At 39.2% G+C, this 144,179-nt stretch overlaps 1 protein-coding gene across 3 annotated transcripts; it reads right to left on the bottom strand.

The window, feature by feature from the left end:
* Positions 1 to 30,505: 30,505 nt before the first annotated feature.
* LOC119797156 (CD2-associated protein) lies at positions 30,506 to 116,818 on the bottom strand. 3 transcript variants are annotated; one of them, XM_038306112.1, is made up of 19 exons: positions 116,514 to 116,818; positions 96,998 to 97,155; positions 86,723 to 86,894; positions 79,764 to 79,864; positions 79,382 to 79,508; positions 74,561 to 74,769; positions 71,203 to 71,290; positions 68,880 to 68,983; positions 67,530 to 67,628; positions 66,655 to 66,708; positions 62,064 to 62,100; positions 59,134 to 59,196; positions 55,479 to 55,599; positions 52,684 to 52,793; positions 48,521 to 48,639; positions 44,808 to 44,891; positions 39,018 to 39,202; positions 38,683 to 38,746; positions 30,506 to 32,104 (listed from the first exon to the last, which is right to left on the bottom strand). In XM_038306112.1, exons 1-19 carry the CDS (start codon positions 116,515 to 116,517, stop codon positions 32,063 to 32,065), a joined length of 1,941 nt encoding a protein of 646 aa, XP_038162040.1. In that variant the 5' UTR covers positions 116,518 to 116,818; the 3' UTR covers positions 30,506 to 32,062. The 3 variants fall into 3 exon arrangements, with proteins under 3 accessions (XP_038162040.1, XP_038162041.1, XP_038162042.1); XM_038306113.1 differs by lacking the exon at positions 67,530 to 67,628 and having other exon boundaries at positions 116,514 to 116,816; XM_038306114.1 differs by lacking the exons at positions 96,998 to 97,155; positions 116,514 to 116,818 and adding an exon at positions 91,102 to 91,205.
* Between the last annotated feature and the right edge of the window lie 27,361 nt (positions 116,819 to 144,179).

Genomic DNA, 144,179 nt, shown 5'->3' with positions numbered 1-144,179 from the left:
CCTGACTGGCCAAAATGCTGTAGGTTCAGCGGAAAGGCTGTCTGTATGCAGTGAAGTGATATTGCCTGAGGATAAAGGTGAATTATTGATGTTAATATTAATGATGGCATCAATGAGTAATGATAGATATGTAGAGTATTGACCATCTCTAACTTTGTTTAGTACTGAGGTTGGACCACTGAGATCCATTTTATTGACAGGTGTTCCTAATATTATGCATAGTACTGTCATAAAATAATAGGAGCACCTCACAGTATGCTGCCCCTGTTAATTTCAATTTACACTCAGTTTATTTATATAGCACCAATTCATGACATGTCATCTAAAGGCACTTTACAGTTGACCAGATTATACAGTCAGATTGGTTCAAGGTTTTCTATCTAAGGAAAACCAGCTGATTACATCGACTCATTGACTCGAAGGCAATCCCTCACACTATGCTTGTAGCGACAGTGGAGAGGAAAAACTCCTTTTTAACAGGAAGAAACCTCCAGCGGAACCAGGCTCAGTGTGAGCGGCCATCTGCTGAGGCCGACTGGGGTTCAAGGAGACAGAAGCAGAGATACAACAGACAACTGTAAAGGGCGGCCCCAGGAAACACACAGCCAGGCAGACATTTAACAGTAAGACTACAATCCAGTATGATCTCAGGGCAGGATGGGTTACCCATGTAGGGGTGCAAGAGTGCACCAGAAAGCCAATAAATAAATTTAGTTTTTTCTTGTTCCTACGCCCGATTTCAGCAACATGTAGCAGCAAAATGTTGGGGAGGGTTTACAGTAAGCACTTTCATTCACACTGCAGCTGCATACTGAGCTCCTTCAGCAACAGGTTGCTGCTGAGGGATGCTTAAATAAAATTAACTTGTTCCCTCAGAGGGACAGATATCCCTGTTCTACCAGTCTTGATGCAAATCTTTGAGGAGAAGACCACAGTAAACAGGATATCCCGCGTGCAGGATCTTGCTAGTGGATCGCTGTTTGGGAACTTTAATTGGGGAAATGATAAATAACATGCTGTGCCCTGCTGCCTCTGGTATTAAAATCAGCTGCTTTGCTCCACCTGCAGCTTGTTTCTCTCACCAATTACCACGTGGCTTGCTTGGTAATAGATCACCGTGAAAAAAGAAGAAAAGATATGTCTCACTAGATATTTGAAATGTAAAAAGAAAATCTTGCTGTAAAATAAAGGATCTTTGTGTTTTCCCTGGTCTTTCAGCAATAAAAAGCGAAACAAAGCATGAATATATTGACCAACCCACCACCCCTCCAGGAAATTGCAAGAAATGGTTTGGTCCTCAGGTCCTGCACTGTGCATCAGATGCACTCTGTCAGCAGCAGTTTGCTAGTACTGGGGCTTTAGTGTGACACGCACATCATTTGCAATAGAGACAACGAATAAAACAAATGATCAAGAAAATGTGTAAATAAATAGCAGTGTTTTAAAAAGGTCCACATCTCAAGAATACAACTCCCCTAAATATCTAAGTCCAGTTTTCCAAAAGAAAACTGAAAGAAAGGAGTGTCGTGGGAAAAAAGTATTCAACTATTCATCCTAGTTAAATAAACGGAGATCGATGGTTTTCACTCAGTCGGCACATTTATTTATCATCTTTGCAAAGAGAGAACAGTCATCATGGCACAGCATTCTGCTCTGTTCTGACCTGGGCAGGGTTCGTTCCCCCCTAGTTACAACAACGGAAAAGCAGTCAGAGTCATAACAAATTACACACACTTTGCTTAACAGTAACATGTTATGAATGAACCTTGAGAAAGAATCTGGATTGTTATGGGAAGAAGCTATGTCTGGTCTACAAACAACATTCTGCAGGGAATGGTGTGGCCTTGAGAGAGAAACAGACTGAGTGAAAACTTTTATAGTGAGTAAATATGAATATTAATATATAATTAGAGAAAGATATAAATTTTCCCACAACAGGAGAAAGGAGAGATGGAGAATGGCATCCAATACCGTGACCCAGTTTTAAAGAAATTTTTGTTACCTGAAAAGTTCAAATTACCTGTATATTATTAACCTGTTGAGTAAAATAAGCTATCTATCTGCAGGCCAAAACTACTTAGTTTATCATCCTAAAGGTTGGAGCCAAATCACATAGATAAAGTCAGACGGCAAGGTACTGCTGTACTTCTAAACCCACCAGCTCCCCAATGACCCGTTTTAGAGTGTTTACAACTAATAACTCAGAATGCATAAAAAGTGCACTGGTAAAATGTTTACCAATATAGGAATGTTAGACATCATTGGAAAGCTTAGATTCTCCACAATTAAACCACCAAGTTCATTTCATGGACATAGTGAGCACCAAAGCACAATTAACACAGATATAGCAGCATGTCAAAATGTAAACATGACAAAGCAACCACAGCAAGCAAGCAAGTCTTTATTACTGCTGTTCAAAAAAGAGCTATTATTTTGGAGGATAGAAAAAAAAAAACTTTAAGTCATGTTTGAACTGATGCCGCTGTGCTTCACTCACTCAATTCCCATGTATTTATTCAGAAACTAGAAGGCGTTAGCTTCTAAAAGGTGTTAGCTTTTCAAATAATGTATCACACATGTACATTACAGTTCTTAAGTTAATTGCTTTTCCATTTGGGTATGCAAAATAGTCAAGATTTTCCAAAAAACTCTCACTCTCCACATTTAACCCATCAGTGTGGCCATCCAGGGAGCAGTGTGGGGTTCCACCGCTCTTTATATATATAGTGTTGAAGTGTAAATTTGTCCAGAGATCAGTAATTACTGAGATAATTTCTCTCTGTGCCTTTTTCCTTCCCTGGGCGTAAATTCAACTATAACAGTTGTGGTACCCACCTATCAATAGCCTCCTCTTGTGCCCCTGCTCCATCCATCAGCGAAGTTTCCCCCCTTACCTGAGATAATCATTGTTCACAAATCTGTATTTAATGCTGCAAATTTATCGATACTCTCACTGAACTGCAACCCTCCTCCCTTTCACCAGCTTAATTCCACTGGTCTCCGTCTACCTGCTCAAACTGATATACTGTACATGGGGGAATTCAGGGCCCCATGAAAGACATCGATATTGGAACCTCAACTCCTCCCCCCTAAAACAAAAATTTTTACCCAAGCTTTAAAACTGCTATTAAGATGCACTGAAAAGTATATTTTACATTGCAAATATAATTTTTTTTTTTTCTATACAGGAAAATTATCAGAACTTAAAAAATAAACTTAAATTCTAAGCTTTATATTTACATCGTATCAAAATAATAACAGCTTATTTAAAACAAAAAATACAGCTCTATCTATGTACACATGAATAGAAAATAGATTTAGGACTGTGAAAATATATTCCTATAGTTTCAACAAAGCTTAATAAATGACAGATTATTTTTATGCCCGCCCTGAGACCTTATTTTTCATTCATCCGTACGTGTAATGGCAAAACATGTATTTTTTATGTGGCTGCTTCAGGCTGCTGATGTGAATGATCCAATTTTATAGATGTCTTTTAATGGTGGTAATTTAATCTGAATATAAAAATCTAACTAGACTGTTTTAATATTGACACAGATTTTAATCCAGGCTGCTGGAGGCTACCCAATGCACTGCGGCTGTCCAATTCAGAGCTCAATTCATTTTATAGCTGTCATTATATATATATATATATATATATATATATATATATATATATATATATATATATATAATGGTAAAAAGAGGGAAATTCAAACAGACTGTACTGATGCAAACTGGCCTGTCCCTGAACACAATGTTATGTTTGTTATGTAGCTCATCTGTCACTGGAAAAGGGAGGGAGGGGGAGGGTTTGAAGAAAAGAGGATGCTGATGGATCATCTGTTTACATGATGATGGAGGGACCAAAGACATTTATTTAATGTAAATATCCTGCTAAACATCTACTAGCTTTTAGCTGATGTTAACCCTCTGAGGACAATGGTGCTTAACTGTTGCCTGCTCTGGTTGATAAAGGTAAATTCTCAGCTCTGTGAGCTTTCTGGCTTAGTTGTTTGGCCTCTGTGTTATTTACAGACACACAATAGGATCAATAAATGCTGGATTAATCCTGGTTTATTTTTTCTTGAAAATTAAAAATGAAACACAACAAAATAATAAAAAACTTGCAATCATGTTCCGTTTCAGACGCACCCAGCTGGGCGGCATCATTTATGATGTGATTCCCCTCCGACATTGAAGGAGAATAACTAAGTAGTTGTATCCAGCAGATAGCATTCTTATTTTATTCAACGGGTTAATAATCTATCTTTCATTTGAACCTTTTTGTGGAACCTTTCCATTCCTTTTTTAAACCCAGACTTTGGGGAGCTGCATTTTTCAGCCACAGAGGTTTTTACCACACTACTGCTTATTTAAAACATTTTTTAGTTGATTTGTTTATTCACTACGTCAAATATTGTGTGTGTGGCATTTAAGACTCTGTACAGGTGAACTTCTGACAGACGAGGAGAACTGATGCGATGCAGGAGCTGAGGACCAAACATTTTATTGCAATTTCTAGGTAGGGGGAGTGTCATTATATTCATGCTTTGTTTCACTGATTACTGCTGAAAAATGAGGGAGAACATGAGGTTGTTTATTTTACTGCTCGATAATACGGCGCCCCTGGTCAGAGGCTTCTCCAGATTTGATGCAACATAGACCCCTGCAGAAGATCCTTCGTGCCTATGATGAGCAACATTGACAGCTTATTGAAAAAAAGAAAAAGAAAAAAAAACTTTACGTTGCTATGGCATTAGTGTTACCTTTTGCTTAAAAAATGTATTTCTGAGTGGAATTGAATTGAAATAGAGAAGTTATATTTGTGAAGGTGTGTATTGAGTTTAGGTCAAGTTTAGGGTTAGGTATGTGCTGGTAATGGTTAGGGTAAGGGTCTTGGTTAGGCCATAGAAGTGAGTGTGAAATGACTGGAAGTCAATGAAAAGTCACAGGCCACGGTGTGTCAGTGTTTTACCTGCAACCAAAATAAAATCAGTATGCTTGAAAGCAATTGTAAATGAAAGATTAGGTGATTTCACTGTTGTCTAATACAACGTTAAATAGTCTGATAAACTTAGATCTAGCTATATAAATCCATGAAACCATTCAGTTGTGTATCTTTTTCTGCATGAGGTAACAAATTCATGTTCTCAACCATATAAGGCTCTAATTTTGCTAGTTGTTTTTAATTGGGCTATTTGTGCTTCTTCACATCAAGGCCTCTTCCATGAAATAGAAATCAATACTTTTGCATTAAATGTCAAAGAAACAAAAGCTGCTAGCAAAACATACTAGTATAAACATAGTTGAAACATTGGAACTTATGTTTTATACCACTATTTGAGTAGAGTGTGCTTGTGACTTACTGTGTTTGTTTGTGTCGGATTAGTTTCTAGTCACTCAAGCAAATCATACTCCATTAACTATATCTAATATGAAACATAAAGAATGGGCATGTACATGACTTCTTTATTTGGAGATACTAGAGTTATATTTTGCTTATAAAAGTCCTCCTGTATTTTTGCTAATGAGCTTTTTAAAAAAAACAATTTTTTTTTTTTTTTGGAAATGGTTGTGGTCGAAAATTTAGATTTTTCTAGTCTCATATATTTAGTTATGCTAATTATCCAGTGAAAAATGTTTTTACTCAATTTGTTTCACCTGCAAGGCCACAAAATGTCTGAGTGAGAAGTGTTTTGCTAACAATCAGTACTTATCCTATAACAAACCAAATTCTTTCTCACGAATTGTTGTTGTTTAACCAAAGTGCGTGTAATTTGTTTTGACTCTGACACAACCTTCATAGCTTTGGTAAGGGAGGCAAACTCTGTCTAGATCAGAACAGGGCGGATTACTGTGCCATAAGTGCCGTATGATGAACTGTTCTCTCTTTGCAAAGATATGAAAAGACAGTGCCGACTGAGTGAAATCCATCGATTTAAGTTGGGTAAATAGTTGAATACTTTTTTTCCACGACAATGGTGTAATATTTCCTAATTTATATCTTTTGCTAATCTCTCTAAAATCATTCTTTGGATATTTGACATATGACAAATGATAAAGAATGTTTTTTTTTATCCATCTTTCAATCCATCCATCCATCCATCCATTTTCTGACACGTTTAATCCCAAGTGGGGTCGAAATGGGATATCCATCATTCCAACTGATGAAAATTAAAATATATAAAAAAAATTTCCTGACAGAATAGTTCATAACAAACACAAAGGCTAATTCTATGGTAACAGTAACCAGGTAAGCATTATTTTGGTCAAACTTCTGGTTTGCAGGATGGGTCTTGACTGTTATTGGTGTAAAGGGGAAATCAAGATTTCACGTTGTTCAAAAATATGAAGTTAAGATTTTTCTTACTGATGGTGGTGTGGAGAAGATAGGGGTACCCATTGTGACGGAGTACTACAACAGTTAGAACAAAAAACAAAAAAAAAAACATTTGAAGAGTAAGATTAACAATTAGTTTCGCTTTAGGGGGTCAATTAAGTTTTTTTTTTTTCACTTGAATTTAATTGAGCTGATAGCACAGTTGGAACCGAAGTGAACCAAGGTTTCCTTAGGGGATTTTTTTTAGCTTTGATGGGGGACATCCTTCAGACCTCAGCTGAGTCACACACTCCTCATTTTTTGCAATATAACCTTTCTTGTGGTTTCCATGGTAACCGAGACAGCACCTGGGGAGTGTTTTTAACTGCTTGGCTTATCAACAACAGGTTGTTTCGGTTCAGTTCAATTCAGTTTATTTATATAGCGACAATTCACAACACACGTCATTTCAATTCACTTTACAGAGACAATTCAAACAGATGTTACAGGCAAATTGATTCAGAGTTTTCCATTTAAGGAAAAGCAAATGATTGCATCGACTCATTGACTCAATGGCAATCCCTCACACTAAGCAAGCTTGTAGCGACAGTGGAAAGGAAAAACTCCATTTTAACAGGAAGAAACCTCCAGCAGAACCAGGCTCAGTGTGAGCGGCCATCTGCTGAGGCCGACTGGGGTTCAAGGAGACAGAAGCAGAGACACAAAAGTCAACTGTAAACCAGCTCCACAGACGGCCCCTTCCAGGAAACACATCCAGGCAGACGAGCACCGACCCAGCTCCGACGTTAGAGGATTAAAGAAAACACACAGGGCCGGATCTATCAAAGGTTTCCGTGTATTAAAACGTGAGCTATTTCACTGCGCACGCTAAAAAATGTACAAACTGATCTATCAACAGCGTGCTAAAAGGATTTGGTCTTTAAAACGTGCTAAATAGTGCCTCTTATCCATTTAGTACTTTTTCTGCAATGAATATGCAATATGGGGCGTTTACACGCAAAAGTGCGTCTTGTGGGAGGAGAACATGTAAATATATTAATTTAGCACTCGCAAAGTGATTTATCAAACCTGAAAACAATTTTGGTAACGGTATCTGACTCTATATTTAACACGTTTCAAAAGAAGGTGCAAATGGTCTGTATGCGTAATTGCGCACACATGGCAGCGGTTATTGTCACAAGAAGGAGACATCGAAATGAAGCAAGGAGACGCAGAGAACGCATTTTTTCACTCCGTGTGAATATTTTTGAAATGAACGAGGAAACGATCATCAATACATGTTGTTTATCCAGCATTGCCATTTTGGAGCTGTTGGAGGAACTCCGAATGGATTTGGAGCCAGCCACAAGGAGGACCCACGCAATACCAGATATCACAAAACTCCTTGCAACGTTGCACTTTTTTGCATCTGGGTCATTCCAGCGTACGGTTGCAGCGAGAGCTGGGATCTCCCAATCTCGTTTTTCAGAGGTGCTGTCCGACAGGGTCGGGGTTCTCCCCCTGCGCCTGTGGAGCAACATGCCAATGCTGCGGGGATGCGTAATCTCATCCACAGTCACTTCTTGTGAGCCATTTGGTATGTGCGTTTTTCTACAGGCCAATACAAAACACCTGTTTTTTTGTTGTTGTTTTTTTTTTACTGCAGTGAAGTAGAAATTCAGCCACATACCACCTTAGGGAATAAAGGTTGCCAAAGTTTTTTCTTTATATATCGCTGTAAGATTTAAATTTCTTAATGCACTAGTTTGCACAAACTACAAACTACTTTGCCGCAAACCACAAAACGCGCAAAACCATCATTTAAATAGGGCGTCTCCAACAGTTTTGCACCTGCCACCAGTTACGCAATCGCTCTTGTTAAATCACCCGCAAACCATGGTCCAGCCCCTCGCTCAAAATTCCAGTTTGCGAGCGCAAATTACTGCACGCAAAATTGGATCTTGATAAATCCGGCCCATAGAATTAGTCACAGTAAGAGAAACAGGACTACACTGAAAACAGGCTAAGCTCCATCATCTATAAACAAAGGTGTTGATGGCAGCAGCACAGCTGATATTTCTCTCCAGGATGGAGTCACGGCAAAACAGGAGATGACGAGGCAAAGCTACTATGAGAAAAAGCAGAGAGAGCATAAGGTTAGATATTCAACTAACAAACTGATGATCAATGGTTCAATTTGCAAGTTAAAACAAGGCTTCGTACGGCTAATAAAATAAAGCTTGGAACTCAACGCTATTCCTGACATTTTGAATTTAAAAAGCTTCCTGGATGGGAAAAGAAACGTCTTCAAACTTGGAAACAAAGTCCAGTGGATTGCTTTTTAACTTTTTTTTTAGAACAACTATGACCTGAATAACTGAGAATCTTCACCAGCATCTGCTGAGACCATTTAAAAGCTAAAACTGTTAGGTTGAAACCGAATTAAAGATCAGGGTAAGGCTGGAGGCACCACAACATAAAACCTTTGAAACAAGCCCTGCTTATGGGTAACAGAACAGAGCAACCAACTTCCAGGAACAAACTTCAGTGTTTACTACATATTGACTTGAACTCTAAATGGGACAACCTGCGTAACTATGAAGCTTCTTTACAAATCAGATTTCAGTCCATTTGTCAGGAGTACTTTTAATTTTATTGTGTTTTATCATAATCCCTTAAGCAAATAGAGCATTGTGCTCAATTAAGAAAAGAGTTGATCTAAAAAAAAAAAAAAATACTCAAATGTAACTTGTCAGTAGATCAAAGCAAAAAGAGAATATGAAGAGGAGCTTAGAGCATTATATCTAAGTAGAACAACTGGTAATTCTTCTGGTATAAAAGCCCTTCTTGCTAAGCCAGGATTTACTGTAACATTTTAAACCTTTAAACCCAAAGGACCAGTACCTTTTTTATTTTATTCATTTATTTTTTATTTTTTGCAGCTTGGCTTGGATTCAGGAAAGATCAAACTTCCTAGAGTATGGTGGGATCATAAGAACATTTTGTGGCATTAACTGTTTCAGTGTTTAAGTAATCATCTAGGAAATAAAAAATAAAAAAAATAATAAAATAAATATCTGATATGAACAAATCTGTATCTTTGTATTGTAAGATTTTTAAGCTGGGAAGGTGGGAATATGTGATAAAAGCTTGTTGTGTGACTCTAATGGCTCAGAAAATAGAACCCCTGATTTAGGAAGACAGAACAGATATGAGAACATATGAGACACTAACCTGGTTCTTAGTTCTGGCCCTGCCCAGAGGAAGGAGCGATCCATTTTCAAAAACAGGCTCTTACCACAACGATCACTTTATGTCAACCCGCTCTGTATTGTTAAGTATAGTTAGTGTATCTTTTTATGATATTTTATCCCACTTTTTAATCACACAATATGCAATCTTCGTCTCGGCGATTCCGTGGTAAAGTTGAATCATAGACTATAACAGATTATAGGCACAGACAACAGCATAGGCATTGGCCTAAGTTTTAAGGCAAGCATGAATTTAAATAAAGTTGGAGCGAAAATCCTCGCTCCGGCCTTTGAATTGAAAACCACTCTGTGCTCAAACATATTTCTTCCACTCTGCTGCATCGCTCGCTCCTTGCTCCTCTCACATGCTCTGGTGTGTGGTTATAGTTGTGCGTCTCTGTGTTGCACTAAGAGAGACTGGAGACCTGTCTAGGGTGTACCCAGCCCTACGCCCAAGGATTGATTGAGTCAGGCACCAGCTCCAATGCAAACCCGACAGAAAAATGGGAGAAGATGGAGAAGATCTAGTGTGACCATTAGATGTCACTGAAAATTACACACCATCTATCCATCCATCCACCCATCATATCCATCTTCTCCCACCTGTCAGGGTCACAGTGGGGCCGGATCTCTGGCAGTCTATGGGCAGTCTATGTACACCCTGGACAGGTCGCCAGTCTGTAGCAGGGCCACACAAAGACACACTACCAGGAACACACACACTCACACCAAAGGACCATTTAGAGAAACCAATTAACAGTCATCTTTTTTGGACTGCGAGAGGAAGCCAGAGAACCCACACATGCACAAGGAGAATATGCAAACTCCACGCAGAAAGACCCTCGGTCAGGAATCGAACCCAAAACCTTCAGTGCTACCACCTGCTCCAACGTGCAGCCCCAATACACTGCTTTAAATTATCTGCTGGATGTAACAGGAAGCCAATGAGAGGAAACTGAAATAGGAGAAATATGACCGCTCCAGTAGTAATAGGAATGCTATCCCTAGTCTCTAATCCAGATGACTGCTTAAGGTCAGGCTTAATTCAAGGCTCATCAACAATACAATTACTTGGGAAATAACATTTTAACAAGGGAAGACCAAGAGCGACAAAAGCAACAGTTAGAATATTTTCTCGAGATGAGAAATATACCTTTTCTCTAGAATTCAATCCAGTGAAAAGGTTTTAGCCTTTTTTTTAATTATTTTAAATATTTCCACCTTATTGCTATGTCCCTGACTGCATTTGTTAAGAACAGGATTTTCTTTTTCCTTCATAAAAGAAAGATCCAGCGAGGATTCACTAGAAATCAAAGTTGCTGTTTATTTAATTTTAATTATTTACAATTATTTAATTAACATCAGTTGGTCTTTGATCAAGTGGTTGCTTGATCATTATAGGTCATTCAGACTCTATTAAGTAGCAGCATTGATTATCATTATTTGGCTTTTAGATAGAGCTACTGGCAGTAGATGGCGCCACCCTTTTTCTGTCAGTTTATCGTGCCTGGCGCCGGAATTCTATTTAGGCTAAAAAATTTATTAAAATATTATTAGGACAGATACCTTGTGTAGATAACCTTGTTTTATTGAGATCAAATGGTTCTTGGTCTTTTTAAAATGCATATAAAACCTAAGTGCACACCTTTAAGAATAGAGGACTGAAGTGGTGTTGGTCCATTGCAACTTGCATTAACTAAAAGTTTGACCCTTCAATGAACTTTAGCTGATAATTTGCCTGGGACCACTCAATAAATCCGACCAAAAGATGTTTGCTACTCCACTTTCAGCATAATTTTTAGGAAAGGGAAACATGTAATGATCGAAAGAGGTGACCTATTTATAACATCTCATTGCATCAGAAAAGTTATGTAAGAAAAACATAAATCAATATTGTTATCAGAAATCAATTCATTACCCTTAAGACTTTGAAAGCAAATATGTTTTGGTCATTAAACCAAATTTAAATCTTTACATTTTCTGTTTAGTCACACCCTTTCATGTGTTATAAGATCTTCATAATGTGCTCCATTCATTTTCTTACACTGATATCCGTCCATGGCAAATCAAAAGTACAGCTTGGTCTAGTATTGTTAGCTAGGTTAATATAGAACAGTTGTGTAATATGATAGATGGTTCTGAAAAACTTTTTTAATTTTATGCAGTAAACATTTGTTCATGTACACTATCAGAAGGTAGAATATTAATAAACTTTTAATGGGATCATAGCAAATTTTGAAAAGCAGTTATTCTATTCCCTGTGCTGTTTGTTCCCATTTAAATCAGACTCAATAAGCAGGCTGAATTTGTGTGCGTAGAGGTTTTATGTGTGTGTCTGTGTGTGTGCAGCGAAGCAGCCTGACAGAGACTAAGGGCTAGGTGGCTGAAAAAGAACAAAAACATTGAGCTTGTTAAAGACCAGGAAGGAAATTCCCTGCAGTGCTGGACACAGAGAGTAAAAGTTATTTTACTCTTTTGAGGCTTCTTGCATATCTGGAGAAACAAGGAAAATATGTCGCTGTATTTATCTCTGCAGTTGTTTTTCCCAACAAGACAGGAGCTACTTTATAAGGATCACTGGTTTGTGGACAAAAGTAAGATTTATATCTATGAATAAGCACACAGAGAATAAGAACAAATGAACAAATAAGAACAAATGAAACAGGAAAAAATCAGTCGGCATAAGTTTAAGCCAACATTTAAGAGATGTCATGATCTGCCCTGATAGCTGGCCTAAATTGTTAATATCATTCACCTGCTTTATTCTGCCCGGTCTCTTATCATCTCTGATCCCATCCACCTGTAGGTTCTGCTTTATATTCGGTTCAGCCCAGCTATCGGGGCCAGATCGTTGTTTGATTTCTGTTGGTCTTGTTGGTTAGATGTATTTCCAAGGTTTATATCCAAGTTACAGTGGGAGATTATTCTTGAGCCAGTGCCTTCAGGTGAGTTTATTCCCTAGCAAGTGGTGAGAGAGTTTCAGCATTTCCTAGTGTTTCTGATTTCCTGATTCCATTCCTTCTCAACTAGTGGTCCTGTCTGTCCCCGTCTGATCTGTTCGCCTGAACCTCCTTTGGGCTCCTGCTGGATTCTGCATGTCTTCTCCGGTATGTTTCTGTTTGAGCTGGTTGCTCCATGCACTTGACTCTGAACCTGCCTTTACGTCCTGTGGTTTCCTGGAACCCCAGATCCTTCTGTTCTGTTTGGGTAGGAACCTCTGATCGAGTGGAGGTCCCCTGGATTACCATGAAACTGCCTTCATGCTCTGAGGATTCCTTGAAGCCTGGATCCCTCTGTTCCTGTCTGGATCTGAACCCCTGATTGAGCTGGGAACTCCTGGATCCCCAAACTGTTCCTGCCTGATCTTTTTTCCCCTGACCTGGATCGGCTTCTTCCATGTCGTCCGGGGCTTCAGCATCGGGGAAACTCTGGGTCGCATCTGGACTGAACTGTTAAACCAGGTAAGTGACTCATTCTGATAATTATCTCCTGTCCGATGATCGTGGGCACTTACTTGTGTTTCTCCCTCCAGAAAGTCAGTGATTGGGCGATGCCGCCCCCCCCACGCACCTGCTGCTGTGAAATTTCCACAGCTCCGCACTTCAGTTCTGTTTTTCTTTTTTATTTAAATAAACGTTTTCAACATTCCTACTGACTGTCTCACCTTGAAAACTGGTGAAAAAATTGAAAAACTCCATCTGTCCCATTTTATGACAACAGATTACAATTGTCATGATCTTGGCACCATAGGCTGGGTTTTACACCTCCCCCTCTCATCTGCTTTTCTCCACCCCGGCCTAATTATCTCTTATAAGATCCACCTGTTTATTGTGCTATTTATGCCACCAGTTCCCAGCCCATGGTGCCAGATTATTCAAGCTTCCAGCGAGTCTAGTTCTAGCGTTACTCTGTGTGTGTTTGTTCTGCCTGATATTGACCTGTTTCTGCCCCCAGACTTCTGAGTTTAGCCACCCCTGCTCTGCTCTGTTTCGCCTGTTCTGTTTCTCTGGATTTCACCTGTTGCCAACCTTGGACCCATCTCCTGACCACGGATTTGATTATCCCTCCTGGATCCCTTGTTTTCTCTGTGCTCTGGCTGCTGCTGGTCGCTGCTCCTCTACCCTGCTGGATCTCTGCTTCAGAATCAGTTTCATGCTGCTGAGCTTAGCTCTATTAGCATCCATAGTAGTGCTGTCAACAGTCGAGAGGCGGGGTAAACCCTGGAGGGGTCGCCAGTCCATCGCAGGGCAACATAGAAACAGGACAAACAACCACTCACACACACAGAGAATCTAGAGAAGCCAATTAACCTAACAGTCATGTTTTTGGACTGTGGGTGGAAGCCGGAGTACCCAGAGAGAACCCATACATGCTCAGGAAGAACATGTAAACTCCATGCAGAAAGACCCTGGGCCGGGAAACCAGAGCCTTCTTGCTGCAAGACAGCAGTGCTACCCACTGCGTCAATGAGCAGCTCACAGTATTAGCAATCATACTTATTTTTTAAAGTGCAAAGTGAGTCACAATGCAGGAACTAATTATATAAGTAGTATGTTGACTTTTAAAGGACATTCAGCAGTTTAGCATTTCTTAGGATAAATCAGTTTCCAAGGTGACCATACATTTTTAATAACCTTTTTCAACTCAATTAAATTCAGTTTATTTATGTCGCACCAATTCACAACACATGCCATCTCATGGGGCTTTACAGAGACAATTCAACCTGATCATAGTCAAACTGATTTATTTTAAGGAAAACCAGTTGATTGCATCGACCCATTGACTCGAAGCCAAGCCCTCACACCAAATATGCATGTAGCGACAGTGGAGAGGAAAAAACCCCTTTTAACAGGAAGAAACCAAAGTAAAATCAGACTCAGTGTGAGCAGCCATCTGTTGAGGCCGACTGGGGTTCAAGGAGACATAAGGAGAGATAATTTAATTTGAATGGTAAATGATTTTTGTAGGACAATATGACTAAATACAATACCTATGAAGAGACATGATTTTTACAGAAAGATATCTTTATCCTTTTTATTTGACTCTTTATTTCTAAAACATTGATGAGTAGACTGATACCTCAGTAGTTCAGCACCAATGCATCTATCAGCCTGTAGCCTGTTTTCCTGAAGTTAGTTTGGGTCGAACGCTGTTCAGAGGATGATGTCAATGTTAAATGGGTCTAACCTAGCAAACAATCACATTTTTACATTCAAGATTAATTTTGTGGATACTCAGAAGCGACCAGCATCCAGCCCAAATCAGACAGCAATAGCAACTCCAGGAAAAGTGAAAAACGAAAAAGAGCCTTGCAAAGTACGAGCATGAGCAACGAGAGAGAGAGAGAGCAAAAAGTGCTGCAGTTCTGTGTCTTGGTATAATTAGAAAACTCTGTAATTCCTCTTAGAGATATTTAGACCTTTTTAACTTTTGAAACTTTTACCTTATTTTGACCAAGCTTGATGAGTTGCTAAGTTGGTTAAAGAAATACAAATAGTATAGAAATGACAAAGTAACATTAGTGTCAAATGAAAATTGGAAAAGCATGTTTTTTTTTTTTTTTGCAGCCTTCCTGATTAATTACCTCAGACCCCTCATGCTGCATGTTGTTCTGTTTATCAGGTTTGCAGATCCAGCATATAATTTTGCCCATTGTTCTTCACACACCTGATAGAGTAAACTCTATCAGGTTATTTAAAGGCATCTTTGTACATTTAGGTTTGCAGTAAATTGCTTTTTGGATGTAGATTTGTGACTAACTGGATGATTCTAGCCCTGTCCTAAGGACCTTGAGGTGAGTTAATTATTTTTTGATGCGTCCAACAGGTTTCCTTCAGAGATAGTTCCATTTACCTTGGGTTATTTTTATCATTAACACAAGGGACATCTGTAACTAATGGCCGGTGTCCTTTTTTTAATTATTTGAGTTTAGTGACATGCACAACATTGTGTTGGTCTTTAACATAGAATCCCCCCAGAAATACCTATAAGTAAAAGGAATAAAATTTGTATTTAATAAGGGAATGTAATTTTATTCACGTCTTGTATCACTGTACCAGTGTTGGCTTGTTTGGGACTATGGGAATGCTGAATTCAATCCCTAAGGGTAATGTACAGCTGCAAAAAAAACCTAACATGCATATCAACGGTAGAAGAAAGGAAACCAGTAAATCCAGAGAAAACCAATGCACATGCAAACCTCTTACAGCAAAACATTCTCTACTCTGAGTTAATAATGAAAGCTTGGTAATCTATACTATGACCAGGACATATTTTGATTTCTTGAGGTGATTAGGTAATTACAATATTATTTTTATAAAGCAATATTTGTGTTAAAAAATAATAAGAGACTCATTTTTAGTGGATAGTATGTCTTTGTTTGGAATTTTCTTAAAAACAGAAAGCAGATATTCACATTATAATAGCTTCAAAGCATAGAGAGAAACACAAAAGTAATCAAAAATCAAGGAAATATGAATCTATCAGACTAGTTTTTAAAGCTCATGCATGGCAGAAACATCAGTTCGAGATTGTCAGTCTCTAAAGTCATCTTTCCAGTTATCCTTTCCATCAATTCTAGCTGGAAACCAAGTGATGCCAAACAAGCCATATCAAATAGTCTTTCCAACAATTCAAATTAACTAAGATCAACTTGCATTTAGTTGAAGCGATATTAATCTAATGTTTTCTCATGAGCTTCACTCCTCTAACTCCTTCAGCCTGGTTTAATCGTAACGTGTCTGAGGTCTGGTTGGCCAAATTACATTATAATAGCATCTACGCCTCTCTGTGTCGAGTTCACAGGGCCAGATTTTCTCCATTGCACACCTATGAAAATGTGTAACTATAAGGACAGCTACATGCTAAAGATATGGCGGATAAGCAACAGGTACTACTGGTGAAGCTTGTAGTAGGAAAAAAGTATTCAAATATTCACCATTGTTAAATAAACAGAGATTGATGGATTTCACTCAGTCTTCACGTTATTTTCATATCTAAATAAAGTGCTGACTCTTTTCATATATAAAGAGAGACCAGTTCATCATACAGCCCTTACTGCTCTGTATTCATCCCTGTTCTGCCAGGGCAGAGTGTGTTCCCCTTACCTAAAACAAAAGAAAGTAGTCAAAGACAAAACAAATTACAGACACTTTGGTTGACAGTACACTGGAAAAACGATATAGAAATAAGTAAACATGTCTTAGATTAAGTGTATTTACCCTTAATTTTAGTAGGTAAATGAGATGATTTGCCAATGGAATAAGTATTTTTACTCTTAAAAGAATATATTTAGATAAAATGCACTTGAAATAAGACAATGCAATTGTGTTTTGTTATTTTAAGTGTAAATTGTCTTGTTTCATTGGCAAAATGTCTCTTTTACATTCTCAATTCAAGAACAAATGCATTTATTTTAAGAAAAAATGATTCCAGTGTAACATGTTATGAATAAACCTTGAGAAAGAATCTGGCTTGTTTTGGGATGAAGCTATGTCTGGTCTACAAACACCCTCACACAGGGGAATTATGTGGCCTTGTAAGTGAAACTGACTGAGTGAAAACTTTTATAGTGGTTAAATAGGATAAATTAATATATGAAATAAGAGAAATCTAAATTTCCCGACCACAATCTAGCAAAGTTTTGTGATCTAGCCCATAATTATCATTACATTCAAGGGTAAAAAACTCTTGGAGAGGAATCAGTGTTGTATCACAAAAAGAGACTGCGTTATCTACTTCTACATGTTGTATTGTAAGCTGCACACTCCCACCTAGAGTTGCATACATTGTCTCCACATGTCTCATTTCTGAGAAAGACAAACGTGCATCAAACATAACTACTTCTTTGCTATAAAGCATTTAAAAAGGTTCATGAACCCTCATTTTTCTGAGCATAAACCTGAACACACTTTCTACTCCTCTAGCTTCTGAGAGTCTACTTGCAGGTGTAACACCTTTCCTTACATTGCAAAATAGATACTGAGACACCAGAGCAGCAACTAGTCTTCAGATCCCACAACTTAACAGCTACAACTTTCCCATTTCACAAGTTGCATTTTGTATCTAAGACAGAAAGATTTTATTGACTAGTATTAAGTCCCAAGGGTGTTGTTTTAACATGTACAGTTAAAACATGTACACTCTTAAAAACTTATGAACCATAAACCAAGACAATTGTACCAGCACTGAAGAAATCAACGATAAAAGAAGTCAAATCGAATGTCCACAATTACTATAAAATGTTTATGCTTCTTTAATTAGTAAAGCTTTAGTAGGATTAGGTAACGCCTGGTAATCAGCTGTAGACAATAAGGAAATTATAAAATAGACTTAATCTAATCAACTTTTATGAGACTCTTAATGGAGGCTTTAGGCAGGAAATTGTCTTTTATGCCTCTTATGGAACGGCTCTTATAACAGATACAGTAACCATATAGATTTCTTGGATGCGAGCCAAACTGTGGCAAAGGCATTCTCTCTTAAATTAGAACTGTTCTGAGGTCCTTTGTGTTGATGATCTGGAGTGTGCTGAGTCCCTGGTGTTGTGAGGAAACTTCAAAGCTGGCAAGCAGCTCACCCAGGCAGTTCATTGATTTCTTAAGTGGAAGACGAAGGCCCACCAGGTCAAGAGAAGACGAGGGGCCACCAGGTCAAGACCCCGAAGCTTGTAGCCACTCCCAAACCTCCAAGCAGTCAAGGCCAGTTGGAACAGCAAACTGTGGAACAGTCAGGTTTTTTGATACAGTGTTAAATCCTTTGGGTTATCTCTTCAAAGCTGCAGAAGAAAGAGGTCAAATCTGGAAGCACAACTTTTTAAAATGGCAATCGAGTTTATCCTTTGGGTGAAATGGCATCACCTGTCCTTTCCTTGGCTCTGTGTCTTCTCCTGGACTCTTCTTGACCTTCAATATTGACTGAATGTATGCCTGTTTCTATATTATTTTGCTCCTTACATGTCTTTTTTCAACAGCTAGGAATGATTTGACTCTCATTATTCAATATTGCTTTCTGATTGGTCATTCTCTAAGGACTGGTCAATTCTTGGGTTCGAAAGCTTTGTTTGGCTTAGATAAGGCATTCATTTGTAGTTAACAAAACAAAGTCCTTTGTACCCACGCATCTCATTCTATTTGGCAGGGCCAATTGTCTTATTCAGGAGTTGGCAATTCCAGTAACTAATGACAAGTGTTCTCCTACTTTCGGAGTCCAAGTTGGTCCAACACACCTTATTGACATGGTTGAATTACCTCCTCAGTATGAACGCAAATACTACCTCTAATTACTTGATTCCTGTGTTTTAGACAAAGGGCACTGTCATGAGTTGTAGAAGTTTGTAGTTGGACCCAAATAGAGAGGCAGAGGCAGAGATTAGTTCTTGCAGATTTAGCATAACGTTGCAGCTAAAGTATAAATGCAAAAGTAAACAGGCAAGGAACATGGGAACCAGAACAGATTACACCGGAGGTGACTGAAGGGAACTAGGGAAGACAAGAAATAAATCTAGCACTGAGTGGCTTCAGCAAAGGGGTATAAATGCTGACGAAGAGACTAGTAGAGCAATAACCGGAACAATTAGCTAACTGGGAGCAGGTGTTTAGAGAAAGGGAATGAAACTAAGGGGAAAGAATGTGGCACCAGGGGGAAACCACTGATCTCTATTTATTCACTGAAATGCTGTACAGGGTGCTGTGAAGTCACCAGCTGCCATATTGGTACTCCCTGGTAAGACCGGGCGTAATGTAAACAATGGAAGAGCATGAGATTTTTTATCTCAGGGTCCTGATTTTGACTCCATTGTAATGCAAACAACATACTAACTGACTTTTCAAATTTGATGCAAGGAAGATCCAGCAGTGTTTTACATTAACCCAATACCAATGCCTTCTTCACTTGTACGCATGCTAGAGCCTTTTAGCCAACTTTCTGGAATAGAAGGTGGCTTTGTCCAAAGCTTATGGTTAAAAGTTCACATAGTCGTTGCCCTTTACACCAAAGACAAACTACACACTGCTTTCTCATTGTTGTGCACCTCAATATCTTCAATGCACCAGATCCGGTACAGTGATGAGTCATCCTCTCCAATTATATGCTGCACTTCATTGAATCAACGTCAGGATGACTGAGTGGTCCAAGGTGCCAGACTTAAGGCAATGCTCCTTATCTGTTTAGAGATGTCTGGTCTCCAATTAAAAGTGTAGGTTCAAATCCCACTCCTGACAGAGGTTTACCATTAAGGCTCTAAGTCACATTTACATTGCATTATGCCATCTGTCTCTCTGTTTCTTACCCTGAAAAACTAATTTGTGCAAAACTTGTTTAATTGTTTTTTTCATTAGTGACACTGCTCCAATACTAACTAGCTAGCTAACTAGCTAACTTACTAGCTAACTGACTTTCTGTATGTCTGTCTGTCTGTCTATCCATCCATATAACCAATCTTCTCTGCTTTGTATGTAAATAACCATGTTTCAGTGCTTGGGTATTTGTTGGTACTTGTAAAAATCTAGAACAATATGCCCTGGCTATCTTGGATGGGAGAGCATAAGACTTTTAATCTCTGGGTCTTGGGTTTGACTCCAGTGTAATGTAAAAAAAATACCTGTTGATTTAAGACATTGCATAATGTCATATGTTGCTGTTTTTCTCACCCTGAAACATTAATTTGGGCAAAACTTTTTTTTTTTTTTTATTTGGTCTGTCTGTATTGCCTCTCGCTCACCATCTCGTCTTTCTTCTTTTGTCCACCAATAGGACCTTCATCTGCGTCAGAATTTTGTCCAGGGCCCTGTTCGGCATTTGCCTTTTCGTGGATCCCCCTCTGCTGCCACCCACTGAAATAAATGAGTATGACATTATCTGCCAAAATTAATTACAGCACAGACACCAAACAATTGTAAATCATGTGATATTAGAAAATTTCCCACGGCACACCTGGCGATCTCTCAAGGCACACTAGTGTGTCCACTGGTTGAAAATCACTGGATTAACAGTTCACATAGTTGTTGCTGTTTATGCCAAAGAGACACTACACACAGCTTTCTCAATTTGTGCGCCTCAATATTTTAAATGCACCCAATCTGATACAGTGAAGAGTCACCTGCTCCAATTATATGTAGCACTTAACTGACTGTTAAGATGGCCGAGCGTTCCAAGGTTACCGGATTTAAAGCAATGCTCCTTACCCATTTAGAGATTTCTGGTCTCCAAAATGCTCTAAGTCACATTGACGTTTCATTAGTTACACTGCTCCTATCTATCACTGCTTTAATGTGAATAAGCATATTGGAGTGCCTGGGTGTGTGTTACTCTTTTTTTACAAGTTATTGTCAGCTACTTACATAGCACTTCATCCATTCTAGATCCAACTTCTGTACATAATACTGTAATTTCCTTATTAATATATTGTGTGAAATGCTCGGTTTAGATCAACAAACTGACCAACGGCAAACTTTGTTTCTATGGAGTTTTTATTTTTTTTAATCTTTTCCTTTTTTTTACAGACTGTCAAAGCTGTGGATCTCTGTGATCTAGGTCTATACTGTCTTTCAGAAAGTGGTTTGCGTTTTTCAATAATTTTTTCTGGTCAGCTGAAAAAAACGTGTAAAAATTATGGAAGTTGAGAAACAGGCCTATAATTTGTAAATTGGTGGGCAAGTAAATTTTTGCAGTTTTTATTTTATTTGGAAATATACCCATTTGGAAGGAGAGGTTACATGCATGAGTCAATGGTTTACAATATCATCAATAACTCTTTTTACTATTGTCATATTAATCTCATTAATAGCTATGATTTCTGCTTCTTTAACTATTTTGGGAAATGTTAAGTTTATATATTGTTATGAGTGCCTCATTGCAGCCTTCTGTTATACTAGGGTCAGGGATCTGCTCCATCAGTTTTTGGGAGACATTTACAACATTTTCAACCACTACATATAATTAATAATTAGCTATATCGCTGCTTATGAAAATATTTAAATCAATACTTATGGGTCTTTTCTAATGACATTGTTTATTAGATCCCTTATGTTTTGATCTTATCGAAAGGCCAGAACATACCAGATCCTGATTTTGTTTTGGATTTGGTTGTGACATTTAGTGCTCATTGAATGTCAATGGGGATGATTACACCGAACATGATTTTATGCAAGGGGGATTGTGTAGGTGTGACTGAGATGGACCACTGGTCTATTTTAGTCGGACTACGGAGCAATTCAGCGGCAATTTCATGGGTCTGACAGGAAGAGAGACGCGGTTACAAAGTAAAACGCATTTGCTTTGGTGGAAAATATCAAATAAAATCTGTTAAACACACTGGATAATGGTCAGCTTTGGAATCTGGTTTTAGAGCTCATCATAGCACTCAAACAGCTCTAGTGACAGTCACTAATGATATTCTCATGGCCTTAGATAATGGCCTTGTATCTGTATACCTGTTACGTCTCCCTCCTCCATTTGATACAGCTGATCATAATATTCTTTGAGTAAGACTTGAATATTTTTTAGAAATTAAGTGAACTGCTCTAGCCTGTGTACATATTTCTATGTGACAGATTTCAGGTTCAATTTCAATTCAGTTTGAAGGTTGTTTACATTAACCTCTTAAATCCTATTGGGTCGCTGGCGACCCGGTGGACCTTAATTGTAAAACAAATATAATACAATAAAACCTGGTTTTTCTCAAGAATATCTTTATTACTGCTGTTCAAAAAAGACCTATCATTTCCGAGAATAAAAAAAAAAAAAAACAACTTTGAGTCATGTTTGAACTGATGCAGGTTGGTCTGTGTACTTCTCACCCAATATTAATTTATATATTAGGAAACAAGAGGGTGTTAGCTTTTAAATAATGTATTGCACATGTAATTTGGGCTTACACTTTCTAAGTTATTTGCTTTTCCATTTGGGTATGCAAAATAGGCGAGGATTACCCAAAATGAGGTGGATGTTAATGATTAATGACAAATCTTCCTCATGCTCCAGGTTTACCTGTGGAGTACCACAGTGATCAGTGCTAGGACCTATTCTCTTTACTATATATATGCTCCCAATCTGTAGAATTAATACACAGCATGGGATTAATTTCCACTGTTAAGCTGATGATACTCAGCTAAATCTGTCTATAAATACAGATGAGAATAACCCATTACATAGATTACACGGATGTCTTGGGGTCATAAAAATCTGGACGACTCTTTACTCCCTGCTCTTGAAGGCAGAAAAAAAAAGAAGTTATTGTATTTTTCATTATTCTGCTTTATTATATCTCTATCTCCTATTCTGGAATACTCGTTAGTTTAACCTCTAACTTTTTACTTTGTCTGCCTTTTCTCATCATAGTAGCTTCATCTGGTCTGTTCCTGTTTGGCTGTGACTCCATCCTGGAGAGAAATATCAGCTGTGTTGCTGCCATCAACACCTTTGGTTATAGATCTTGGAGCTTGGCCTGTTTTTTACAGTGTAGTCCTGTTTCTGTTATTATAACTAACTGTGTGTGCTCACTTTCATCACATGACATGGGAATGGCCTGGAGCTCGTCTGCCTGGCTGTGTGTTTTCTGGACAGGGCAACCTGTGGAGCTGGTTGACAGTCACCTTTTGTATCTATTCTCTTTCTGTATCTCTGCTTCTGTCTTCTTGAACCCCAGTCCACCTCCACTGATGGCCGCTCACACTGAGCGGTTTAATCCTATAGCAGCATAACTAAAGAGATTGCTCAGGATAACCTAAACCACTCTAACTAAAAGCTTTATCAAAAATGAACGTTGCCTTAAAAGTAGACATGGTGTCTGCCTCACGGACTAAAACTGGTAGTTGGTTCCACAGGAGAGTAGCCTGATAACTGAAAGATCTGCCTCCCATTCTACTTTTAGAAATTATAGGAACCACTATAAGCTGCAGACAAAACAATTGAGACTGAAGTGCTCTGTTTGTAACATAAGTAGCAATCTGATCTCTGATATAAGATAGAGCTTGGCCATCTGTTCAAATCAGAGCCAATAAAGTAAAACAAGCTGGTGCAAGTATAAACTTGTCAATTTGAAAGACATGATCTGTAAACTCGTTATTTTTCAGTTGGATTCATAGCATCTTAATTAACATGTGCATCTCAATGAGTTAGAATATAGATTTAGGTTATCTTAGCTTATTTTAGTAAAGTAAATCCAAAAGTGAAATGATAGTAGCTGCATCACGTGCATGATGTGTTGTTAAGAGTTTCTTCTTTTTTATTTTTGTAATACAGCCAATGAAAACACCAAAAATGTCTATAGTAAAAAATGGTCAATTCATAAAGGAACACTGGTTTTCTGATAATACAGTCCAGTCAAGGCATTCCGAAGGCCAGAACACACTGGGCACGATTTAATGTCCAATCTAAAGCAAAATCGAAATGAAGTTGTAGTAGAATCAGAAAGAGAGATGAAATTACATGCCTGGTCTTGGACTACATTGACATGTGAGAGGAGGAAGCTGAATTTAGATTTAAAAAAGTTTTGATTAAAAGATGAACATTTAATGTTCTTCTATAGCATGAATTACTGTATCAATGTCATGGATGCAATCAGCCTGCTTAGTTGTAATCTAATCCCAGTTTGATTAATTGGTTCTGATATCTCATCCTTATCTTAAAATAAGATCCATAGATTCTCTCCTGGGTTCCTGTCAGTTGCTATTTGGAAAAGCAGAGGAACCTTGACATGATTGTGAGCAATACCAGATGTGATACTAATGTATAATATGTCTTCCAACACATTTTTAGCATCCAAACAGTTTGCTTTCATTTACCTCAGGAAATCTTTGATCCCAAATAAAGAACCCTTAATTGTGTGGGCTGAATTTATAAGAAGCTTATCTTCGTTTTATCCAAACCCCCTTTATTTGACCCGACCTTCAGGAGATTTAACACCGTTTATAATTTTTTATTTTCAGCCACTTGTGTTTTCCTTATTTCATATGTTTCAATGTTTCTTAAAGGATTTCTATAAATACCACATCCTGGGAGAATGTGATGTGAGGCATTGGGGGTCTGGATTTTACATTTCTGTGGACACTGTACTCCCACTGGTTTATGCATGCAGATGCAGCTGTTAGAAGAAGTATGGTAAGGGAAAGAGAAAAAAAAAAGCAGAATTTGGACAAAAGCAAAGATTTTTTGTTTCCCCAGACCAGGGAAAAAAGATACATTGAATACATTGTGAATTTACCAGCAATATCTGTGGAAGTTGATGTAAGATTATCAATAAGTACATTAATTTTAAATGTCAAATTACTAATTAATTAGTTACATTACACCCCCCAAATTATTATTATTATTTGTTATTGTGCAGAAATTAAGCAAAAATATATGAAAAAGTAGGCGAAAAAAGTCATTTTCCCAAAAAGAAAAAAATGGAAGTTTTTCATCAAAATCATCATTAAAATAGGATAGCATAAATCTGACAAAAAATATAGAATCAATACTTATCATTGAAAGCTCTCTCAACGGTTGCATCAGTCAATTGTTTGCCCTACATGTTATTGTCGAGTTTAATAAAAGTTGAAAAGGGCCCTCAGTGAATATTGTAATATATAGAAAGAAATAATGCAAATGACATAGGAAATATGGCCAAAACAGCTGCACCACATGACAATTTTACAATTTAAATATTTGAAAGAATTACAAAAAAAGTAATGTATTCTAAATATATTCCTGAGCTATCTCTATAGTTATGCTGCTATAGGCTTAGACTGCTGGAGGACATAGGGACCCCTTTTTCATCATTCTGCTTCATTCTATCTCTATTCCCCCACTCTGCAGAATCTGTTAGTTCAATCTCTAACGTTCTGCTCTCTCTGCTTTTTCTCATAGTAGCTTCATCTGGTCTGTTCCTGTTTGGCTGTGACTCCATCTTGGAGAGAAACATCAGCTGTTCTGCTGCCATCAACACCTTTGTTTATAGATGCTGGAGATCAGCCTGTTTTCCAGTGTAGTCCTGTTTCTCTGACCGTGACTGGCTGGATGTGCTCTCTTCGTCCTCTGGCATGGGAGCTGGCTTGGAGCTGGTCTGCCTGGCTGTGTTTCCTGGACGGGGCCGCCTTTTGCAGTTGCTTTTTCTGTCTCTGCTTATGTCTCCTTGAACCCCAGTCGGCCTCAGCAGATGGCCGCTAACATTCTGCTGGAGGTTTCTTCCTGTTAAAAGGGAGTTTTTCCTCTCCACTGTTGCTACAAGCATGCTTAGTGTGAGAGATTGCCTTCGAGTCAATGAGTCGATGCAATCAACTGGTTTTCCTTAGATAGAAAACTTTGAATCAATCTGACTGGATGATCTGGTGAACTGTAAAGTGCCTTGAAATGATATGTGTAAGGTACTACTTATATGTTTTGTAAACTAAAAAAAATTATTAACAGATTAAACCCTGCTAAGGAGAAAAGCTGCAAACACAGGAAATAAAGTTAAGTTAACAAAATTAAATAACTAAATACAACCTTCGATGTAGATTATGTGTAAACAACCAACAATTAACAAAGTTAAGAGAGAGGATAAATATGGTTCAGAAAGTAAAAATCTTTTTCTTGTTTTCCTTCGTTTTGTTCATTTAACCAGGTGATTATTAGCCTGGGTGCCAGTCAGAACTTAGTCCCGCCCACAAGGTTTGAGTTCGGGGAAGTTCGGTCTGGCTCTGCTCCATAGTAGTGCGAGTACGATCGCCCACTGTCAGGCGATCCAATCAAATTGTCAGGGCGGGCTTTATACGATGATGGACAGATGACAAACAGTAACGTTATCAACCACATGACCAAAGCGCGCTTGGGTGACAACAATAATGGCTGCCGCTGGAGAGTTGAGGTGAGTAGATTCTGCTATTAGGTCTGTTCTAGAAGATATCGACAGCAAATTAATTTTAAAAGAGGAACAGAGAAACGCGATCAAGTCTCATCTTCTTATTCTAGGCGTGAAACTGCACGCTTTGATTTTTGTGGACAACAACTATGCCTCGCTTAACATACGTCACGCACTCCGTTGCTCTTATTGGTTGTAGGTCTATCCAATTGAGTGCAGAGGCATTTTTTTTCCTGGTTCGTTCGAAACACGCCCCATAATCACAGCTCTATGGAGCAGCATCAGACTCATATTCTGACTAGAATTGAGTTGGACTACGTCAGGCTAGGTGATTATTCCCTCAGGTGATCAGTCTGCTTTGTGAAGCTGGAAATCCAAGTGGTTGGAACTGATTTCTGTAAAGGGCTTTTACTTTCTGGACCTGGATGATCCACCTCTTCAAGTTAATAAAAGCTTCAAACTAGCTTTGCTTAGTCTGGGAGCTCCAGTTGATCATCAACTCAATGGCTATGGACCAGATATGTTGCAGAACAATAAACAGAATGCCATATGGAGCAGTTGAAGGGAAGAAAGATCCATTTTTCCTTTTAGTCTTCTTTAAGCACTTAATCCCTCTGAGCATCCCATTGCATTTACTAAGAGCCTATTTCCATATAATTTCATGAGATTTCTCTTTGGTATTTTCCCTACAGTTTCTCTTGCCTCTCTTTTATTATTTTTTCCACTTCAATAGGGTAATTTCTACTGATCACATTTGCCCCATAAGCTGTCCAAAGCTTGGCTTCCTGCTCTTTCAGATCTCTTTGTGTCTGACATTCTCTGCTTGCTACCTTTTCCCCTCTCCAGCTTTTCCACAAATTTCCATCAGCCTCCTTTTCTTGAGCTTTTCTCTGGCTGTTCAATAACGGCTCGCAGTCAAGGTAAGAATTCGATTCAAAATATTCTGTTTATATTCAAGGTCATCCACAGCCTCTCCCCTGCATTCTTGTTGGATCTACCCCTATCTGTTCGCTCAGATCTTCTTCAATCCGACTCTCGGTTCTCCTTTTCCACCCTGGTGCCTTTGGGAGCAGAGCAACAGAAAGCTCTGTTCCCAAATTCATCTGTAAAATCCATGCTTTACCTCTGTTTAAATCAAACACACCCATTTAAGCCTATTCTCTCTGACTGTCCCTTTTTTAAGGTTTATGTTGTTCTTATCTATATATGTACAGTGACCTTGAGTGTTCCCAAAGACCTTTCTTAATAAAGATCTATTAAGAAGACTTTTATTATGGTTTATATTTCACCCTGACTGATAAAGAATAATTTGAAAATAAATATTACGACAGTATTTCATTAACTAAATGTATTTCCTGTCTCAAGAATTTTGCAGCTGCTTATATGTTTTTTTCCCGATATTATCTGCAGTTATGCTGCCTTCATGTGATCTGCTAAAGTGGAAATTATCAGTGCATTGTGTCAAAGTGCTTCTGTTGTGGTAGAGAAGAGCAACATGTTGGATCCATGGATCAGATTAACCTGCTGCCTGGGTAAGATAGACTTCCTAATGCATCTCCTGCAGGAAGAAGAGGATGCATCAAACGCAGTGACTTCTAGCGCGCATCTGATAAAAACAAACTCATTTAAAAAATGACAGGTTTAAATGGTGATGTATGTTTTTTTTTATATGTATTTATGTTACAGCATTGTGTAGGCTACAAACACAACAGGAGAGAGCACTTAACTCTTTATATGGCACTCATTGAAATCTTTTGAAAATCCAAATTTCAGCAAATAGTGTTATTGGAATCCAGGACAAGACCTTATCTTTGTAACATAAAAAAAATTTTTGGATATTTTGATGGCAGAAATGAATCAATGTAATAACAAGAAACTTCAATTTGCCAGAATATATTAAGAAAAAAAACAAAAGTGCTTCTATAAGAAATTCATGAAAAAACCTCTGAGAGTGAAAGAAACAAATTTCCTTTGGTCCAACATAACCTTAGATGCATTGATGTTGATACTGGCATATTTTTTTAGTTTATAAACCTAAATATATTTGTTAACTAGGCTTAATAACTTTTCAGTCAGCTTTTTTTCCCAACTAAATTTTTTTTTATATAATTACGATACAACATGAAGGCACCATCGGGTTCAACCAGCTTTAAGAAAAGTTTCGACATATTATGATGCTGCACGCATGTTTCTCCATTAGGAAGGTGGATTTAGGGTTGAGAGGAGAGTCAGTTTTTTTTAGCCACGGAATGGAACTTACACGTTTAAATATTCTATTCAATTCAGTTTATTTATATAGCGCCACACCGAGCATGCTTGTAGCGATAGTGGAGAGGAACAACTCCCTTTGAACAGGGAGAAACCTCCAGCAGAACCAGGCTCAGTGTGAGCAGCCATCTGCTGAGGCCGACTGGGGTTCAAGGAGACAGAAGCAGACACAGAAAAGGCAACTGTAAGAGCACATCCCGCCAGTCAGTCAGAGAAACAGGACTACACTGAAAAACAGGCCGATCTCGAACATCTATAAATAAGGTGGTTAATGGCAGTAGTACAATAGAGAATGTTTAGCTATAGCATCATCTCTCCGGAGCACTAACAGTACATCGTCATGGTTACTGTCTCTCCTACATGGTTTGCGGCAAACTAGACAAATGTTTGAGCTTTCTTTTCCCATCAGTTCGACCCCTCTGCTAAATTATTGATAATCACTCCTTTTGCTGGGTCCATCAGTTTAGTTTGAGGCTACATCTTGGTAATTAAGCATTCTTATGCGAGATGCTCTAAGTCTTATTTCCAGTTTTTTCATGAATTTTGTGCCTTCTCAGGGCAGATGTGCACCAGATTTTATTTAGGTATACTGCAGTAGAGAGGAATGTATTCCTTTTATTAATCCTTTTAGATTCATTTGAAGTAAGACTTTTCTTTTACTTTAAAGGTTTGTTCTGAGTCTGTTTTCACACTTTAACTAAAATTGAAATCCATCAATGATGTTTTTTTAATAGTAATCTCAGAGCTGCACACACCCACCTCCTGGGAATTTTAAGGTGGTTAAGAGCGCTAAAATAAAACTCCAGCCCACATAGAAGGTCAGATGCCAGAAACACTCGACTGAATCTCTGCATTTTATCAGAAGCTCCCCGGGGTTGGAGTCGATAGTTTTCACTCAGTATTTTCCATGAAAACTATCTGCATTTCCCACATGAAAAGACCTAAAGGCGGTACGTCTATCTTTACAAAACCAACCAAAGAAAGAAGGAACAGTCTGGGAAGGGGAATAGAGATGATATTTATTCATTTCTGCAAAGAACATCAGCTCATGCAAAGATACCACTTTTGTAAACAGAATTCTCCATGTAGAACAAGTGGAAGCTATTTTCTGGTACAGTTCCTCTTTGCCAACAAAGTCATTATTTCATTAAATTTCCAGGCAGGTAATTGTCTTTGAGAGCACAAAGGAAACGTGCCTAATGGCGTCATCGGTGCACTGCATGAATGTTGAACTCAGTGTGGTCAGATTTCACGTGGCTAAAACACCCTGGAGCCCAAAAGTGTGAAATCAAAGTAAGAACACCAAGATATGCTTTACAAGAAACACCGTACTGTTGTGCTGTAGACGGGAAGCAGATGCATTTTAGCTGGAGCTAAAACATTACTACAGCTTAGGTTGGAAATACAGTTTGTGATTCTCTTTTTCAGGTTTTTGATTCCAACCATGAATAGCAGAAAATTCCAGAACTTTCTGTCTGACAAGCAGCGAGGAGTAAAATTAGCCTGAGGAGGAACCTGAAGGCAGAATTAGGTCCCCAATAGAGATGGTGTTAGAAACAGCTTTTACACCAATTTGGTCTTTAAAGTTTATTCACAAGATTTCAGAGGATGTTGGGCAGCGGAGGTCCCTTTAAAGAGCTCCTCATACCTCACTGCTGGTCAGCTGGCTGAAAGAAGGCTCCAACATGTCCCTCTGGTGGATTTCATATTTCCAGTTTAGATTCTAATGGATTGCTTTATTTTAGCAGTCTTGTGAATAACTACAACTCAATTTTTGTGTTTAAATATGATACAGTGAGAATCTTATATTAAACATTTCCTCAGTGCAGAAAATTAAGGCCTTGGTTTAAAAGTTCAGGTTAGATTTATTTTGTACAGAGATTCAATCACCAGTACACCAATAAAACAATACAGAAGTGAAACAGTATTTTAGTTTTATCCTGACTGATGGCTGACTGATATCTTTAAACCGAGGTTTTAATTTTTTTATTCAATAAATGCATCCATTCTCAGAGGTTAAGAGCCCAACGCTTTGATGGACTAATGGGATAATTGCGTGTTTCCTTTTTTCCTGTTGGACTGAAAACTACCTCCCGATAATAACCTGCAGCAGTTTAAATCCATCTCGTTACAATAGAGTTGGAATAAACTATGAAAAGTACAAACTTTGAAACTTGCAAAAAAAGTTTGTCTGCTTTAAAACAAAACAAAAAAACAGCAAAATTGTCCAAAAAAGGAAGAGAAATAAAGACGGAAGGATCAATCTTCACACCGAGACGAATTTTTGCTCGTTCCAAGTGGTTGGAGATCTTTGCATTCACCTGCAGTCAGTGCTGCCAAATCAAACCATCAAACCGTCGGTGTTTGAATGTGTTTTATTGCTGCCGTTCTGAGCTTCCAGTTTGTTTATCTCCTGTACTGGGGACGTAGGAGGGGACCAGCAGGAAGACAAAGATCCAATCAGATGATTCACCTTGGATCAAGAGATGCTCACACCCCTCTGATTCCTTCCAACTTTACAAATTTTATTTTTTTTTTGCACATCCGTGTTCTATATATATATATATATATTATAGCTATGAGAACATTCTCAGAGAAAGTGTCACAAAAATAGAAGAGACCAGCACAGAAAAAGGCCCACTATATAGATTTTGACAAATCCATAGATTTAAAAATATACATATACAATAATAATCATGATGCAAGTCTTCCTGATCCCAATTATAAACATTTAATATACTTTAGTTTCTGTATTTAAGCAGGCACAGTAGTGTAACCCTGGATAGAATTGTTAGAAAACATAAGACAAAAAAAAAAACAGCAAAAAGCCCCATAAAGCTCTGCAGCCACAAAGAGACAGCTGCCATGGAAGAAAGAAACCATTTGAATCCCAAGATCTCAACTCAAACCAGCTCATAGATCCAACTTTAAAAAAAAAAGGAGAATCAAAGATGTGTGCATCATAAAACGATGAGAGAAAGGAAGCTAGATGAGGAGAAGCAGCCTCTGCTTTGGGCAGTCAGTAGTTCTGAGAGCGAATCCCGTCCCCGAAGGAATGCTGGAGGGGCGAGCAGAGAGCAGGGGGCGGAGCCGTCCAGCACATTAGTTTGAAGTAAGGCCTCAGTTATTCTGTTTTGTGTTGGCAAAATTAACAAAACACAGAAACATACAGCATAACTGTCAATTACACCTAGCTTGAAAAAAAAAGATATGTGCAAAAAAAAAAGTTGTACAAATATAGTAAGAGTTTTTTTTTCTTTTTTTTTTTGAAGATTGTGGAGAAGGAGGTTGGTTGGATTGTCCACCGTCTCTTCATCCCATCAGCCGCCGGTCCATGGCCGACGCCACGGTCGGCAGGCTGGCAGCTGAGCTTCAGGCTTGCTGTTGATCCGACGGAACGCTTCACGTTGAATGGATGACCCGCTTTAGCTTCTCTACCTCTATCTGTGAGGAAAACACAAAGAACCGAAACAAACTCAGCTTCAGGACGGCGTTAGGATCCACATTGAACAGGTTTGTTATTGCCATGAACCAATCAGAAACGCGCAGGTCAGAGGTGGTCAGTTAGGAATCAATCGTCTACCAAGTCGTTTCCTTTAATAATCATGGTAGAGGCCACTGACTGCTGCCCCTGCCCTACCTGTTGCTGCACTGTTTGTGTGCTCACTAAAGCTGTCCCCTAGTTGGTGGTTTATCTGCGCTCGTCTTTACAGGCCGTGTAGAAACTCTAAAGGTGGCCTAAACAGGGACTGATGGCAACGCTCTTCAGAAAGGAAGCTGTTACTGAGTGGAGATTTGGCTGTTTTAGAAGAGAAATGCATAAGGCTTCAGATCTTTACAGCAGTGGCGGCCGGCCCATAGGGGGCGCTGGGGCACCGCCCTCCCTGATAAGAAGAGAGAAACGTAAAATATATTTTTAGAAATTAAATCATAAATGTCAGTTTTACTCTCTAGACTGTGTACCTATAAGCAAAACAAATTATATAAACTACATTTCCCTATCTACTGTCATTAATTTGTGGATTTCCACAGACAGACTCCTACCGTCTCTGTTCTGGGGGCGCTGATCAGACTGACCCACATTTGCAGAGAATCTGTCAATCATGTACTATTGCTAGGTGAATTTAATGGCCAATCAGCGTCTCGGAACTTTATGGTCTTGGGGCGCTGAAAATACTGCGCTTTTACAGGCTTCTGAACCCAAGCGCAGGTGCAGACAATTAGAGGGACGATGGCGAACGTAACAAGGAAGATGCAGCTTCCACCAAATTCGGTGAGATCCTTATTTATCTACCCGTTTGCCAGAAGAACATCCCTGTTGTAGGATATGAACATTTCATGTCATGGTTATTGTGACTGTGATGAATCCACCTCCTCGCTTAAAACAACCTCTCTAACTTTGCGCGCCACACACACGTTCCTGTTATACTGCGTTTGTGAGGACCAATACACTCGCGCTGAGCCCAGTAGCTCCATGAACTTAAAACACACAAGCTGTTCCTGGTTACCTGCTGGCGTATTGAGGGTGCACACTTAATATTTCAGTGGGGTTAGCCGTGTGTGTGTGTGGTATGTGGGGGGTGTGGGTGTGTGTGTGTGTGTGGGGGGGGGGGTGTGGGTGTGTACGTGTTTATGCTACGGGGACTTGTCATCTTCAGTCTGGCGGCGTCTTTGCTGGGTTCAAACCCAGTTTGGTGTAATTGAATAAGTCAATGAATCTGTGTAAAAGAATTAAGTTGTAAAAATTATTTGTTTTTGTAAATTAATTGTTTGTGGAGGTAATATATGGACAAAACTGATTAATGAGAAGAAATCAGAAATAAGAGAGCCTGAGGTGAGGGGCTTAAACTATTTAATGAGGGCTGTGGGAAGAAAAGCGGCAATTTTTGTTGTCTGTTTCTTTGTTACATTGCTGGTAACTGGAGGGAGGCTGAGGCCCAGAGTATCTGGTATATGTTTAGTTTCTTTTGCACCCTGTTTTGATTTTTTGAGCTCAATAAATCAGCAACACCGGTAACCCGACTGAGCCTGGATTCTTGGAGGCCAAAGAACCCCGTCACAGTGACCCAAATCATCACTGTTATTATATAGTAAATTAAATCATTACTGTTAAATTGTATGTATTGTCCAATTGTTTAATCAAATTCTTATTCCGGATTAGTTGGAGACATACACTAGGCTATATCAGCCCCACCAAAAATATTTTTCACCAGCCGCCACTGCTTTACAGGACACTGTAATCCTCAAAGTGTCTTAATGTAATTCTGGGATAGAAGATTTGCCACATATAACATGAAGGGCGAGTAAAGTAGAGCAAAAAGGCTTTCTCTGGGTTAAACTCTCAACCTTTGATATCATTTAAATGATGTCTGCCTTTAATTATTAAAAGAGTCAAAGTTTTTGAAGGTTAATCAAAGAAAAGTCACTTGAAGTAAAACCTGAAAAAAATTACAATCAGAAATCTCCCACTTAGAATGTGTTTTTACAACTATTAACTATTTTATTTTTTACATTTTAATTAAAGTAAAAATTTTCATCTATAATTTTCTTTTTAAATTGATTGTTGATTCAGTCCAATTTTAACACTACTCGCTGCAATTACACTGAGCCCCCCTCAGGGGGCGCATGCCCCACTTTGGAATAAAAAAGGTTTTTAAAAAAAAAAGCCTTTTTTGGTCAGAAAAGTTATGCTAACCATGCTAATCTTTAAGGTAAGATGCTAAATCCAGGTTCAAATATCACATCCAGAATGACTCCATGATTGTTTCTAGGTAGAAGAAAATCTTTTTTTTTTTTTTTATGTGTGCTCTAAGCAAGGCTAGAACCAAGCATTAAATGCTGGTTTTTAAATCTCCTTTTGATCCTGAAACGGAAAATAAAGACAAAAGTCCCCGCTATCACTCTTACTGTGATAACATGGACGGCTAGCTATGAGCAGCTTAGCATTGGCCGCTCAGCCCCTCAGATATGAAAGAAAGCTTTAATGCCTGAACCATGGCTTACTGCACCAGATTACATCAAAGGATTTAGTTTATGGATATTTTTTCATGCCATCTAAATGTTTAATTTGTACACTAACAGAAAATGATGGTCGTTTTTCAATATGTGTACTTGTGCGTCCGAGGCTAATGGCAGCCAGGGCTAACGTTAGCCCGTCTGCAGCAGCCCTCTCTGCATAACCGTGTGTGAAGGACCACTGACTCTGGTGGTGGATTTTTTTTGCTTTATTTGCCAAAATGTTCATTTGTTCTGTGTTTATCTGACTGTGTTCATTATTATTATTATCTTGAGACTATTAATAACAGGAGGTGAAATGCAGCTCCAGACGAGCAGAGCGTGTGGTGATGTCATCAGTACGCTTCTGTTCCAATTGACCCATATTTATGCTGCGTGCTCGGCGGCGGATGTCTTCTTTCTTATTAACTTCTACTTGCTCTCAGTAGTGTAGGCTAATGGCTAATAGAGCCACACCTGTCAACAGTTAACCCTTTATAGGGTTCTCAGTGAAATACTTTGAAAATTAAAATGTCAAGCCAATAGTGTTATTGGAATCCAGGACAAGACCTTATTATCTTTGTAACATTAAGAATAAATGGATATTTTGATGGAAAATATGTATGTAATGTAATAACAAGATACGCCAAATTGCCCGAATATATTTAGAAAAATAACAAAAGTGCTTCTATAAAAAAAAAATCATGAAGAACACTCAGAGAGAAAGAAACACAAAACCTTAGAGGCATTAATGCTGATATTGGCACTTACATTTTTTAGTTTATAAACCTAAATATAATTGTTTTAACTTTTTAACTTTCCTTTTTATTTTTTCAATTAGCTTTTTACCTTTTTTTCTTGGCTTTTTTACTTCTTTTTTTTCCAACTTAATTTACAGTGGGTAATATATTATTAAAGGGCTCATCTAATTGTTCAAATGCCAAAATAAGATGTACAGCCATGTAGCAGCATCTTTGTTGAATGGCTGGATATAGATCTTGTGCTTCTAGAGCTCACTCAGGGATGAGGGGAGTCAATTTGTAAGGAGTATGCAAAAAGGTAACTTGCCCTATAAAGGGTTAAATTAAACTGCAGTTGTAAATAATCACCTTCATTTTTCATGAAATTTGTAGAACAAATTTCTCTGCTGGATCAAACCTATTAGCTTAGAGCGCAGTGAGCGGCTTTATGCTGCATCCTGAGGATAAAGCTTTAGCTCAAAGTCCAAGAGTGGCAGCATATGCTTCTACCTGGCATTTATTTTTTATTTATTTTCCCGCAGTTGAAGAAACGTCAGATTTTGCGATGGAGGAAAAGGAGAAGATCTCTGATATGCCAGAGTGTGTGTGGTATCTGAAGCATAGATTATGCTCAGCAAGCATAAACCAGTTAACGCAGATATGCTCCTGCCCTGATTGTAAATATCACACGTTTAAAAAGCCCCACGCTGCAAATATCATGCAGGAGGGGATCAGACTGACTGTTTAACTGATCCTCATGTTTTGGGGAATGTGGAACAACAGACATCAGAAACCAGAGCCAATAACTTCTTTTCAATCTATATTCTGATAAATCTGGTATTAGAATAATTTTCATCTTCCACCTAGACGTGCTGTTGGACAAAACTCTGACCCCCAGCAGCTCCCTCTCTGCTGATCAGTGAATGAAGCGACAGCTAAGTAGTCAAAAAATCTTGACAATAAAGCACAAAATTATGAGCATTGAAAAATGGTTGGTCTTTATACACTGAAGGAAGAACATTTTCACAGCTTGAACCCTTTTTGGCGATTTCTGACATGGCGTCTCATAGACGACTGGGAGAAAATAGGAGGTTAGTGACGTAAATGCTCACAAAAGGCAGATGGCTGCTACAGAGTACACTTCTAAGAAGTGATAATCCCTGTTGGAAACAAACTGAGGGACCATGACATGTTTGTTTCAACAAACTGAAGGGAAATAAACCCAACAATGCATTTAGTGGAAGTGTGACCCAAAAAAAGCATTTTTTCTGGGTTTTGGCAGTGCCATCCGGGTCGCCATGTCAACAAACACGGCTGTATGTCTGACAGTTTACTCCTAAAAGGGGCTGAACAGAAGCTCTGTCTGCCTGCAAATCTCTCAGCTCAAAAAGCGGAAGCATCACTTTCAGAGACTAAATATTTCAAATACTAACCGGTTAATCAGAGCGTTTAAACTGATCTCATCTATAAAGCATTTCATCCAAACTGTAGGAATGTTTTAGGAGCTATAAAGTGCATGGGTTCTTCCTATTTGAGGTGGACTATTCCTTTATTAACACAGAATTTTCTCTGCAGAATTTATAAATTTAGTATGTTATTCTTATACAATTTCCTAAGGTTCACATTTGTAGGACAATGTTTTTCTATAATCTTTTTGCTACTATAAACACTAGATTTTCCCCATTGTGGGACAATAAAGGGATTTTCTATTCAAAACTATGACTAAATGTTTATAAATTTTTAGAAGATGTGACTAAGCCAGAGCCATAAGTAAATATTCAAACCTTGCTATGTTTTTTTATTGTTTGTTTTTATCAAGTTGCAAACAGAAACGTATGGGTTTCTATAGGGATTGTTAATATTAAATGTACTAATTCTTGACTGATTAATAATTATAAACATGTGGCCATTTTTCTTTTAACCCTAGCTTATTCTTGTATTTCCATTAACAATATGCAGAATGAAAAACATTTTAGTATATTATTACTACTTATTGTGTCTGCTATATTAAATACTGATTGAATAAACAAAAAAGATTCTTTCATACATATTATGAAACTAGACAAACTTAAAAGATAACAACAGGAAGTCATTAGTCTGCTGCATAAAACAATTAAAAAACAAAAGTGAAACACTTATGATTTCCATTGTAGAGAGAAGTGAAACTATAATTAAAACACAGGTTAATTTGCTCTGACATGCTGTCAGACTATTAGCCACCTTATTTTGATGAGATGGTTAAGCTCTGTTTTAGTTTAATCCAGGTGCTGGGAGAGACTTTGTGCTGCTAGCAATGTCTTTAAACAGGAGGTTTAATAAACGATATTTAGGTAAAAAACTCGAGTTTAGTTTTTTTACAAGCAGATCAAATCAAATCAGATTAAGGATTTGGCAAGACTTAAAAACATGGATGCTCATTTATGCTGTACATCCCATCTCTGTGAGGTTTAGGCATTTAGTAAACGATGAGCAGAACTTCCACAATCTAAACCTTTTTAGTTTACATTAGAAAAATGTCATCGTATTGTTGCTCTATTATATAAAATAACAGTTAAAAAACTTTATGGCTACATAAAAGTACTGATTGTTTCCTCTGTCCTTAAAGCTACAGTGTGTAATAATTACAGGGATATACAGTCAGAAATGTAATATATTATACATAACTATGTTATTTATCATCATCTACGAGCTCAGCCTCTTAACCTTAATATTTGTGTTGCCTTAGAATTATTTATTTATAATTACATAGGAGCGGGTCTCGCAGCCATGGAGGCAGACATCTTTGCGCTACGGCAGCCCAGAGCCAACAAACTAGCGATTGTGAGATCGCCCATTACGCTCGAAAGTAACTACGGCAGGTTGAGAGAGATGAACTGAGACGGTACTGAACAGTAGATGGCAGTATTAAAATTATCTATGTAAACAAACCTCATCACTTGAGAAGGTAGGTGATGCGGACGTCGTGGAAGGCATTTTGTCCCGTAACGCTCGCCGTACTGTTGGGGGGGAGAAGCGGTGGGGGGGAGATGTTCATGTTGCTACAGTCTGCAGTCTGACCGCTAGATGTCGCTAAAAATTACACACTGTAGCTTTAACTAATCTCCTGTTTCCACCCAAACGCTCTACAGGAAGGCTGCTCAAAACTCTCCACTGTCTCAGTAACATTCAGGATCATTTTTACTTTAGCTGCTCTGTGAGCGCGAATAAAAAGCATCAATATTTGTTGAAGCTGACGGCTTAATGAATGCAGACAGCCCAGCGTGTGGGCCTTGGGGCGATCAATGCTACCTGCAGGGCTAAGCGCTTCAGCCGCTCCTCATCCACCTCTCGTCGCAGCTCTGCTATCTCTTTCCTGGAAAAAAGACAGACGCACAAACAAACCGATCAGGATGTGTCGGCAAACTTCTGACTCACAATATAAACCCGCTCTGTTCGTTATTAATCCCTTTTTTTTGTGTGCAAATCAAAGTATTTTTTCTGACCAAAACCACTTTAGAGTTCTCAGTGTGACTAATATCAATTTAACGCAGATTTCATTTGAAACATGCATTATCAAGGTTATAATATTGGTTTTGTGGAGTTTCCTGGGCAACCCCAGACTCAAACACATCCTGCTGCCTTACATTTGCTGGGCTTTGAGCAGCTCCACAGACAACAGCAGCTCTTTTATCTGGTACTTCAGTTCGTTCTGCTCCTCCGGCTCTGCGTGGAATTTGCTGTTCTGTGAGATGATGGTGTCCATGTTGGGGGTGGGCTTGGCTTCAGAGGGCCTATGGAGGGGCGGAGACTGGTTGGAAGGCTGCGAGTGCTGAAGAAGAGGGACAGAAGACAATTATACTGTAGATACTTTTATCACATTCAGAGTATTAAGGTGTAACAATATTGGCATATTTAAAAAAGAGGGGTGAATACTCAACATGTTATTGATTGACTTCTTCATTATAAAAGAAGACAAGGTAATCGGTAAAGCTCAATTTTTATGAATCACTACATCACCCAAACTCTATTGAAATCTAAAAACTGAAACCTGAATTTTATGAAGATTTATTACTCACTACACATAAAATTTAAGGGGTTTAGTTTTGTGGAGTGTAGAAAATCTGAATATTTAAAGAGCAAAAGAGCCATAAAATGATAAGAGGGTCGATGAAGTTTTGCAGGAATAGCGGAGTTGGAGAGCTTGGTTTGGAGGATTCACTTCAATTCAATTCAGTTTATTTATATAGCGCCAAATTCACAACACATGTCATCTCAAGGCACTTTCCAGTTCAACCAGATCATACAGTCAAATTGATACAAAGTTTTCTATCTAAGGAGAACCAGTTGATTGCATCGACTCATTGACTCAAATACAATCACTCACACTAAGCATGCTTGTAGCGACAGTGGAGAGGAAAAACTCCCTTTTAACAGGAAGAAACCTCCGGTAGAACCAGGCTCAGTGTGAGCGGCCATCTGCCGAGGCCGACTGGGGTTCAAGGAGACAGAAGCAGAGACACAAAAAGCAGCTGTAAAGACATCAGCATACATGGCTGGTCCCCTACAATTCCGTTTTAAACATGAATCTTTCTACTAAAATATTCTGTCTTGATTTGTGGACATTAAAGAGAAGCTTTATCTCCTGGTCAGATCCTGTAGTTCAGTGAAAGGGTGGAGTCAGAGTAAAGAAATATGAGAGGGGGTCAATCCAGGGGCTGGAAGTTGGAGGGGATTTTGCTGGGAGTTGCAGGGAAGTGGGCTTCCTTTCGTCTGGCGTTTGACTGGGAAGGGCCATAATGAATGCTACCATTACTGCTACTGTACAGCTCTGCTCCATGATAGAGTCTTATCAGCAGTCATTACAGGAGGTGTTGATTAATCCTGGCTGTGTGTCCGTCACTCTTCCTCTAGACTCTGGGACCTGGACTTCCACGGGAACTTCAATTCCTACAGACCTCTCAGCAACAGTTCACTTCTTTCTCTTCTTAGTCCAGGCAATATATTCCTGATGCCTCTGCTTTATCAGTGGTTTAGAAGTATAGTGGAGGATGTTCTTTTTCCAGTTGCATCATCTAAATAAGTGGTCCTCCTAATTGTCCATCATTACCGGTGGTGAGTCTGACATAGTGGAAACATTGAAGGTAAGCTTGTATGAGCGATGCAAACAGCAACGCAACTTTTAAACAGACCATGCACGAGGAGAAATAGGCCTGTGCACGCTCTCGCATGCATTTAATAGGTGTTCCCTCTCGGGAGCAGGTACAGGGTTATGCATGCGTTTGTTTTGTTTTTCCTAAGAAGAGTTTTCAAAATTTCGCAAAAAGTCCTCCACTATATCTTTGACATCAGGAATGTTACGGGAGTGGCTCATGTCTATGAAATCAGCATTTTGTCGTCATGGAGTCCATCCTGTCCACCTTCATCACTACCTGGATAAGCGCTGCCACCATCAGGGACCAGAACAGGCTGCAGCATAGCCTCCCCTCTGAAGAGAGGATGATTTGCTGCAGTATTCATTCTCTTCAGGAACCGTACACTTCCAGGACCCTGAGGTAGGCAGGAAGGACTGTATCTATAAGCCTTCCTAAACTGATTATTTTAGTGTTGGGTGATAATGACTGTCCAGTCAGGTCAGCAGTCTGTCTCACAACTTTAATTCAACCATCTCATGCGATACTCAGATCCTCTGGTAAATACATCTTAAATTCATCTTTAGTGTGTAAACAGCTACCTGAGTTTGTCTTTAAATAAGCCTCGTAATTAAGTGAAAAATGGTTGAGTTTTCCATGTAGTCTGATGGGTTGCACAGCCAAGCATGCCGTTTGAGTCTCATATTACTTTGCATTCAGAGCACTTTTGTGCATTGTGTAGAGCTGTAGCTGGAAATCAGCTCAAAATGACTCATACATCGATTATTGTGTAATAATGAATTTCAAAAGACTGAATGTATCTGAGATGGTTTGGAAACAACAGCAGAGCCGTCAATGGGCTGTTTCTTTCTCAACTATTACCTTACTCTGTGCATCTTTGTTTATTTACACATAAACTGAGAGCGGATCCCTCAGAAAGGGCCTCAGTGAGAGGTGTGAATAGCTGAAAAGGTGCAAATGGCTTCTCTAATTATATCAGACTTTGAACCTGTTTTGACCTGATAATCTGCATCCTGATGTTATGGTTAAGACAAGCCTGTGTCGCCTTTTGTGAATTGGAAAACAATAGAATTAGAACAGTGCAGATATATTTATTTGACTAAAGATCAACTTGTTATAAAGATAAACTTGCTTTAATGTTTTGCTAAAACTGATCATTACTCAATTTAGAAGAAAAAACAGTTGATAGCAACTGTGAGATGCAAGTAGAATAAATGATTGAATAATTGTTTGATTTATTTTGAAATCCTTCACTTCAACTTAATGATCTAAATTCAAAAAGGATTCTTTTGGTTTTAGCCAATTCAACTCCTCCACATCATTTATACAATGTCAAGCAGGGTTAAAATGTTCCTGTAAAGCAAGGTCAGAAGATGGAGGAGGATTCCATCTGTTGCAGCCAACGCTTCTGACTGCAGCGCGTTTGGCCCGTCTGCAGCCGCTCAGCCTCCAGCTCGGCAGCCACATGTGATGCGACTGAGCTGACCATGACCAATCCGGACCGGATAACATCAGAGACCGTTAATTAAAATGCTGAGGTGGAGGATGGAGCTGCAGGGGGTGCTGCTTCGTCCTCCTCCTCTACAGGCTCCCGATGCCGCTGGGGATTACTTAACTGGTCAGTGTGATTCACGCTGGTGGAGAAAAACCTTTCGATACCTTTAGAGTTTTTCCAACAAACACCGCTGCCATGTTAAGTTAGAAACTTCTGTGACTCAAACAGCTCAGAAGAATAAAAAAAGCAATCTTTCATAAAATAAAAATATATCTAATCAAATAAAAAAATCTTTTTTAATTCTGTATAACACAGCATAGTTTATGTACACAAGAAGCAAAATATTTACCAAACTAAAAAGGCAGAATCATTTATCTGAACAGTTTGACTAAGACGTTATCAGTCGGGGTAAGTTTCATCTAAAAGGGGGTCTTGTCAAAAAAACATACATAAAATAAAGCAATGCATGCAAAGCGTATTTCCTGATAGCAGTTACTTTTACTTTCTCAACTTTTAAAGATTGTTTTGCACCAGGCCTCACCAGCAGACAGACATCGTTGCCCCCATCTGCTGGCTGTATCGACTCACACATCCTTTCCTAAATATTCAAGCTCTAGCTCATATCAGGGATCTGATCATTCCTTACGTTCCTAACAGAGCACTTCTCAAACAAAAAGTAAAATTAAATGTAGAATAAAAGGCATATATTTTAGTTATCAGGCTCCTCTCCTGTGGAAACAACTACCAGTTTTAGACTGTGAAGCAGACACCCTGTCTACTTTAAAGGATTAAAACATTCCTTTTTAATGGAACGGGTACCACTTTCCATCAATCTACTTTATTCGATCTCTATTCTCCCATTCTGCGGTATTTATTAGTTCAACCTCTAACTTAAATGGGTCATAGAATGCAAAACTATGTTTCCATTGTAATAGATGAATAACAATAATTCAGTGGGTGAAATGGACGTACAGAGAAATTCAAATCCCATCGACACCTCAGAGAAAGGGGAGCATTTTCATAGTCTTCCCAAGGGTTGTTCCAACCGTAAGGCTATCACAACCGCAAGCTGTGAGCATTTATTTATTTATTTGGGAATGACGTGTTGACTGCTGAGCCGCTGACTGGACCGGACCTCAGCAGAGAGCCAAAGCAGAGCCGTTCCCAGCAGACCGTTTGCAGCTGCTCTGCTGCCATCAACACCTTTTGATTAGAAATTATAGAGTTGGGCCTGTTTCTCAGTACATAGTCCTGTTTCTCTCCAAGCGATAGCTAAGGGGCTAGCTTTGACTGCAACTGTACGTAATTTCTTTAATCACCTTTTACATCAAAACCAGCTTAGAGTTTATCTGCTTAATAGTTTCTTAAAAGAGTCCCCTGTGGAGCTAGTTTACATTTACCTTTTCTAAAATAGAAATGTATATATAAAGCCTTAGAGCCTATAAGAAAATTGATCATTATAGTAATAAAAAAAGTGACCAAAGCATTGGCTTGTAGTTCTAGATATCTAAATATTAAGGGAATGTTTGAACATCTTTGAATAGAAAAAACTATGTTCTAAAATAAGAAATCTTACCACAGCCAAATGCTGATTGGTTAGCTGGTCGACCCGTGTTAACCCGCTGATTTCAGATAAACAGCAGTTTTAAGTTCTAGTAAATCTTTCCCAGAAACTCCTATCCAAACATTAATGAAAAGAAAATTCATGTTCCAACCAAATGCTAACAGAGATACATTATTAAGGTAAGAAACAACCAATCTATATAGAATTTCCTCTGTTCCTAAACCGGAGAGACTAAAAACAGCATTACTATCACTATATACTGTATTATTAAGGATGTTTAGTCACACATCCATTAACTTAGCAGCCACATCCAAACACCTTAGCAGCTTTAGCTCCTGCTTCAGTAAACACAAACATTCATACTGTATTCACAGCATCGTCCCTGTTTTATACCTCTGCTATTAAAATACATTTTTCCATATCTTAGACTTTTTGTTCATTATTTCCACACTTTTCTGGGAGGTGCTAGCCATAGAAGCCATAGTAGGGTACTTGTTTACTCCCTGCGCAGTGTTGTACCTCCTTTGTTATTGTAAATATACAAGATGAGCTTTGTTTACTAACAAACAGAGCAAAAACAAAGGGTTAAATACAAAAATAGCAAACATAAGGTGGAAATCTTTCAGAAAAACTTAGTATAAAACAGAAAGGGCTACTAGCATATACGTTTAAAAGACTTCATCATGTAACAATGTACCTTTAATGTAAAGATTTTTAAAGAATTGTCTCGGGTTTCCTCCAGCACAACATTTGGTTGCATCCACACAATTTCACAACTATAAAAGTAACAATTTATATTATTATTCTGTCCAAACAACACTGGACAGAATTTAATTGTGGTTTTTTCTCCTCCTCTCTTTTTAATAGGGATACACCGATCCACAATTTTTTTACTCTCAATTCAATTCAGATACTTAAATTTGTATTTCTGCAGGTTTGAAAGGATTCTCACATGACTGATCTGTCTAGTAAAAGCTGACCGATAGTGTTTTTTTTTTTTTTAAACCCAATAAAACATTTATGAATCATAAAAAACTTAGAAGGACAAAATCCACCCTGAAAAGACAGATGCAACTGTAAGATGCTGATGAAGGCTCAAACCTTCCTGCTATTGAAGACATTTTTAATTCCAAATTAAATTTATTATAGAAATAAACACATTAGCTCTGCCCCCATGAACCAGGATCATCATTTTCTGTAATATATGGACCGACACACTGCTTACCTTTTTGTGTTCTGTTGGCTTGGGTTTGGCACTATCCTCCTCATCAAACTTGAAGGATTTCTCTGCAGCCACGTCCTTCGGAGGCTGCAAGGAAACATTTTGTCTGACATCGGGCGATTTTCATATGGTTTTCATTTTACTAACTGAAAAGACAACATCCCAGTATATTTTGGGAGCTTTTTCTAAAGCCATAGAAAGACTTAATTCAGGTCTCTCTCAAAGACCATACTCTGCTCTAACCACAGTCTCAACGTCTTCCTCTTTGGTTACTAATAAAACAAAACAATTTACAGAGATCCTTTCTGAAGCTACATAAGGATTAAGCTAGAAGCATTTAAAATCAAAGGCTGAGTGTTTTTGAATTCCTCTGAACCTCAACGTGATTAAACCTGACGTCTGGCATCGGGACCCTCAGCAAACTCAAAAACAGATCCGACGCACCTTTTGTTTATCAGTCACACATATAATTAGTTCATTGTGTTTAAAGCTCTGCAGAGCAAATCCAATCTAACAGCTTAGCAGCGTAAAAGGTGCAACAAATATTTCTGTCAGACATTATTAATGACATTTTTCATTCTATTATCTCTGGACTTTAATTCCTTTGAAAAGAAGTTATGTAAACTTTAGGATGAATTACCTGAATACCTAATTTAAGCCTTTCTGAGGTCATTTTTAATGGGACAGCCTTTAAAGTTTAATTCAGAAGAGAAAGATTTGAATCAATGCAATCTAAAAACTGCAGATATAAAGTCTATTAAATTGATTTATACTAGGGCTGAGGCCTCTCTTATCTATTGAAGCCAAAAGAAATAAATCCATAATTTCCAAATATTAAATCTTCATATATAAATGATTTGATTCATAGATTAATTCCCCAGCCTTAATTTATACTCCAGGAACTATCTGATATTTTTCAACTTTTATCCATCATCGTCATTATACTTTACAAAGACTTTTAGAGATGGATCAATACAAACTGCTGAGGACTGTAAAGAGGTGGGGCAATAATACTTCAGTTTTTAAATCTAAATCTGGAGAGTACATGTCTAAACGTTTATACGTCTACTAGATCTGTTCAACTAAAGACTCAAATGTTGCCCGTTTCTCTTTGAAGAACCTCTATCTTAGCAGCTGAATCCAAACATTTTAAGTCTGGTCACAGATTCTAAGTTGGATTTGGACTTTTACTGGGCTGTTCCAACTCACTACTAGGCTTTGATCTAAACCCTTTCACTGCTGCTTGGCTGTTTTGAAGACGTTTGGCTTCCCATCCAGGAAGCTTTTTCAATTGAAAATGTAAGAAATAGCACTCAGTTTGAAGCTTTGGGCCACTGTCAAACTCAACGCTATTTCTGACCTTTTGAATTGAAAAAGCTTCCTGGATGGGAAGCCAAATATCTTCAAACTTGGAAACCAAGTACAGTGGATTGTTTTTTTTTTTTTTTACTTTTTTGGAATTCTTATGTTTGATGAACCTTTATCTTAGTTGTTTTCTTATCAGGATTTTCCTCTAATTAGCTTCATATACCTTCCTATCACCTTGGAGCATTTTTTTATTCCCCCACATGTGGTTACAAACTAAAAAGTTTTTATTTAGTCTCATGTGACTGAAACTGTATTCTAATGATCCAATTGATTCTACCTCAATCTAACCTCTCTTCCATAAAACCAAGAACTGTCGGGTTCCTCCACAGGTTTGTGCAGCTCCTCCAGAGTAACTAATGCATTCCTCGCCCTGTTTCAGTTTTACCCAAAAGTCTTGTCTCTGTACATTTGGAGTTTTTTCTGGGTTTGTTTTATGTCAAGAGTAAAAGCTGGTTTATGCTCAGAAACCAGGTCGTCTGCGTGTGCGTCACAGTTAACGCATATATGCCCCCCCCCCCCCCCCCCTTCCGCAGACACTCTGGTGCACCTCTTCCAAATTGTAGGTGACTGCAGACAGAAGGCCTCTGATTGGTCAAATTTACATTCGCACTACACTGCGTATTTCCTGTTTGGTACCTTACCGGCTCATTTTGTTTGTATGACCGCCATCGTGGAAAACGACTCTTGACGTTGGACCAGCTAGAAGAGCGAGGTGTGCGAGAAGGCTGGGACCCTTTTCCCACCTGGATCCCCACTATTTTTGGCCCTCAGGTCTCTCCGTTGTTGCACAAACTTTACCCCACTTCCTCTGCCGTAACTAGACCCACAGCTAGTTCGTGATGGTCCTTCTCGCATTGTGGCGTGGAATATCATAGCGCAGACCACGCTTCATGCTGGGCATAAATCCAAAATATCTGCATCATATCTGCGGCAAGCTCACTGCGACACACTGCCGCAGAAGTATAAGCCCTTAAATCAGAGCCATGACCCTTACAAAGTAGAGAGGAGACTACTAATGAAAACTGGGTTTGCTTTAGGGGTATCAAACTACAGACTGCTGAAAGCCATTTACCTTCTCCTTCCATCTAACCATGTTGGGCTCCTTTATAGTTACAAGACATTATGTCCATTTAAACATGGTTAAGTTAATAGTTATAGTATTTTTAAAAGTTTCCTAAGGTTCAGGTAAGCTGCAGGATCTTCTAAATAAAAAATAAGTGTTTCCATTTCATCAATCTTCCCTTTGCTCCTTTTAATTAAAGTATTTTGTAAGAAGGCCACAGGCTTTAACCCATTTAGGCCGGGAAAGCATTACCGCATTTCTACCATTCAAGTCGGGGGCGCTGTTGCGTAATTCTACCATTGACGCCGGGAGAGCATATAAGTCAAGCAAGAAGAAAGAAGTTTTTTTCAAGCAAACATGGAGGAGTTTGACAGAGAAGAGTTGTCGGAAGGCAGTGATTTTGAGGAGTGTGTCGGCTTTGATGACGGTATAGATGAAAATGATGACTTTGAACGCGCTGAACCAATCGAACTACCACCGCAATGCACGGAGTGTTTTCATCCGCACACCTGGAGTGAAAGTTGATTTGCCTGCAGACGCCACACCGCTGCAGGCATTTGAGCATATTTTTAATGAAGAACTTTGGATGCATCTTGTTACCGAGACGAATAGGTACAGTGACCAAACAAACCAAACTCCAACAAGAGCAAAGATGGCAAAGTGGTCACCCGTGACTGTGACGGAGATGAAGACATTTATTGGGCTGTGTATGGGCATGGGACTTCTTGTGTTGCCAGTACGAAGAGATTATTGGCGACAGAGTAAACCTCTCTTCAGGACGCAGTTCCCCCAAAATATGTCCCGGGACAGATTTGTGGCCATCTGGAGGTAAGTTGTATGCAATTTATAACAGACATATGCATTATTATGCATAATAATACTGTTAATAAGTAATGATCAGATAGTTATTTATGTAATGTTTGTTCTTTATTTTAAAAACGTTTTATATTGCACATTCTCAATGAAGACATGATCACATATGGAAAAAATAAAAGGTTGAATTTTATTTTTTTTTTTTATTACTGCTTTTCACTTTTTTTTTTTTGGAAGAATTTCAAAGATAAAATATATTTTGAGTTCTATCTGCTACAGAAGCTGAGATATCAATAATTTACTAGGCGTTGACACAGTTGCTGAATTTACAGAAAAACTTCAGGTTTTAGGGGGATTTTTTAAAATCGGCCATAGGTTTTTAAGGTGTTTTTTCCAGGCGTTTTAGGCCTAAATGGGTTAAACTGGAACTAACCCCCACACACCCGCCTTTTTTTTGTAAAATCATCCTTACCGATTGTCCCGTGACAAACTGGCCCGGTAGCCTCCTGCCAGGCATCTTTGGTCTGTTAGCCGTTGGGTGAGTGAGTTTCTCGGAGGCTCCGGACAAGTCATCAAAACTCATCAGATCTCCTGAAAGCAGATGAGATGAGGAGACGTGGAGATAAGGAAAAGGACACAGCAGAGGGAAGTCGTGACTAAAAAGTACATCCAAGGGTGAAGTGACACAACCAATTTCATTTCATTACATATGAGTGCCTTTCAGCTTGCAGACAGATTATTTCCTGGCTGCTACTTAAATTAGCAAATGTGACAGCAGAGGAACAAGTCTAGAATGTGGATCTGAAGATTTTTAAACTAAAGTACCCATTTAGCTAAGGTGTTCATCTGGAGTCACATTAAGTTTTGGGAGTTTTCTCTGGTTCAGTATAAAACAAAGCCCCATGGGGACCCAAAAGGATATACTGGCAGATAAGTAAGGTCTCTATGGGGCATTCTGAGAAAGTCTGCTGATTTTAACCATCGCTCATAGTTTACTACAGCTTGGACAAATTTTCATTGGTCAGCAGTATTTTATTGCATTAGTACTGCTTTCCTCCACTTCAGTCTCTGAATTGTAAACAAATAATATGTTTTAAAAAACAAAAATAACCTCCATGCAGGGTCTCATTTTTGCACCTAGGAAAACCCATTTAGGTCATTAACGCCATTCAGGCATGAGTTTCTTAGCTTAGAAGTAAAGGCTGTAATCTCAAAGCTATGTTACCGGTTGTTTTTTCATTTCATGATTTGGATCAGCAAGAGGTGAAATATTAATGCTGGAAAAAACATTTAGGAAGATTGTAGAAGAAAGTAATAAACTTATATCAACACTAAACAGCAGATGGTGGATGTTTTTTTGGTCTGCATTGGCTGATAAGGTGAACAGATTCCAGAACTTTCCTCTAATTTTAGCATCTTTGAATTTCTCTCATTCTTTACAGATGAATTCATTTCCACCACGATTTTTTTTTATACTATTAGGCTAAAGTCAACAATCCTTCAACACTTTAAGCATTTCCCCCATTATAAAGGATTGCTACAAATGAAAAAAAAAAAACAGCCTTGAAAAAAGGAAATTAAAACATAATTGGAAATATTTCAGTTTCTCGGAATGAAAATCGCTTTTTTTCCTGCAGTAAATGAAGAAGAAGCTATTAAAATAAAAATAAAAAACGCTAATACTTTATTATATTTTTCCAGCAGATTTCTATTAGAATGGCGAGGTATCAATTTAAGATCATCCAATGTGACAAACAGCAGGAGTCCCTCAGAGCTCTTCAATAAAACGTGTTTCTGTTGCAGCCTGCCACAGCACTTTGCACCCACTCTGCAGTAATCGCCTGCAAACAGAAAGCTCTGCCTGTAATTGCAGGAATGATTGAGTTTTCATGTTCACCCGCCAAGTGTGAGTGAGTGTTTTGTGTGGAGCGGTTTCAGCACCTTCACCGGCTGCTTGTCGGGAGGAGACATCTCTAAGGGATGACATGCCTTCAGGTCGGCCTCATTCAGCCATCTGTGATGTCGTCCCACTGTGACCTCTCAGCCTCCCATTTGTCCCCGTTTATCACTACACTTTCCTGCTCTTAAAACATTAGTCCCAAATCTATTTATTCCTCAGTGAAGTCTGCTGCTGCCTGGTTTCATTCACTCTGACTTTAGCTTCACACAAGTGCTGCAGACATCTCTGCTCCTTCAGGGATGAAGGAACAAAGGACGTCTTTTCTTTTTTTTTTACTTTAGTGTCTTTAAAGAAATGAATCAATTTGATTAGATGAGGGTTGAATGAAGTTCTTGTGCTAAGTAGTGGATAAAGTGACGTCATGGAAACCAGAGAACAGTTTCATGCGGGAGACCAGCCATTAAGACCACTAGTAATAATAACTGAAAGAAATGCAGTTCCTCAATATGTGTACTTGTGCGTTCTCATGTACTCGTGAAACGTCATCAGCCTCAGCAATTACACTCTTCCAATTCACAACAACAAGAAAACTGAGAACGGACAAAGTCCCTGGATTATGTTCTCGCCCCTCCCTCTTTACCCAGCATGCATCAGAGCAGAGTTGTCTGTGCTTGAGATTGACAGCTGTCCCAGAATGCACTGCGGCAGCAGCAGCTACCAGGGGAGCGCTCACAGAGCTCAGAGTATTAAGTAAAGAGTTCTCTTTTCTGTTGCTCTTGTGAAATAAACCATGATCATAAATTTGGACGATAAGAACCAATGTCCATGTTTCATCGTAACATGATAACCAGAGAAGAGGAAGCAGTTTTGCTCATGAACAGCTGTGAGATCTCTCTTCTCTGCTCTGCAACCCCATCTCAGCCAACTGGCTCCATGGGGCCAAGGCACACCTCCAGGAGGGGACCTGTGGACATTGGTTCTCAATGTTCAAAATTATGATCATGGTTTATGGCACAACACTGTTCAATCAAACTATGTTTAAAGATCATTTGAGATTTAAACATTACACTTTTAAGCTTCACTATATGGTCCATTTACTCATTTAGTGCATAATTTTAAAGAAAGTTCCGATGCTGAGAGGACTGCAGCAACCAGCGGACCTCCGAGGCTAACAGCAGCCAGGGCTAGCGTTAGCCCGTCTGCAGCGGCCGTCTTTCGGCATAGCTGTGTGTGTGAAGGACCGCTGGCTCTGATGGCGAGTTTTTTATTTTATTTTGCAAAATGTTCATTTGATTTATGTTTATCTGACTGTGTTCATTATTTTTATGCACTAAATGAAAAAGAAGAATTTATTATCTAGAGACTATTAATAACAAGAGGTAAAATGCAGCTCCATTTTATGGTGATGTCATCAGTACGCTTCTGTTCCAATTGACCCATATTTATGCTGCATGCTCCCTTTTCTCAGATTCCATACTTTTCTTTGTTCTTCTCAAGAATATACTTGGCGAAAACACGAGTCCATACTCGCGCTTTTGTGAATTGAAAAACTGACAGCAATTTACTGAATTATTTTCTGTTGGGTTTGATTTGGTGGTGTGTTCATGTCCGTGTTTCAGCAGAAGTATAGACTGAGAGATAGTGTTTGTGTGTTTGTATTGGGAAATGCGCTAGACTTTCAGAACCTAATTTCTATTAAAGAAGATGGTGTAAGAAGTTTGTAAATTTAGTAACTCCTTATTTAGAAGTAGGCTCGACTACATGAAGCCGAGAGACTGAGGGAAATTACATCAATAGGTCAACAACACAACTACTGGGTGTATATATGAGTAAAATGGTGGTTTTATTTACATCTTTTGTATTTAATCATTGATTAACACTGTTAGCATCACTAACTATTAGGGCGGTTTCTTTATTTTCTCTAGATACTATTTGACCAAAGCATGGGCTATACTAAGTCGATACTTTCAGGTTTGCCTCCTATTAGTTGGAAACCAGAGAACCACTTTTTTATGTCTAGAAATAAATCTGTTAATAATCTCAGCACTGCTCTATAAAAAGCAGAGCCCCTTTTTTTAAATATATTTTTAATTTATTCTCTTAAAATAAACATTTTAATATGTTAGCAGCAGATGGAATAATTGATTCTTTTTTTCCAGAAAACCAAGTAGGTCAGGACAAAAATATCTGTATCAGTTCTTTTTGTAGGTAAATGCTACTTAGTAATGAATACATTTTACTGAAGATAAAAATCCTCATCCTGTTGTAATCTCATATGATAGCCTTGTTTAACACACCCTAGATGTCTAAATCTGAAAAAATATCGTGCCAGACATGAGATGACTTCCAAGCTGGAGTACTTGTTGCTATGGAGAAAGGTGGTTTCTCTACACACAAGGCTACCACTACTGCAGGAGCTGAACAGCCACTTTCTCCCTCAGTCCTGCTTAACGAATTAGAGATGAAACGGTTACCTAACCCTTTAGCAAATGATCTTACCTGCTCAAATCCAGGGAAAATGCATTTAATCTAAGAAAAACTGACTTCAAATTTTGCAGTGTCTGACATACTTTAATCAGCTGCAGCTGCAGCAGACACACGTGAAAGAAAACAGCTTTTTGGAAACAGGTTTTGTTGGAAAAGACTAAACAGATTCGAGACACCAGTTGAGTACATACTCTCTAAATCCATAACTCACTGAAGCAGGGAGGATTTGGATGGCTGAGGTGACTTACCTGCATCAGAAGGTTTCTCCCCAAAGTCTCCAGACAGCGTTTTCTGTTTCGTTGGCAATACTGGCTCTAACTCTGACTTTGGTCGTGTAGGAGGCACCTCTCCATTGTGCCTGCAGTCAAAAGAAAGACGGAAGGAGAAGCATGTTAAATAAAACATGAAGGACAAATATTAGATATACCATAAAATAAAAATGTAAACATTTTCAGTTGGTGGACTGTGTTTAAGCTTTGATCATAATCAATCCATGTATAAATGGTGAATGAGCCCAAATGTGTTCTCTAGTCCTTCCTTGATATAACTACAGTCAGCAACATCTATAGAATGGTTTATTAAAGAGAAAAACAAACAAAACATACAGCTGCAAAAAGAAATGGAAGGTTTTTAGCCTTCTTGGTGGCAGAACACAAAGCAAACCTTATTCAGTAGATTATGACTAATTGTCAGTTTGTGTGCCCTTGTCAATAAAGAATAAATCCATCCAGCAGGACATAGCAGAACTTCTCTATTCAGGATCCCTCTTCAAATAATAAGAATATTATTCCATCACCAACTGCTGTTTATTTGCCGTCACATAAAAAGGAAAAGATAAAGTTGTTTTATGTTGATGTGTATGGTTCTTCTAGGACAGGGGTCTGCAGCCTTTCATATCCAAAGAGCCGTTTGCCCCAAGTCTGACCATTTAAAAGTTTATTTAGAGCCACAAAATATAACATGACACAAAAAAACTTTTTTTAATCTTGTATAGGACATTAGTTGCCATCTTAAACAATCAACAATTAATGCATTTTAGCTTTTAAATTAATATTAAAAACAAATAATTTCCAAGCTAATTCAAAGAAAAATGTCTCTTAAAACATATTTCTGGTTCTTTTAATCTCAAACTCTAAAGCTTTTAATACTGGTATTTATTATAGCACATCATTTAGTTGGAGAGGGTCCAAAGAGCCACATGTGGCTCTGGATCCACAGGTTGCAGACCACTGTTCTACTAGAAAGGAAAGGGACCAAGCCCTGCAGAGCACAGTGAGGGGAGCGCCCCTAGCTGGAACAGGGGCCGAGCCAGAGACTGGCTCAATAACCCAGTTGACTACGAGCTTATAAAACTAAACCAGAGTTTATAAGAGTAATTTTTTAAAGCTCCTTTAATGCTCTTAGAAATAATTTTAATGCCATCAATACATATCCATGACTCTCATATAAAACCATGTCCCAAATTCCTCGTTTTCTGGCCACTTTTGTTGAAATGAGCATTTTCCCATTCTCTGGCTTTTTCTCCGTCTTCAGCTTCTTTCTTGAACATACGGCTTTATGATCACCCAGAAGCAGTTCAGCGCAAATATATAAATTGTTTTTATAAACTTTTTTTTTTTTCCAAAGCATTTTAAATGCCACAACAATCACATTTAATGAATTTTAACATCAATTAAGGCCTTAATTTAAACAATTATATTTTAATGATATAATGACCCGTGGAAACCCTGTAAACTCACTTTATGTGTTTTCTGGTTTTAATCAACTTGCTTTCATCTTTCACATTAATCAGCAGAACATCGTACAGAAGCACGGTGTCATCCTGCTGGGTGATACATTTGCTACATATGTAGACAACACCTACTAGCCTGAAGATGCTTTGCTAACCTTGCTAGCAGGAAGAAAAAGGTGCCGCCTCAAGAAGAGGGATTTTCTGAAAGGTAGCCGATCACAGGCAGTTTACTATAACGGATTAGTTCCATCAAAGTGATTAAAGTTGGCATTAGTGTAAAGTAACAGGTCCGCAGGTAAGGAGGAGATACAGGCGCATAAAAGGCAGGAAAAGGATCATGAACTCACGTCTCGTGGTTTTCAATCTGCACATAAAACGTTGAAAACGTGCGATCGGAGTAGTTTAAGTTTGTGTTTTACATAGCTTTCAGCCACTTTGACAGAATTCTGACTTCAAATATTAGCTGAGAATGAGTTTGAAGTTGGTCTCCGTTTTGAGAAGTTAAGATTAATGTGATTTAAACTCATAAACCTAAGATATAAATTGAAACATTTTCTGATTGTTAACAGTTAATATTATCTGGTTAACAGGCTTGTTTGATAAAAATCCTACCAAGGTGGACATCAATTGTCCTAACAAAAGTGGAGAAGCCAAAAACCACACAAAGGAGAGCTAATTAGCAGCAAGTGCCAGATTGTAGTTCTCTGTGTGTCATATCAGCCTGACTTGACGACCAGCCTCCCTCTATAAAAATCTCTTGTTCTGAAATTCGGCAAATTGAAGCTCTAATAATGTAAATTCACAGCATTTGGGTCTAATGGAGGCAAAACCCTCTTTGCCACCTTGTGTGGCATCATCGAGAAAAAAAAAAAAGTTCTAGATATAAGAGATTATTTTGGACACTACAAGTCTGGTTCCACATTGGACTGAATTTCCAGAACACCTAAAGTGCCACAATCGTTAATCCCGGGCTGAGCAGAACATGTTGTCCTTTTCACATCTATTAAACTGTTGAGAAATAATCCCTTTATGTTATGGATGTGCGCCTTTGGCCCATTTAATATTCCTAAAACATGTTTTGTCATTATGTACCATAAGCTGACAGTGATGGAGAACCAGCAGCCATAAAGATGAAACGTCAGAGGTCTCTTAAAAAGCTGTGAGGGGCTTAGATTAGTTGAAGCTTTGCCCGTTATTTCCCAGAGTGGCATTAGGCTGAATGCATTACATGACAGGAGCCTGTTAACATATTGCAGCTCAGCCTCCCAGAGGTCAGTCAGATAAGCAGCATAACCAGAAAACTGCACATACTTGAGGTTTAATGAGGGAGTAATGGGCTTCTCTGGCTTCTTGGGTGGAAGAGGGACCGGCTTCTTGTGTGGGTTGGGTGCGGGGGGCTTGTAGGGTTTGGCTTCTGGAGTGGGCTTGTCGCCTGTGGAGATGACACAGAAATAAATACATGATTTCAGTGATTAAATAAACTGCTTCACCTTTTTGCCTCTAATTGCACAGCAACACTCCGACAGGAGATGCTTCTTTTTATGTGAGAAGAGCTAAAAGATGAGGAAAAGAATAAAGGATAATAAGGTTAGAAAAAAAGAAAACTAAAAACATCCATTGGACTTTGTTTTCAAGTTTGAAGACGTTTCTCTTCCCATCCAGGAAGCTTTTTCAATTAACTTGAAAAAGAATGTCCTTTGTCCATAAGAACATTCTCAAAGTTGGGTTTAGATGTTAATTCTAAGCCCAACTTTAAGTGAACTTTTGCTTGAAATAGTCCTATTCTAAAAAGATGTCTTAAAGGTATACTGAAGAATATTCTTTTTTCCAGGTAAATGTCAATTATTCTGGTGAAATGTTTACGTAAGGCATCCTACGTGCTTGTCCCACCTTTCACTTACCAGTGACATAGTGGAAAAAATTGCAATGCTTCTTTTGGAAAGTAAGCTTGTATTAGTGATGCAAACAGCAACTTTTAAACAGATCGTGCAGCAGGAGAAATGGACTCATGCACGCTCTCGCCCCAGTTTAATAGGCGTTCCTCTCGTGAGCGGGTACAGGGTTGTGCATGTGCATTTTTATTTTTTATGTTTTTAAAGTGGAGAGGGCGGGTCTTTTGAAACATTCGCAAAAAATCATCCACATGTAGAAAAATGCATTTCTAAGAGCCATGAGAACATTTCAAACATAAGCAGTTTGTTACCATCACAGAATGTAAAGCAGGTGATCTTAGAAACGGGGATTCTGCATTAAGGAGGAATGTAAGCAGTTTTTCCAATGACAAAGCTGTTAATCTGCTTCACACCTAAACGAGCCTTTAGAGATTCAGAGAAAAGACTCCAGATTCCCCAGACTGATGTAAGGACTGAGCAGGCAGAGCGAATAGGTCAGACCTAACAGAAACTACACAGAGGACGCAAAGATCACGAGCAATGAAAGAATGTTTCAGCAGTTTATCTCAGAGTGAGAACATGAACTACCAGAGAGGAGAAACATGTTACTTAATGCACTTTATGAATAATTAGGCTGAGATGTTAGGGATGATTAAGAGCAGTGCTTTTAAACAAAGCTTTAAAAAAAATTGAAAATAAACATTTGAAATTTGAGGGGGGGAAAAAATGCAATCCAAAAATTAAACAAAATGTTTTCTTAGACTTTGTCTTTTCAAATATATATATTTTTATTTTTTACATGTCCTTTTATTTCAATTCACAGATTAAATAAATTTTTTTATTTTTATTTTCAAATTTTGCATGTTCAATTTCTATTTTTTCAATGTATCCATAAAACTGTCTTTGCTCCTCACGACAGAAAAAGCTAAATTACAATACAAAGTGCAACGAAAAAAAGAGAATGTTTTTTAGAATAATGATAATATGAAAAAACAACAAATAAATGGAACAAAAAAATTCTGAGTAAACTGCAACATTATACACAAAAACTTTTTTTTCCATTTTGTTGAATGAAATTGTTTTAAAAGTTTTGTTTCTGGATTGCATTTATTTTTAACTTCATTTTACAGAATAACAATAATGGAACAAATGAATAAACCAATATATATTTTTTGAGCTATTTCTATGCAAACACTGTCAAACTCCCAAAACCCTAAATATTAAGTAGTTACAGCTAAGGAAACTCACAAGAATAAGCACTCTAATACTTTTTAGTAAATGTTTTTAACTGAGGTAATAATCCACAGGAGAAGAGATCCAGATTAGCAAATAGCTGCAGCTATTACAACAATAAACAACTGATCATAGCTGAAATCATGATGGATTCAGACCTGAACCTTCAGAGGCTCATAAAGGCAGTAAAGTCAGCCTTTTATCACCTGAAGAACATTTCCAGGATTTCTTTATACCTTATTTTTAGTGCTTTTAGAAATACACATAAAACATTGAACAGTTAGACCCCCTCTAATAAAAATTTGAGTTGAGTAATGTACAAAAAAAAAAAAATAAACTTTATATTATTTTCTAATAAATAATCAGCAAAAAGAAAGAAGTAATAGTTCTATGTAAACAGCTCTGGATTAGATCTCTGATATAAAATCACTGATATCCGATTCAGCTGATTATTCGGTATCGGAGCCGATATCCGATCCAGGTATCGGATCGGTGCATCTCTAACCAGGATAAGAGGAAAGTTCATATCACTCCTAAAGTTCAAACTGCACACTGCAGGTCAGTGTGCTTTAAAAAAAAAAGACCCAAACAGTTTTCCCTACTTTACAAAATATATCTCCTTCGCTTTAAGGAAACATTTCTGGCTGAGAGAAACACAGAAGGAGTGGCAGCATTTCTAACGAAGGCTAGATCTCGCTCATCAACCAGCTACTATCTGATCGATCGACTCTCAGTGTGACTGTAGAGAAAAAAGAAAAATACAAAACGTGCAGGATGTTCAAAATTTTTTACATTTGAACACATTTGGAGCAACATTCTTTTTGAACATCCTTCAACAAAACGTGTAGAGAAAAATGTTCATTTTCCACAACAGTGTTTCATTACAACTAGGACTGGAAACCTTAGATATTATATGTAGCTATGGCGAGAAAATTACTGTAGCTGGTTTAAAAAAAATATTACTGCAATTTAAAATTTTAAAACTAAAAAATCTATTAAATAAATATGTTGAAATACAGAAAACCTATAATAATAGAGGCTATAATCTTCCTCTGCCTGCTGTCACTCATTTTCTTGAACACGCCTCATCAGCTCTCTGCAGTTTTCTTCCTTAATTATGCATCAAGTAATTAAATATCCAAAACTGCAGCAGTTGCTTTTCCAATATATATGAGGTCAGTTCAGTCACACCGTAAATATGTTTCAAGTTTGTGTTTAGGTTTATAACACACCATTTTTATTATGGTTGAAATTTAACAAGTGAAAGATTTTGCTTTAATCACAACAAAAACTACCAACACCTTACTTCTGTACAAACCAGTCCCATTTATCTTTTTCAGCTCAGGCTGATCAACTTACGATTTTGACAACAGCTTAAAGGAAGAAAATGTGAGTTTTTTGAGCCAACCTCAAATCCATTCATTCCCATAATGAAGCTTATAACAGTCGAATTTAAATTTTAACTACCTGAACATAACTAAAACTCAATAAAACCAATAGAAAGATTTCTAACAAAGGTTGTGTGAATGTTTCTATATCCATTCTTACACTGAGAATAGAAGTCAGTAATATAATAAATCATTTGGAAATTATGGTTATCAGAAGGAAGCTTGGAAGAGGACAGAGGCCTGAAGCCGACAGCAAAGAGAAACATCACAAGAGTGTTTTCTCTTAAGGATGAAAGATCTGGAACAGGAAAATATAGAAACGCATGACAAACAAGACCCAGATGAAACGGAGGATTATTTATTGCCCAGAGAGCTGAAATTGGACAGAAATGTCAGTGGCGGTATAAAGAGATGGAAGGATGAGAAGAGACAGGATGGGGAATCCAGCTGTACCTCTGTCCTCTGGCCGGGGGAGATGAGGCTTCCTCTCAGCGCTGGGGAGTTCTGGCTTGGAAGCTGAAAAACGAAACATGGTCCAGATTGTCAGCGACCCAACTCATTCAACACGCGACAGTGAGAATGAACAGCGCCCCGTCGTCTGTTCTTTAACATGTTAGAAAACCTGCTGCCAGGTACCAGTTAGCATCATACGCATAAGCATCCAGTAAATGTCTTAAGAAGAGGAAGTGAGCAAAAACAGTTGTCTTGGAAGCCCCCAGTAAACTGCAGCAAAGTGCATGTGTAGCACGGTATGAGTGAAAACACAGCGCTGCTTATGAAGCAAACAGGAAAACCTCAATGCTTCTGAGCCTTTAGCACCTCAAAAAGTGGCAGCACTGGTTTACAGTAAGCAATTATAGCATATACTGTAATTGTTTTCTAAGATAATGTAAATATATCTCAGCTCTGGAAGTGAAAATCTTGTTCGACACGGACGATAAATGTTATCATGAGGTTATATTTTATGCCTCACGACGAAGATCCAATTTTATGCAGATGATACATGTATTTTCTCTCCTTTTATTTCATGGAGGAAGGAAGCTAAAACTGAACTTGCATTAAACTTGTGTAGTGATATTGTGGAGCCTCAAACATCATTTGGGTCCCCAGAAATAGATTTAATCACCAAGTGTGTACACAGCCAGGAAATTTGACTTTGGTTCCAATTTGATCACATTTTCAGTTAAAACTGTCAAAAAAAAAAGGAATTGAAATGTTTGGGTTTCGTTTTGTTTTTGTTATCTATATATAAATATGCTTTTACAAAAGAGGAACCAACGACCGTATTAGTGCAAAGTGTGTGGTACCAGTCAGACTGTTGGTGTTCAGAGTGTGAGATGGAGGTAGAAACTGTTTCTGTGGCGGCTGGTTTTTCATAAATAGTGCTCTGTAGAGTCAATCTGAAGGTAAACAAGTCTGAAAAGTGTGGGAATCTGGATGGAAATTGGAAAGTGGAGGAGCCTTGTAGCAGCAGGTGTCACTTATTTATAACAACTGGCCACAAAGTGAAGCGCTCGTCTCTTATTGGCTGAAAGAGATCAAATGCTGCAGAACAAGCTGAATGGAACAGAGGTCAGAGATGTGAAGAAGTGCACACCACTCCAAATTGCACAAAGACAGGTTCTGAGGTCCTCTGTTTTTTTTTTTTTTTAATAGAGCTGGAACGCTAATTCTACCAGTCAGACTGTCAAAGGGAAGCTGTGGGATTGCGTTTAGTTATGATGGAGAGCAGCAACAGCTCAAATAGTTTCATATTGATTAATGTTTCCAATCCAGCTCAGATAAATCCACAGCCTTACTGTGATCTGCTCAAACTGATCAGTAAAAACCCCAAGAATATAAAAATATATATTTAGCCCTGCACCAGATTAAAATCACTAGGAGGGGAAAAAAGGTCTTGTTTGCTGATATGAAACATATATTTATGATGTTTACTTTTAAACAGCAAGGCTTAAAGTTGTAGGTAAGTCATATTTAAATGTCAAATCATTCTGGCTTAAACATGTATATAAATGTACTCTTTATCAGATGATATTTTCCCAAAATTTAAAAAAAATTCTATTTTTTAATAAAATCCTGTCTAAAATCTGTGTTGTTTCTTTTTCAGTTATCTTATTCAGGCCAGTTAGTTATTCGTCAGCCTGAACACCTAAATTCGGCCAATCATATATCAATGGTCATCTGTCAATCAAATGTTTTCAGTTATAGCATCTTGATTCATATGTCGCAGCTAATATACGCAACGGTCGAAATAAGAATAGTTTCCTTTCCCATTAAGTTCCGTCCCAGTGTTCACGGGGATGGACGTCTGTGTCTTCAGCAGGCGTAGAGCTAACAGAACTGGCAGCGTTGCGAGGCAAGGGCTCAAACATGTACGGCTGGAAGCCTTCTACACCAAACCAAGCTTCTGCCGCCCTGGCGTCCTCTTCCACTACATCTTCATCCCCGCTTTCCTCATCTATATAAAAAATGTATGATGGAGGAGACTCATCCACGACCTCCGACACTAAACTCTCCTCCTCTTGCATGTTTCCTCTGTCCATAGCGTTCCTTGACAGTGTCGTTTCTAAGTCACCAATTTAGTGCTACTTGGTCCCAATGGAATTTCCCATTGGGAACCTACTAGCACTAAGTTGCTAACTGGTTAGCATGATGCTTCCGATAAACCAGCCACAATCAAACTTGCTTGCGAACCTTCCGCCATAACGATCCCGCCCCCTTTAAAATTGACCAATCACATTCACTTTATTCACTTGTGTAAAGTCAGGCACCACTCTGCAGAATTAGGAAATGCAACGGCTGATGGTGGCTGTAAGGGAATAATGTAGAAAGTAAAGTCAAATTAAAGTGAGGATGTCAAGAAAGAAAAAAAATATCCTTTTGATGCTACGATGCAACTACATGGAAGTGTTGGTAAGATCCTGGAGGCTGCAGACTGTCTTAATTCAGTTTGATGGGATCCTTATAGACTCAGTTAAGAGTTCAGGGCCCAAGGGAAAGCTTGGAGTGGAACACCTGCTCATTCATGCTGACAAAAATACAAGCCTTTTGACAAAACCAATGCAGCTTTAGAAAAATCAGTTCTAACACCTCCCTGTTGACTGTTTTTTGGAAGATGCCTGAATGGCCCTGGCTTAAAGTGGACCCAAAACATGCCAGTGGAGTTACATATGTCAAAACTGGGAACATCTGAAGAAACCCCGAGAGGAAGGAGAAAGGTCACTGATAAAAAAAACATGCCTCTAACACTCTGTGTAAACTTATTTTACCACTGTGTACTGACCTTCACATGTAACAGATAACAAGCAGATGCCAAGAAGAGCCCTTAGCCAACGCTCAGATTTGTTAACTGAACCAAACCGAGCATGTAAAATGTTCTTTACCTGCTGTTTTCGACGGTGGAGGTGGTTTCCTCGGTTTCTGACAGAAAGAAAATAGCAGAGAGAAAATAGGTCAGCAACAGAAACTGAAAGACGACTTTGAGGCTTATGCTTTGTTGAGACTGCAAGCTCTAGAAGCAGCTAAAAAGCTTCTGCTGCTTCATTTTTGTTGGTTGTTCACATTAAGGTCAGACGCGCCTCAAGAGCAGCTTTGACACACCTGAAGCGCGTCCAGTAACGTGTTTAAAGATGCGGCTGATGCTTCTGCTGCTCCTGTGTTCAATGGCAGAGAGCAGATTTGCTATATTTGCTGTGATCAGTGGGTAAAAAGTAGTTTTAACATGTTTTTAAGTGAGAAGGTCCACCTGAAAACCTCATCTGTTCAGTCAGTCCATCAAGATTATGATCCTGCCTTCAAATATTATTTCACTGAGCTGCTCAGAACCCCGTACACCTGCGGTACTCTGTCACTGGAAATCCCGTTCAACAGCAGCCTCTGGCTTGGCGGCGTGTTGTGGGTTTTCCGCTACTTTTTGTGGCGGCTGGAATGTGTTTTTCACGTACGTAATCCAAACTGCCGGAACCTGAATAATGAGGCAGGTTTTGACATTGAGGTGCTGCTCAAAAAGTGCTGCAGGACCTTTTGCTGCACCTTGATGCTTGCAACCATCAACTTTGCATGTGAACTAACTGCTTCTGCTGCTTCTAGCGCGTGCGGTCTGAACGTAGCATTACAGCAACTCATTCAATCAAACTTAAGATGACTAACTTTTTCTTTTTCTTGACATAAATATGCATTGATTTCATTAAACTTTCCCCAAAAACCCAATATTTACTGGGAATATATATATATATAGTTTTTTTGTCTAATAGGAATTTTAAAATGAGCTTTCCACTGATTAAAGATCCTTTAAATCTTATGCTTGACCCTAAATGTTTTTCCCTTTTCTGTAGAGAGTTGTGTTTGCTTGTCTTGTTCTTATACCAAGGTAAGGCTTCTTCTGCCTCCCCATATAAGGACTTTTGGTGAGGCTTACATTTGGAGAACCAAACATTAATTCCCATTTATAATGGCTGATATCAAACAAGCAATCAGGTGAACGTAATGAGAAGTGGGAGCAAACACCGTGCTGAGATCAAAGGCAGCCGACAGGGATTTACTAAAAAGGTAGTAGCAGCTCACAGGTCCGGTCAGAGATTTTAAGTCTCAAAAGGATCTGAAATCAGTCACTCCTCTAAAAAAGTCAACAATAACGACTTTTGAACACCGACTATAGGAAAGCACTGCAGTAGAGCCATCTAAGCAGGTTTAACCTAAAAACAGACAGCAAGACTCTAAAAGAAGGATAAAAAATACAAACAAAAAAAAACCTTTGAACTGAACCCACTTTTAGACAAACAGTCTACACAACCTAAGCTCTCAAAGGACATCATTGCTCTCTGGGGAAAACAGAAAATGCAAATAAAGCTTCCCAGACAGGAAGCAGACAAACATCAGCAGCAAATACAGCATTTTCAAGCAAAGGAACGTTATGCCAGCTTTGAGGCATAGAGCTGGACGCTTCATGTGGTTTGGTTATGCTTCATTGGAGAAGGACCTGAACAGAAGATATCTGATGTTAATCCTCCCAGGACTGAAAGTCCCGAGCTGAGTTCGCCTGGTCAGCCACAATCATTTATTTAACCTTTGATTGATGCTCCTTTTTTCTGTCTGCTTCCTTTTCTTCTCCTTTTAAGCTCCTAGGAGCATACCAACTTCCTGTACTATTAAATCCTACATTTATTCATGTATTATGACTAGTATTTACAAAATAAGACGCCTATGCATACTTTTTATGGATGTTATTTGAAGCCAATGCTGACTTTAAATTAGATGGACAAATGGCACATCCTTTAGTATATAAGGAAATAAAACATTGCTGAATTTAAAGTGTTTAACACAGCTGTACCGTTTAGTACGAAGCTCCGTTTGGTCATATTTGCATGATTGGATGAACCACTGCAAGGAATTGAGGTCACACCATTGCACTTAAAGGTATAGTGGAGGATTTTCGCAAATTTTTCCAAAGACCCACCCTCTCCACTTTAAAAAAAAATGAACACCTGAACACCTGAACAACCCTGTACCTGCTCCCAAGGGAAGGCCTATTAAATGTGTGCAAGAGCGTGCACAAGCCCATTTCTCCTCCGTTTAAAACTTGTTGCTCTCATAGCTCATACAAGCCTACTGTGCAGGAACGTACGCCCTAACCACTAAATCCCTCAATCACTATACAGAGCGGGGACTGTATAGTGAACTATATAGTGAACTCGTTTAACTTGCCATTCAGACAGATCAGCAAATCCCATAATACTTTGCTAGGAGAGCTCTCAGCGCAAAGCATTCTGGGATATATCTGCCTCTTCTGAGGCCTTTCTTTTCTTCTCATTAACTTCATGGACACTTTTTCTCTTACAACCCTCCATTTTCAAATAACCGTGGTGAGAAAGGTGAGCTTCAATGACTGTCTGAAACACAGATGTATTTATTCACTGGATTGCTGATTGCCCGAAAAAAGTGAAGCCACTGATCACCATATTGGTGCTCCCCACTCCAACGAAGACGCACGGTAAAAATGCCAATGTTTGTAGCATTTGGCTGCAAAAACAAGCAGTTTGCCGGCTGTGGGATGACGAGCCACAGATAATTTGACAGTCAGTGGATGAACTAACCAAGAAAATCCACATATAGGCAAATGTATTTGTAGTATAGTATAAAGCGTAACAGTCTGGCTATCTTGGACTGACTCAAAGATATTGACTAAATATGCAATTATTTTAAAAGTCTTAAGTTCCCCTGAAAATGAGAACATCATCATTGTTCGACGCTGTAGCGCACATATGATTTACATTGTAACCGGTCTAACTAGGGAGTACCAATATGGCTGCCGGTGACTTCACTTCAATCCCGTACTACCAACACTATCAGCAATCCAGTGAATAAATAGAGATCAATGGTCTGAAACCATAGCTCACCACAGATATACACCTTAAAGTGTGCATACGCAGAAAGTAGGGATGCACGATATTGGGATTTTGGCTGATATCCGATATGCCGATATTTTAAAATTCATGTAGCCGATAACCGATATCGATATCAATGTTAAAGCTGGACAAAAATAAGTAGTCATTGAAAATAGCAGTTTTATTATCCATTTCTGACACTTTGAAAAATAATATACTCAAATATATTTTCATATGCTGATATCAAATAGATTTTTAAAAACGCGGTATCGATCTATTTTACTTTCAAAATCTCGTGAAATTTCATCGTTCTGTTACAAACTCTCGTGATATTTTGCAAATTCTTGTGAGATTTTGTTAGTAAAATAGATTGATACCGTGTCAATATATCAACATATAAAAATATGGCAAAATTTCGTGGATTTTCGTGGGATTTCGTAGCATAACGATGACATATAGCAATATATAAATGGCAATATATCAGCTTATGAAGATATTGTGATATTTTAATGTATCAATATTTTTTCCCTCGTCTTTAGAACTTTTTAAGTCTGTAAAAAAGAAGTTTTCGAGGAAGAAGAAGAAGAAGTAGTCTTTTATTTATTTTAGACTTTAGAAATTCAGAAGCTGATCAAATATCGGGTTAAATATCGGTGGGGTGGCCGATGTCCGATATTCAGTTTTGAGGCCGATACCGATAGGGGGCCGATTATATCGTGCATCCCTAGCAAAAAGATAGCTAACAGGACGAGCACGTAGGACGGCCTTACGTAAACATTTTACCTGAATGATTGACAATTAGGAGGATCAATTATTTAGATTATCCAAGAACATCCTGCACTATACCTTTAAAAAAATAAAAAATAAAACCTATTCCAACAAAAACACTGTGGCTTTGATTCTATAAATGCATTTATAATGTGATGGAAGCACATCTGCACGAATTTAGCCATTTAGTAAAAATGCTATAAATATTTATTAATAACTAGAAGGCCTGTAATTCATTATCTTTTAATTGCTTTCTTATCTCTGTGTTCACAGACAAACGCTTTCAGACAATAACAACAGTAAAGCTGCCGGCCGCTACATCGCCACGTCATCCAGAGCTGAACTCCAGATGGTTTCGGAGCTCTGCAGAATGAGGCATTAGGTGCATGTAAGGGTTTGATTTAAACACTCCTCTGCCTGCTTTAGAGGGGATCAGATTAGAGGGACAGGGATCTATCCGGGGCTTGTGTCATGGCGGATCAGTTTTCAACAAACTGCTTGTCAGAAAGGTTTTGGCTCGTCAAGTTCTCTCCGAGTAAAAAACATGTAAACAGGAACTCTTCTCGTCATGTCAGAGCAGGTTAGCTTAGCTTCAGACCAAACGTTGATACAGGCTGTTATATGCAGAGATGTTCCATCTTGCGTTCCAGCAGTTCTCTTTGTGCAATTTGAAGTTAAACCTTTGGCTGCTGATGTAATCTTCAGATTACATGATGCTGTAAAGGCTGAACTACAGTCACGCTTTAAGGTGTAATGCAGGTGTCTGTGCAGGAGCCTGCAGGCGTTAATACTTCATTCTGTTTGATCAGCATCTTTTCCTTACCTCCTCCATCTCTGGCTTTGGCAACAGCTTCACAGATCCTTTGGATGGTGCTGCCTGGAACATAAGATTACAGAATAAAGTGAAAACAGAGGGACGTCACGGTGCACTGGAAAAACGATCTGGAAATAAGTAAAAATGTCTTAAATTAAGTTTATTCACCCTTAATTTGAGTAGGTAAATGAGATAGTTTCCCAATGTAATTAGTATTTTTACTCTTAAAATATAATAATTAGATAATATGCACTTGAAATAAGACAATACATTTGTGTTTTCCTATTTCAAGAGTAAATTGTCTTGTTCCATTGGCAAAAATGCACTTATTAGAAGAAAAAAATGACTTGTCTAGATTTTTTTTCCCAGTGTGAACAGTTCTTCCTTTTCGTGTTTAGCTGAGGTTCTCTGATCAGATTCATCATTTCTATCCAATCATTTATTAAATACATCCACATCGACTTCATGGTCATTAATGACGGATTTACTATCACATGGAAACACTTTTAGGGAATCTCTTTCTAATAATAACTTTGGTGATGAAGGTTTCTTTGTTCCAGCCACCATCAACTAGCAGATTCTAAACCTGGAGCTGCTCATTAAGCAGACCTTTAACCCCCCAGAGGAGTGGTAGACCTAGGTGGCTGATTAGGGCTCCCTGTGGAGGGCTCAGGTGACATATGATAGATCTACTTACATAGATATTCAACTACTACAGCATCCCAGAATTCACAGAGCTAAACCCATAAATTAACCTCTAGCTACAGTCTTCGACTGGCTGTTTTACACAAGGTGGGGTTTGTTTTCTGAGTATGACCAGACTGATGCAACAGAGGAATGAACAGCACTGATGGAAATGAAATGGATGGAACACAACAGCTCACCTCCTTCTCTGTTTCAGGAACAACTGTGACAAAGTTATTAGGAAACACCCCCTGTTTTCCTCCAACCTCCCCTCTCCACCACCCGGGCTCACCGGTATCCTGTTAACGAAGACATGAAGGTTCTTATTCAAGTCTTTTAAACTATAAAGCCTCCATGTTCCTTCAAAATAAATAGAATCAAACTCTCATTTCTCCTGATAACCACTAGATGGCAGCAGCACACAAACAACAAACTGACCTCTCAGGGTTTTTTATTTTCTTTTTCCAATCAGACACCGATTCTAAAACAGTACAACAGAAACTCTGTTCCATAACAACACCATGTTCTACGGCAAATATTGGGAGGACAATATTAAACACATACATAGTCAATGGGCTAAAGTTCCACTGGTAATAGATAATCTATTGTTAGTAAATGTCAAGTTAAACCAACAAATCTGACAGGTTTGAATGGTTTTAGCATCTCCACACATATGGAGTGCACTCGACAAAGAATCAAGCGCACCCATCCCTTTAGCTGGTCAATCTGAGGAGGCTAATCTGTCAGAAAATCCAGTTCACCTGTGCTCACATACTGAACTCTAAGCTTCTCCAAAGAAACCTCTGGAAGGAGATGAAAAATATCAATTTAAAAAGAATCATTTTAATTCAGAAAACTAAAACTTAACTAAAATGTGCTTATTGTTTGATGTAATGTTTGGGGAGTGGTGGTCTAGTGGTTACAGCAGTACGGTTGTGCTTCTGAGAAAGTTGCAAGTACCAGGTTCAAATCCCCACAGCCTGCACTCTGGGTCCCTGAGCAAGACCCTTAACCTCACACTGCTCTCCGGGCGCCACACAATGGCAGCCCACTGCTCCCCAAGGGGATGGGTTAAATGCAGAGAAGGAATGTCTCCATCATGAGATCAATGAAGTTCAATTTCTATCTTTCTATGTTTTTGTTTTCTGTTTGAATACATTTATATGCAGTTTGCAACAGCTTATTTGACCGATTTTCATTAAATGTTAAGTTAGAGCTAAATTATGAAAGGCATGGATTAAAATATAGCTAAATATCTAAAGTCAAATTGCTTATTTATGATGTTTTCTGATGTTTAATGTTTATCTCATCTGGCTTTAGGTTATCTACTGGTGTCCTATGCTTGTTCCAAATAAAGGATGAATAAAGTAATATAACTAAGCTGGTGTCATAACGAGCTCATATAATTTATTGCAGTTGGTTTAGACAGTATTTGCCTGATTTTACATCAACAGGACAAGATATGCTGATGCTATTAGTTTTTCCTCTTCAATGGCTCCTTTCCACACATTGAGCCAAAATGGGTAATACGTGGATAGAAGGATGCTCACCTTGCTCAGTATGTTCACTATCTCCCCTTCTTTGAGGCTCAGTTCGTCATCATTCTTGCCTTCGTAAGGGAACTTCACCTTACAGCTCTCTTTAGCTGTAGAAACTGGACAGGAAAAAAAATGACAAAATGTTCAATATTTAACAAGCACTACTGAGAAATGTTATAACATCAGCAATGATCTGAAAAAAAAAATTTCAAGTCAGAAAGCTACCAGCTGGTATAAACAGGAACGCAGCCCTTTAGCAGACATTCTTCTCTAAACCTAACTTTATCAAAGTCTTGCTACAGCTATATGTAGTCCCCAGGGGTCACATTAACTCAATATTTTCTGTATTTGACCGTTTCTTTTGTTGTTGTTTTTAAACACGGCAGAAAATCTGAAAGGCGCTTGGTGATGTTTAGTGTAATAATGATCCATTTTGAGTACATTTCCTCCAGCTGTAGTGAGTCCTTGCTGGAAGGCCTCACCCAGTTATCCGCTCATCTCCTTTGGAGAAATCTCAGATTTTAAATCGATGGCTGAAGCAGAGCTTGTCATTCCAGTCTGTAGTGCAGAGTATGGATTCAGCCTCCAGAACATAAAAACAGTGAGAAGTTGCCCAATGGATGCAGAAATCCAAATATACAGGAGTCCAACTTGACATCAGTTATTTAAAAGCAGTTGTGAAATTAAGGTGTATGAAGCAGTGTGTACTTGTGCATTCTCATGTGCTTGAAAAACATAATCAGCCTCAGCCATTGCACTGTTCCAATTCACAACAAGAAGACTGAGAATGGACAAAGTCCCCAGATGTTGTTCTTACCCCTCCCGCTTTACCCAGCATGCATCAGAGCAGACATGTCCGTTCTTGAGATTGACAGCTGTCCCAGCATGCACTGCGGCAGCTTCCACGTTAGCGCTCACATAGGTAAGAGTATGACGTTAAAAGATGTCTTTTCTGTCTCTGCTGTTCTATAAAAGTAGGCTTTAAGATCATTTGAGGTGAGAACATGTTGATGATGTTGAGAGGATCGCGGTCAACCCTCTCATCATAGCCATGTGAAGGACTGCTGACTCTGATGGAGAGTTTTTTGTTTCATTTGGCAAAATGTTCATTGGATTTGTGTTTATCTGACTGTGTTCATTATTATTCCCCCACTAAATGAAAAAAAGAATATATATATATTATCATCTAGAGACTATTAATAACAGGAGGTGAAATGCAGCTCCAGACGAGCCGATCGTGCGGTGACATCATCAGTACGCTTCTGTTCCAATTGACCCATATTTATGCTGCGTGCTCCCGTTCTCACCAAGTTCATACTTTCCTGTGTTCTTCCCAAGAACATACTTGGTGAGAACACGGGTCCGTACTCGCGTTCTAGTGAATTGAGAAACGGTCTGCTGCCTTGTAACAAGAAGGTTCTGGGTTTGATTCCAGGGCCCGGGGTCTTTCTACATTGAGTTTGTATGTTCTCCCTGTGCATGCGTGGGTTCTCTCCGGGTACTCTGGGTTCCCTCCCACAGTCCAAAACATGACCGTTAGGTTAATTGGCTTCTCTAAATTCTCCTTAGGTGTGAGTGTGTGCATGGATGGTAGTCTCTGTGTTTCCCTGCGATGGACTGGGGACCTGTCCAGGGTGTACCCCGCCTCTCGCCCGTAAACAACTAGAGATAGGCATCAGCACGCCTCATCACCCTAGCAGGGATAAAGCGGAAGGATGTAATACATCTTGTCACTGGAGTTTGTCAGTTGTCAGTGCAGAGAAAAAAGCCAGAGGTGTTCATTTAATTGATGTTTATACTCTGTTCAGCTGATTTGGACTGGATATGAATTTAAAAGAACACTGAGAAAATGACAATGTTCAACATGTTTTGTTTTTTCCCCATATAAGCCTAAAGACCTCACCTGTCCAGAATATCATCATCTACATATTTCCTGTGTTTCTTTCATAGCTTCCTGAAAGGAAGAGAATACTAAAGCAAATAAAAATCCCCTGAACTGAGTTCAAGAAGCTCCTCATTCCTCAGAAAATGCACAATTCACAACAGTAGGTGGCACCAGTAGCTGCAGCATTTAACCAGAGAATGAAGTCCCTTTAGGGATTATTAATTTAATCTAAAGACCACAAAGTGAAAATAAACTACATATTATCATGCAAAATATATGTAAAAACTAATTTAATGATATTTCCATCAATATAACCTAAATAATATGATAAGATCTGGGTGTATTTGAAGTATTAAAGCATATCTGCGATGCTTTAATGTATTAAAAATATCAATTTGCCAGCTGGAGCAAGCTTAAGTTACAGAGTTCAGATTGTTGGTGTGTTTTTACCTTTGGGTTTGCCGTCCACCTCCGACTTCTGGGAGTCGCTCAGGTTGGGATGAGCAGGCTTTGCAGCTGATGGTAATGGTGAGACTGGCTAAAATGAAGCAAACCATACAGATGGGGGGGTGATTCATCGGAAATGAGTGAAAATGTGGTTTTTGCACAAAGGAATCTCGACTGGAAGACCGGATATTCTTATAGGAGATACAAGACATGGAGTAGGAATGTCATTCTGTCATGGGAACTGAATGCATGGAAAGTTTAATGGAAGTGGAGACGATAACTGAGTCAGAGCTGCTGTTGGGAGTGTTAGTGAATCTGAAGCAGGAGGCAAACAGGTAAGAATCAGCTTTTAAAGCTGGTTCCATGTCACATGAGAGTCTGATGCTGGAGAGAGAAGAGAGGCATGAAACATGTGGTGAGGAGAGAGAAAGAGAGAGAGAGTTTCAACACCAGGTTAACTAATTACACTATTTCAGGAAGCGTCAGTAACACATGAAAGGAAACTAATATCAGAAATTAACATCAACTAGAAGCAGCAGAGGACCTTAGATAGATGGTAAATGTGAACATAGAGACATGATGGTTTCATCACACATTGGAAACAGCAGCAGATGTTCGCTTATGGTTTGATTAGAGAGAATCGAGGGTTTTAATGTAGCATCACCTTAAATAAACCAGAAGCAGGAATTAGCAGCTAGCAGGAATCAAACTAGTTCTGGCCTTTAAGCTATAAATACTTCATTGAAATGCGGAGTTCAAATATATTCAAGATCAGCCTGTTTTCCAGCGTAGTCCCGTTTCTCTGACTGTGACTGGCTGGATGTGCTCTCTTTATCCTCTGACATGGGAGCTGGCTCGGAGCTCTTCTTCCTGGAAGGGGCCGCCTTTTACAGTTTCTTTTTGTATCTCTGCTTCTGTCTCCTTGAACCCCAGTCGGCCTCAGCAGATGGCCGCTCACACTGAGCCTGGTTCTGCTGGAGGTTTCTTCCTGTTAAAAGGGAGTTTTTCCTCTCCACTGTCGCTACAAGCATGCTTAGTGTGAGGGATTGTATTTGAGTCAATGAGTCGATGCAATCAACTTGTTTTCTTTAGTAGAAAACTTTGAATCAGTCTGGCTGTATGAAATGTAAAGTGCCTTGAGATGACATGTGAATTGGCGCTATGCAGTGAAATCCTCTTACAGTGGTCACGGATATATCAATCAACCGCTTATATAGATCAAAAGGCTTGGGACAGAATCCTTTCTATACAAATGCTGCTTAAATAATTTAATTATTGTAATCAAGAAATCCGCTTGTAGTGTTCATTTTTGGCCATTTTATGAATTGAACATGTGCAAAAATAATTTTAAAATTACGTTTACATCTTGGAGGTACAAGAGCGCCAGTGCTGCCCGCAGCAAGGAGGGGAGGAGGAGGATGAAGAAGAGGAGACTGATGTCCCTTCCAGAGCTGAGATGAGGAATGCAGTTTTGACTTTCTCTGTCCATTATTTAGTTTATGAAATAAAAATTATGATAAAAAGCAGTTATTGTGTGTAGGGAAGTGATAAAAAATATCTGGTCTTCATGTCCCCGATGCCCTATATATTACAAACAAGTTTTGTTTTTTTTGCTAGGCTGAGAATGCTGTGTTATTAAGTCCCAGAAATAAACTGACCATAAAAAAAAGACCACAATAAAGCTACTTTATTAATAAACTGATGACTAAGTAGTAAAAAAAATCCTAAAATTAATATGACTTCATGTAACCCCTGCAACTATAAGGAAGTCTGAGAAGGCTAGAGAGCCACATGTAACATATATTACCACTGCCCCTCCCCCACCAGATGCTGAATGCTTCCAATCAGACCAGGGAAGGATGTTTTCCTGTGTTTCTCTCCTGTTAAAACAAACGGGCTGTTGCTTTTCTGTAAACTATTGCTGGTGATCCAAAGCCATATCATTGAGTCCTTTTACAAGAGATAATGTTCGTTTTTATCAGTAACAAGCCCAAATGATTAGCATGTCTGCATCACCTTGTTGGACTCAAAGAAAAACTCAAACATCTCAGACTATTGGTGGGTTTCTTTTCAAACTACAATACTAGTGGGAGGTTCCTACTACAAGTAGCTAAAACATGAGGAACCATTAAAAATTCCTGCAGAACCAGCTGCAGGAGACCTGAATATTTGTCCTCCAGAGGAACTGAACCACACTTCCTGCTTGCTGAGAATTAGATCAGTTCATCGTGTCTCAGACACGAGTCCTTACATGCATTAAAGAGAACTAACAGGAACCTCCTGGGCTGGCCCCACCAAGTCCATCTAAAACTTTGAAACAGCCTCTTCTAGCCTGACACAGTTAGCTTATGGATGCTGTTTTTTTATTTTTTATCTTATCTTTTATAGGGATCTCTTTTAGCCTCTAGTTCTGATTTTAGTGCCATTAATCCACACCTCCCCTAAATTTCATATATGAATCTTCAGCTAAACTTGAATAGAAATCAAACCTTATGCAGATGTTGCAGTGATTATCTGCAAAATCCTTTGACAAACCAACAAATTGTCAGGCTAAAAGCTTCCATCTAGGGCAGGGTTATCAATTGGATTTGCAATATGATCACAATTTACCTAAACGCCATTTTCAAATCGCAGAGGGACACTTTTTTAATCACACTGTAATTAAAAACAGTAAGAAATTAAACCTTTCACTCCAAAACGTTCCAAATGGGTTGGTCGTCACAATGCAAGGTAGGGAGCTGCAGCTAGCATGCAGGTCCATGTTGACAAGTAGAAGTAAAGTATTTTTCACACAAAGATTACAGTAAAGTCCTGCAAGAATGGATTCTCGAAAGGCAAGCGTTCAAAAACTGAAAGGCTTCTGTGAAAAATCTATAAGCTTGGGTTTAATGCAAAGGAAAAAATAAAATCATAATTTTGGTTAAAAATAATCGCATTTTAGATTTTTAGCTAAATTGATCAGCCTTACTTCCATCTACAAGTTATTAAGACAGAGAAGATCCATTTAGTTGGAAAAACTCATGTTACACTGAGACGTTCCCGTTAAACTCAACCAAAACAGAGCAAATATTCTAGCAGCATTTTCTGAAACAAAACCAACCCTTAATTTAGCATCTGCTCAGGAACAGGTTGCTGCCTCTGAAATGTGTCGGGTGATCATTTCATGTCTTGCTTAAATGCAGAAGCTGCAACATGTGCTGATGAGAGCAGAAATATGTGTTCACAACAAACAGGACATGAATCTGACGCCAACAGGAGGGTTTGCTCCTCACTAGACTCCTGTTTGGCTCAGAGAAGTTGATTTAACCTTTGGGGTCCCATTTATCAAGGTTCTGAGCGGCAGGGCTGTGTAAGACTGTACCTGTGATGGACTGGCTTTGTCCTTCTCTGGCTCCTTGCCTTTCCTGTCCTCTGCGATGGGGCTGTTCCGCGGCCTCAGTTTGACAGAACCGTCTTTGAAAATGTCTCCGAAGCCGACACCTATGATCTTTTTGGGCTGATGGATGGCTCCGTTTCCTGAGTCCGGCGGAGGAGATGTGGGAGTGACAGCAGCTTCTGTTCCACTTCCATCTGCATGGAGACACAACAGAGTAAGAAGAGGGGATGAGCTTCTCCTCAGAGAAAGAATAGGAATCATTTGCTACTAGAACACTGATTCTGAGCTGAATTAGAGTGGACATTGCAAACTAAAGGAGTCTGACCAGATGGATACGGTAGGAAAAAAATGAAATCAGATGGACGGTGGAGAAACGGGTCCAAGTTCTGCTGTTGTGGAGTACACACCTACAGCAGAGCTCAAACTGTGGCGATTTACGGAGTGCAAACATTTACTTTTTCTTTAGGGCTGCACTTATCAATTATTAAAACAATCTATCGATAATCCTTTACATTGATCTAAAGTGAAATAAAGTGTCTAAATAAACATTTGGAATGAGCATAAGGCTGCAGCACGTCTTAATAGAGATCAACTGGTGTAGTTGTTTTTTTTTTTAGGCCGATGTCGAGAGCGACTATTTTGAAAATCTAACCTATATCCGATATGCGCAGCCTTTGAAGGCTCATTCTTTAGGCCGACATTTCTTTCTCTTGCTCCAGGAAGGAGGAAATGACTTAAAGGAATAGTACACCCAAAACATGATTAGCCTTCATTTTCTACTCACCCCCATGCTGAACAACACTCTGGAGTACTTTTTTGATATCTCAAATGCATCTGGAGATCTGGGAGGCTTCTTGCTGTCTGCTGACATTCAAATAATGGAGGTCTATTGTGCCCGAGGCAGGAAGGTCCATCAACGTCCACAAAAAACGTGTCAATATTCCTCCATACTGCTCGTCCAATGTATTCCAAGTGTCCTGAGTGGGTAGCATCCAGAATTTACTCGAATCAAAGTCATTTAGAATGTTTTTAGAGCATAAACAGTAGTGTATAGGATTTCCTGAAAGCGCGCACATGCGCGTTCACGAGCCTACGGAAGCCGGCAGACCAAACCAGCGCATTCAGCGTCTCGGCAAAGAACTCATGCTCTTCCTCAACACTGAAGTCCTCAGACATTTTTCTTTCGTTGTTTCTTTCTTTGCACAGGTAAACAGCACATTTCTTCTTCTACGCTTGCATTATCGGCAGAGCAGACGCTGAATGCGCACTTTCATCTGGTTTGGTCTGCCGGCTTCCGTAGCGTCCTGAACGCGCATGCGCGCGCTTTCAGGAAATCCTATACACTACTGTTTATGCTCTAAAAACATTCTAAATGACTTCGTTTCGAGTAAATTCTGGATGCTACCCACTCAGGACACTTGGAATACATTGGACGAGCAGTATGGAGGAATATTGACACGTTTTTTGCGGACTTTTATGGACCTTTCTGCCTCGGGCGCCGTAGACCTCCATTATTTGAATGTCAGCAGACAGCAAGAAGCCTCCCAGATCTCCAGATGCATTTGAGATATCAAAAAAGTACTCCAGAGTGTTGTTCAGCATGGAGGTGAGTAGAAAATGAAGGCTTATCATGTTTTGGGTGTACTATTCCTTTAAGGGGAGACTCAGGGGAGTGGTGGACTTGTAGTTAGGACATAGAGCTTGGAATCCTGAGGTTCTGAGTTCTAGCCCCACTCCCACAGACTGCCACTCCGAGTCCCTGAGGAAAGACCCTTATCCCCCGATTGCTCCCCGGGCGCTGCACAATAGCAGCCCAATGCTCCCCAAGGGGATGGCTCAAATGCAGAGAGTTCATTTTGTTACTCTGTACTTGTGAAAGTTTAATGACGATAAAAGATGGGGGAAAAAATTAAAGAAGGTCAACAGGTTGATAAAGAAGGCTGGAAACTCTGGAGATGAAACTACAAAGAAAAAAAAACAAGAATGGTCTTATAAAGAACCATGAGCAGCCTCTTCATCAGTTTGTCTGACAACATCAGAGCGTCTTCTACACCATCACTGCCTCGACAGGAGATCCATCCTCCTTGGAGAACCTTGAGCTTTCCTCTGCATCATTTACTGAGGAACCATTCTGCTCCTCTGCATCTTTCATTCTGTGCTGCAGCGTGAATCAGGAAGCGGATTGAACCAAACCGCACATCAACTCAAGCAGATGGGTCGACTAGGCGCCTATTTCTGTCTCATCTTAGCAGCTGTCTTCTTATCAGGCATGACTAGCAGCTGAAAAACTTTAAACAACATGAAGAGGAGGAGTATCATATTATATAACAGATATCCAAGGGGTGTAGATACTGTCAATAATCTAAGGAGTTTGGGTTTATTCAGCAAACATGGATTTTACTACAGCTTCCAGTGTGAACTGAGCCTGCTAGCGTAGCGTAGAGCAGAGTGTGGAACGGAGCAGAGCCAACCAGACCTCAGCCTGATTAATGAATATGTATGCATGACTAGTTCTCAGCAGACGTGCTGAGACCAAGGTAACCATATTCTAATTTGGACCCAGCATGGAGCTCTGGCACATTTAGCCGATCACGCTCCCACTGCTACATGCATTGCCCTCATGTTCTACAGAACAATACGAGCCAACCAAAGATCACCGGGTTATGCTTCTCTGACGTGGGACAGTTTTGGTTGAAAAACTTTAATAGTGAATCAAAGAAATATGACACAAAACAAATCTCTAACTTCAACAGCTCTGACTTTACAACAGCACTGAGTGTTTTTTTATTTCAACTGTTTTACAGATGTTTCCAGAGGTTGGTAAAAACATTTGCTATAGAGACATTTAAATGCCCTCCCTGGAAAATTAACTTCTATTTCGCTCTAAAGTCTTCTGATCATGGTTTCCCTTTCTCCATCTATGAATCCAAGTAAAGCATCTCCACAGCATGATGCTGCCACCAACATGCTTCACAGTTTAATGCACATCTGTTTTGCAGATGTCCAAAGTGTGGGTCATTGTTTAATGGAAAAAAATCTGGTCATTTTCAGAATCCAAACTTCTGAAAGTACTTTAAATATGAAATTATTACACACTGATCAATAAATGTGTTTTTTTATTAAGAGTAATTTTCATATGAATGTGCTTTACTGGAGGCATCCATGTTTGTCAAAGAACACTACTGCCACCTACTGGTTTGTGACGTCACGGTGCGGTATCGGCTGTTGATCAAGTCCCAGTGCTGTATCTGGTGTTTGTCACAACGCGCTATTATCCAAGTCATCTTGAAAACATTCTTCTTCCAAATGTTGGCTACATATTACGGGTTTTTTCTCTGGCCAGAAGTTCGATGGCAAATCCTTCCTCTTCAAGTTGGCAATCCAACGACCACCCCGTCCGTGGAGGATCAGGAATCATTTTTTTTTCCCACTTTTACCCGATGTATTCCAGCATCCAGCTGCCATGCACGTGGGCATTGTCAGTTTCACTATAGCTCTGGTGAATTTCAATGGTGAAGTCCTCTGGAAATCTTCAATAATTGTTGTTGATTGCAGATGTGTCCAGTAGTTCCCATTGATTTAGCTTGTAAAGCGGGGAGAATGGCGCTAGGCTTACCGCACCGTGACGTCACTGCAGGAAGATGGCAGAAGTGAGGGGTTACTATATTTGGGCAAAAATGGCCGCTCCCTGACTCAGTGATCGTAACGAAAAATATATTTATTTTTTTACTGGTTAATGCTAAATTCATTAAATCACCACAAATGTATTAGTTTTGGGTATAAATAATGACCCATTGATTATTTCTTGCTGACCGGACTTTTCCTTTAATAACCCAAATTTTTCTACGTTTTCACTGGAGAATATCTTTATAATAGTCTTTTTATTTGACCCTTCATGAATAAAACATTGTCCGATGAGTAGACTGACACCTCAGCAGTTCAGAGCCAACCTGCAGCCTATTTTCCTTATTTACTTTCAGCCTAAAGGTCCCACACCGTTCAGCGGTGGGAAATCAAGCGAGTCCCTCTTGAATGGGCCCAACTCAGCAAGAAGTTAAAGCCTTATTTTCAAGATGGATGTTGCGGACACTAAGAAGGGACCTGCATCCATCTCGACTCAAACACAATGAGAACTCCACATGAGGTAAAAAAAAGTAAATAAAAAAAATAATAAACGCGCTAGAAGAACGAGCAGAAGACTCCTGCAGTTCTGTGTGTTGACCACAGGAGGCAGTATCATAGGAATTATCCATAACGTCCATCTCCTATGGGTACAAGGAATCATGGGAAATGTCGGATGGCGAAGGATACTCCTGATGCATCCTAAAAATCAGCCAAAGTTTGAAGAAGCCTCGTCTGCACTGGAACCTGTGATGTCATCACCCACAGTAATGGAAACCAGTTATAATTTCCAACTGTCCAACTCTGCTCTACTTCGTGTTGGTCTATGGCATTAAATATAAATAGGATTATATATTCCAGGGGTATAAATACTTTGCATCTCTGTAGTGAACAGCCTTTAGGCTCAGGATGAACCGGATGGAATAAAAGCAGATATTTAAGTATCTTTAGGGGAGGTTGGAGAAGATAATAACCTTTTAGTCTCTTTGAACTGCAAAATAAAGGAACTAAGATCCATTAAGCCAATAAAACATCCTGAGCAGCTTCCTTTCAAACTTTGACATTTGCTCCTATGCTGCCAACAGCTGCCTCAAGAACTGTTTTGGTAACAAACGGTCCAAATGTCAAACCCAGCATAGCGCTGTCTGCCTGTTGCTGTCTGAGCTGCAATGCCTCCAGCATTACCAGACTTTTCAGAGACCGTGTCGTTTGCCTCTGGCTCCTCTCCTGCAGCCTCCAGCTCCTTGACAAAGTTGGATGGGAACAGTCCTGATTTGCCGTTGAGGGTCCCGCTCCACCAGCCCTCCTCAACCTGCAACAAGAAGGACAGAAGTAAGAAACTTTAACCATTCTTCTGTGTGTGGAATAAGAAAGTGATCTAATTGCCTGTTTGAAACGCTTCTGCATGTTCTAACCTGCCAAACTAAAATCAGGAAACAATCTGTGCTTCTAAACGGCACAAACATGTAACATTAAACCTGTAAGGTAGCAGAAACAAACCTAGCATGCAGCACTTTTACTTCTCTCAACCAAAGATTCTATGCATCATAATTAACATTTAACTCACCTCTTCAAGGATGTCAACAATGTCTCCAACTTTCAGTTCCAGTTCGTCATCGTTTAAGGGCTGGTAGTCAAACAGCACCTTGCACTGCCTCTTCTTTGGTTCTGTTATGGAACAGATAAAATATCAAAATAAAATAATGTATCAAACTGCAGGTTTCAAACAGATAAAAACTGCCTGCTTGCTGTTGGGTCTCCGCTCATTCTGAATGCCAGAGTCTATCAACTGGGACAGATGAGAATACAAAGGAAGGTGTTGAATCGGGTGAGAGACCCACCCCACGGCCCACTCAGGCTGACACACCCAGCCTGAGAGCCAGAGGGGAGGGCGAGTGTTTGGGAAACAGTAGATTTCAGAAGCATAAAACCAGAAAAACAACCCAAAAAACACAATGAACTGATCTGCAGTGGAAAACTTTCCTACCGAGTTGGACCGATACAAACAGAAAAACAACCTTAGGAATTAAACTGAAACTACAGAATATATAAACATGTTCTACTAAGGAAATCCATGTGGATGCTGGACTCTGAAATCTGGTAGCGTTCAGAAATCAACGTCAGATTCTCATCATCAGAGACCCTAAAATGAAACGGATTAGAGCAGACAAACAACGATACCAAACGAAGATCTTCATTAATGACCAAAAGCTTTTCTTCTTTGCATTAACTGATATGTGCAGCAGTTCAGCTGCCTCGCTTTGCTGCTTCGCCCATTGGCCATTTGTCTAGTTAGATTTTTATCATTTTTTTTTATTAAGACTTGTGAACATTTTAAAAGGTAAAGAGGACGAACTTTTAATTCTGGTTGGATCACGTCAATAAGTGGTCCTCCTACCTGTCAATATGTTTACGTAAGGCCGTGCTCGTCCCGTTAGGTGAGCTACAGTTTCAGACAGTTATTCAAGCTTAACTTTCTCACCGCTGTTCTTTGAAAATGGCGGAGGGTCGTAAGAGAAAAATGTCTAATTTAAATGCGGTTCTGTCTAATTGTTGAGTAGACGTCTTTCATCACGCCGCTGCTAGGATTTAAAACCGTCAGTGAGCAGAGCTTCCTCTGACTAAACGAACCAGTAAATCCTCCTTGCCCCGCCCCCGCCCGTTGCTGCACAGAGCTACTGTGTTTTCCTAAAACCCTACATAAAAAAACACTTGTTTAAGACAAGAACATTTCCAGTCTTAAAGAAACACAGTTTAGGGGCAGAGTCTAAAGTCTTCCTATAGATTATATTCTAAAATATTTTATTTTTTAATATTGTGATAGTCAGAAATTGAACTGGAGGTTGTCGGAGTCAGGGTTTCCTACCAGCCCATGTTGGCTGGAGTTGTTGTGACGCCTACAAGCTGCAGTCACAACAACACTCTACAGGTCTGAATAGTTTCACTGAGGGAGAGGATCCAAGTTAGCTTTAAGCGTCACTGAGGTGTTAAACAAACGGGTCAGAGGAAAACGGATTTAGAAAGAAAAGGTATTTTCTAGGACACGTTGAGACACGTCTGAGGACTGGAAGGAGTCAGCAAAGTGGCAATATTTCATCTTTTTAAGCTTTTAACCTCTGTGGTAGAGCTGGATGTTATCACAAAAAGTTCTATTATAAAGTATATCATAATTTCAGTCTATACAACATAATTGTAGTATTGATAAAAACAAAATAAAGGCCTTAGAAAGACTGATGAGAACAACCACCATGTTCTTTGAAGCTCCTTCAGTATATGATATTAAAAATATTTACTTTACAAAACAAAAACGCCAAAGTATATAAAACCTGGAATACTGTGAAGTAAATGCAGGTACAGAAAATGCAATTTCACTGTTAGATTTGTCGATATTTAGCTCTGGATCCTTCTGTTGAAATGTGTGAAAAGTCAAAAGAAAATGAATGTTAGAAAACATAAAAAAAAAAAACATTTAAAGATGACAGAAAAGCTCCATGTCTTGTTAAATATCTTGTCACAAAGCATATCTGGGACTTTCATAATCCCAGCGCTTTTAAACACTTCTGTTTACCCTGAAACAGACAGAGGTACCTTATCTCACACGAGGTTAGAGAACTGCAGCTCCGCTTCAAGTTTCACTTCATGAATTCATATCGCAGCTCTGAGGAGCTGAGCTTTGTTTGAGAACAGAAACTCTTAAAGATAGCAGGAAGAGAAGCAAACACAAACTCTGTGTAATAGTATCACTGAGCAAGACTGGACACATGGGAGGTATGCAGCTCACACACAGCATGAAGGAGCATGTAGGCCCCCACAGCGACCCCTCCAAACGAGCACACATACCCGTTCACTTTCTGGGTTTCAACAGACATCGATTAGCTGGAATCAACAGACTGGCTTTTTGTGCAGTCATTTGTTTATTTATTTTATTTTATTAATTCCTGTGCGGTGGTACTCATAAAAGAATCCGTTGCATCGTCAGCTTGTCTGAATCAGTGGAAACTAACAGAAATATAAAAATATTTTACTAATTTCAGCAGCTAAGCAAAAATTAACCTCTTAAAGTCGTAGGGAGCGGCTGTTCCAACCGTTGCATTTCCGAATTGCAATCAGGTGGAACCACTATTTTAAATCTCACCAAGTCTGATTTATAGGTGATTTAACAAAGAAAAAATGAAAAATATTTAGCCTCACCAATTTTGTTTCCAAAATAAACACTACAAAACACCATTCCAAACTCTGGATGAACCCTCAGACTTTATAGATCCACATCTTGACTATAACTCAAGCAAATTTGGACTGAATAATTAAAAGATATATATCCAAACATGTTTTAGTGGGCAGTGTGCTGGGCTGTAACGTGATTGCGGCACAATGCGAAAAGTGCAAAAATGCATTTTTTCCACTCACAGGAGGAAAACAACTATGCTGATTTACATTATTGGAGACCTTCTGCATAAGAAAAAGTCTTTGCTCCTAAGATTTAGCCGCTGTTTCATTCATATTTACCAATATCACCAAACTGAATAGAAATTAAGAATAACAGAGCAAGCCTATGTAACGCATGCCGGTTACATCACCTGAAATGGTCGCATGATTACCTCCGACCCTCCCTAGGAAAGGCCTGAGCCTCTAGTTTCCAATGATGCTGGCCGTTAGGGGGTGGGGCTAAAAACAAATACCTGCTGTTGCATAACTCCCACAGAGTCACATGTCAGGTGGAATTCTCATCCTATTTGTTTACACAGCTATAAAATAAAAAGTATTTGTAAAAAAGTGATTTTGAAACATGTTTTGGAAATTTTAAAGCCCCATTTGAAAGGCGGGTGGATGAAAGACCACATTACTGTGTTTTGGCCATTTCTATAAATAGATAAGCATCAGTAGGTGTCAGTTGGGCCCTGTACCAAGCCCGCCGGGCTTAAGAGGTTATAATGGTCTTATAATAATAATAATAATAAGGTCAACGATTTTATCGATCAACAATTAGAGATGGCAGCACAGACAGATGGGCAGAATCACCTGTTTCTGAATTTCAGAATTATCCTGAATTTTGCTAATAAAACTTTTTAAATTACTTTCCTGACTTCTCCATAGAAAATCAAGAGAACAATTGATCAATTTGCATCAGACAAGTGCAGCGGTTTGAGAAAACCTTTCATCCAAACGGCATGCATGGCATGGCTTCTGTGTTAGAGGCTGGTTGATGCTTCAGGCAGCTGGGATTATCACTTGACCTCATTTCTCATTTTCTGCTGGTTATCATGTAATTAAAAGCTCTATGCGGTATCACTATTAAAACTCTGGAAAAGTTTTGGTCTGTCCAACTTCCTGTTTCCATCATCCTGTAGCTCAATAAGAAACTTAAAGGTTTTTAAAAGGAAAACAAAAATGGAGGTTTTGTTTTTTTCTCAAAAAAGTTAACTAACAATCCACTGGCCTTTTTTTCCAAGTTTAAAGAAGTTTCGCTTCCCATCCAGGAAGCTTTAAAATTTTAGTTCATCTTGCTTCTGTTTCTCTAAGGTCGGGTTTGAATCTTTTCTCATTATTCATTCTATACAGTCAGAGTTAGAAGTAAGGCTGCAGCAATTGATTATTTTAGTAATCAATTATTCTATCTATTATTTCTTAAAGTAATCAATAAGAGAAACTTTCAATTCATAAATAAACAAATATCAGGAATTTTGAAAAAAAATCCCTTTAATGCACATTTTAAATTATTATAATTGGCAAAAATGTAATTAAATATAGGTACAAGTGTCTTTGTATACACATTTATTTTTTTAATCTTATATGAAAAATATAAAATTGTTTGTACTTTAGTCTTAAAGGTCTAGTGGAGGAGGTTTTGAAAAGACCCGCCCTGTCCACTTTAAAAAAAGAAATGCATAACACTATAACTACTCCTGAGAGGGAACGCCTATTACACGTGTGTGAGAGTGTGCAAGAGCCCATTTCTCCTTCTGCACACTCTGTTTAAAAGTTTCTGTTTGCATCACTCATACAATCTTACTTTCCAAAAGAAGATTTGCAACTTTTTCCACTATGTCAGACTCACCACCGGTAAGTGAAAATGGGGATGAGCATGTAGGACGGCCTTACGTAAACATATCACCAGAATGATTGACAGATAGGAGGACCACTTATTCTGATGATCCACCCAGAAAAAGAAAATCCTACAATTTTACCTTTAAACACTGCTGTAAGTAAGTTATTCTTTTGACACATGGCAGTTCAAATGTACGCTTCTCCCTTTTTAATTATGAAAAGCCTTAAAGGAATAGTACACCCAAAACATGATTAGCCTTCATTTTCTACTCACCCCCATGCTGAACAACACTCTGGAGTACTTTTTTGATATCTCAAATGCATCTGGAGATCTGGGAGGCTTCTTGCTGTCTGCTGACATTCAAATAATGGAGGTCTATGGTGCCCGAGGCAGAAAGGTCCATAAAAGTCCACAAAAAACGTGTCAATATTCCTCCATACTGCTCGTCCAATGTATTACAAGTGTCCTGAGTGGGTAGCGTCCATAATTTACTCGAAACGAAGTCATTTAGAATGTTTTTAGAGCATAAACAGTAGTGTATAGGATTTCCTAAAAGCGCTCGCCTGCACGTTCCTGACGCTACGGAAGCCGGCAGACCAAACCAGCGCATTCAGCTCGGCAAAGAACTCATGCTCTTCCTCAACACTGAAGTCCTCAGACATTTTTCTTTCGTTGTTTCTTTCTTTGCACAGGTAAACAGCACATTTCTTCTTCTACGCTTGCATTATGGGGAGAGCAGACGCTGAATGCGCACTTTCATCTGGTTTGGTCTGCCCGCTTCCGTAGCGTCCTGAACGCGCATGTGCGCGCTTTCAGGAAATCCTATACACTACTGTTTATGCTCTAAAAACATTCTAAATGACTTCGTTTCGAGTAAATTCTGGATGCTACCCACTCAGGACACTTGGAATACATTGGACGAGCAGTATGGAGGAATATTGACACGTTTTTTGTGGACTTTAATGGACCCTTCTGTCTCGGTCACCATAGACCTCCATTATTTGAATGTCAGCAGACAGCAAGAAGCCTCCCAGATCTCCAGATGCATTTGAGATATCAAAAAAGTACTCCAGAGTGTTGTTCAGCATGGGGGTGAGTAGAAAATGAAGGCTAATCATGTTTTGGGTGTACTATTCCTTTAAAACCAAACAACCGCTTTTGTTCCAGGTCAGGCTTCTGCAACCTGTGGCTTTTAATAGTGGCCTAAAATGATATAAACAAGTAACTAATGTAGTATAATAACAAATATCAATCTAAGAGGAGGTTTTTTTTTTACATCATATTTGATTGAATGACCTTAAAAAAACTTGAAATATGTTTTTAGATTAGATTAGCTTGGAAATAATGTGGATTATTTTTCATCAAATAACATCCAATGGAAGAAAATCCATCCTTCATCTTTATGAAACGTTTTCTATTTTGTTTTGTTTTTCAAAATGCTAAAACAACAAATTATTTTTCGGTTGCTTGAAATGACAACAGATTAAATATATAAGATATTCAACAAAGAGAGAAGAGCCAGTATTTTGTTTTAAGTCGTAGGGAAGCAGCTGTTCCAACGGGTGCATAAAGTGAATGTGATTGTTCGTTTATCAAGGGGGCGGGGATTGTTGTGACGGAAGGTTCGCAAGCCAGTTGGATAGCGGCCGATGTCTCTTAAGCATCTTGCTAACCAGTTAGCAACTTAGTGCTACTTGGTCCCAATGGGAAATTCCATTGGGACCAAGTAGCACTAAATTGGTGACTTAGAAACGACACTGTCAAGGAACGCTATGGACAGAGGAAACATGCAAGAGGAGGAGAGTTTAGTGTCGGAGGTCGTGGATGAGACTCCTCCATCATACATTTTTTATTTAGAGCAGGAAATCGGGATGAAGATGTTGTGGAAGAGGACGCCAGGGCGGCAGAAGCTTGGTTTGAGCTCTACGCCTGCTGAAGATACAGACGTCCATCCCCGTGGACACTGGGACGGAACTCAATGGGAAAGGAAATTATTCTGATTTCAACCGTTGCGTATATTAGCTGCGACATATGAATCAAGATGCTATGACCGAAAAAAAATTGACAGATGACCATTGATATATGATTGGCCAAATTTAGGTGTTCAGGCTGACGTATAACTAACTGGCCTGCAGAAGATAATGAGTTTAAGGATTTAAAAAAAATTTAAATCTTCTAAATTTTGGGACAATATAGTCTGATAAAGAGCACATTTATATACATGTTTAAGCCACAATTATTTTATATTCAATTATGACTTCCCTACGACTTTAAAGGGTATATAAGATGTGTGGCTCTAAAGGGCTTTTACTCAGATGGACTCAGGACAAAATTGTTTATTTTTTAGATTTTAACAGTTTTGGACGAATGGACCAAAGGAGTCTTCTGGTCTCTGCGGGTTAAAGTGATTCATGAAGAACCAAAAACAGAGGTGTTGTGGTATTGATCCCAACCAAAGGACGTTCAGAGGAAACTCTTACTCTTTGATGCTGCTGGGGGGATCGGCTGGAAGCCCCCAGTAGGGATGCCGATGACACTTATCCTCTTCACCAGGTTGGCTACGTTACTCCTGTCTCTCCCCTGGGGCTGGCTGGACTCCTCTTTTGGCTCATTTTTGGTTTCTTTGACCTCCTTGGGATCCTTTTTCAACTCCTAAGAGGAAACAATAGAACATTTATACACTTTAACAATAAAACTATCATCTATTTTCACCATATTTTTATCTGCAGTGTAATCTACTGCAGTGAAAATGGGCTGTTTCTCCAGAGCTCCACAGAATGTGGTCAGAGGACATCCGATACAGGAACTGTGCACAGAGTGGTCGACTCCCTCAACATCTCATGGTTTCCATGGAAAGGGGACGTGTAAAACAGGCCTGCTGAGGAGAAGTGAAATGCCTCACTCTGCAGCGCAGGATCGTAAAACTTTCACGACACTCATGCAAAATGCAGCTCAGGCCATTAATCCCCGTCAAGCCACAGAGCCTGACAGCGAGTGAAGCTGCCTGACAAAGACTCAGACCCAAAGCAGAACCAGCGCCCCGCTCATACGTTCGGAATATGGGGGAAAACAGGCGCAGCTGATAGAGGCTTTAGAAATGGTCCAATTTCATTGAATTATGTCCATAGATCGGCTCTATTATGTTTCCTTAGAAACAAGACCCTGAGATGTTACACTATTAAGCTGAAAGTTGCATCAATGTTTGGGTGGGGTGATCCAGTGGAGGGAAATGAGCTCAGCTGCAATTCGTCTAGCCAGCAGCTAAAAGAGGAGAGGAGGTTTACTAGAAAAGCTCTGAGAAAATGGCAAAGATCGACCAAGGCTGTTACCAGAGGGGGACAAAACGATTTTAGACTGACATTAAAATAAATATCAGCCAAAGAAGAAAGAAAGGAGGGTTTAAAAACACATTTTCCACGGCCGTAGCACTCATTAAAAGTCAGCATATCGGCCTGATTTCAGTGTAATTTTTTTCTCTTTCAGCGTAGCCAGCCCTGGGAGGGCGGTGCTCAGATATCAGCCAACGGCTCCTAAAAAATCAGAGTACCAGCCTGAATGTCAGCAAGTAAATCCTCTTTCTCAGAGGGGACATAATGATATTAGATCTCTATTTTTTATCAGAATTATTAGCTGAAGATCACGATATCTGTGGGACTCATTCTATCATCTGCAGTCCTGTGCTCCTGCTCAGACGCATCAGTCTGATTTTATTCTTTATTCTTTATTCTGCATCAGCCTGAAAAAGACCGGAGGTATTTTAATGAAGATAAAAACACAAGAAAAGGGAACATTTTGGTTGGTTAGCAGGATCAACAGAAACTTAAACAGATTTTAAGGACATTTTTACCAGAGGTTTGTCTCATGCTGTGGAATAATCATTTAAAATTTGGTAAATGTCAAAATAATGTACGACTTTTAGCAACGATTTAAGTCACAATTTGGGGGGAAATTTACTGCGTGGCAGAGGTTGGGCTCTCAGAAGGCAGTAGAAGGACAACTTGGCGTTTTAACCACCACATAGTGCAGCTCTACTTTTGAAACCATCCAGAGAAAGAAATGCGTCGATCCTGAGAGGTTGTTCAGTGCTGTATCCTCTCAAGTTTTAAAGGTGACCCATTTTATTGTTTACTTCCTGGTCAGCAAACACTGACATGAGGAGGAGGTCCAGCTGTGTGCAGAAAACATCTAGTCCAGCTTTAGGATTTTCTCAGGCTCTCCAGCAACAGAAGCTGGAGGGGAAAACAAAAGAGTAGGGCTTCTGCAGGCTGTGGACTTCAGTCACTGCGCTGCAGAGTGTGAGGTCTGCAGAGCAACAGACTGCTGACACGTGCAAGCAACACACTCACAATGCATAAAGGGTGTTAATTAGCTTAAAAAAGAGGAAGAAAAAAAATACTAAAAAAAAACATTTGGTTTCCTGTCATCACAATGTGATAAACACAGACACTCAACTTCTGTAGGCACAATCCAAAAGAAGTGAAATGCAAACAGACTCATGATTACATCTGTGGAGTTTAACTGGTTTCACAGAAGTAAGGAAAACTCAGCTTTAAGATTTATTTTTTACCTCTAAAATATCTAACATACACCCCACCCCCCAGGAAACATGGATCCAGATGTTTTGACTGATGAGGCATTCTGTGACCTTATCTTTCAAAATACAGAAAACTTTATAGAATTACATGAAAAAGATTGTAATTTAATCTCTGGTGTAGGAAAACCTGAAGCCGGGCCTAGACTGTGTGGTTTTTTTGCCCTTTTCGAGTTGACTTTCCAGTTGTACGAAAATTTTTTCGATTGGGCCGACTTTCCGCCTGATCGTGCGGCGTATAGTTTACAGGGGATAACGATGGGAGGATCAGGCGGTCGTGAGAGGCAGGAACCGTGAAGTCAGGAGAAAATCAAACATGTTTAAAATCCAGTGGGCAATAGTACGGTGTTTGTGGGCTAATCGCTCAGTGGACAAACAAGGATTCTTCTTCTTCTTCCTCTCAGACGAAGCATGGCGGGTGCGGGTGAAATGGAGTTCTTTCTGTAAAACTGACAGACTGTAGTAGCCATGTTTGCTCAGCCATGTCTTTGTCCAAATACGTCGTAGCCTTTTCTTTTTAGGGTGACTATCATATATACACAGAGTCCGAGTAGCGCCATCTCACTGTGGAGCTGAGTCAAACGTGGTTTTTAGACATAAGTGTGAGCAGGTAGATCGCATCAGAGTGTTGGGTCGCAAAGTGTGAGAACATCAGTCATGAGCTGTAACTTTTAAACCCTGAGGATTTGTCATACAGCGTGAGCTGTAGCTGCGTGCAACAATTGAAAAAAAAAATCGTACAGTGTATGCCCGGCTTAAAGGAGAGATAAGGTCATGATCTGCTTAAATCATGAAGATGAATTGAGCCAAACAAGAGGAGCTTATCAGCTAAATAAAAAGAAACTAGATCTCAAAATGTTGTTTCATTTGTTCATCCCCCAGAAAAGGGGGGATATTCTGTTCAGCATATTTCACTGATAAAGACCCAACTATTTACTATGAAATGAATGAAACTATTAGATGTATGGAAGTCAGAAACACCTGAGGCAGCTGCTGCTGGGGATTCCCAGTGAAAGCGCACCATAGGTATGCAGGGATGTGAGTATATATAAATATGTAAATAATATTTTAAGGCAGGATGGTAAACTTGATAAACTGACTGCACAGACCATGTTTTGAAGTGGATTTTCTCTATTAAAAAATATAAAAACTACTTTTTAGCCATTGAACACAGCAAATCTAGCAAAGCCGCTGTCTGCCATTGACCACAGCAGCAGCAGACGCATCAGACGTATCTGGACACACTTTACTGGAGTCGTCAAGGATGCCCTAGAGTGGCGTCTGACCTCAATAAGGACAAGCATCAAAAATGAGGCAGCACCACGATTTGAGCAGCTTTTTTTGCTGCATTACACTTTCTAATTGTTTGAATTAACCTATGAAACAGAATCTTGTACCTGGAAATGATCTCATGTCTTCTTTATGAAATTTCCACCTCTAGTCAAGCACACATACTTCCCAGTGTCAAGACAAAAGTAGTGTTGTAACAAAAGACAAAAAAGTTAGCTGCATTCCACTTCAAAACACAGGAAATAGCGTTTGAGAGTTTAACTTTCAACATTTTCCGGGGGAGGATACTCCCGGACCCCCCTACACCAAAGATGTGATACACCAAGGTGTACACATTATGAAATATTCCTATTTGAAAGCCTGATACTTTAAAGTTTTGAGGCAATATTTCTCCACCGCTTTTAGAGGCCAATTAAAACTTTATCGTAGCATTGTGACTTCTTGTCTCAGTCTGACAAACTCTACAGGAGTTTATTTGGCTCCAAGGCTGTGTGTGTGTCAGCTGATGGGTAATAAAGTGTAATACTAAAGAGGTAGATATTATAAAGATACTCTGAATTTGTTACCATGAGATCGTTTACACAGTTCATATTCTTAATGTCTGTATAAAATGTTGCTGTCTGTTTTAAATTGAAGTTAACAACATATTTAAAATGTTCAGATAGAGCAGGAACGTTTGGGGAAAAAGCTGCAAATGATTTTCAAGCAGGATTACAGTCCAATTATACATTGACAATATAAATCTAGCCGATTTCAAACCACTAAAAATACAAAGTGGACAGAGGCAATCAGATTAAATCATAATGTAAAATGTCACAGCTCCGCAGAGGAGGAGGAAATGGCAAATAAACCCAGACACACCTGGCAGCTGCCTGAGTAAGTAAATAAAACTCCTCCAGCTCTCTGTGCTCTAATACACAACCCCTGTTCCATATTTCCATAGCCTAGATCCTGTTATTAGCGCTGAAAAAGTCTTACCGTGTCCCATTCCCACATGTTTCCTGCCTCTCGTCTCCCACTCGCGTCAAACGACTGTCATGTTGTCGGGAGCAAAGTTCAACGGCTCGCTCCTTATAGGATTATTTATCCAAGCCCGCCGACTGCGGCAGGCTGCTCAGCGGATTACCTATCTCGCTGTGAGGATTAAAGGATCGAAAGAACAAGGAGGGAGATGAGAGAAGACGCCACAGCAGAGCGGAGACTCATCTCACCAAACATCGATACGACGGCTGCAGGTCTGTGTTTTACAGAAGAATCGAACCTTGAGCTTCACTTAAAGAATGAACAGCTAAACTGATCAACCCTGCTGGATGCAATTATTTTCACAATTATTCATGTGATCCCACAGGTATATAGACGGCCAAAATATATTATGAAATACATGGCTTTATATTCTGTATTTAGTTAATATAAGCATCATTTATCTATCTAAAACCTCATTCTAATATTAAATATACCATTAAACTGTAAAATTCCTGATTTAATAATTAATTGTCCCATTGCATTTATAAAAAAAAACATTCAATTTAAAGTTAAATATTTAAATGTTGCAAAAAAAATGTATGCATCTAAAAATACATATTAATTAACCCTAAAAAATATCAAGTGAATTAATGAATATTTATAAATTATGGCGTCACAGGCTAAAATGTTTAAGAACTTGGGGTGTTAGATCAGGAAACGATCCAAAACAACTCATAGCCAAATGCTAATGTTGCTAAGGCTACCTGTCAAACTCACACCAGTTAACTTCTCAGGTTTACCCTGGCAAGCAACAACAAAGAAACAATGGTATGAAAAGAGGTCCAAATTAGAGCTATTTTTTTCTCCTAAAAATGCTTAAACATTAATCTAGTTTCATTTTCAAAAGGACAGTAGATCTAAAATACTAGATTATGATGAGGGCTCGGTAAAAAAAAAGTATCGATTTAATCATTTTCTATTTCTTTACATTTTTGCAAAATCGATGTGTAGGGTATGAGATCAATTAGTTTTACTGTGACGTTCACATTGATATGAGCAGGCGTGTGCAAATGCCGACCCAAGTAACACACCGCTCAGCAAGCTGTCCCAACTGAAGTCTGACGTCTGGAACCATTTTGGATCTGAAACAGCTAAAGATAATGTGCTGGATATGTGACATTAAGGTGACTTCTCATTACATTGATGAGTGGCACCTTGCATCTCGTGCTACAGACCACAAAGATTATTCAAGCCAGACAGCTGCAAATATAGCCAATAGGTTGAATGAACACATTAACAAATAGGGGCTGACCAGCAAACACCCTGTAGTTGCTAAAGACAACGCTGCTAATATGGTTTGTGCAGTGGAGATAATGCAGCTCATGCATTTCTGCTGTGTCACGTCTGCTTGCTCGAGTGAGGCTTCACTTTTTCACTTTTCACAAACAAGTTTGCACTTTTTAGACAGCTTTGTTCACATCTCAAGTTTAAACTGTCGGATTTACAAATTTGCACCTTGTGTTTAATATGACAGGAAAAAATAAAATACACGAGTATTTTGAAACACAGTTGAACCACTTTCATTATTGTAAAAACAGATCAAATCAAAATACCCAGCCCTAATCATGATTCCTTTAACAAGATGCGTAGATCTGTAAATGCCAGCTAACAGGAAGGGATTTTTCTACTCAGCAACAACAGACCAATGAAAGAACAGCATTCATGTTAGGCTCGACTGGCAGTCCTCAGAAATTGGACGATTTTCTCGTGATCAGCCATGATTGGAGACAAGTGCTGAACAATTTTGCCAAAAAATAAAAACTGCAATTATTTTGAACCAATGTTGCGATTTTATTGTGACAGGCTGTATACAGGAACGAGTAACTCTTATTCAATGCTGTTTAAAGCTCTTAGAAATAATCCTAATGCCATCAACCCATGACTATCATACAGTGGTGTGAAAAAATGTTTGCCCCCTTCGTCATTTCCTGTTTTTTTGCACGTTTGTCACACTTAAGTGTTTCGGAACATCAAACCAATTTAAACAATAGTCAAGAACAACACAAGTAAACACAAAATGCAATTTGTAAATGAAGGTGTTTATTATTAAAGGAGAAAAAAATCCAAACCATCATGGCCCTGTGTGAAAAAGTGATTGCCCCCTAAACCTAATAACTGGTTGGGCCACCCTTAGCAGCAACAACTGCAACCAAGCGTTTGCGATAACTTGCAATGAGTCTTTTACAGCGTTCTGGAGGAATTTTGGCCCACTCATCTTTGCAGAATTGTTCTAATTCAGTTACATTAGAGGGTTTTCGAGCATGAACGGCCTTTTTAAGGTCATACCACAACATCTCAATAGGATTCAAGTCAGGACTTTGGCTAGGCCACTCCAAAGTCTTTATTTTGTTTTTCTTCAGCCATTCAGTGGTGGACTTGCTGGTGTGTTTAGGATCATTGTCCTGCTGCAGAACCCAAGTTCGTTTCAGCTTGAGTTCACAAACAGATGGTCGGACATTCTCCTTCAGGATCTTTTGGTAGACAGCAGAATTCATAGTTCCATTTATCACAGCTAGTCTTCCAGGTCCTGACGCAGCAAAACAGCCCCAGACCATCACGCTTCCACCACCATATTTTACTGTTGGTATAGTGTTCTTTTTCTGAAATGCAGTGTTCCTTTTGCGCCAGATGTAATGGGACACACACCTTCCAAAGAGTTCCACTTTTGTCTCATCAGTCCACAGAATGTTTTCCCAAAAGTCTTGGGGATCATCAAGATGTGTTTTGGAAAAATTGAGACGAGCTTTAATGTTCTTTTTGCTCAGCAGTGGTTTTCTTCTTGGAACTCTGCCATGCAGGCCATTTTTGCCCAGTCTTTTTCTGATGGTGGAAGCATGAACACTGACCTTAACTGAGGCAAGTGAGGCCTGCAGTTCTTTGGATGTTGTTGTGGGGTCTTTTGTGACCTCTTGGATGAGTCGTCGCTGCGCTCTTGGGGTAATTTTGGGCGGCCGGCCACTCCTGGGAAGGTTCACCACTGTTCCATGGCGTCGCCATTTTTGGATAATGGCTCTCACTGTGGTTCGCTGGATTCCCAAAGCTTTGGAAATGGCTTTATAACCTTTTCCAGACTGATAGATGTTAATTACTTTCTTCCTCAATTGCTCCTGAATTTCTTTGGATCTCGGCATGATGGGTAGCTTTTATGGATCTTTTGGTGGACTTTACTGTGTCAGGCAGCTCCTATTTAAGTGATTTCTTGATTAAAAATAGGTGTGGCAATAATCAGGCCTGGGTGTGGCTAGAGAAATTGAACTGAGGTGTTAAAAACCACAGTTATAGTATATTTTAACAAGGGGGCAATCACTTTTTCACACAGGGCCATGATGGTTTGGATTTTTTTTCTCCTTTAATAATAAACACCTTCATTTACAAATTGCATTTTGTGTTTACTTGTGTTTTCCTTGACTATTGTTTAAATTGGTTTGATGTTCCGAAACACTTAAGTGTGACAAACACGCAAAAAAACAGGAAATGAGGAAGGGGGCAAACACTTTTTCACACCACGGTATATACACAGCAAAAATCTTGTCATCTTTACAGTCGACAGGCTGCAGCTATGTCCCAAATTCCTCTTTTTCCAGTCGCTTTTGTTGAAATTTGCGTTTTCCCATTCTCTAGCTTTTTCTCCGCCTCGAGTTTTTTTTCCGGACATACGGCTTTATGATCAACCAGAAGAATTTCCGCGCAAATATATCGCCTTAATTTAAAAAATAATACTTTAATGACTTTTCATGATTTTGAATGACCCGAGGAAACCCTGTGTGATTTTCCTTTGCTTTAAGCACAGGCATGTTGATGTTTACTCCAGGGTTTCAGGTTTTAAATGATCTTGATAGCCTGCTTGTCCAGAATCCAGTGCTGCAGGACTTATCTCTAATATTTGAATGAAAAAGTTCTTACTTCTACTATAATGTATAGATCTAGGTGCTAGCTGCAACTCTCTGTTCCCTTCTGTGCGACATTTAGCGTCTTACTCTTATTAAATGTATTGTAACTAAAATTGCCTCTGCGATTTCAAGACTATCAGCGCTCAGCTGCTTTCCATATTTATTGTTATATATCCAATACTAAACAAATTGATTTCATCTTTATAGCCGCTTTTCAAACGTCACCTGTGGCTGCTTTAAAGAACAAACAGAGCAAATGTCCACATAGAAATATATAGTTATATGATCCCTACTGAAGCAATAAAAAAACCCAGCAGACAAAATTAGCATAATGACATTAAAGTTAACATTTTTTTAAAGCATAAGTATAAGAATTGTTGCTTTTTTATTTTATTTAAAGCTACAGTGTGTAACTTTTAGCGACATCTAGCGGTCACACTGCAGACTGCAGCAACATGAACATCTCCCCCCCCCACCGCTTCTCCCCCCCAACAGTACGGCGAGCGTTACGGGACAAAATGTCTTCCACGACGTCCGCATCACCTACCTTCTCAAGTAATGAGGTTTGTTTACATAGATACTTTTACAGATAGTATTTCATTAGTCTGTGTAGGGTATAGATTTCATGTAGACTTAAGATAATAAATATACCCGTTATTTTTTCTACATCGTTGTGACGTTTTGGCGATCTCGCAATCGCTAGTTTGTTGGCTCTGCGCTGCCGTAGCGCAAAGATGTCTGCCTCCATGGCTGCGAGACCCGCTCCTATGTAATTATAAATAACGAATTCTAAGGCAAGGCAAATATTAAGGTTAAGAGGCTGAGGGGGAGTGGCAGCCTAGTGGTTAGGGCATAGGGCTTTCAATCCTGAGATTGTGAGTTCGATCCCCCACTCCCACAGACTGCTACTCTGGGTCCCTGAGCAAGACCCTTAACCTCACACTGCTCCCCGGGCGCCTCACAATGGCAGCTCACTGCTCCCCAAGGGGATGGGTTAAATGCAGAGAAGTAATTTCCCTCTGGGATTATTAGAGTATATCAAAAAAAAAAAAAGAGCTCGTAGATGATGATAAATAACATAGTTATGTATAATATATTACATTTCTGACTGTATATCCCTGTAATTATTAGACACTGTATCTTTAAGATATTAAATTACTGAAATAATTCCTGTTAGGAATTTACTAAAAGAAATAATAAAAAAATAATAGTTTGATATAAAAATAAGCAGTTTTATATCTACTCAGACGAAACATGACAACTTTAAACCTCATTCCAACCAGCTACAGAGAATGTCCTTATGTCTAACATTTTTATTTATGTTTTACTCACTGCTCGCCATTTACTGCTCAGCCATGTTTATTTTCTAGAGTCCTTATTATACATTTAAGGCCTGCATTTTAAGAACATGGTCCTAGAATGGATCCTGATAGGAGAACAGCCCTTCCAGAACAGAACCATGATGCACACACTCCTTAAGAGCAAAAATGTAACAATAAAAATATATTTCTGATGGAGCTTGACCTCCAGTTATACTAAAATGAGACATTGACGATAAATGTTGCACAAGTCTTAATTCAATGAAAGAAAATGTTGGAACAATGCAGCAGGCCATGGGTTCGAGCCCCGACCCAGAGATACTTTAGCTCCTCCCTTTTCTCCATCCCATTTTTGTCAGTAAACTGCAAATAAAATCCATTAAAGCCAGAAGAAATGAATAATTTAATACTGCAATCAGAACAAGAACAATCTGAGCAGAAACCACACAGATGGATGCTACAGTTGATCTGTCTGCTCTGTATTCAATTAAAGTTACAACTTTCATTAACTTTTTTTTATTTATTATTTTTAAGAGAAATATGGTTTTGATTGTAAAATTTTTTTTAGTTTAGAGATTGTTTTTAAATCAGAACAGCACATGAACCACATCATGGAACATGATGACAGTCACAGCGGCCCACCTTTACAAAGTTGTCTGGGAAGACTCCTCTCTTGCCGTTGAGCTCTCCCTCCATCCAGCCCTCCTCCTGGATGTAACACACATTCCTGATGATGTCACCGGGCCGCAGGGTCAGCTCGTCATCGTGGAGCGCGTCATATTCATACTCCACTAGGACCTCTGCTCCAGACAGGGGGGGGTTGTAAAAGAAATAAAAAATTATCAGCAAAACGTAAACAGAAGAATTAACTCTCAGGTATAAAGCCAACAGCCTGACATCCTGATCTAATGGGTTAGGGTTAGGATTCACTCCTTATTAAGGTAAGAAACCTGTTGCATTTCAACTCTAAACACTGATTAAAGAGAATCAACTGCAAACAGGGACTGAATGAGGAGAGGCAACACGCAGCAAGGATATACTCACCGTTCAATTAGTGATAAAAATAACTGATTACTTTGTACATTATGAGAAACATTCTTTCATTACAATCAATCAAGCTTCAGAACAAAACAGCATTTATTGTTTATAAGGAAGAAAACAACCAGAGTTATTGACTCAGTGAAAAATCTAAAGAAAAATCCTATTTTTCCTTTTTATTTATTTGTTTATTTGCTAAATTCTATTCCTAATTTTCTCCTTTTTTAATTCAAAATGTCAGAAGAGTTTGAGGTTTAACAAAGTAGCCCATTAAAACCTTGTTTTAGTTTTGAAAACATGCAAACTGGAACAGACGAACGAGTCCACCCCTTTGGAATGGGGGTCGTTTGGATTCTTTTGTTAGCCTGAAATGCCCAATACCTGTCTATGTCTATGGCCCCGTCCACACGAAGTCAAAACGAACACGAAACGCTAATATTTTCCAGAACGTTTGTCGTAAAGACGGAGACGTAAAATAAATGTGAGCGTCCACACCAATGCATGAAAACGCTGCAAAATGTATGCCAGGCCTGTAAGTGGCGCTGTGGTGCCAAAGCAAAAATAAGCGACGAAATGTTGGACATGCGCACTAACATTTATACATGGTTGCCCTGCGGGTCCATTTTCGTGGTTCAGTCAAATTCAGGTGCTGAACTATGTCGTCGATATTGCTCTGTTCTTCCTGGAGATATTCCAGAAGAAGAAGATTCTGTTGTAAGCCCGACAGCAGGGTGAGTAGCATGAGCAGCAACCATTCAACACAGTACGGCGCCATTGTTGTTGTGATACTGCGTGTTTAGAGGCGACGCTATGACGCATGCGTGTAAAAAAAAAAAATGCGGTTAGAGCTTAAAGATGGAAACGCGAAAACGGCGTTTCAAAATCTTCCCACTCTGAAGGCTGAATAAAAAAAAGATCGTTTACAGACCCCCGAAACGCCGGCTTTGTGTGGATGAGAGGCTGGTTTGGTGAAAAATTTGTGCGTTTAGGCCAGGGTTTGACTTCGTGTGGACGGGGCCTAAGAAAGGTCAGTCGTTAAAGGGGATTGTTGGCCTGGGTGAATAGGCGAGCTTCTCCGCTCTCCTGTACAGGCCGGCTGCTTAAGAATCCTTCTTAACCTGCTTTCAAAGCTGTGTCTCTGTCGGCTGGGCGGTAGAGAATGCATTTACATGACTTTTAATCCCTTGAAAGGGAGAGTCGATGACAAAGTCTGAGGGCACAGGTTTTATGTTTTTTACTATGTACAAATAGAGGTAAATGTATTTAAAAACATCATTTCTGCAGCTGCAATGCTCATTAAAAGTCAACAGGCGACAAGATCACCAGGCCGAGACTCGAACCTGTGATGGCTGCATCAAGAACCTTTGTACATGTGTTACGTGATTAACCCCTGCACCATGGCCGTGCATGGACCAGGGTGCCAAGTCCTCAGCAAGAAAAGTCACTATTGGTTGTCCTCAAAGGCTAGATGATTGTCATTGTATCCTAATTTGCATACTTCATGTCATCCATCTGCAGGAGATTCCAAATTCCTTCAGTTTGCTTTTTTTTTTTTTTTTTTGGCTCTTTATCAAAGAAATGCAGGCAGATATATGGACATCTGGAAGGAACAATTTACGGTCATTTTAAGAGTTTTATAGAGACTTTAACAAACAAGTAAAGAAAAGTATTTTTAATTCAGCCATTTAGTTCCACACTTCATACCAGTTGGTGGCATGAACATAGGGCTGAAACAATTTATTGGATTAATCATTTATTAAAATAATTGTCATCTAATTTAATAACAGATTAATCATTGACTAGAGGATAGAGACTCTTAAACAGAGCGACCCACTTAGAGCAGTAATTACACCCAAATTGTAAAAAAATAAAAACATTTTGCATATAAGATGAAAAAAGAGCAACAACAAAACAATCTGTCAATACGCTCTATCCAGGATTCCTCAAGTGGAAAAGTTTTAGTTACACCAGGTAAAGCGAGACAAGAAAAAGTAACAAATAAGAAGAAAGCGGTGTAAAGACACATAGATTAATGGAGAGAAATTGTGCATCGTTTAATATATTAAGACAGTAAGGGCAAAAGGATAGTTCTGATCCTATCTCATGCAGCTAAAGCTAACACTGTAACAACTTCATTTTAAGGTAAAAAATGAAATTAGAGCAATAGACCAATCACACAGCTGCTGTGCCAGCGCATATCAATCTAACAAACTGATTTGTTGGATCCCTCTTTCGAACCGCCCATGGATGGTGAGACCCTTTCAACCTTAGATTAGCTCATTAATGGATAACTTGCATCCCTAGTTGTGACCTATATTCAGCAGGTTCGCTGTTGTTGACACTGAGAATATCTAACAAGCAGCATTTTAGGGTGGAAAACTTCTCTTTATATTTGATGCTGAGACAGTGTTTCCATAAGGGAGAGAGGCAAATGTTTCTAAATAACTTTATCCGATATCTCCACAGAGGAGGAAGGCCTCAGGGCTGCAGAGATAAAAATCCGTCCTTGTTCCTGTTGGTGTAGAAATCTCAGTAATGACCCAACTATAAAAACACCATGAGTAATGCAGCGTTTTCCCAGTTTAAGTGTTAAAATAGTCTGTGCACCTCCTACTCCATAACAAACAGCACATATGGAACTTATTGTACTGTTAAAGAGGGTTTGGAGCTGAAATAACATTAAACAGAGACAAGTTTAACAGAGCAGCCCAATGCTGGACTGTATATGAAACCATAATAAGTGAATAAGGAGCTGAACGGGAGGCTAGTGCTATGTTATTGGTGTCAAAGAGAAGAAAAACAATAATATTTATAATAAAACTGAAAAATTATATTTTTTTACTTGATGTGAGCAGCAGGTTGTTGTTATTTTACACATTCAGCATTTTAAACTTTTAGTTTGAGTCTTTTCCTCACTGACTTCCTAAACTCTTTATGCAACTCTCCACTGTTTTTACCAATTTCAACCGATGTAACATTTTTTTTAACAAATAGGTAAATTTCTTCAGTAGATAAAGTATTATTTGACAGTAAGTAATATTTAAAGTTTGCAGATCAGAGTTAAATCATTTTGCTTATCGATCAGAAATTTTAGAGTCAGATCGATTGGAGGTTCGAATCTATCTATTTTTTTACTGATTAACGCCAGTTTCATTAAATCAACGCAAATGTATTAGTTTAAGGTGGAAATAACGATCCATTGATTAGTCCTTGCTGCCTGGACTTTTCCATTAAAATCTTAGGGAAGCAGCTGTTCCAACCGTTGCATTTTCAAATTCCCCAGAGTGGTGCACAACTTTACACGAGTGCATTAAGTGAATGTGATTGGTCAATTATCAAGGGGGCGGGATTGCTGTGGTGGAAGGTTCGCAATTAAGTTTGGTTGTGGCCGGTTTGTCGGAAGCATCTTGCTAACCAGTTAGCAACTTAGTGCTAGTAGTTTTCTAATGGGAAATTCCATTGTGACCAAGTAGAACTAAATTGGTGACTTAGAAACGACACTGTCAAGGAACGCTATGGACAGAGGAAACATGCAAGAGGAGGAGAGTTTAGTGTCGGAGGTTGTGGATGAGTCTCCTCCGTCATCCATTTTTTATTTAGAAGTGGAAAGCGGGGATGAAGATGTTGTGGAAGAGGACGCCAGGGCGGCAGAAGCTTGGTTTGGTGTAGAAGGCTTCCAGCCGTACATGTTTGAGCCCTTTCCTCGCAACGCTGCCAGTTCTGTTAGCTCTACGCCTGCTGAAGACACAGACGTCCATCCCCGTGAACACTGGGACGGAACTTAATGGGAAAGGAAATTATTCTGATTTCAACCGTTGTGTATATTAGCTGCGACATATGAATCAAGATGCTGTGACCAAAACAAATTAAGATATTGGGGGGTGAACAGATTTTAGGACATGATTTTTTTTTATATATAGAAATTTTCAAACTTTTGGGACAATATAGTCTGATAAAAAGTACATTTATATACATGTTTAAGCCAGGGTGATTTAACATTTAAATATGATTTACCTACAACTTTAACGCAACAATTTGTCACAACCACCGAGTCAGCTATATCTGCAGTAAACAAATATATTTTTTGTTTTGTTTATAACCAACATAAATATTGCAGAGCAAAAGTTTTTAACACTTTGCACAATCTTTGTGGCTGGTACAAATTGAATTCTCATCCTCACTATGCAAAAAAAAAATAAAAAATAGAGACAGACAGAAGCAGATGGCTGGATTGTGTAAAAGCACCCTAATGTAAAATCAATTAAAATAAACTCCTCCTGGATCCGTTCCTCTCCTGTTGCATCAAACTCCAGCAATGCTGGATTATTCCTTTAAAGTCCATCTCTGAACCGCTTCAACGTGACGAGACAAGTTCTCCAACATTACAGACACAATAGTGCAGCAATGCAAAGCCTCAATGAAGCAACAGCAGCAGGAGAAAGATTCTCAGGATAACTGAACTGGATGCTGTCCTCTGACTGGCTGGATAGGGAAAGCCCTGCAGATACTTGGCTGGTGCTGAGGTATTCCTCTACCCGGTGCCGCTTTTAACTGGTCCGACCAGCATGGCTGGCCTTAAACCAACATCAGGCACTGGGAACATTCATTCACCAACACCAGATGACCTGCTGTTAACCTTGGCTCAGCTTCTGCTGCCAGTACATCACGTTGTGCAAGTCTGTGTTTCTTCCATCTGACATCACAAACCTTGGCACCGACACCTCGGCAGTCTGGGCCCCAATCCAAGAAGAAACTGGCCCCTAGAGGCTAAACCTAGACCAGCTTTCTGCTCTACATCAAACATTGTGAAGTGCAACGGAGCAGCAGTGGTTCAAGGCTCCGATTTAGAAAAAAAAAACAAAAAAATAAACTAACTGGCTGATTTTCAGCCCCGAACAGTGAGCAGCTGCTAAAAACAGTAGGGCTGTAGAAATCCCCAGCTTTACCAGAGTACAACCAAATAATTGTTTGGATGACGATACGTCTACTCCTATTACAAACTCTGTCACCATATGATTTCCATTAGGGCTGCATTTAAAACCAAACACACACAAAAAATGTATAAATTTTAGGATTAATAAAACGGATTCTCATATCTAATCATAAAGATTGATTCATTTTAGGACAGATGGATACATCAGTGGCCAATATTAGAGGCCAATCAATGGATGTTTGGCTAAATCATCAGTGCTTTCAGCAGCCATGCTTTGTAAAGCTCATGCATTGCTGCCCCCCATTTAAAATCCACTGCTGATGTTTGGTTTAACTTAATTTTTCGTTTGTTTTTTTGAATGAGTCCCATGTAACAGTTATCATTGTTGTCATTTTTATCATGTAAACAGAGGAAGAAAAGCCAACACCAGCTCCTTGAACCATCCATTAATATTGGCAGCACGTATCAGGGCTGGACTGATGTCAAAATAGCTGCTATAGGCGTTTAAACGCCTTACAGAAGCCTTTAACTACCATCATTTTATTTTTTTTTTTTCATTTGTTTAATGTTTATATACTAATAACGAAAGACATGTAAAAAAAACTCAAACTATACATTTTTATTTCCATTTAATTCACATGTCTGCAGTAGATATGATAGGATTTCTTCTGCACATCTAATAAGTATTATTAGCAGGCGACAAAAAGCAGTTCCGTTATTAAAACCTTCCTCTATCCGTTCCTTCCTTTCTAACCAACAGTTCTGTGGGCCGCCCCAGCAGCTGGCTAACATACTATTGTTTATATGTTTTTCAAGTTTAAGACAAAATGTGGAAAAGGGTTTTTTTTTTTGGCTTATGAATTTTGAAACAATTGGAAATAAAAATGGTCAAACATATTGGATTTTTTTTAGTTCTGTGCATGAGGTTATAAATGATAATAGTCTGGTCTTTTAGTTCTTAATTCCAGGATGCATTGATCCACTTATTTGCAGTTCCGATCAGATTCCAATGCTTGAATTCTGATACCTGCAGATGCCGATACTTTTCTGATATTTACTGTTGATTTTTAAGAAACTGTCATAAACTCCTCTCTACAGGGATTTCTGATATACATAAAAGTACACATTAGGATCCTAAAATGCAACTAGAGGTTAGTATAGGTCAGAAAAACGTTAAATTGATTTAACAGGATAAATTCCAACCTTATCAACAGTAAGGATTTACTGACTAAATGTATTAAATCAAAAACAGAGGTCTAAAAAAGGGGGGGGGACTCTCCTGCAATATTTTTTTGTCTTACCAAAGTAGAATTTGCAATAGAAATAGACTGAATAGATCTCACTTAAATGGGGTCATAATTTTCTTAATTCCTGACACTGATCCTGATATTAATATGGGACTACTGCGTTGCTACTCGCCTGCCTTGTCATTTTAAAATAAAGGCCCACCTTAAAGGAGAAGATATGGATTATTATACATTTTTTGCATCAATGTAAATGAATTATTTATAAATTTATCAATGTGTTGATGTTGACCAATTATAAGTTGAACCAAGGCCTGAGTGATGCAATGTTTCACATGTTTTCCTCCACATAAGTCGGTCACTGTAGGGCCTCCCACTAAAACCTCGTTGACCTTCATAACTTCATGGAAAATCGCGAGCAGCAGGTGTGCAAACAGGCAGACAGCACGGTGAAACAGTCTAAACACATGAAGCCGCTCCACACAAACAGGGCTGGGGACTGTAATATTACTCTGTCTGTTCACGTAAGCACAGAGAGAGAAACCCTCTGCTGTAGTAAACAAAGAGACCCATCCAAGCTACAAAGTGAACAGGGCATCCTGTAGGTCTCTAACAAACAGCATCTCACCACTCAGCTGTCAGACTTCATGCCATTACATCACTTCTGGCTAAAGATTTTAGCCTGAAAGCTTTTAGTTGGGCAGATAGATAACAAAACGTACAGGAAACCATTTTCAGGAACTGTCTGAAAGATTATTAGTTCATTTCTGATCCTAGATAAATGAATTTTGTTTCATTTTTGTTTCCACCAGTTTTGGTCCTCCAGATATTTCTACATACTTACTGGATTCGTACCAATAAGGAAAACTGAAGTTGAAAGTATAGAGGATGATCTTTTCAGAAACCTGGTTAAGCTGAAGTTTCTAAATAACTACAGCAAACCATCTTAGCTGCTCTTCCTCTTCTCAGTGGGAACACTGATTGAATATGTGAGAGCGATCCCTGGTTGAAAACTGTTGGTGAGTAATTTACACATTATCCCTCAGTAAAAGTGCGTTCAGGAGCGACTGAAGATTTAGCAATATGACGGACATGTTTATGTCTGCCATAGTTGCTGTGGATGCAGAGAGAGAGTATAGGGAAACTTCACAGGAGTGCAAAAACCTGAACTGTTCAATCAGTTCACATCTTTTTAAACAGTCAGGGAGTGAATGTGGAGTTGGTTTGCTTTTTTTTTTGGTCAACTCACAGGACTTGGATGCGTCCAACTGCCACGATAAAAAAAAAGCCCCCGATTCTGGGTTTATCTTGACTAGATCTGTAAAAATGAAGTCCACTGGACAGCCAACAGGATCCAGCAATTGGACTGAAAGTTCTAGGGTGGATTTAATGAGACAGCAGCTGAATGCTTAAGGCCAACGGATGCTTCTGACACATAGTCTCATTATTATGAATCAGATCTGTTTGTATGTTTAAAAACACATGAGAAATTAAACTGGAAATAATAATCGCATGTAATCACAATGTTAAGCTAAAATCGCCATTAGATTATTTTCCAAAACTGTTCAGCCTGAGCTTCCAGAGATCAGATTTCAGTTTCCTTGCTCAGCGGTGTATTACTTGTGTGGGCATTTGCACATGCCTGATCATTTGACGGTGAACGTCACACACGTCACTATAAAACTAAACAATCTCATTCCCTACACATCGATTTTCCAAATATTTAAAGGAATCGATCCGACATCGATTAAATTGATTTTTTTTACCCAGCCCTTACTGCCAATATATATCATGCATCCCTTTAACCTACCCTTACAATAAATATTTATATACAGGGGTTGACGTTAAGGATTCTTACATTTCATTTGCCCAGAAACTATTTTTACTTGCCCAGTATGTTTGATAAATATAGTTCCTAATATTCATTTTTGTATATAAATCAATGAAACGTGTTTGTTTTTAAATGTTTTTTTGTAATCCAGTAAGTTTCCAGGTTCCTGGTGTGTATCTGCATGCGTCAGCTAATGAACTCAAGCCTACATTACCATGTTAACATGCTTTTAAAATCATTCCTGCAAATTCTTTTCAAACTAACTTTACTTTAAACTGTTGTGTGCTTGGAAAAATATAAATTGCAATGTTAAAAATCTAAAAAAAACTTGACAGGTTAAAAACTTACACTACTACTACTCACCAATTTAACATGTTTAGCTCTATAACATTAAATGCACCACTCCCATGTCTAAGAGAAAAAAATTTAATGAACATTTTTGAATGTATGAGAAATGTAGAGAAGACTGCCATATGATAGAAATATTTACACTGTGCGCATACAATTATTATTATCCTAAGTCCTGACTGATCATTTTTAATCTGGCGTGTATTATAGTATAGATTAAATTCATCATCCAGCTGCTGCTCTGCAGAATTCTCTCCCCAAGAGCTGAATCACGCCATCTAGCGGAAAATCACGCGGCTTTTTCAAATCACGCGAGAATGTGTACAAAACAACAAAAATGGCACCGGCAACATTTGTGGGTCGTTTTCAGCAAACGTTGGTGATTTTAAAGTAATTTTGAGTGATAATTTTTTTTTTTGCGATCATTGCCCGGCGGGCGAATGCAATGAAATTTGTACTCTCCCGACAATAAAAACTAGTTGCCCCGGGCGATCGGGCAATGGTTAACTTCGAGCACTGATATATTATGGACCAGACAAAATTTTGTTTAAAACGTTTTCTTAAGTAAAATCCATACTTTTATTCTGCACCACTTTAGAAATTTGCTTGTATTTTTTAATTTTTTGTTTTGTTTAAAAAGAAAAAAAAAAGAAAAGAGAAAGCTTTGAATTTTAAGTTATTTTGAAACAGTATTTTTCCTCGTATAAGCATAGAGTTTGAAATATCAGTATGGTAGAAACTGTACAAAAAATGAAGGAAAGGTCAGTCATGTACCCCTAACCCAGTGGTTCCCAAAGATTTTCTTCTGGGCCCCCCTTTGGATTACAATAAAATTTCCATGCCCCCCCCAAAAAAAAAAAAAATCAATCAACTGGGCACACACATCGTTCAACCAGATATAATAAATCTATACACATATTTTGTTTTCAAACTCCACTGAAGTTTATTTCACACTTCAGGTTGCAACAAAACAAACTACACCATCTTTACAGTGGAACACTTTTGTGTAACTGTATTTTTTTAATAGTTCTATAATGTAGATTAGAAGAGGATTCTTTGTTGTCTGTGTTATTTTAAACATATTTCTTTTTTTTTTATTTGTAACAATATTTAACTTTGCTATAATCTATACATTAAAAAAGCCTCTGTGCAAAATGGAGTGAAAACATTGAACAGCTCCCTGAGAGTTTTTTCTCTGTACTTTAATCCTCCCATCTTTTCAGTGGCTGTAGTGAGCCTGCTTGTTGCTGTAGATCTTCTCAAATCTGGGTTGCAGTGTCACAACTGTCCATTATGCTCAGTCAAGCAAGCGCTGTTTTTTTTTTTGTTTTTTTTCTTCATTCATCCATACCGCTTCCCGCGCCCCCCCTGCAATGGCATTGCGCCCCCCCTAGGGGGCGCGCCCCACACTTTGGGAACCACTGCCCTAACCCAAACACAAAACATTTAGCGTTAATCGTGGATTCTTGCAAAAAGTTTCTGCACATATTGTTGAGGACTGACCCTCCTGCCACTAACAGAAGCCTTTCTTCAGACTTTTCAACCAGTTCAAAGGTTCAAACTGAGGAAAACACAAAGTAACGCAGTAACCTGAAGTTAAAAAAATAATAATAATCCAGACTCTGATCACGGAAGGAGCTCAAAGCTGCGTTTTGGTCTGCAGACCCTGGAGAATGACTTCATTCATCTAGTCTTGGCCGCTGTCCGAGGAACAGCCAAAGAGCCTCAAACAGGGTTTTCACACTGAACACAAAAGAAGACGAGAGCAGCTTACTCTGGCCATATGGACGAGGATCACATGAAGGGCAGTTATCAACAGAAATATTTAGATGGCGGTGTCTCCAGATTAAACATTCATGACACAGATGGAAAGAGGATTAAAACCATCCCTATATCACCTAATAATTGTTGGTTATTGATGTATATTCCAACTGTTATAAACTTGCAATAGTTGGATGGAAGCTCAGATGGCCCAAAAAGACAAATGCAAATAGATCAGTTATGGAGGCGGATCAGAGAGACATACTGCAAAAGATATCGTCACGGTAACAGTAACTGATACCGTTTAATGAAAGTCTGCAGATGAATCAAATGCAGCCCAGCTGTTTCCTGTCCAGGGTGTAGCTTTGACGCTAACAGCGGCACAGTGGTTTCTCACCTAGGCTGTGGGAGCGGTCCTCTGAGGATTCTTGACATATCCGAAACAGCTGAGATGTGAGCAAGAAAGGGAGTGAGCTCAAGCTGAGGAGAATATCTCACTGTGTAACAGTGGGATCCAAAATGTGTGGCATGTGTCACCGTTTCAAACACCTGAGCAAACGCTGTGAATGCGGTGGAAACAGGAAAAACTGCATGTGGGCATTGTTCAGAGCCTTTCTGAAAGGAATTTTCAGGGAGGTTAAGGACACAAATGGTATCCGGGGAGAAAATAAGACCAAACATCTTATCAGGGTCTGCTCCGTTTGACCCACAGAAACAGGACATGCACTTTATCTTCCTGTAATATTAGCCTTAGATATAATAGATGAAAAGCTAACCACAGCGTTTTAATTAAAGAGTGTTTCATACGAGGGGCAGACGGAGTGGGAGTAACTAAGTCAAAGCAGACCCAAGATCAGTCGAAAACAGCTGAGGACATAATGAGCTCACAGGGCGGAGCCTGTTGTGTAACTTAGGTCTTAAAGAAATTATTGTTAATGCATGACAACACAGTTATTTATCATAAAGAATCTTTCCGCTTAAGTAACACAAGCATGTGACAGAACGCACATGTGACCTACTCTTTATCTAACAGTCCGAAATTTACATTTTTACTCAACGGCCAAGTGGACCAGAAGATAAAATTATTTACTTGTTAAAGCATATTTCTACCAGTCAGAAAAAATAATAAGAATAATTTGCTCTCATACGTTTTAAAGAAGATAGTATTTCACTAAGGCATCATGTTAAATGATTAAGTTGCAGAAAAAGGTTATATTTAGTAGTGTTATGCAGATGCCATTTTTTGTAATTTAGAATTTCATTAAAAAAAGTGCAAATGAATCCGGGGAGCATTCAGAGTAGAGCCGCTGCTCCTTCACATAGAGAGGAGCCAGTTGAGGTGGCTCAGGCATCTGATTAGGATGCCTACTGGACGTCTCCCTACTGAGGTGTTCCAGGCACGTCCCATCAGGAGGAGGCCCGGGGGAGACCCAGGACACGCCGGAGGGACTATGTTTCTCGGCTGGCTACGCTTGCAACCCTACCCCAGATAAGCAGAAGAAGATGGAAAGATGGATGGATGGATGGATAAAAGCGTAGCCTTTCTTCCAATAGTATTGTCAGTGCAAAGTAATGTTGTCATCTTTGTGTCTTTGTGCTGCTATATCACTGCTGTGAGAGACTGTGCTACTGCGCTTTTAAACAGGAGGGTCTGGTCACTCTCAGAGGAACGCCAAAACTCTTCTCCATAAAGTGCACTAAACCCTTCTACCTTTTTAATTTCTAACATGTCATCCATGTTAAACATTTTCTTAATGCCCTCCACTTTTCTACCATCAAATCCTCCCTTTTCAAACAAAGAAGAGAAGCTATGCTGCTCCTCTGTGCAGCATGGCTAAATGGAAGCCATTTAGGTTAGAATGTAAAGAGTTTATTCATTGTTGATATTTACAAACAGAAGCACAGAAAAACTATTCTGAGTCTGTGTCATCAAACTGTAAATAATGCAGAACAAACTCTGTATCTATTCATCATTGTGCTCCGCTCCTGGATTACTTCTAAAAAATAAAAAGCAGCATCTCTAGGGGACAGTGACAGAAATTCACCTTAAATGGAGAAAATTGAAATCTAAATAAGTAATTTTTTTTCTTAAAATAAGTGCTTTATTTCTTGAATAGAGGATGTAAGTGAGACCCTTTGCCAATGGAACAAGATAATTTACATTTAAAATAGGAAAAAAAACAACAGTTTTGTCAGAATTCAAGCACATATGATCTAATAACGTTATTTAAAGGGTAAAAATACTCATTCCATTGGCAAATCATCCTATTTACCAACTTAAATTAAGATTAATTACACGTTATTTAAGAAATTCTCACTTATTTTTAAACCATTTTTGAAGTGCATCTGTTAACTTGGATTAAACTAATTTCCAGCTAAAAAAAAAAAAAAACAATCTTCGACTTAATTATTTTATTTTTTTTTTTACGTCACAAATATCTTTGTAAAAAGAACTTAAAACTGTGTTCTGACACACGTGCCTGCCTTGCTTCAATTAGCATTTTAGCTCCGGCTGTTAGTGTTGGTTTGTTTTTTCTACTGGAAAATAAATGAATAAATAAATAAAAAAATAATAATCACACAACACCCTCCACTGACAGATCTAAATGTGGAGGCAAAACTGGTCAAGTTTGAGCTTATTTGACCGCAAAACCCTATTCCACATGTTTGTTACATTTTTCTACATGGCTTAAGTTGCAAACACCTTTCCACACTCATCCATAAAAGCTAGATCAGAAAAGTAAACATAATTCATCCCTTTGAGCTCTGGATTTGCTGTTAATGCTGTTCTTGCCAAGTCTGTTCCTTTATCTCAGCCCTCCCAGCTAGATTTACAGCTTTATCATTTTATTTCAGGTGGTGATTTCTGACAGATTCCACTAGAAGATTCATACCTGTGTTTTCAACCATTAAAACAATGAGGAAAAACAGCACAGGAACCCCTTTGGGCCTCTTAGGTTGGTACGGTGAGGTTCAGATGATGGCTTTCCTGTCCCCACATGCCGTTTCCAGGTCACCCTGGTGCACAGCCGGGATCTTATGTAAGTGGATGACAGATAGAAGGAAGTTCCAGTGGAAAGAGTCAGGAAGGAGGATAACAGGCAGGGCTTACACAGGGCCACGCAGGCGAGCTGACTGCCAGGCAGCCAGTCTGAAGCAGTTAGATCAGTCACTCAGTCAGCAAAGAGGAAACTGATAACCGCATTCCTTCCTACTGATCTGAGAGGTAGCTGATATGGGGAATAAAGCACTGCACGCATCCAGAGAATGGCAGGGCTGTGGTGCTCTGGTAGATCCCGGTGTTAGCAAGTATAAAGTCAAGTCTGATGCAGTGTTTCTCCAAGCACACAAACTCAGAAACTATAATCGATTGCATCTATAAAATATCCTACTGATAATACATAAACAAAGTATGTAGGCAATCAGAGGTGGAAAAAAAAAAGAAGTTGTAGGCACTGGATGCAAAAAAACCAGAAAAGACAGAAAAGTCTGAGGTCATTCATTTGTTCTAAATTTAATAACCAGCCCTTTCTAGAAAACTTCACATCCAGTTACCTAAACTGAACTTTTTCAAGCTATGGGGTTGTGTTGTGTCCTGGGATTGCCAAATTCGCCACTAGCGCCCTCTGCACTTCACAGATCCGAGCACATGCAACAGAATCTGTAGACACAGTGGAGAACGATCTGCTGCCTTCAGCATGACTGGTTTGGCAGTAGGTCAGTAATGGTGTGGGCTGGCATTTCATTGGAATATAGCACTCCATGTGCTCAACAGAGGTAGCATGACTGCCATTAGGTACCAAGATGAGATCCTCAGACCCCTTGTGAGACCATATGCTGGTCCAGTTGGCCCAGTATATGAAAAAATATCCCTAACCCTTTCTACAGGAAAAGCTGGGCCTGCTTTGTCCAGGTCTCTCCAAACTTTCCACGGTTCTTGGTCGACTTTTGATTATTCATTAGTCCTCTGTGTCTAAAAGCTTAAGAACTGGTGACGTCTGTTTTATGGCGAAACTATTTTCTTTCCAGTTTTGTATCAAAGGTCCAATGGCGGTTATTGGAACAGTCAGTACACTGTAACCAATTTATTAAGCATGCTTCTTAACAGTAGGGCTTTTTTCTAAGGGTTTCTTTATCCCTTCAATGATAGCATTATGTCCGACGCTTCGGTAATACTGAACTTTTTCATGCCCATTTTCTAATAAACCAGCTGCTGCTAATTGCAAATGGCAGAAGGAATCTTCAATTTCAGCTGGTTTCTATACTCTTCATGAGCTTTTGCACATTCTTCAAGCTGCTCAACACTTCTTCCTCCAAGTCATTCTAGCTTTCAACTATAACTTCCCTTTTAGACTAATTTCTTTTAAACTCTTAATGTAAATCAACGAGGTTGTTGCCTATATCTAGCGACTCAACATTAACAAATATTAGATTTTTCTCAATTAAGAAACATTACGTGTTTAACACTTAAACAAATGTTTCTCCAATTGTTTTAATTAGAAGAATGTGCGTGAAAAATACTGAGGGCTATGAAACCCTCTATGGATTGAATCATTAACATAGAATTGCTTGAGTGTTTTCAAAGTTTACCTTGAATTTCTGCAGCAGAGCAAGTTTAAACTAAAGTTTCATTTTGAGTTCTTCCACTTCCTGAAAATTTCAGGCGACAAAAAAATGCTCATCTATTAAATTCTTGGTGAAAAAAAGAACACAATGCATCAAAAAGTCTTCCTTTTAATAAAAGTATGTATTCAAACATTTTACTTCATTCATAGCTTCACTGTTAAGACAAATGGGGTTCTACTTGCCTCATTTGAACATTAACTATAAAGAAATGTCTGATTTTTGGGATGTATGATCAGACAGTAATCATTGAAATCCAAAAAAAGTCCTATAAATAACTTCCATTTAAAAACACCAACAAACCCAGTCTGCAGTGGGTATGTGGGCCATCATGTACTTCGGCATCTGTGTAACAGCAGTGGGTAAATATGGGCAGAAAATCAATACAGCCACTTTATCTGCACTCCTGTGAGTAGTAAAGCACTGGCTGCTTCTTTCCATGTTACTGATGTCTGTAGGAAAAACACCCGACTCTGTTCCCACTGGATCTGTTAGATTCCTCACTCACTCCATGCAGATTAAAACCATGATAACATCTATGGGAAGAAGCTAGCAGGCGTGTATTAGTACAGTAATAGCGTATCGTTTAATCCAAGTGTGCGTTTTGACCCACCTTTGACAAAGCAAGCTGGATAAAATGACATGCATCAGATCACTTAACAGCAGGATTGCAAACCAACATTAACCACAGGTTGGCAAATATTAGCTGAAGCCAGGCGGGGCTGGGTTTATTATCCAGCCTACAAGTCTGGCTTCGCTCCAGCCTTTGTTTGGGTCAGGCGGTGGAATGTTACAGTGATGATAAGCGCCCTTTAACTGCCACCAGGGCACATGTATTAGAACTAAACCGTATAATCGGACATATGAATCACCTCAGCATTACCCAGACGCTGTGATGAAGACTGCAATTTGATATGCTGTGCAGTTTTAATGGTCAACATCAGCAGAGGCTCAGAACCCACCTTTTGTTTTTTAAAGGGTCATGCTGTGAGTGTATACTCCAACAGCAAGAATGTTTTTATTAAAGATTACCACATCATTGTTTGGTATTTTTGGGTTCAAACAATTATCTGTGCTTGGTTTGTTAGTAAATAAAGCCTTTTCTCTATATTTACAGCAACTAAGGGGCTGTTACCAGTAATTGATCTCACATTGGAGAAATCTACCTCTGCATTTAACCCAACTGCCATTGTGTGGCGCCCTGGGAGCAGTGTGGGGTTACGGGTCTTTGCTCAGAGACCCAGAGTGGCAGTCTGTGGGAGTGGAGCTAGAACTCAGAACCTCAGGATTCCCAGCTCTATGCCCCAACCACTAGGCCACCACTCCCCTAAAAGACGCAAAGTCACTGTCTGGACCGGGATTTGAACCCACGCCTCCTAATGGAGACCAGAAACCTCTAAGCTGGTAACGAGTGATACCTTGAGTCTGGCACCACTCGGCCATCCTGACTCTATACTCTAGGCTCTATGGCTCTATGCTGCAAGATTCAGAATTACAATAGGATTATACCGATACTGACTTTTAATGAACATAATGGCCACAAAAACTCTCTTTTTATGTACATTTCTATGATTATTTGCACATATACGAGGGGAAACATGAACCCTGCCGTTGGCTCGGCTCTTTGAGGAAAAGACTTTACACTACAGGATGGTTTGCCCCTATTCAACAGTGGTTTCTGTCTGCTCATCAAGCCAGGTACTGCAATTCTATTTAGGTTCAAAAATGACTTTCGAAACACTATCAGGACAGAAGCTTGGAGTCAATAACTTTATTTTATCCAAATAAAAGGTTATTTTTGGTCTTTTCTGTAGAGGTGTAAAATGTGACTATGCCCCTTTAAATTTTACTGTTTGAGTTTTACTGCTTGATCAAACCTTTTCTTACATTTTACACTACAAAATGAGTAATAAAATTAAGATTATCTGTGCCAAGGTCAATATCTGTATGAATCATTTCACAGAATATGTATTCAGGGTTTATACAGGAGTAATTAACTCCAATTTAATGCATTTAATGCTCTTTGAATGCTGTTAGAAATAATTGTAATGCCATCAACAAGTACCCATGGCTCTTACATACACACACACACATATATATAGATACACACATATAATATATCTATAAAAAAAAAAAAAAAAAGGCAAAATCCTTCATCTTTACCATTGAACAGCTGCAGCCATGTCTCAAATTCCTCTCTTTCCAGCCACTTTTATTAAAATTTGCATTTTCCCCCATTCTCTAGCTGTTTCTCCACCTGAGGCTTCTTTTCCGAACACGATCAACCAGAAGCAGTTCCCCACAAACACACGGAACCAGTTATACCTGATATATCTGACGAAATTGTTTTTATAAACTTTTTTTTTTAAATAAAGCATTTGAAATGCCACGATAATTAAATTTAATTAACTGTAATGCCAATGAAGGCCTTAATTTTAAAAATGATAATTTAATGACTTTTAATGACCCGTGAAAACCCTGGTATTGGTGAAAAAACAATGAGGCTGATACAATTAAACTGATTTTATGGTGATTTGTTTGCGTTAGTAAATAATATGTTGGAGGAGTGACTTTAAAGAAGTTCTGAAACCAATTCTGAGGGATTTTCATCCAAACAGATGGATATCTTTAACAGGCAGACGGTTCCTGCCATTAGCGTTAAATGTCTTTCATATACTTAAGTAATGTTTATTTATATAGCACCTTTCACAGACATAGAGGTGACAAAGTGCTTCACAAAATTACAATACAATTAAAAATACATTTAAAGTCCCAAAAGGCATGGTTATAAAACATCCCTTAATCTACTAGAATTAAAAAGCTTTCTTAAACTAATAGGTGTAAGATGTATGAAGACCTACAGGCTATGGTGGACAGAAAGGTGGTAAAAACCAAAAAGAATTAGGAAAATATTGACTATCTTCAGATCTTTAACGACAATGAAACTGTTTTTGATTAATCGATTGATTGATCTCACAGTAGAGAAATGTATTCGTTACATCAGCTCCAATATTCACAGGAGAAGAAGAAGGTGCCAAAAGAAGAAAAAGGTGCATGGGATATATACAGTAAAATGTTTTTTCATAGCGGGATAATTATATAGGGTTATTGAATAGGGTGTTTACACATGTATTCTATATGTAAACAAAACCCTTTCAAGGTTGTTTTTTTATTCAATTTCCACTCATTAATATTGAATTGTTTGTTATTGGTGTGCATGTTTTTTTAGATGTTTAATAGAAAGACATTTTTTGTTTTTCTGAGCCATAATCCAGCCCCACCCACCCGATAGCAAACTGAACGAAAATGTGATGCTTTGATAAAGACAGGAACAGATCCTGTTTGAGGAATGCAGGCAAACCAGCCATGTGAAGTGGAGGAAATGTGAGGGCCACACACTGACAGCTCCAACATGTTCAAACACAACCTGAGGGAACTGGTGCAGAGCAAACCCAAACAAGGAGCACTCACCCCTTTTCAGCAGTAAACCCCAAATGGAAACAGACACTTGTTAGAGAAAGTTTTTGTTTGTAAAGCAGCCTGTTCTGTTAGAACCATTGCTTTGACTCTGACCTATGCAGCAGCTGAAAGCAGGAACCTGTTTCACCACATAGCAGACACCTGAGGCAAGTCCAACAGAGCCCCCCCCAACCCAAAACCACAGCCAGCTGGATGCAACATACACTAAATCCACTCAGAGCACATTTCCTCTAGATAGTGCTTCAGCTGGATCACTTAAATCACCAAGATGCACCATTAAACAGCATTTAAATCAACCAGTTCTTACATTGCAGCAGCAGATTCTGCTTTCAGGCTGAACTCTGGGGACCCCCAGAAACCCTCACCCCCCATCAGCTGACAGCTTCCAGAAACCTTTCTGGGTCAGTGGATTCACCTCCTCATCCTGTCAGCCTTTAAGGCAAACCACGAAAGAGGAAGTTAACCTTTGCAGCCCAGAGGAGAACATGGAGTTTCCTTAGTTATCCCACAAAACTTTAGACCGAGTCAGCAAAGTCGGGAGGGAAATTAAACGAGAAATACATTTTTTTTAAACTAATTTAGTTCAAGTTGACGGTGAATGAACCGATTTTCCAACTTAAATACAAATAAAAAGGCGCTAAATAGTCCAGGACATCCATGGATGAAGCTGGGAGCTCAGAGCTAGCTGGCTAGGCTACACAGCTAGCTGCAGGCTTTGCTAACTTTATCTATCGGCTTCCAGATGCGAATAAAAGAATTATTAGGGCGCAGATACTTGCTTTCATTGTATGTCTACATTTTTTTCACTAGCCTTTTGGAGACTGTCTGGAGAAATAAAAAAAAAAGGAAGAAAAAAAAAGAAGAGCGTGAAAACAAGCGCCACATCAGTGGAAAACTCACCCATTCCTGCCTGTCGGAGCGCCCCGCAGAGTCGGGAATCCTCCTAACGGCTAACAGCTACAGCCCAGGTAGACAGAGGCAGCCAGTGGGTGTTAGTGGAAATACAGCTGAAAACAAGCTAAAAGAGCCTTATATCCATCCGTCCCGTCGCCTCGGCAGCGCTCCTGTCCTCCCTGACTCCTCTCGCTTAAAGATTACGGTGCAGGAAGTTAGCCAGGAGTCGGAGTCTCCACCTTTCTTGGACGGAGCTGTGCCTGCTTCCTCCGCTCGCTGCTTTTCTCTCTCCTCCACAAACACAGAGGAGGCGGAAACTTCGCGAGGTTTCAGGCAGGGTGGGGGGGATTCCAGCGAGAATTAAATCCCCATCCTGCAGAGCATGTACAGTAGATGCAGACGCTGCGAGGGACAGATGGACATTTGATTCAGAGGCGGTCCAAAATCATATGAGGCCCTGGGATGGGGAGGGAGGGGGACTCTATGTAAATAATAAATGTTTGATAGCAGATATCCACTAATTGAAGGAAGATTATGGAGGAAAGCTACATTCTTTTAGCTAGATCTACACCATTAATCATTGTAGCACCAGGGGCAGAGCTAGATGGGGGGCCAGGGGTGGCCATTGCCACCATAAAGGTCGGATTACATATATCGAACGTCGCTTGTGTCCGCTCTTCTACATGGACCAGCTAGAAGGGCGAGGTGCGCGAGAAAGCTGGGAACCTATTTCCACCTGGATCCCCGCTCTTTTTCGCCCTCATGTCCCTCCATTATTGCACAAACTTGCCCTCACTTCCTCACCGCCTCTGCCGTATTTAGACCCACAGGTAGTTCCTGATTGTCCCTCTTGCGTTGTGGCATGGAATAACAGCGCAGAACACGCTTTAATATTGACAACCTCACTGCGACGCACTACTGACGGAGTATAACCAGCTCTTGAGACTTAGACAACTTTTACTATAATTTTTTTATAAACAGTGTATACAAAACCAAATACATTAAGTACAGCTTTTCAGACAATAAATGATCATTTACATTCCATAAAGTGCAGCAGTGATCAAATATTAACAGTGTGGGAGAAAAAACATGGTGCAAAAAAAAAAAGAAACTAATTGGACTGGCATGGCTATCACGGCCCCTGCATAGTTAGGGACTAATTTCCCGCTGGGATCAGCTTCATAGTCATGGTAGAACACTTCTTTGACTTTATTTATTTTGCTCAGGCTACTCGTAAGTAGGGATGGGAATCGAAAACCGGTTCCTGTTAAGAACCGGTTCCGTATTTTCCGATTCCATGGCATCGTTTGGCAGCTCGCTGAATGATTCTTTTTTCGATTCCCGCAGCACCAGAGCCTAGAGCGCCGGCTCTGGGGAGCACGACTTACGTCATGTTTTTTACGTAAGTTACGCAACTTACGCAAGTTGGAAGAACTATTCGAGGAGGAAGACAACGAGCTGCGGTCACTTTGTGAATCAAAGCCCCGTCTTTCCTTAGCCCAGAGGGTAGATCTGGACTGGCTGAAAACTACCTCTGTGTGCAGGCTTCCTCCACCCCATCTGAGAGGGTGTTCTCCACGGCTGGAGACACCATAAGCCCTGAAAGATCCTGTATCCTTCCAGAAAAAGCAGATATGCTCATCTTTCTGCAAAATAACTGTTAATTTTCCCTACTACTGTTTTATAATTAGTATTTTTTGTTATTTAAAATAGGTTATTATCCCATCATTTGTTATTAGACATTGTTGGTTATTAAGTTTGTTCTTGTATTCATTTTTCATTTAAACACAGATGTTACTCCAGTTTCACATTTCCTGTGGACATCTTGATCTTGTTGAGTTTGTAAGATTGTGCAATAGTTAAGTAAACAAAGTTGATTCTGATAATCAAACTGTTTGTTCTCCTTTTTCCCCCAAATTGGAATTGAAAAAAGAATCGATAAAGAATCGAATCGTTTCATAGAATCGAAAAGGGAATCGGAATCGTGAAAATCTTTTCAATTCCAACCCTACTCGTAAGTCCACAGCCTGCCAAATGTTGACATGGCAAAATTATTGCCATTACTGTTAATATATACCGGTAGTAGAAATTTTACACATTCTGTAATAAAATGTCAGCGGGGATGGTATGGGGTGTGGTCATTTAAGAAGGGGGATGATATTTAAGATTTTTTAAAGAAAGAGGATCACATCCCCCCTCAACTCGACTACTGGCTGTAGCACACCATTTTTGGAGATTTTCAGGAAAGCTGTACAAACTCCTCTTACAGTCAAAACCCAATTTTTTGTGACTTATACATTAGCTGAAAAACAACTGCTGCTGTGACCGTGCAGATTAGCTGCTTAAAAGCCACTTTGTTTCCACTTTGAGCCAAAATAATCCCACTATGCCTCAAATCACTGCTCAGAGGAAGTGGGCGTTTGTTTGTTATGCAGACACAACACGGTCAAGGTAGACGTATGGGACCATGATGTTAAAGAAAAACTTAAATTTTAACAGTTTAAAGCTCAAAAATATTGATTTTGCATAACTGAGGCCCTTTGAGGAATAGAACAGATTGAAATAACACTGCTGAAGTTAATTTTACAATATACCGTAAAACTAAATTTGGGATCGAAGACTTCCTTTCCTACCATGATAGAGTTCTAACTGATGACCTTATCAAAGGTGAGGTAAAGGGGAGCTATGGTACTATCTGATGAATTCAGATGCAACCTAGGGCCCCTGTAAACCACCATGCTCTGTGTTTTGATAACTTCTGATGAATTACTCTTTTACACCAGCTGCTCTGGGTTTTTATGTTGACGCAAAACAAAGCACGCTCCCTAAACCTATTCTTGGAGCCAACACCATGGAAGAGTCTCTTAGGAGCAACTTATTTCTCTGAATCTGATGTACAAAGGGCGTTCAATAAGTTATGCCCCTGACCCACTTCCAGTTGTCTCATCTAGCTGCAATATTGTATGTGCAATTATTTATATCTCTATCTATTAAGTCAAGTCTGAAGTGGAACCTGTTGAGTGTCGTGCAGTGATCAGTTTTTCTATGGCATTGTAAGGCCTTGTATAGCCTCATATGGCCGTATAAGGTCATATGATGGGGCATCATCACCACAAGTTACTTTCATTTCATCAAAAGTCTCCCATGGTGTGTGTCCTTTAAAATACACCAAACAGATCATTGCTCAACCCTCGACAGGCTCCATTTCAGACTTGATTCAGTTCAAACACCTGTAAATCACAAACCACTATTAGTTCAGAGCTGTAATTTGCCACTTAGTCTATAGAGATGAAAATAATTGCTCGTGTAAAATTTTAGCTAGATGAGACAACTGGAAGTAGGTCAAGAAGACCACTGGAAGACCCCTTACTAATAGTTTGGTTTTCTCTCTTTTATTTCTTCTTTTTCATTTCTTCTCATGGATAACATAAAGACAAGACTACGTCTTTCTTTACATTTCTATGTTTAATTTTTCAATGTGCCAATAGTTTTACATCACTCAGAAATTCCCCTTTCTTAAAATGTAACAGCAACATTAAAGGTGTACTTCTTTGTGGTATTTTGAGTTTGATATTCAGCGTTAGAATTCTGCTGCTCTTGAAGGCCTCCTGCTTTCTTTGGTGTCCATCAGCAGAGGCAACGGTTACTTATGCCTCGACATGGCTTAGTCATTCACAAACGCCATCAGAAAGTCGAACCCTTGGTAATAAGTCAGCTGGGACTATTTCATGACTAATGTAGCTTTATGGAGCCGATGCGTTACGTAACAGGCATGTCATGATTTACAGAGAAAAAGTAACGTCAGGCATCAGAAGATGGATGAGAACATACACAATGTAAGTTTCTTTCTAGATCATTTTTCTGTGTTGGAAAACTTTAGCTGAAGGCCTCGTATTTCAGACCTTTTTCTATACAAAGGTGCTCAGGTCCTGTTTCAACAACTCAACATACGAGCCCAGACCATCAACCCTCCACCATCATGCTTGTGACTGTTATGTTGTTAATTATGTAATGCAGGGACGGACAGTTATCTCCTCCTAATTGTTCTTTCTTGAAGTTTGTTCAGATGTCCTACAGAAGCACTCTTAAAGCAATCCTTCCAGAAAACAAGTCATCAGCTTTAAAACTTCACATGTTAACTAAGACTTGCAGAGTCTGAAGGCTGATTTATACTCAGAAACCAGGTTGTCTGCATGTGTGTCGCAGTGAATGCAGATACGCCCCTTCCGCAGACAATTTGTTGCACCTCTCCAAAACTGTAGATGACCGCAGACAGGAGGCCTGTGATTGGTCAAATCTACATCCGCTCTACTCTATGCATATTTCCTGTTTAGTACCTTACCGACTTGTTTTGTTTGTATGACCGCCATTGTGGAAAAAGACTCGTGAAGATGGAGCAGCTAGAAGAGCAAGGTGTGCAAGAACGCTGGGACCCTTTACCTTTTTCGCCCTCATGTCCCTCCGTTGCCGCATAAACTTGCCCCCACTTCCTCACCACCTCAGCTGTATCTAGACCCACAGCTAGTTCCTGATTGTCCGTCTTACGTTGTGGCGTGGAATAACACAGTGAGAGCACGCTTCAATATTGGGCATGAATCAAAAATACCTTCGACAAGCTCACTGCGACACACTGCTGCGGGAGGATAACCAGACCTCACTTTTTCAACAGATTCTCTCAGTCGGACTTTATACGTTGCATCATCATAAGATTGTGAAACCTTGTCATAAAACAAAATAAAGTTTGTTGTGTTTCTAAAATGTTATACTTTATATCGATCCCAAGGGAAATATTCCATACTCTATACCATTTTTGATACCAAAGGATAAAAAAAATGACAAGTAATTAAAGGAATAGGAAACGGCAGAGGGGTCTTTTGCCTTTTGTATCTCTGCTTCTGTTTTCTTGAACCCCAGTCGGCCTTGGCAGATGGCCACTCACACTAAGCCTGGTTCTGCTGGAGGTTAAAAGGGAGTTTTTCCTCTCCATTGTCACTGCAAGTATGCTTACAGTGAGGGATTGCCTTTGAGTCAATGAGTCAATGCAATCAACTGGTTTTCCTTAGATTAAAAAATTCTATCAATTTGACTGGATGATCTGGTGAACTGTAAAGGGCCTTGAGATGACATGTGTTGTGAATTGGTGCTATATAAATATTTTTATTTTATTAAACGGAAATATTTTTATCAACATGAATAACACAGTTTTATCATCTCAACATGGAACACGCTTTCTCAACAGAATCACAAATAAATGCACATGTATTTAACACAAGTATAATACTGTTTGACAATATTTTAACGTTGTCTGGTGTGTTTTTCTTTTAATGAGCTAATAAGGAAGAAAAAAATAACAAAATCAAAAATATTCAAACAGCACTTGTGTTTAGAGTCGATCCAGCGTTTGAGGATAGACACTTTTTACAGTATTGATATTTTTGACAACCCTTCTACCATTAGTTATCATACATCTTTTAGAAAAAGTATTGATCCCATTGATCCCATTTGAATGTCTCAAAGTCTTTGCAGCATCAAAGAGTGTTTCTTTAAGGGTTTGGATGGATTCATCTATTTTTAACAAAAGCCTCCCCGCAGCATGATGCAGCCATCACCACATTTCACCATCAAGACAGTTTTCTATTAAAAGTTTCCCATTTAAATAGGCTTTTATTTGTGAGTCTGCTTTCATCTGACCAGGGCACCTTCTTCTGCATGTTGCAGGTAAACTCATGTGGTTTTTCTCTTGCCACTCTTCCAAAAAGGCCCATATTTGTAGATTCAAAGACCAAACCTCAGCCGGGAATGTGTTTACCTTTTAGATAACCTCCATGGGTTTTCGTTTTTTTAGAGGAATAACAACAAAATGATCTGAACGTAAATCCAGGCCACACTTATCTTTTATTAGAAGACAATTTTCAAGTCATTTATCATCTTTTATGTTTCTCAAAATTAGGTGTTACTATGTGCTGCTGTACTGTATACATCTCAATAAATGGATGAATAATAAATCAAAATATGTACTGATTCCTCATTTATTTGCCATTATGACTACATGTGAAAACGTTCCACATTTAACTTTTGCAGGGCATTCCATCTATATATGGTGCATATATTTCAATTTATTTATTTATAGAAAAATATTCTATCGATCCCAAAGGGAAATTAAATGTTCTTGTCACCCATATTTTAAGAACTCCTAACAGAGTTTTATGGCTGTAGGCTCCTTTAACGGTTTGTCACACAATGAAGAAGCCTCTGTCTGAAGATGCTTGTGCAGCATAAATAACAGGATATGTCACCTGTCACTGTCGTGAGTCACAGTTCACTACTGATTAAATCCTTAGGAAAGGTTTAAGTGGGAGCTGCATTCTCTAGTAAGAAGTCAGGCAAACATGCAGGATGATCCTAAAGAAGGTTGGGAATACTAAGAAACTGCTTTATTAAATAAGCTTCAAGCTTGATGTGAAACAATTTAAGCTCAGTAGCATAAAGCATTAAAGTTAATAAGTACATCTAATTTATTTATCTTTGTTATGGTTACATAGGAATAAACATTTTATTTTACAGTTATTTACAGTTATTCACTAAACTGAACTTAAAACCAGGACGTTCCCTACATTCAGATTAATTATTTCTTAAACCATATCTAAAATATATCAATTCAACTCATCAGCACTGAAACAAAATTTCCAAATGGTAACACACTACCTGCAAGACAGGTTAGCAATTTATGTCCATTATGTATTATAGTATAGACACTTATTAACCTGATATTTAATTCATCACACAGAGCAGAGGCCTTAACAGTCCGACACATATCAACTTACTCTCTAACAACATTCATCAGTCCCCCTTAAATCCAACACCACCTTCATTCATTGTGTTGCAGCATCAGCTAAACCCATTGCAGACTATTCAGCCAACGAGATACAGCTTTTATACACTTCAGTTGTTCTTTATTAACTTATTTAGGTTTAATTTTTACACAAATCATTCAGATTAATCCAAAGGTTTGAGTTGAATGTACTTAAAAGAAGAATCTTCCCTCCTGGATCTCTGGTACTGGCTCAGTTTCAAGCTGCAGGGTTCTGCTCCCCTGGACTTCTCTCCTTCTTCTGGACTCAGGCTGAACTTTGCCAGGTTGGTGACTCTCAAGCTCATTGTCGTTCCCCGTTTGAGTTCAGAAGTACCTGATTTGAGTCTCCATTCGCCTCAGCTGACAAGCAGCTGCACACTGTTTTTTTCAATAAACGCATTTGAAGTGATCCCAGTCTGTCTGGTTTGAATTCTGGCTCCAACATAGTGAGCTTTAATACTTATCAATTTCTTTCAGGCATTTGAATTAAATTAATAATTTTTCATCACTGTCTTTCAATATGTAAAATTTAGGTTTTTTGAATTATAATAATGAACATAAGTCATAACTGCACAGCTGAGGGTCCTCCATCAAGATGGATTCCCACTAATCAGCTTCACTAATATCAGCTGTGCTGCTGCCATCAACACCTTTGTTTATAGAAGTTGAAGATCTGCCTTTTTTTCAGTGTAGTCCTGTTTCTCTGACAGTGACTGGCTGAATGTGCTCTCTTCATCCTCTGACATGGGAGCTGGCTCGGAGCTCGGCTGCCTGCCTGTGTTTCCTTTTACAGCTGCTTTTTGTATCTCTGCTTCCGTCTCCTTGAACCCCAGTCGGTCTCAGCAGATGGCCGCTCACACTGAGCCTGGTTCTGCTGGAGGTTTCTTCCTGTTAAAAGGGATTTTTTTCCTCTCCACTGTCGCTACAAGCATGCTTAGTTTGAGGGATTGCATCTGAGTCAGTGAGTCAATGCAATCACCTGGTTTTCCTTAGATAAAAAACTTTGAATCAATTTCACGGATGATCTGGTGAACTGGAAAGTGCATTGAGATGACATGTGTTGTGAATTGGCACTAGATAAATAAACTGAATTGAATTTATCACGCTCTGCGAAGCGTGATCGCAGATCTTTCATTATTGTTATTAGCGCCTCAGGATATTTAAGACATTTCAAATGTCTGTCTTTAAGCTTCTAGCTTTCAGAGTAACGGTGCTTTGAGAGAGCCCTTGCTGGGCAGGTCCACAGTGGCCATCAGGTAGTCCTAACAAATGGGACGCAGGATAAAAAATAACATAACCAGAAGATTTATGCTCAGGCTTTGAGCTTTCAGGCCTCGGATCTTAAAACGTTAGATCCGCTAGTGAACGGCTGGTTTGAATTCAAATGTTGTTTTGAATAATTTGCCTGCTCTGATTGTGCGGCCTTTCGCTCTAGTTGTTACTCTCTACTGCTTTTCTAAGCTCTCTGGTTACAGAGTACTCTAACACTTGTCATTTCCTCTGGTTCTTAAGGTTTGGGACAGGCCTGTGTGTGTCTGCAGCGGTTTGTTAGGGGGAAACGTGAGAACCCATGCTGCTATTTTAGTCTCTTATTCAGAGCAGCTTGGTGATTTGCAGAAGTATTAGCAAACCCACACAAACACGCACACAGACGCACACAAACCTGTCATGCTTACACACATCAACCACACTGATTTACCTGCATCCTGTTGAAGCCTTGTCCCAAACAGCAGGAATACGCGCAAAGAAAATTATAAGAGACATGACTTCATGGCAGGAAATGTGATCAAAAACAGACTTTTCTCAACAGGGTTTGCGACATATAATAATTCCAGAGACGGAAATGATCTGACCGCCTCGTGCTCAATCCCTGCTCTGCTCTGCTGTGAAAAGCAGAGCTGTTCCTCCATAGTTTAGGCTGCAGACGGGCACAGCGCCCACTGCCAATTACCCTGCTTATCTCGGTGCCACCAGAGAGTGAACTGTTGGAGAAGGAAGTAGTTGACGGCAATTTTTACTCTCAAAGGGGCCATTTGAGTAAAATATCAACAAGCCTTACAAAGGCAACGCAAAACACAAATGCAATGCAAATGTGTTTGACCACAGGAGAGTGACGCTCACTCACACACACACTCACGCGTAGTGGAGTGTGTGTTTTTGTTGGCTGCAGTGAATGAAACAGTGTCCCAAGCGGGACACTCAAAACCGCAACTACCCTCAAGAGCAATTGTGGTTTCTGAGTATTACAAAGACTTGTGGTATTTTGTTGACTCATATTTTTGCAAAACAGGAAACAGTTTTTAGCAAATTGCTCTAGCTGGATCATTGCTGACTTGGCACCTGACACTCTGCTTCATGGAATTACTCTGAATAATTTCCCATTCTTCACAGCTCTGGAATGTTGTGCTATGAATGTAAGACGGGAAGTACCAAGCTCCAGAGGAAGGTTTACATACAAACACCACAAGCAAAATAATCATTTATTTAATATTATGCAGGTTACAATTGTTCTGATTAATTAGAGGCATTTTTAAAGGAGAATTTTTTTTTCTTTTTAAGCAATAATTAATTTATTTATTTAGAATTTTCTTATTATCATATCTTTTATTTTGCTCTGACCTAAACAGGGCCAAAATTATACAGGTAAAAAAGCACAGAGTACAATGAAATGAGGTTGTCCCCTTATGCCTGCTCCTTCCTCCTGTTCCTAACTCTAATCTTTCACCTTCCGCAAGGTTAACAGTAATAACTGTTACGGTCTTGGTTCTGTTAAGTTTTCTTTTGAGTTTTCAGTTTCACTTTGATCCATATTTTCTTTGTTTTCTGGTTTTATTCGTTTAATTCCTATTTTGTTTCCTATTCCTATTCAGTGCTGGTTCCTCGTCTTTTCCTGGCTCCCCACATGAGTTTTCCCCATGAAGTTGTCTGGTTTTTGGTTCCATGTATTTTGAACCTTGGTTTTTGGATTTTCTGCCTCAGTTATTCTATCAAATCTTCAAGAATTCACCTCTGCCTCCTCGCCTTTGCATTTTGGTCCTCAAAACCTCAACCAAATCCTGACAAGAACACTATCCAGGGTAGGAAAGGAGCTCCAGACTGCTGTGCTGAAACCAGATAGCCTGTAACCTTACGGACATCCTCATGCTGGGGACACCTACATGAATGACTCTGGTCAAATTGGGACTACCGGATTCTGGAAAAACCCTACCAAAAAAAAAAAAGAGTTATACCAATTTAGCAAATGAACACAGCTCTATATTATAAACCCTCCAAATATGACAGTGTGCATATTCATTTCAGTTTCAATTCAATTCAGTTTATTTCTATGCGCCAATTCACAACACGTCATCTCAGCATCTCAAGTCAAATTGATTCAAAGTTTTCTATCTAAGGAAAACCAGTTGATTGCATCGACTCATTGACTCAAAGGCAATCCCTCACACTAAGCATGTTTGTAGCGACAGTGGAGAGGAAAATAGGAAGAAATTTAATAGGAAGAAACCTCCAGCAGAACCAGGCTCAGTGTGAGCGGCCATCTGCCGAGGCCGACTGGGGTTCAAAGAGACAGAAGCAGAGATACAAAAAGAAGTCGTTTAGTAGAGACACAAAAGGCAACTGTTAACCAGCTCCACAGGCGTCCCCGTCCAGGAAACACACAGCCAGGCAGACGATCTCTGAACCAGCTCCCATGTCAGAGGAGAAAGAGAGCCATCCATCCAGTCACAGTCAGAGAAATAGGACTACACTGAAAAACAGGAGAATATAACGGAAAATATATGTGCCAAGCATAACTGAGCCTGTATGGATTTATGTATTCTCTCTTTTTTCTGCCACATTAAGATTAAGCATTTCATTCAATGTTGAGGTTTGATTTACCACATTAAGACTTGATTTCTGCATGATAAATAGAATCAATACATTGTTTGAACAGTGCCTGTATGACAAGGCAAAAATGTCAAAAACCAACACATCCCTTTTGAGTCTTAAAAAACCCAAGAACCTAAGAGAAATATGTAAAAAATAAAGAAAAAACAATAATCAATAACCAGTAATGAAAGGGTTACAAAAACCAGAGTTAGGTAAAACTTTTTCAAGAATGAAGAAAAGAAGTCCCACAGCATTCTTTGAAAGTATGCATTATGTGACGTTCTGTTACACCCGCGGTTCTCAAAGTGTGTGGCGCGACCCACTGGTGGGGAATTGAGACGTGACAGGTGGGGCGCGCCAAGTTCCGGTGTGTGTGTGTGTGTGTGTGTGACTATAAATGTAGAATGTGTGAGAGCAAACTGTCCTTATAGCTGTATGTTGCCGCTTTTTAGACCAATCAAACCCACAAAGTAATCATTACTAGCCTACATGCAGTCTAATTAAAAGAACATTAGATATGAGAAAAATTTCCCCTGGAACTGAAGTGCCAAAATAATGATTGACGTGACGTCGGCATATTATTTGTAACAGAATAAACTTTCGCGCCCCAGTGTTGCCAACTCAGCGACTTTGTCGCTATATTTCAGACCCCTCCAGCGACTCTTTTTCAAAAAAACAAATCTAGCGCCTTTTGGAGACTCTTACGTGAAAGCACGTATCGTTCCTTTTCTTGTCCTCCAGCGGCAGGTGCTGCCGTGGGGCGCCTCCCCCGTCCCCAACCCCGTTCTCCCCCGCTATTGCAGGAGTCCCTCTCAGCGCTGCAGTCAGAGCAGAGACACAGCATGTTTAACTTTTGCGTCCAGACTGCAAATAAAGCGCACATGCGCCGGGATTGACGGCGCAGGTTGATCATAAATAACTGAATTTGAAATATTTGATCTTAAATAAATAACGGCGTTTGATTCACACAGCCACATGTTCATGTTTCTGGTTAGGAGTGGAGAGCGAGTATCCACTCATCGGGCAGAGAGCTGTGTGCATTCTTCTTCCCTTTGCCACATCATATCTCTGTGAGATGGGCTTTTCAGCTGCTGCTTCAATGAAAACAAAATACAGATCTCAGCAGAACATTGAGCATGACTTGAGAGTGGCAGTATCAAGCCTGCAACCCCGTTTTGAGAAACTGCAATGCAAAACAGGCTCATTGCAGCCACTAATGCAGGGATAAATAGACCTGTCTTGCCAGATGGATTTCACTTCTTTTCTTTTATTAACAGATTGCAGAGTGGCACTTTAATTTTTTCTATCTTTGAGCTTGATACAAATTTTGACACAGCTGCATTTTTATTTTCTTTATTTTTGAGCTTGCTGTTATTTGATGTAGATTTGTATTTAGATACTACTTGTTACTTCAATAAAATTGGAACATTTTAAGATTGTTGAATATTTCATTAGCATTGTGTTGGGGCGATGGGGACAGGCGGGGCTTGAAAATTCCCCCTTGTCCAAAGTGGGGAATGACAGAAAAAGTTTGAGAACCACTGTGTTACACAATACATATGCAGAAAATAAAGAGCAGGAAACAAAAAAGAATACATGAGTGGTAACATTCCTTGACAAGGTATTCATTGCTTTTAAACTATTGATGTCCTGTTAGTTATAGCATCTACTTTATATGTTGGGATTTTAGGTGACAGATCAATTCAGATTAGAAATGGCCACTTGTTTGTGCACTAAGCATATCTGGTCTTTAACAGCAACGCCACCAATAAGATAAATGGCACTACATGGCGGTTGCCACAAGCCATGTAGGGAACTCTTAGACTTAGAATTTGACTTAGACAGATTTATTTTGTCATTTTGTATGCACTGTTAGGACTCCTGTCTGTGTGGTTTGTGTGTTTGTCTTCCTTCCTCCACCAGGCGGCGCCTGGTCCTGATTCACCTCCTGCTAAGGGTTACCCTGTTAACGGAGTGCTCTAAGCTGCTGACTGCCACTACCTCGACGCCAGAGTGTTTGTCAGTTTTGGGAAGTCATCCTGCAAACTGGACGTTTTGGACCTTCTCTCGCTGGAAGGATCAACTGAGCCTCAAACTGAGCTGGAGATTCAAACTGGAGGTTTGGATCCACTTTCCTCCAAGGGATCGTTTGAGTTTCACACTGAGCAAGGGATTCATCTGCACCACAGCCCGTTCAAGTACCGCAGGAAATCTGAGTGGCAGTCAGTTTCTCCGTTCTCCCACAAACAACCGCATTCTGGGTTAATCCTGTCCGCCCTCCACCGAATGAGACAAACACTGGAACACCCCACACCGACTGGAGTCTAAGAGTCAACCACTTTTCTGGAAACGTGAGTCTGCAAACCATTTCTCCTCTTCAAGTTCGAGAATCAATTTTCCCACTGAACCTGAACTAACCGCAGTGTCTTCCCCTCACCTTTCAGTTCCGGTTGAGCAGAGTTCAGAGCAACACTGGAATCTCCACAAGCTTCTCAATAAACCTGTTAAACTTTTCCCCTGGTCTTTCTGTTTTGGTTTCTCTGCATGTGGGTCCGAGCTCTTGATAGAATCATGACATGCACAATTGTAAACAAAAAGAAACTTAGTTAAAAACAGCTCACTAGACAATTTCATTTTATTACAGCCTTAAAACAGTAAAAACAAAACATAAAGAACAGTAATGTAAACATATGACTGTATATTTACAGTTCTACCATTTCAGTTGTTTTTTTTATATAATAAAATATAATAAAAAACAAAAATATAACCCATGTTATCAAACATTCAGCAGTCTAATGGCAGTGGGGAAGAAACTGTTCTGGAATCATCCGGACCTGTATCGGATGATTTCGAAGTCTCTTCCCCAAGGGCAATATGGAGAACAGTCCATGGTGGGGGTCTAAGGAGTCATTTATGATGTTACGGGCTCGGGACACGCAGCGCTGGGATGAAATGTCTTTTATGGAAGCAAGAGGAGCCCCGATGATATTCTCTGCTGTTCTCACTACTCTACTCACCTTCTTCCAGTCTGAGGCGCTGCAGTCTCCACACCACACAGTGAGACAGCTGGTCAGAACGCTCTCTATGTAGAAGGTGGTGAGGATGGGTGGAGGCAGGTGGGCTCTCCTCTTCCTCCTCAACTCCAAGAAGTCAGCAAATATGTCAGAGAAGGTTATGTAAATAACTTAATTTATAGACCTACAGTACATTCATACATCCTCCTCCCACCCCTAGCTTGAGGCATAGAGGTGGCAGTTTCATGCTACTGTGCACTGCATTAGTAGGTACAACAAACAATAAAATGGTTTAGATTCACATATTATAATTTTCATTTAAGTCTGCACTAAAATCCAAGTTAGAACCTGAGGCTGGACGTGAAAATCAAACTTGCTAAAGACATCGGTGTAAATACCTGAACCTGTAACTGCAGCAAAAGCTGGTTCTACTGCATTAAATCCCAATGAGACACTCTCCAGTTTATGGTTGTTTGATGACAAGTTTGAAAACATGAATGCTTTTAAAGTGAGTTTGGAAGCGTCACAAAGCGAGAATATTCTAGAATAACAATAAACTAAAGGAACAAAATCTGGCAAGAGTCACAGATTGAGGAAGGCATGAAAACTCTTGTCTTTAGGAAATACCAGAGAGAAATTAAGAGCAGAAAAGGTTCCTCAGTTGACAGGGACAGGCCACCGCATACATTCAATGCTGTGGAGCGACCATCTAAAAGACACAATAATTGATTGTTTCATTCAGATTTTGTTCTATTTTGGCAGGACAGTCAAAAACAACTTTACAGTCAAAATAAAAGAACAGCACAGCTGTTCTCTCTACACCAGGGGTGGGTGATTCCAGTTCCTGAGGGCCGGTTTCCTGCCAATTTTAGATGTGCCTTTGGTTCAAAGCACCTGAATCAAGTCATTAGATGATTGAGAGAACCCTGGAGGAACTGACTGCCTACTGAGGAGGTAACTCAACCATTTGATTCAGGTGTGATGGACCAAGGATGGATCAAAAAGTTGCAGGATATCGGCCCCCAGGAACTGGAATTGCCCACCCCTACTCTACACCAATTCAGTGTCTAGACCTTCAGTTTGGGTCAAAACCTTGGTAGACTGCTGCCACCATGTGGGGAGAATGTAATACTGCACCCACTACTTTACAATTTCTGACTTCTGTTTTATAAACTAAACAGAATATGAAATCAATCCCAGAGAAACAATGCTGAGCCTTCTGACTCCATTGGATCATGCAATACCAGACTTCCTCATCTCCCCCATTTTACAGACTTAGACTTTGACTAAATTTATTGTCATTTTGTATCCACAGAGTGCATACAGAATGAAATTCTGTTGCAAACATCTTATGACAAGAATGAGGATGTAGTTGAAAGAAATAACGTTACAATTTAAAGTGCAGTAGTTATAAGATGTACCAGTGCAAGGTACAAAGTTATAATAAAAGTTGTCTAACTCTAAGTAAGTCACATTTAGAGTTTAACAGTTTGCCTGATGGCAACGGGGAAAAAGCTGTTCCAGAATCTCCTGGCACTGCAGTGGATGCGGCTTGTTTTAAGAAACAATAATAATTTGTCTTTCACCTGATTGCAGTTTTCTTTTATTCTTATCTATTTTAATCATTATACAAGAAAAGGTTAAAAGCATTGCAATAACCCAGACCTGGCTCTGTTAAAAGTGATTTTTTAGTAGGTTACTGTTCTGCAGCAGAAAATATTGATTCACACAAGGATTATTCACATAGAAACCAGCTTCTTCACAGTAACCAGATTAGGATGTGACTGTGATTCTGATTTCAGTCTTTAGGTTTCCATGGTTCCTTTGTGTTGTGAAGACCCTGTTAATATTTAATGGTTTCACATACAGAGGTCAGGTGGCTTATTTTAATCCAGCTGACAAAAACGTCCTTGCACTGATTTCTGACATGTATTTAGCCACAGCTCAAATGGGTTCATAGTCACCTGTGTGTAATTTATGGTGTGCTCCATTATACTTAGAATTTTAAATAAACGGGGTGTGCTTTGGTGGCGCAGTGGTTAGCGCACACAATCCAAGAACATAGAAACACGTTTGATATCCAGTTGCCTCTGATTCCAGTCTGTTTTGTTGTATGGTAACTTTTGTTTTTGTTTTAATCTGTGCTAGAGGTTTGTGTATATATTGAATAAAAGGGCCTGAGGGTGGACCAACATGGCTGACACAAAGCCTAAATAATGGAGCAGTTTGCAGCAAGAAGGTCCTGTGTTCATCCCTGGTCAAGGGTCTTTCTGGGGGGTTTGCATGTTCTTCCTTTGAATGTGTGTCTTTTCCATCCAGGAAGCATTTCAATTCAAAATGTCAGAAATGGCGTTGAGTTCAGGCTTTATAGATGCAATATGTTGGTTTTTGGATCTGGTGAATCCTTTCTTGTCCAGCAGGGGTCAGTGTATGCTTCATTATTGCTTTTTCTCTTAAGGAGGAAACAATAATACAAAAAGTCAGAACTGAGTGAAAGGAAACAGAGACCAGGGAAAGACCTTCATGCATTACTTTCAATGTGGTCAAATGCCAAAATTCAGATCTTTATAGGAATAAGTCTTAGAGACGGACTTTAAGATAACAGCAACATGTTTGTGCAGCCTTTCATCTCACAGCACGAAGCTCAGGGATTTTAGGGCTAAGACCAGAGCCTTTCTGTGTGGGTTGTCTCCTGTTACTCCAGTTGTCTGTTGTGTGTTTGTCAATTATCTGTCCTGGGTTCACAGTGGACTGGATAGTGGACTGTCTTAGACCCTCAGGTTTTAACTCTGGGTTTAATCCTAATTTTGAGTCACATCTATATTTGGACATGTAGCCTCAACATTTACTGGTCTCAGTGGAATGTGAGTTTTGCTGTTTGTTTAAGAAATAGTAGCTTGGACAGGTGGTAAACTGCTGGACACCCCTATCGTATAAACTACTCTATGCGTCATTTCTGTCAATTGGAGTGCTTTTAAGAAGTATTTATAACTCTGAAATATTAAACTTTTTCTAGAAAAAGTTTTTATTCTTTCATGGGCCTACAGCAGGCAGTACTTTCCTGTGATGTGGAGAGTAAAAGATTCAGAGTTTATAACAATATTCTTGATGAAAATCTGAGAATTTGGCATGCATGTTATTCAGTCCACTTAGTCAGTACTTTGTAGAAACATATTTTCTTTTAATTACATTTGTAAGTATGTTGAATGTTTTTACCAGTTTTGCAAATCTAGAATGGAATTTCTACCGGTTCGTTTTTGAAAACAAGCTTAAACTCAACTGTATTAGTTGGAGAGGATCTGTAAATTTTCAAGTTTTGTATTTCAAATTCACAGTTAGAGTTCTTTATTTAACATATCTTTGCAGTCCTGTTTTTTCTGTTGTTTTTTTTTTGGTTTACTGTGATTTTCTTGTTGGAGGGTGCATGTCTGTTCCAGATGAATTTTGAATCCTGGAAAAAGCAGTCCTGCAGCATGATTCTGCCACCAACAAGTTTTAGTCAGGAGTCTTTCCATATAGTGTTGTACAGAGTAAATGATTCAAAAACATTAGTCTGCATTCAGAAAAATTGTGAAAACTGTCATTTAAATCCCATATCAATGCGGTATCCAGAATTTCCTTCTTCCATCTCTGGAATATAACAAAACTTGTCCATTCAGAAACTAGTCCATGCATTTGTTACTTCAAGGCTGGACTATTGTAATTCTTTACTATCAGGAAGTCCACAAACTGTAGTTAAAAGCCTTCAGCTGATCCAAAATGCTGCAGCCAATTAAAAAGAGATCATATCTCTCCTATCCTGGGTTCTCTTCATTGGCTTCCTGTTAAATCCAGAATAGAATTTAAAATCCTCCTACTCACATATAGAGTCTTAAGTAACCAAGCTCCATGTTATATCAGAGATCTGATTGTTCCTTATGTTCCTAACAGAGCACTTCGCCCTCAATCTGCAGGTTTACTAGTGGTTCCTAGAATTTCTAAAAGTAGAATGGGAGGCAGATCTTTTAGTTATCAGGCTCCTCTCCTGTGGAACCAACTACCAGTTTTAGTCCGTGAGGCAGACACCCTGTCTGCTTTTAAGGCTAGGCTTAAAACTTTCCTTTTTGATAAAGTTTATTGTCAGAGTGGCTCAGGTTATCCTGAGCTAGTGATAACTAAGGGCTGCTCTGTGGCCGCCTACTGCTCCACAAAGGGATGGGTAAAATGCAGAGGACCACTTTTATTGTAATGTCCAAAGTTGTAATGATGAATACAAAAAAGTCAAGTTTGTTATAAACCACATTTCAGAGGGCAAGACAATTAGTGTAAAAAAAGCTGTACATAAGAAGAAAAAAACAAAGTACATTGTAATAGTATAGAGACAACTCAAATCATTAAATAGAAAAAAATAAATCATAAAATTAGATGGACTTAATAAGTTGGACTTAAAATTTATCTAAAGACTTTTAGATAGCTCAGTCAAAGATGACTTTCAACAAATGTGTTTTTAACTTTGATTTAAAGCAACTGAGGGTTTCAGCACTTTTACAGTTTTCTGGGAGTTAATTTCATGTTTGGTTCTGGGTTTGGATATGCAGAGCAGATTTGATGCAGAATATCTGGGAGGTCTGGGCGGTTAGTGATTTATGGACTATAGGAAGTATTTTAAAATCTATTCTCTGACATACAGTATGGGGAGCTAGAGGAAGGACTTTAGAACTGTACTGATGTTCTCAACGTTCTGAGTTTTAGTGAAAACAGAGGCAGCGTCATTCTAGATGTTCTTACGGTGGGACTTTGTTTCTGTCTTTATGAGCCTCTGAAGGTTAAGGTATGAGTCCTTTTCTAGCTGGAATAATTGAAGGTGTGTGCCAGCTTTTAAAATGCTTCTCCTTTGGTCAAGAAAGTATTACTTCATATTTTGTATTTATCAAGCTGAAAAACAATTTGGCACATCCTTGAGTTGATTTCTTTAGTGCATCTACCATGCATGCATACAGCTGTGTCATCTGCATTGTTATGGTAACTTAGGTTGTGGTTTTTTAAGAGCTGAATTAGAGGCACAACGTCGAATAGGAGGGGCCCTAAGATGGATCCTACTCCACGGGTGATTTATGTAGTTTCTAATGCAGGGGTAACCTATTAAAAAGTAGCGGGGTCCGAATAAAGAAAATCATCAACCAGTAAAGGTCTGGAGGCTTTTTTAATTATAATCTGTTACTTTAAACAGAATTCAACACTGAAATAAAATGACGTGAGTGGAATTTAAAAAAAGAAAAGAAAATTTTTCCATTTTAAAATCTAAAGTATTATTTAAAGAAGAGAACAACAATTGTTCAGTTTGGTATATAGACAATTTCCATCCATCCATCCATCCATCCATCCATCCATCCATCCATCCATCCATCCATCCATCCATCCATCCATCCATCCATCCATCCATCCATCCATCCATCCATCCATCCATCCATCTGTCTACGGGCGAGAGGCAGGGTACACCTTGGGCAGGTCACCAGTGCATCGGAGATGGACAATTTCCTGATTAGCATATTTTATAAAACACCTGAACTGACTTTTTTTTTCTGTCTTAATGAGAGCAGAGGACTTTATGCTGCCCTGCAAGGCTTTAAACCTGGTTTGAATGGAGACTAAGCCATTCTCAAGCACATATCAAGGTGTGCATTCTGAGCCTGCATCCATATTTATTTTTGAAGCAGCAGGTTGAGCCAAACATCCTCTAAATGTGCAGGGTCTCCTTTGAGCACCATTTCACTTTTCTTTCACCAGATCACCGCAGTATTTCCAGCAGTCCACACTTTCTCTGCTCTCTTTTTCTCATCATCTTCTCCTTCTTTCCCATCGCCCGGCTTGCCACAGGTTTGCCTGCTGTGTCTAAAAGTAGCAGCAGCAGCAACCCAGACTGACAGCAGCTCATTGGATCATTTATATCACGTGTAGCCTGGTGCCGGACGCTCTGGAGGGCTTTATCATATTAACAGGAAAAGCAGCGCAAGTGAACACTGTCATCAGACAACATGCAGTAATTTATAAATGTTTTAAATCAGGTTCGGTCCGGATTAGCCAGCAGGTGGGTCCGGATCTGTGACTTCTATTCTAATGTAAAATACCTACTGACAAATAAAAATGCCATAGTATTTATTCTACATGTGTTTGGACAAAGTAGAAGTATAATACAAAAAAAACAAAACATTCCAACCTTGCAAGAATCAGTGAAAAATGTGATGTGGTCAAGTGAAACTCTATAATTGGAAAAATATGTGCCCAACACCATGTCCAGAGTCAGACATGGCGGCAGCATCGTGCACTGGGATGAAATAGGCGTTTTATTAAGAGAAGTAGGTCCAGATGCCGGAGAGCTTGTAGAGAAAACATTTCATATTTTATTTTGTTTTCTACTGTCCAAGTTCTGTTTCTGTTATGTTTAATATCTAAGTTGTGCCATAGATGTGTCACGTTACATGCCAACTAAAGGTCTGCTCTAATGTATAGATTACAAAGTCTTAGCAAATGAACAGGGGCGTGTAGACCTTTGAGCAGTGTTGGGCAAGCTACTTGTCCAGTGTAGTGAGCTAAGCTATCAGTTACTCAGCAATAAATGAAGCTTCACTACACCAAAGCTACCACCTAAAGAATTATAGCAAGCTAAGTTACACTAATGTGTTAAAAGTAGCTTAACTACATCAGAAGCTACTTAACGTTGTACCAACCTAATATCAATTCAAAATGAGTCTGAAACACTGGTTAAAACATTTATTAAAGATCAGCCAATGACATATCACAGTTTAAACATTGCTTTATGATCAGCATATAAAAAAAAAACTGAAGTAATTACTAGTAGACAAACTAGTAAACAATCTGCTGTTATTAGAACCAAATTAAAGGTACTGTGTAGTGTTCTACACATCGAGACATGGCTATGAGTTTGCATTCAATGGACATCTCTAGGGAAAACAAAACCCTACAAAAGGCATCTTATTTCTTTAGGGTCTCCCTTAGAGAAAACTTCTTCAGACCTCAATTAAACAGTCGATTCAAGTAACAAATGAAACTGTTTACAAAAAAGGTGAAAAAATAAAGAAGCTAATTAAGTGATATATATATATATGTCTCACCATATAATTTAATTTCTACCTACATATTTATTCATTGTATTTTTGGGGGCAATTATTTAAATGCTTATTTATTTATTTATTGAGCATTTATTTATTTATGTATTTATTTTATATACGGGAGAGCTGTTCCTCCATACGTAAAAAATCTTATCTGTGCAAAGCCTAAAAACAGATTTATGTAAACATCCTGTAAACTAGGCCATGAAAATACAATATCGAAGTTTCACTACTGCTCTCTAATTAGAGTATCTTAGTGGCACATATGGAAGAGCACATAATTTCAATTTGAGAAAAGAATTTCATCTTCTTGCTCTCAAAACTTATAATGCTCACACTCAAAACATGCGCTCTCTCTCAAATATTTTCTCTTCTCTCTCAAATCTTTGTTTCTTCTCTCAGATTTAATGCTTCTTGCACAGATATTTTCTCCTCTTGTTTGCCTCCTTCTCTTTGCGCACAAACCGCGCTCTGCTCGGGTCTCGGATACGCTCGCAAACCCGTAGGCCCTGCTTGCGGATTTTTTTGCTCACTCTCAGACTGCAGTTGGATCGTCGCCTAGCAACCTTTCCAGCCAATAGAACGACAGCCTCGGAAAGGGCGCGCATGTTTAACCTTACTGAGTGTCCCTGTGCTACTACGCCACTTATAAGAGCATCAGCTGAAACTGCTATTTACAGTAGTTTTGTAGCTGATTGTTGTTTCAAAATAGAAAACCTGGTTTCATTTCTTAGTTATGCCCTGGATTTTGTAGCGTTTGTGGACGCTACGTCGCTACTTGATCAAAGCAATAACGTCACTACAGGAAAATTACTTGATAAATAAAGCAGCGACGCTACGGTCAAGCTACTGGAACATGTAGTTAAACTAATAGCTTCGCTACATGTAGCGGCGCTACTGCCCATCACTGCCTTTGAGACCATATGTAGTAGCCTTAATCATTTAGTGGCACTGCATAAACAAACAGCATCCCCCTCCAACATCACTAGTTGAACCATTTGTGGAGGGATAATTATTGGAACTATCCTCTCAGCTGGGTGGCAACTCTGACCACCCACTGACTACTAATCTGTGTACTTCCATTCAACCATTCAGTAGCGGGAACATTAAAAAGAGGTCGTTAAATTGCAGTCTAGGCGTACACTGATTTGGTAAACTAATTATACCTCTTTTTAAACATATCAGCACTCCTGAGAGGAACACTACAGTTTGACTCTGCTCCATCAGCTGCCACAGAAATTTCAAAACATTGCCTTTGAGCATTACTTTCATCATTTGGGTGAAACGTAGGCTGTCTGAGAGGGAAAAGGGGCTTGAACACAAGTCAACAGCAGCATTTGGTACACCACTTTAAAGAAACCTCTTTTGCCTAAATCCTGGGTGGCCTCTTTGAAGTCAGACAAACATTTAAACACAAGCAGAAGGAAATATGCTTCTTACAAGAGGTTCTCACCTGCACACACAAAGTAGGGCATGAATGGCATATTAACATACATTGATCACTAATCTACATTCTAAGATGTAGATGCTTTATGGCTTCTAAACTGAGGCCATAAAGAATCTACTTTATTCTACATCTAACAGGTTGGTCTATCTGTTGGTAGTTCCATCCATCTTCTCTTCAACATTGATTATTTTGCCTAATGCAAAGAAGGCCAACAGCCTGATGCTTTCACTCCGGTTATTTAATGTCAGGAATTGTTGTGGTCATAGGCATGTAGATTTTTTATCTTCCTCTAATCCACATCCGTGCTCTCCACATCCTCTGCCGCTTCTTCATAGCAAGATCCAGAATAGCGACCTTTGTTGGGTGTTAATGCCGTTCAGGTTGGATGAATGCGACCTTGCCGTTCAGACACAGGTCACATTTGAAAAGATCAGATTCGTATCGGATTCAGGACCACATAGTCAGGTTGTCATGATTGGTTCACTAGTGAGACCCAGTTATGCAGAACACCACAGAGATGGAAACTGAAGTAAAAAAGGTTTAACAATGTTTATTGTCACAAGCACAGAGTTAACCACTGGTTCTGGTTCAGGCCTGGGGAACTGGTTCACTGGAGTCTGCGTGGGAGACAGTTCAGTTAGCGTTTGCTCAGAGGAGTTTGATTCAGACAGTTTCAGATTCGTACCTTGAGGGTTCTTGGTTAAAGCCTTGAGAGGGAAACTGTTGGGTCCGGAGATAGTTTGTTCAGCAGAGTCCGTTAGCTGCTTCAGCGTCTTACTTCTTGAGAGTGAGCTGACCTTGGCTTTTGAGTTTCCAGCTCTTAGTCCAGAGCTGCATGGGAATCCAGAGAGAGACTTCAGGTTTGGCTCAGAGGGCAGGCTCGGCAGGTTAAGCTCTTCCTGAGCTTCACAGGAGAAAAACAGGTTTCCTGGAAAACAGAGACAAAGGTTAGAATCCAGTCTGGATTCAAAAGTCAACAAAGGTTCTCAGAGATACTAGGCTTAGGTGCTAACCAACTGGATCAAGACTGCGGCGTTGAGGCAAGGTCTGAAGACAGCTTAAATACTGTGGATCCTCTGATGATGGAATGAGCCTCAGCTGTGCAGGAGGCTCGGCTCAGGAGGATCCACGGCGGACTCTGCTGGAGGAAGGTGGTACTTCTCCAGCTCCCAACACAGGTGGCCTGGGTCTCATTGGAAAACATTGGATCTGTGTTGTTCATTCCCTTTATTCCCTTACTTTTGTTACAATTTAGATTTTATTCAAACATATTAAAGCATTATGCAGTGTGTGGTCATTGCAAAATTCCTAATTTTAGTTCATAGACTCAGCTATTTACAGAACTGATGACACATTTCAGAAACTGATTTTGAGGAAGGTATGCAAGTGTAGCTGTGTCAATATGTTGCACATATTAAAATTACTTTATTTCTAATCTTTCATTTTGGTCAACATTCTCAAAACCTATGAGTAATATTTTCCATGTTAAATCTGTGTTAAATAGATTTTTTGTTTTCTTGTTCTGTGTCACCTGTTGTAGCTGGGGGGACTTTAATTACTGGTACACAATAACATGATAGCGACGTGGCTCTATCTGCCAGGCAAAACTCTGGAAGCTTTTGCACTGGTAAGGTGTCCTGCTGTGCTCTCTGTCTGTTGGCTAAGCTAGCATAATTTACACTGTTTTAAACTGGATATAAACATAACCATATCATTTCTAAAGCATTGCAGAATATATTTATGTTTGTTTTGGCTGGTGAGATTTTCCCCATTTGCATATTTTACGATCTACTGCAGGACACTGAGAGAGCACCTAACAGCCTGTGTGTGTACTGACTGTGTCCCTGCTACTCCCATAGGTGTGGTGAAATAAAAGTGCAGATCCTGATTCCTGGTCCGAGTGGTGTCTTCCATTTTAAAGCAACCAGATTAAATCTGCTACAAAAGCATACCCAAAATGTTTGACCCAAATTCTACAACTGAAAAGGCATCTTTATCAAATGCTGAGGAAAACTGTTATATTTACTATTATGGAGTTTAGCACATAGGTGTCATAGTGGTGCAATTAATGGAGCTGTTGCATTGCAGCCTGTAGGTCTAAGGTTGAAATTCCATTCTCTTTCTACATATTTTCTTTCCCTGCATGTAGTAATTCTGTCTAATTGTTTCCCACAGTTTAAAAACATGACCATTATGACCATTGTTCCTATTGACTCTCTTTGAGGAAGGATGGCTATTATTTTAATGACCGACAACTAGCACTAGCACTAGCCCCCCTTATTCAATGAATGCAGAGTCACCCAAGTATTTCTGCAGGTAACAGGACTCTGTCTGGCACTGGAAGCCATAGGCATACAGAGAGAAAAAGGAATTGTAAGAGCACCATTCCCCATGGTGCTCCTGTGCTGCTGGTTAGTTGATTGGACAGCTGGCTCTTCAGTCTAACAAAATGTGGTTGGATTGTCTGTAGTCCTTGATCCAGGCAATTGTTTTTTACCACTGGAGTTTCTCACAAAGTCATTCAGGCTGAATTGTGTTAATACACTGGAGAAATCAAAGAATATGATCCTCACAGCGATACCTGCCTTGTATTAATGACACTGGCTTTTGTTGAAGCAGGTGTATGATGGTATCGTCAACTCAAACTCCACGGCAATAAGCAAACTGCAAGGGTTCATGATAGCTGCTTGTTTGTTTGCCGAGGTGAACCAACAGAAGTTTCTCTAGGACCTTTATGATGTGTAATTTCAAGGGAAAAGGCCTACGAACGGTTTGCTGAGTCATCTTTGGTACTGGAACATAGCAGGAGGTCTTCCACATCACTGGAACTGTCTTCAGCAATGAAGACATGCTGTAAAATCCCACAGAGCTGCCCTGTACAGGCCTTCAGTGCAGAGTATAAAGATAACATTTTATGTTTGGTAGGCATAGTATTGTGTGACAAATAAAAGGAAGTTTTGTTAGGTGCAACACTTTCAAAATCTGATGTATCAACTGGTCATATGAACAATGGCGTCCAAGATTGCAAGCATTATTGAGCTTAGTGCTGGCTCCAATAGATCTATAATTTCACAGGGTTATTTTATTCCTAAATATGACTTCAGGCTGAGAGCCTATAATGGTTGATTAAGACATAGCAGCAGGCTTATTCACACCAGAAAGAGGACGTTGACAGGAGCCCTTACTGGTTAACACCTACAGGGATTCAAAAGCATGGCTTTAAGGCAGCAGTCTCAAACTTATATCTTTGAGGGCCTGTGACTTTTAGATGTGTCCCTCTACCCATGCACCTTAAAGAAATGGCTAAACTACCCTATTGGTATGCAGTCAATATCATATTGGAGTCAAATGGTAACTGGTTCGCAGTGTGTACCAATATTATGCCATTTCAGGTCAGATGACTCTACATCCAGTCATTCACCCATTCATGCACACATTCACACACTGGTGGCAAGTAACACAGTAGCCACGGCTGTTCTGGGGAACAGTAGCAGAAGCAATGTAAGATGTGTTTTAAAAAAACAGCCATGTCCACTTTAAACTGACCCAAATTTGTTTACCCCAGTGGTCCGGACCTTTCGTGCAAGTGGGAATCAAGTCCAGCTAACCCTTGTGGGACCAAGACCCATTTTTATTGTGGGTTTGATTTGGTTCCAAATGAACTTAGGTGCATTATGCTTCACCCATGAATATAAACAGAAGAAAGCATATGTATCTTTGTAATATGTAGTGTCAACATCATACCTGTTCGTGTCTGTTGCTTAGCAACACTGGTGCCAAGAGGGGGGTCCTCCTTGCTTTGAAGGACGATAAAAAAAATAAAAAATTCTTCCAATCAACATTGAAGAGCTGCTCTTGGTACCCATAATGGCCGCTGTAGTAACAACATAAATACTCCCAGAGTAGTTTTCCTAACTTGCCTTCTCTGTTCTTTGTCCTGCCATAGTAATTTCTAACCAACAATCATTGTATTGAGAGTTCACTTGCAAAAAGTACAATTTGATTACAAACTGGACATGGTCCACACCAAACAAGCAGACCAAAGGACTTTGTTGTTGTGATAACAGAGTAAAAGTTACTTGATACCAGTCTTCAAGAACTGCAATTTGGGACAATTTCTTAACAGAGTCTATACCGTCATATTACCCAGTTATCATCTTGGAGCACTGAATCTAATCTTTGAAAATGTGTTTTCTACTAATTCCCCCCTTACCTTCCAACAGTATTAAACCATCAATTCCACTATTGTTTAAATGATCACTGTTTCTGTATCAATCTCTGTCACACTTTATGTGTTAATCTTTAGAAAAACACCTTAGAAATCATCTGTGAGACAATTGTGAAAGTGAGGAAGTTTGAATAAAATATTGACTGGACTTATTAAAGATTTAAGTTAGTCTACAGCGTTAAAAAATTTGAACACCTGTAACCAGGGCAACCTGCCTGTAGCACAAAGTCAGAGCATGGTGCCACTGCACACTTACATGCAGTTTAATGTAACCAAAGTATTTCAGAGTGTTGTTTTGATCTTGTGTTATTTGCGTAATGGTTGTGGAAAACTTTTCCATAATGTTTAAATATTATGATAATATATTTTTTTCCCTTGTGGTTTGCATAAAAGCATATTGGATCTAATAGAGTCACGTGTGACATAAACACTGTGACTCAGGTTCATGCCAGCTGACCAAATATACGTCATTATACTGTTATTGTGAAGTTTAACTAATAACTCATATATTCATCTGAGAAATTACGATGTCTTTGTGTTACAGACCCTGGTTGTGTGCACTGAAGTGTATATGACAATAAAGTAGTTAATCTCAATATATTTACTTATTTATTTTTATTGTATTTTAAACAGGCCTATAGGCTTATAGGTCTTTTTTCCCCCAAAAAAAAACAAACCAAAACATTTTCACAGCAGCCCCTGTTCAAAATTACTTCCAGCGGCCCTGAACAGGTCAGTCAAATAATCACACATATGTTTCAAAAGTATGTGAAGGTTATAGTTCAGGGTTTTTATTGTTGAGTTTGTAATTTGTGTTCCTTTCTCTGCCTGATTGCTTTTTACAGATGTTGATAAAACTTTGAAAATAATGGAACTAAGCTGTAATAAACTGGAATTATCCTTCAGAGGGAATTACAGCGGCATTGATTTCAACCTGTGCCAAGGTGCTTGTTAGTGTCAGGGTGGGCTGCTGTTTGTGGTTGCTGATAGTAAACGGTTGGATGCAAGTTTAGAGGGTTTGTGTTTGTGTGTGTGAGCAAAACCACTGCAGCAGCCTTTGTAGCATATCTGGTTTAAGAGGCGCTCATAAAAAGGCAAACACGTGCACAAATGCCCCGGTGACGGGAAGCACACTCTCCCTGCCTCTCGCTCAG

This window comes from Cyprinodon tularosa, unplaced genomic scaffold, assembly GCF_016077235.1.
Source record: "Cyprinodon tularosa strain WSP-4 unplaced genomic scaffold, ASM1607723v1 ctg572, whole genome shotgun sequence".
NCBI lineage: Eukaryota > Metazoa > Chordata > Actinopteri > Cyprinodontiformes > Cyprinodontidae > Cyprinodon > Cyprinodon tularosa.
Note: the sequence above shows the minus strand (reverse complement) of the source record. Positions and strands in the feature narration are given on the sequence as shown.

What these genes read in the sequence shown, in the direction of transcription:
- LOC119797156 (XM_038306112.1), bottom strand. An exon ending in ACTCCCTCATTAAACCTCAA is followed by an intron (nt 52,794 to 55,478) that starts GTATGTGCAGTT and finishes TTTTGACTGCAG; the next exon opens with GCACAATGGAGAGGTGCCTC. An exon ending in AGTTTGTCACGGGACAATCG is followed by an intron (nt 44,892 to 48,520) that starts GTAAGGATGATT and finishes GTTTCCTTGCAG; the next exon opens with CCTCCGAAGGACGTGGCTGC.